This window comes from Ceratotherium simum, chromosome 25, assembly GCF_057802395.1.
Source record: "Ceratotherium simum simum isolate JZ-2026a chromosome 25, ASM5780239v1, whole genome shotgun sequence".
NCBI lineage: Eukaryota > Metazoa > Chordata > Mammalia > Perissodactyla > Rhinocerotidae > Ceratotherium > Ceratotherium simum.
Genome location: NC_141924.1, coordinates 43,995,647 through 44,117,542, shown reverse-complemented (window position 1 = coordinate 44,117,542; position 121,896 = coordinate 43,995,647). Strand labels below are relative to the sequence as shown.

Here is a 121,896-nt window from a genome sequence, read left to right as displayed (position 1 = left end):
TCAGGCCCCTGATGTGGCTGGTTGCTAGGCTTGGGGGCTCACAGCTGCTGCAGGTCTCCAGTGCTGCTCCCTGTGGAGCATGGCTGTTGTGGGCTCTCTTTTGGGTCGGGCAGGCCTCTGGCCAGATCTGGCTGTCTTGCTCTGCAGTACACAGCTGCCTCAGGAGTGCAGATGGGAGGAGCCAAATCCAGGCATAGCCGTGCATAGTTGTTTCAGGTGTTAGAAGTTTGCAGTGGCCAGCTGCACAAGTCTGCTGCAGACCCACATGCCCCGCACAGCTGCAGAGGTGCCACACACCCTGCCTACACCGCCCACAGATTCCCTGAGGGCTTGCTGGTGGGCGGGGCCAGTCCCTTGGGCAAGCTGCCTGCCCTGGCTGTGCTCACTTCCCTCAGGTGTTCTAGTGGGTGGGGCTGACCCCTGCACTATCAGACTAGAGGAAGTAATGCAATGTCAGCTGCCAGCCTCTGCTTCAGCACGACTGAACTAGGTCACAGTAATGGCCGCCGCCTGTGTCTCCGTCTCTGAAGCGTGGGCCCAGCCACCGCCTGCCTCTCTGGGATGCCTCTGAGCTTAGTAAGTGAGTCTCTTTTATCAACAGACTATGCACTTTTCTATCTGGTGTTTTTTTTGTTTTTTTTTTTTAAAGATTTTATTTATTCATTTTTTCCCCCCAAAGCCCCAGTAGATAGTTGTATGTCATAGGTTCACATCCTTCTAGTTGCTGCACGTGGGACTCGGCCTCGCGTTGGACGGAGAAGTGGCGCCTTGGGGCTTGCCCGGGATCCGAACCCGGGCCGCCAGCATCAGAGCGCGCGCACTTAACCGCTAAGCCACGGAGCTGGCCCGTCTATCTGGTGTTTTGTGTTGGTTTCCAGATTGGGTATATCTCTGTGTGGGCCCTTTAAGAGCAGGTTTTTCTTTCTCTGAAGTTCTATAGTTTTTCTCAGTGTATTCCCCATTGGTCTTCAAAGCCAGCAAAGCCAGGTACTATGGGATCTTGTCTCGGCTGTGCTGACTCTAAAGACTGACATGCCCACTGTGGAGCTCAGATCCCCAGCTTCTCCGGGAAAATCCTTGTAACTTTGAGATTGCTCATGGCTGTAGAGCACTGAGGCTAGGTTGTGGTTTTGTTCCTCAGCAGGACTGTATTTCTACCTCTTCCACCCTCGTCAGTGTGGCCCCTTTTGTAGGGGTTCTTTTTATCCAGTTTCCAGATCTCTCTCAGAGGAAATTGTTTCATAGGTAGTTGTAGGTTTGTTGTGTCAATGGGAGGAGGTGAGTTCTGGATCCTCCTACACTGCCATCTTCCAAACTCCTCTGGCAGGTTCTATCTTGAAGGAAACTCTGAGGGATCTGCCTCTGTTTTGCCAGAGTGAGTGGAGGATTCACTTGCAGTAACTGACACTTCACATGTGTCAAAGCATATATGTAGCATATCTTACAGCTCTAAAGGTTTCAAGAAGATGGGGGAAAAATAATGGTTAAAAAAAGAGGGTGGGATTCTGATTAAAGAGTCTGAGATTAATCTCTTCTCCATGAGGAAAATAATTCCTGGAGGATGAGATGAAAATTCCAGTTGACAGGCAGGCTGAAGCTGTATGATGAGGTTATGGTGTAATGGCCAGAGGATCAGTAACAGAGCTTTCCTGGATCTCTGAGTACTAGGCTCAATGTACAGTATAACCCAGATACTAGGGCACTGTCCATAGGTCAATACTGAGGGGAGAGAAAGACGCAGTGGTGAAAGAGTGAAAGGTGTTAAACTAGCAAATCAGTAACAAATTCTGTTGTGAAGAACACGAGGCCCATTGTTGGTATGGATGCTATGAGTGAGTAGGAAATTCTGCTATGAGTGGCAGGATTCTGCTGCCACTAAGAGAATGGGAAGGGTTCATTAAGTGGGAACCTTGGAGTATCAAAGCTGAAAGACACAGGAAAGTTTTAACGATACAGACCCCGTAGGGCATGATAGGGAACTGTACTTCTGGCAGAAGCAGTGCTGGGAAGTGCTTCAGGGAAGAACATTGGGCGTTTAGACCTAAGGATCCTTGATCCAGCTACTCACCACTTTCCCTTTGAAATGCAATCATAGGCATTCTACTGGGTATTGGTTGAGACTATGCCTACTAATGAGGGACTCCAGTAATTTTAGGATCAAAGATTCCAATAAGAACCTGGGCATTTTCAAAAAAGCATTTAAATAAAAAACAGCTCATCAAAGTGACCTGGTTAAATGGAAATGATATATTCAGAAACCTGTCTGTAAACAAGAGGAAGCCACCTCCCTAGGGCCAAGACTGTCCCCATGAAATGATTTACTTCTAACGCTGAAGGCTTGTGCCCCACTATTTGAGTTTCTGTATTCAGAAAAAGAAAAAAAATGATGAAGCTTGGTTTATGGATGGCAGTGCTTGGTTAATGGAGAAGATTTGTGTCTGAAAGAATGCCAGCTAACAGAAAATTTCTAGTAAAAGAAAAAAAGATGGAGTATATCAGCAAAATGGACAGAGTTATTATACCGTGTGGCTAGCATACCCCCACTGAGATAAGTAGATGATTGATAGATAGGTAGAGAGAGAGGTAGATAGATAGAGAGATAGATTGATATACATATAATGACTCAGTCTGTGACCAATAGTCTAACCATTTGTTTTGGCAAATGGTACAGAGGGAACAAGACTTAGACTTAGAAATACCATCATTTGGATGCTGGACTTAAAGAAAAAACCATAAGCTTTTTATCTGAAAATATGGATGAGTCATGTGAACACCCTTCAGTCACATTCAGAGGAGGAAAGTGCTAGTGATTGAGACAAAAAGATATATTTATCTGTGCACGCTTTGGCAGTGTTAGGAACCTGAAATGAGTGTGCATGGGGCTGTAAGATAGGTTTCAATAGACACATTTGCAGAAATTGCTCTTGTTTCTTGGGATTGTCCAGTTTGTAATTAGCCAAAGACTTATTTATGTTTTAGTCAGTAAACAGATCCCTAGGTTACATGGCTCATCACCCATGGAAGCAATAAATTATAACTAGTTTTTCTCCGGTATTGATGTATTTTTTTGGTTTTGACTTTATGACTGAGGCCTTGACAAAGACAAAAAAGGCTAAAAGATAAGACTATCCACAAATATAGACCCAAACTTAGATATCAACAGATCAGGGAATAGCATTTTATAACACAGTCAATACAGAATAGGAAAGAGCAGGAAATATAATGTGAAGTGATCCTTTCAGTAATTCATAACCACAAAGCAGAGGAATAAATGAAAATTAAAATGGGCACTTTAAGCAATTATTAGACAAAATAGAGGGGTGATAGAGCTTAAGAAGTAGTATTCCAGATTTAAAAAATGTGTTTCAACTTATGTTGAAGGGCAATAAAGGTACATCACCAGTTGAATTATTTCTAAGAGATAGAGTTGGCATGAGGGGGTAGAGATGAAAGGTGTAACTCATATCATAATTACCCAATTAATTTTTTAGATAATTTTTATTCCAGTCATTATTTTAAGAGCAGATATTCAGTTATATGTTTCCAAGATAGGAACGTTAAAATTCCCGTAATCTGTGACTTGTTATACAAATGTGAGTGCTAGAATTTCATCAATAAGATCGATGGGCTGGATCAGCCCTGCTTCCATGACTAAGGCAGATCTGATGCTTAGAGAGTGTCCTCACCCAGGGCCCAGGGGAAGGGAAACCCCAGAGACAACATGACTATAGGTTGGAATAAACAGAGGAAAGAGTCTTGTCATACCATATTTGCTGCTCGCTATTTGGAGTATTTCTCAAGGCTCTCTCCTCTCATAGGGCAAAGGAAAGATGCAGATGGGGAAAAAGATAAGAAGTGGCAGAATCAGGCAACCCTATATTGGCACTTTAAAGAAGAGTAGAGAACAAGAGGATGTGCTCTTAGCATTCTTACTCTATATGTCAGCACCCCTTAAGGAAGGATCTTGAGAGAAGACTCCAGCACTGATCCAATCATCCCGAGTCTATTGCAATGGACTTGGACAAAAGGCTATCCTGTATGGGCAATAATGAATGAATATTGTGGATGTGGCCAATTCCTAATGGAGTTTGGAAATAGAAGTGGGAATAATAGATTATTTAATTGGTGTTGAGTTTTTCCCCCTTAGAACCCACGGAAAAATTTACCTGACCACACAGCCAGCCAGACTATGAACAGAAATGCAAAGCAGATACCATGTTTTGGAATCTATCAAGGTATTGAAATTTATACCAAGTTCCTAAATACAATGGAAAGGATCTGAAAGTGGCTTACTCTACATAAATGACTACATAATACTCTACATATACACTCTATATAAATGTGCATAAGCAAAATGACGTTGCTTTTGTAGATGGTTTCTAAATCCTATATGAAAAATATTGTCTTGATATAACATGGTGCAATGACAATTGGTTTGGGAGCCATGAACCAGAATAAAAAAGAAAACTGATTTTTATGGATAAGACATATAATAAAGAAAAAGCAGTGAAATGAGAGCCCATGAAGAGTTTCTGTTTCTGGATCCTGGCCAAGAGTGAGAGATGTAGAAGCTTTGTGAACATGGACAATCTAAACTTAGAAAGTTTTGAGACAGTGGGCTTATGTGCAACTAATCCTTATAGATAGCGGGAACTATTGATGATGGTAGGAATTATGGGAGTAAATGTCCATAGTTAGACAATGGCTGGGGATTCTGGGATCATAATTTAAGGAAGCACAAATTTGGGATCACTTTGGGACAACAGTGACAGGCAAGCCTGTCACTTATTAGACTTATTAGACCTTGTGAGGTGAGATATAACCCAGGCGAATGGTTCTCAGGCCCATTCTATTTTCCCACTGGTGGGAATAGACTTACTGACTATAATGCCCCTGTTGGGAGCCAGGTCTCATTGCATCATGTGTTATTGTCTCTTATTAATAAAATATATCTGAATCCCTTTTAATGGCCGCAAAAATTTCTCCTGCATGAATGCTGTCTGTATAACCTGCCTCCGTTTATTGGACATTCATGTTCTTTCTAACACATTACATAATGGCACTAGCTATTGATCTTCCTGCTCAGAAGGAGATTCCCCATGACTTCAGTTCATTTCTAACCTGGTGGGGACATGGGAGGCAGTTCTTCCTTCACACTCCATCTCCATACAGGTCCCTAAAGGGGGGAAGACAAAGTCTAGGACTGTTCATTTGTAAGTTTTCTACAAGTGACCAGTGGATAGGAGAAGAGCTCGGGGACAGCTGGTCCTAAGTCTCCCCACTTTGCTCACTGGTCTTCTCCAGACTTTTCTCCATCTCCTTTTGTTTTGAGTTGCTACTCTGGCTCTCTCTCCATGGCCCACGGCTTATCTCTAGTGCTGACTTATCTAAGAGGCAAAGCAGGCAAGGGCCTAGGGCCCACTACACTTTTAGGGACCCAGGAAAATGTTTTAATTTTAATTTCTTTTAAAATCGAAAGAAAAATTAATATGATAATAATAGTGAACATATACTGATGCTTCTAGCTTAGATTATATTCATCTTTATACCAACAGTTATAAAATACAATTTTTAATTTTTTTTATGGCAAAAGGGGCCTACGAAGGTAAAGTGTTAGGGACCAGCCCTGCTTAGATCTAGGACCTTGGTTGGTGATTTCTTTGAGTCTTTGGTGTGAGTTAGGGGCACAGAATGATCCTCTGAGATACACATGAGAGAAAAAAGGGAGAGAGAATAAGACCAATACTTTGAGATCAAGCCCTGCCACAAACACACGTATCTGAGCACTTGTCCAATTATTTCCTTGGGATAATTGTCAAAACTGGGATGTCGAGGTATGCAAATGTTGAAGGCATCTGATTTGTTTTACCACAGTCACTTTTCGGAAAACGTTAACAATTCATACTCCTATGATCAGTGGATGAGGGTACCTAGTTCCCCACCTCCTGTCCAATGTAGAGTGCTATTATTCTTTTTCCTCTTTGTGAATCTGACAGAGTACAAATGCCATCTCCATATTTTTTTTTTTTAATGCTAGTGGGGTAGGACTTCTTTTTCTTATGCTTATTGGCCATTCACTTCTTTTATTGTTTGCCTGTACATTTTCATTGCCCATTCCTCATTTGGAGTTTTCATCATTTTCTCATTGATAAGAATGCATATATTTAAGAATGATAACCATGCTATATCATATGGGTTGCAATATCTGTCCCCAGTTTGTCACTTGCTTTTATATTTGTCTATGGTGCTGTTTAGAATCTCTCTGTATAGCAGGAAAGATGGCTGTCAGTAACCCCAGGCCTATATCCTTTTATCTCACAAAGAAGGAGAGACAACCTGCCTTCCTAGCTCCAGTGCAAAACACAGAAGGACTCCAGTTGGCCTAGCCTGGATCATGTTCTCATCCCTGAACCAATCACTATACACAGAGAATGCAGAGAAAGATAAAGCAAGATTCTGATTGGCCCGATCTAGAATGTGTGGCCATTCCAGTACGTGGAGATGGATGGGGGAGCAGGGTGCCATGATTGACAGTCAAACCACTGGTACCCAGGACTAGTGGATGGGAAAATCTTCTGGGCACAGAAACCAGAAACGCTATAGTTACCACAGTTAACTGAAGCAATGTGCCACAGCAGTTGTTCCCAAGTTGATACCCAGTTGTCCTGAAATCATTTTTTGAATAATCAGTTAATCCTCAAATATATATGGGCACATACCAGGACAAAAACCCCCCACAATTCTAGCCAAATACAATTTTGAATTTGAAATTTCAGCACTTGAAAATGCTGAATTAAACAAAGTTAAACTGATTTCTGTATTATATACTACAGGAATTCTCAGAGCCTTTGATAGGCTAAAAATGAATGAAGGATCTCTAAACTGTGTAAAATATGAAGAGTTTTTCACCCTTATTATCATCAAGCACTTTCTCACATATCTGCTCTGTTTTCAAGAGAATATAATTTGGTAAAATGCTGCCATATATTAAATCCTTATAAACACTTGCATTTATTATTTTATTCCACTGATCTGTTTCGTTAGGTTAGTGGTAAGATGTGATGGTTAATTTTATGTGTCAGCTTCTCGGCTAAGGGATGCCCAGATAGCTGGGAAAACACTATTTATGGGTGTGTCTGTGAGAATGGATCCAGAAGATATTATCATTTGGCTCAGTAGACTGAGTAGGGAAGACCCCCTCGCCAGTGTGAGTGGGCATCATCCAATCCCTTGAGGCCCAAATAGAACAAAAAGGTGGAAGACAGGTAAATTCGCTCTCTCTGTTGAGCTGGCACATCTGTCTGCTCCTGTCCTTGGGCATCAGCACTGCTGGTTCTCCGGCCTTCAGACTCAGACTGGGACTCGCGCTCGTGGTTTCCCTGGTTCTCAGGCCTCTGGCTTGAACTGAGACTGCACCACCAGCTTTCCTGGGCCTCCAGCTTGCAGACAGCAGATCATGGGGCTTTTCAACTTCTGTAATCACATGAGCCAATCTTTCATAATAGTTCTTTTTCTGTATCTCTATATATGTCCTTTTGGTTCTGTTTCTCTGGAGAACCCCAACTAATACAACTGAGATGCTGTTAACCAGGAGACCTAAGAATATCATCCTTCTCACTCCCCTCCCTCCCCCTGACACATACTCCCCAGCTGCATGAGAATTATACAAGGAAAAGTAATACTTTACTGTTAGCAAGGGCATTGTCCCCAAGCCCCCACTAAAGAACCATAGTGAGCCTGATTAAGCCATGTCCAACTATGGCCTGTGTTCTCTCCCACCCCAATATGTAACCCTGGATCTCAGGATTTACCACTGAGTGGAATTGCAAGTCATCCCTGCCAGTAACAGAAGAAAGAGGAGCAAAGGAATTTAGCAGATGGACATCCCAGGACCATCCTGTGTGAGTAAAGATAAATGTGTTCCAAACTGCAGAAGCAGCTGCCCCAGGCATGGAAGAAAAATAAAGAAGAGATCACACGCCCGTCCATGACTTTATTTCCTTTGAATGATCCACTCCAAATAACAGGGCCCAGTCAGTGCAGTGGAAAGTGATTAATCGAGCTTAGTATTCCTGCTGGGGGTGGAGGGAGAGGGCGAGAGTGACTATGAGGAGCTTGAGCTCCTAAAAGAGGCCAATTTGTTCATTCTTACCCCAGTAAGACCCTTTTTATTATTATTATAGTAATCTAGTACGTTTTATCAACTCTCTTAGAGAAATCTCTCCTCACTTTTTCTCCTTTCAAATTGTTTTGCTAGTCTTACTTCTGAATGAACTCTGGGATCATTTTGTCAAGTTATTAAAAAATCCCATTAGTATTTTTAATTGGGATTATTGTAATTGTGATTGTATTCTATTTATAATTTAAATTAGTAAAAATTGACAATTCTCAATGCAATTTTCCAGTTTCGGAAATTAGCCCCGCGTTGATTTAGTTTCTTGGTGAACCGTTCCTTATTTCGCGGGCGCCTTCCTCTGTGGGGCGCGCTTGCTCCGCCTCTCAGATGCTGCTTTTCTTCCACGGCTCCTTCCGTCTCTTCCTCGGGCGGTCCCCACAGCCCTTGCTCCTTCCTCGCCTTGCCTTGTCACGGTACGTTCCCGAATTACAACCAGGTTGTGTAAGCATTTGCATATATTTGACTCCAGCTTAACAGTTTTATAATTTATGTATAATAATTAGGACTTAAATAAATGTTAATAGCATCAAATAATAGGTTATTTAATGTCAAAGGAACTTTTGCATAAAAGTTCCTTTGTCCCTATTTAAATGCTAAATTTGTTATTTATAGTCTAAGAAACAAAACTATGAACATCAATTTTATTAAACATTTATTACTCTCCTTAAAAAATACATTATAATTGCAGCTTTAGTATGATGTATTCTATTAAACTGTTAACATAACTTAAAAGCAAGAAAAAATAGTATCTTTGTAAATATAATGATTAAAAGCTTTATCTTATTCTAAAACCTCGGTACTTTAGATTTAATTATTTCTTTACTATTTCTACTTCTGATTCCTTTATAGAGGTATAGTAATGCATATTTTGTTGACCCTCAAGAAAACCTTCCTCTAAGCAGGCTCTGTTTATTATTGTCCTCTCAAGTTCTGGCACTCAGGATGTTAATTTCAGGAATAACTGTCCCCAAAATCTGGGTTAGATGCCGTATTAGATTTCTTAGGGCTACTGTAACAAATACCACAAACTGAGTGGCTTAAAACAAGAGAAATTTATTCCCTCACATTTCTGGAGGCCTGAAGTCCAAAATCAAGGTGTTGGCCGGGCCGTGTTCCCACTGAAGCCTCTAGTAGGTGGTGCTTCCTTGCTCTTCAGCTTCTGATGGCCCAAGGCATTGCTCGGCTTATGGCAGCAAAACTCCCGTCTCTGCCTCCAGCTTCACATGGTGGTCTGCTCTTTGTGTGTCTCGGTGTCTTCACATGGCACTCTCCTCTCTGTATCTCTTCTCTACTTATTATAAGGGCCCTGGTCACATTGGATTAGGTCCATCCTAACAACCTCATCTTAACTTGATTACATCTGCAAGGACCCCATTTCGAAATGTCATTTTGAGGTCTAAGGGGTTAGGATTTCAACATATCTTTTGGAGGGACTCAGCCCAATCCATAATAGGTGCCTTGTCTGGGGATGCTGATATCTCTCCTGCAGTAACTTATTTTTCTGCCTCCTATGCAAAGCAGAACTAGCTATCTCCACTGTAGCCCCAGTCTGATATAGGTACCATCCCTTGCCTCCTTCTTCCTCATTCTTGGAGTATGGATATGAAGCCACAGATGGAGCAGCTGTCTTGTGACCATGAGATAAGAAGTGTGAGTGGAAAAGCCACATGCTAAGGATGATGGTGCAGGAAAAGAGGAGGAGCAGGACATACCGACATCATGTTGCTACCGCACCAGCCCTGGGCTCCCCACCTTTCGACTTATTATTTTACAAAAATTATATGCCATTGTAGTCAAGTCCCTGTAGATGAGTTTTTGTGCAACTAATACACCTTCCCTCCCATCAAAAACAACCTCTAAACAGCAAAACTCAAAATGAAACAGCTGTGTTAATAGACTGCTTCCTCAGGCCTAACCTGTGAAAGTCAAGCATGCTTATTAGTGATGTAGGATTGGCGTATCTGAGCAGCTCGACACAAGCAGATAACGTCTTTTTAAAGTAATAAATAGTGTATATTTTAGTTCTATTTTTCTTCTTCTTTTTGTTTTGTCAGTGTGACCTTCCACATTTCCACACCTACTAGGGAAGTTGTAAGGTGCAGTCTCATTGGTGACAGATGTTCTCCTTACGAAAGGACTGTCAGCACCAACCCACGTGTGTGATTGTGTTTGGCTTCATTGCTGACTTTAATTTCAGATATCAGTGACCTCGGACACTGCCCGTAGCAGATTTCCTGTTGGTTTCTGATCTAGATGGCTACTCCGCAGTCCTTTCTCTGCCTCGCTCAGCTTTCCTAACACCGACTTTGGCCTAAGTCCTTAACCCTCCTTAGAACTGGCAGCCCTGTGGAATCCTGGCTGAGCCTTCCTACATTGGGTTAATGAAAATGGTAACCCCCTCGCAAGACTGATCAAGAAGAAAAAGAGAGAAAACAACAATTGTCAGTATCAGGAATAAAACAAGGGACACTACTTGAGGCCCTAGAGAAATTAAGAGAATAATAAGTGAATATAATGAATAACTTTTTGTCAGTAGATTCAACAATTTAGATGGAATGTGCAAATTCTTGCATGAGTCCACTTCCAAAATCAACATGAGAATCAGGAAAAAAATATGAATAGCCTCATGTCAAAAATTGTGAAATGTCTGAGACTGTGTCTTGCTTGCAAGCTGACAAGTTAGTTAACCACAGTTTCAAAGATACTGAAAGAAAATGCAAGACTTCTGGGTAAGAGACAAAGGACAGTACTTTACTTACAGCAATGGTAAGGAATTAAAGCTTTTAAAATAATTTTTATTTCTCAAATTTTATTTATATTAAAGATATACATATGCATAATTTAAGAAATCAAATAATTCTATAGGGTAATAAAAACATAGTTGCTCCTGTAAGCACTGCTGATAGGACATGCTTTAGAAAATGCTTTAGCAAAGAAACCACAAAAAGGAAACAGAAAAAAAAAAAGAGTTGGACTAAAACATGCAAAGGAAACAGCAAAGTAGCTGTTGAAACCACCATTTCCTTTGGGTTGAACAAGTTTAAAATAATTTCCTTCTTAGAATTGAGGAATTAACTAGGCTACAAATGTGGAGCTAGTTGAATAGTGTAAACATTGGTTGGGTAAGTCTCAATGCTATCCTTTGACCGTTATCTCTTTGACCCTTTCTATCTTGTATTCCTACCTGTAAACGCTCAGGTTATGTTCAGATGCCAAACAAGTTTAACTCACGAGTGACTACATCTAGCAGCATTATTCATATGGTGTAAGCACTTCATAAACACAAGCATCAGTCTATTAATATTTATTCATTCCTGCATGTTTATTGATTTAGAAAGTACATTTATCCTGTTTGAATTTATAATGATTTTTAAAATTTAGCCCTCACAATTATCTTAGGATAGTTGGTATACTGTGAGAGAGGACCAAAAATTTAAAATAAAATGTGGAAAAAATGATTTAGATGGGATTTTCTTTGGAAAAATGAAAGTGAAAATTTAGAAATTGGGTTCTTTTTTTCTCATATTTAACAAATGTTTAACTGAAATTTGCAACAATGGACTAATTCTTAGAAACAGAAAAGAATAAAATGAGTATTGGTTGAGAGGATGGCCATAATTTTTTAACAAAGTTATGTGTTAATACAAAACAGCATATTTCACTTTCCATTTGACTTGCAAAGTAAAGAGGGCCATTAAAAATGTATCTATCTATTGGGGCCGGCCCGGTGGCGCAAGCTGTTAAGTGCGCACGCTCCACTGTGGCAGCCTGGGGTCCGCTGGTTCGGATCCTGGGTGCGCACTGATGCACCGCTTGGCAAGCCATGCTGTGGCGGCGTCCCATATACAGTAGAGGAAGATGGGCATGGATGTTAGCCCAGGGCCAGTCTTCCTCAGCAAAAAAAGAGGAGGATTGGCAGATGTTAGCTCAGGGCTGATCTTCCTCACACACACACACACAAAATATTTATCTATCTATATATATCAGAGCTCTCCATCAATTTTTCCAAGAAATCTTATATTCCAGTCCCTGTTTTTCCCCAATTATTTTATTGAGGTCATAAAGGTTTATAACATTGTGTAATTTCAGGTGGACATTATTATTTATCTGTTTCTGTATAGACTGCATCCTGCTCACCCCCAATAGTCTAATTTTTATCCATCACCATACATATGTTCTCCTTTACCCGTTTCACCCACCCTGTAGCCTCCTTCCCCTCTGGTAACCACTAATCTGTTCTTGTCATCCATGTGTTTATTTATCTTCCACATATGAGTGAAATCATGCTGTGGTTTGTCTTGCTCTGTCTGGCTTATTTCACTTAACATCATACCCTCAAGGTCTGTCCATGTTCCTGCAAATGGAACAATTTTGTCTTTTTTTATGGCTGAGTAGTATTCCATTGTGTATATATATATATGCACCACATCTTTTTCATCCATTCATCCGTAGAAGGACAGTTGGATTGCTTCCATGTCTTGGCTACTGTGAATAATGTGGCAGTGAACATAGGGGTGCATAAATCTCTTTGAATTGTTGATTTCAAATTCTTTGGATAAATACCCAATGGTGGGATAGCTGGACTGTATGATATTTCTATTTTTAATTTTTTGATAAATCTCCATACTGTTTTCCATGGTGGCCGCACCAGTTTGCATTCCCACCAGCAGTGTATGAGGGTTCCCTTTTCTCCACATCCTCTCCAAAATTTGCTATTTTTTGTCTTGGTAATTATAGCCACTCTGATGGGTCTAAGTGATATCTCATTGTAGTTTTGACTACATTTCCCTAATAATTAGTGATGTTGAACATCTTCTGTTGGCCATCTGTATATCTTCTTTGGAAAAAATTTCTATTCAGATCCTCTGCCCATTTTTTGATTAGGTTGTTTGTTATTTTGTTGTTGAGTTGTATGAGTTTTTTAATATATTTTGGAAATTAATGCCTTGTCAGATATAAGATTTGCAAATATTTTCTCCTACTTGCTGGGTTATTTTTTCGTTTAGTTCCTGGTTTACTTTGCCTTGCAGAATCTCTTTAGTCTGATGTAGTCCCATTTGTTAATTTTTTCATTTGTTTCCCTTGCCTGAATGGACATGGTATTCAAAAAGATGCTGCTAAGACCGATGTTGAAGAGTATACTGACTATATTTTCTTCTAGGAGTTTTATGATTTCAGGTCTTACATTCAAGTCTTTAATCCATTTTGAGTTAATTTTTGTGTATGGTGTAAGATAATGGTCTACTTTCATTCTTTTGCATGTGGCTGTCTGGTTTTCCCAACACCATTTATTGACCAACACCATTTATTGAAGAGACTTTCCTTTCTCCATTGTATGTTCTTGGCTCCTTTGTTGAAGATTAACTGGCCATAGATGTGTGGTTTTATTTCTGGGCTCTCAATTCTGTTCTGTTGATCTGTGTGTCTCTTTTTCTGCCAGTACCATGCTGTTTTGATTACCATAGCTTTGTAGTATATTTTGAAGTCCGGGATTGTGATGCCTTCAGCTTTGTTCTTTTTTCTCAGGACTGCTTTGGCTATTTGAAGTCTTTTGTTCTATACAAATTTTAGGATTCTTTGTTCTATCTGCATGAAGAATGTCATTGGGATTCTGATTGGGATTGCACTGAATCTGTAGATTGCTTTAGATAATATGGACATTTTAACTATGTTTATTCTTCCAATACATGAGCATGGAATATCTTTCCATTTCTTTATATATTATTCAACTTCATTAATGTCTTATAGTTTTCAGTGTATAGGTCTTTCATCTCTTTGGTTAAATTTATTCCTAGATATTTTATTCTTTTTGTTGTGATTGTAAATGGAATTGTATTCTTGACTTCTCTTTCTGCTAGTTTGTTCTTAGTGTATAGAAATGCAACTCATTTTTGTAAGTTGATTTTTTACCCTGCAACTTTGCTTTAGTTGTTGATTATTTCAAATAGTTTTCTGATGGATTCTTTAGGGTTTTCTATATATAAAATCATGTCATCTGCAAACAGCAAGAGTTTCATTTCTTCCTTTCCAATTTGTATTCCTTTTATTTCTTTTTCTTGCCTAATTGCTCTGGCCAAAACCTCCAGTACTATGTTGAATAGGAGTGGTGAGAGTGGGCACCCTTGTCTTTTCCTGTTCTCAGAGGGATGGCTTTCAGTTTTTCACCATTAAGTATGATGTTGGCTGTGGGTTTGTCACATATGGCCTTTATTGTGTTGGGGTACTTTCCTTCTATACACATTTTATTGAGAGTTTTTATCATAAATGGATGTTGGATCTTGTCAAATGATTTCTCTTCATCTATTGAGATGATCATGTGATTTTTATTCCTCATTTTGTTAATGTGTTGTATCACATTGATTTGTGGATGTTGAACCCTCTCTGCATCCCTGGTATAAATCCCACTTGATCATGGTGTATGATCCTTTTAATGTACTGCTGTATTTGGTTTGCCAATATTTTTTTGGTGAGGAAGATCAGCCCTGAGCTAACATCCATGCCAATCCTCCTCTTTTTGCTGTGAAGCCTGGCCCTGAGCTAACATCCATGCCCATCCTCCTCCACTTTATGTGAGATGCCGCCACAGCACAGCCTGACAAGTGGTATGTCGCTGTGTGCCTGGGATCCGAACCTGGGCCGCCAGCAGTGGAGCGTGTGCACTTAACCACTACACCACAGGGCCGGCCCCTGGTTTGCCGATATTTTGTTGAGGATTTTTGCATCTATGTTCATCAGCAATATTGGCCTGTAATTTTCCTTCTTTGTGGTGTCCTTTCCTGGTTTTGGTGTCAGGGTAATGTTGGCCTCATAGAATGAGTTAGGATGTGGTTCTGTCTTCAATTTTTTGGAATAGCTTGAGAAGGATAGGTATTAAATCTTCTTTGGATGTTTGGTAGAATTCTCCAGAGAAGCCGTCTAGTCCAGGATTTTTGTTTTTTGGGAGGTTTTGACTGTTTCAATCTCTTTACTTTTGACTAGTCTATTGAGATTCTCAATTTCTTCTTGATTCAGTTTTGGGAGGTTGTATGAGTCTAAGATTTCATCCATTTCTTCTAGGTTATCTAATTTGTGGGCATATAGTTTTTCATAGTATTCTCTTATAATCCTTTGTATTTCTGTGGTAGCCATTGTAATTTCTCCTCTTTCATTTCTAATTTTATTTATTTGAAACTTCTCTCTTTTTTTCTTAGTGAGTCTGGCTAAAAGTTTGTCAATTTTGTTTATTTTCTCAAAAAATGAGCTCTTAGTTTCATTGATCCTTTCTACTGTTTTTTTCAGCCTCTATTTCATTTATTTATGCTCTAATTTTTATTTCCCTCATTCTGCTGACTTTTGGCTTTGCTTGTTCTTCTTTTTATAGTTCTATTAGGTGTAGTTTAAGATTACTTATTTGAGATTTTTCTTGTTTGTTGAGGTGGGCCTATATTACTATGAATTTCCCCCTTATAACTGCTTTTGCTGCATCCCATAAGAGTTGGTCAGTTGTGTTTTCATTTACATTTATCTCCAGGTATTTTTTAATTTCTCCTTTGATTTCTTCATTGATCCAATGGTGTTCAGTAGCATGTTGCTTAGTCTCCACATATCTGTGACTTTCCCAGCTTTTTTCTTGTAGTTGATTTCTAGTTTCATAACATTGTGGTCAGAAAAGGTGCTTGATATGATTTCAATCTTCTTAAATTTATTGAGGCTTGCCTTGTTTCCAAACATATGGTCTATCCTTGAGAATGTTCCATGTGCACTTGAGAAGAATGTGTATTCTGCTGTCTTTGGATGGAGTGTTCTGTATATATCTATTAAGTCCATCTGGTCTATTTTTTTGTTTGTTTGTTTAATTCCACTATTTCCTTGTTGACTTTCTGTCTTGATGATCTATCCATTGATGTAAGTGGGGTGTTGAGCTCCCCTACTATTATTGTGTTGCTGTTAATTTCTCCCTTTAGGTCTGTTAATAGTTTCTTAATATACTTTGGTGCTCCTGTGTTGGGTGCATATATATTAATAAGTGTTATGACCTCTTGGTGGAAAGTCCCTTTTATCATTATATACTGCCCCTCTTTGTCTCTCATTGTCTTTTTTCTATTGAAGTCTACCTTTTCTGATATAAGTGTGACAACACCTACTTTCTTTTGTTTGCCATTTGTTTGGAGTGTCATCTTCCATCCCTTCACTCTGACCTATGTTTGTCTTTAGAGCTGAAATGTGTTTCCTGTAGGCAGCATATTGTTGGATCTTGTTTTCTAATCCTTCCAGTGACTCTGTCTCTTTTGATTGGAGAAGTCAGTCTATTTACATTAGAATGATTGTTGATATATGAGGGCTTAATACTGCCATTTTATATCTTGTTTTCCAGTTGTTCTATACTTCCAGTTTCTCTTCCCTTGCTTTTCTGACTGCCATTTCAGTTTGGTGGTTTTCTGAGTTTTCTTCTTATTTATGAATTGTGGCTCTGCTCTGATTTTTTGTTGAGTGGTTACTGTGAGGTTTATATAAAAGATTGTATAGATGAGATAATCCATTTTCTGATAGCCTCTTATCTCATTACTCTAAGAAAGTTCCATCCCTTCCCTCTTCCCCTTCTGAATTATTGTTGTCACAAATTATTCTGTTTTGTGTTGTGAGTTTGTGACTAAGTTGAAGTGCTTATAGTTACTTTTGATGCTTTTCTTCCCTTTATCTTTTAAGTTATAATTAAGTATTTGTTACTCTGTTGTGAAAGAGAACTGCAGTTTTCTTATTTTGTCTGTTTATCTCCTTGCTCAAACCTTTGTAGACCCTTGCTTTTTTGTTTCAGGTTTAAGAGCATCTTTAATCATTTCTTGTAGGGGAGGTCTCGTGACGATGAACTTCCTCAGCTTTTGTTTATCTGGGAAAGCTTTTATTTCCCCATTGTATCTGAAGGATCATTTCACTGGATAGAGTATTCTTGGCTGAAAGTTCTTGTCTTTCAGTATTTTGAATATATCATTCCATTCTCTCCTAGCCTGTAAGGTTTCTGCCAAGAAATCTGCTGAAAGCCTGATAGGTTCCTTTGTAGGTTATTTTCTTCTGCCTTGCTACCCTTAATATTTTTTCTTTGTCGTTGACTTTTGCCACTTTTACTATTATATGCCTTGGAGAAGGTCTTTTTACATTGATGTAATTTGGAGTACTATTGGCTTCATGTATTTGTAACTCCGGTTCCTTCCCCAGGTTTGGGAAGTTCTCAGCTATTATTTCTTTGAAGAAGCTCTCTGCTCCTTTCCCCCTTTCTTCTCCCTCTGGAATACCTATAATTCTTATGTTGCTTTTCCTAGTTGAATTGGATATTTCTTGAAGAATTTCTCATTTATTTATTTATTTGTTTTTATTTATTTTTTTGTGAGGAAGATCAGCCCTGAGCTAACATCCATGCCAATCCTCCTCTTTTTGCTGAGGAAGACTGGCCCTGGGCTAACATCTGTGCCCATATTCCTCCACTTTATATGGGACACCACCACAGCATGGCCTGACAAGCAGTGCCTCGGTGTGTGCCCGGGATCCAAACCCGGGCCGCCAGCACTGGAGCGCGTGCACTTAACTGCTACACCCCGGGGCCGGCCCTGAAGAATTTCTTCATTTTTTAAAAATCTTAGTTCTCCCTCCTCCTCTACCTGAAGCATTTCTATATTTCCATCCTCTAAATCACTAATTCTTTCCTCCATAACATCAGCTCTATTTTTTAAGGGTTCTAGATTATTTTTTATCTCATTAATTGTGTTCTTCATATCCAGAATTTCTGCTTTTTTTAAATATAGTTTCAATGTCTTTGTGAAGTATTCCTTCTTATAATTAATTGTACTTCTGAGCTCATTGAACTTTCTTTTTGAGTTTTCTTGTAACTATTTGAGTTTCTTTATGACAGCTATTTTGAATTCTCTGTCATTTAGATTGTAAATTTCCATGACTTCAGGGTTGGATTCTGGAGACTTGTCATTTTCCTTCTGCTCTGAATTGTTACTGCAGTTTGTCACGGTGTTTGATGAATTAATCCTTTGCCGGTGCATTTGTGGTAGTATCAGGTCACAGATTCCACCTGCTGCTGTTGAGGGGAAGCAGGAGCTGTGTTTCTGATAACACCCCCATCTGCTGGAAGTTTTGTGGGTACAGTGGGTGCTCCCGCCAGCCGAGAAAGTGTTCCTGCATGGGTCAGGGCTGCTGCCGCCTCTTCTTACAGTCACGCCAAGGCGCATTCCCACTTGCAGGACTGTGGTGGCGCTATGGGCACTCCCGCCCTCCAGGAAAGCATTTGCATGTGTGCACAGGGCTGCTGGGGAAGGGTAGGGGACTGCTCACCTATCTCCATTACTTCTCAGGGACCCAGATCATCCACTTTCAGATGTATAGCTGCATGGGTCTCCTAGGCATCCTGTTGTGCTGTATGGGTATCTTCCATTGGTCAATGAATGTCCATTTAGTTGTAGTTCAAAGCAGGAGAGATAAAGGGAACAGCTCACTCTGCCATGTTGCTGATGTCACTTCCCTAAATCAGTCTCTTTTTAAGAACTAATGGAGTCATTATTTTGTTTATTTGTTCTCCTCAAAATATTAACTGATTGGATTCTGGCCAGCATTTTATTTGTCAACAGATTTTGAATAAATTCCTGAAATCCTGAATCTTTTGCAAGAATTGCAATCTCACATTGCAATTGATTTCTTCTATGGAATTTGCCTCGTACTGTAGGGTGTTGACAGCATTGCACAATTAGCAAGAGAACTACAAAGATATTGACTCTTACTGCAAGGATTAGGTATTAGTGATAAGAGAATAGGAATGTTTGAATTGGTAGTAACTATATATGTTTATTAATGAATTTGTGTGTGTGTGTGTGTGTGTGTGTGTGTGTGTATGATAACTGCATTAGCTGTCCTATCCCACCTTGTAACTGTGGTGAATTGAATATGAATACTTGCATAAAGAGGATGCTTATATTTTAAATTTATACGAGAATATGTTAGGACAGAATCTATAGATCTTCTGATAAAGAGGCAGGGTAGCATTATCACCAGCTTCTTTCTAATTCTAATCTCATATTGATAAGAATCTTGAATTTACTATATAGTTTGGAGAATTATTAAAAAAGGAATATTCTTGTAAGTACAGGTTTATACGCAAAGTTCCTAGTTGAAAATATTCCTAAACTCTATCAGTCCATACTTCTGTGTTAGTCACTCTATTCATACTGCACATCGTAGATCATTTATTTAAAACATTTCTGTCTAATAGATCTGTAATGCAAGCCACATGTATTACTTTAAATTTTCTTAAAATTTAGCTACGTTAAAGAAGTAAAAAAAAGCAGGTGAAATTAATTTTAATAATAGATCTTATTTAATTCGGCATATGCAAAATATTATCATTTCAATGTGTAATCAATATTAAAAGTATTAAGGAGATATTTTACATCCTTTGTTTCTTACCAAGTCTTTAAAATCTAGTGTCTATTTTACACTTAGAACACACATCGATTTAGACTAGCCACATTCTAAGGGCTCTACAGCCCCATGAGGTCAGTGGCTATGACACTGGACAGCACAGATTTAAAGACTGAGCTCTTGCAAGTGCCTCAGCTCTAGAGCACATCTTGTCCAGTATCCAAGTAGGCTTCTGTTTACTTAAAATGATTGAGGTGGGAATTCTGAATTAGAAGGTGTATTGACTGAATGTTTGTGTCCTCTCCAAATTGCTGTGTTGAAGCCCTAACCCCCAATATGATGGTATTAGGAGGTAGGGCCTTAGGGAGGTAATTAGGTTTAGATGAGTTCATGATGGGATTAGTGTCTTTATAAGAAGAAGAAGAGACCAGAGCACACTCTCTCTCCCTCTCTGTCTCTCTCTTCACCATGTGAGGACAGAGCGAGAGAGTGGCCCTCAGCAAGCCAGGAAGGGGGCCGTACCAGGGACCGAATCAGCCGGCACCTAGCTGGTGGGATGTCCCAGTCTCCAGAACTGCCAGAAATAGAGCTCTGTTGTTTAAGCCACCCAGTCTATGACATTTTGTTCTAGCAGCCTGAGTGGTCTAAGGCAGAGGGAAAGACTATAGGAGGTAGTAATATAATGAAGACAGACTGCTTCTGCCTCATTGTTTAGTGGAAAAGGAAGACATGTATGTAAAGGAAATAAGGGAGCACAGAGGAAAGGGGATGCTTAGGGAAGTCAGAAAATGCAATACAGAAAAGATAACATTTTAGTTGGGCTTCACAGGGTGAGTAGGAGTTTGACAGAGAAAGAAGTGCAAAAATGACACTTGGGTCAAAAGGAACAGAAACACTGAGTTGCAGAAGAACGTGGCATTTGATGCCTGCTGAGAAGCTTACAGGAGACCAGATCTCAGAGTGGGTAGGTGGCTTGAGGATTACAAAAGGTTTGGATAAACCATTGCTCAAAATGAAAGCGGATCTGATTTAAAATGTTGCTGAGCAATAAACAATGTGATGGTGCCCATTATCATAGTTTTTCTATTTTCTATAGTTCTACTTCATAGAAACTAAAACAACAAACATTCTTTGGTGAAAGACTGGCTGAGCTAGCTCACAGGAAGACCCTAAGTGTGAGAGAATTGAAGATGCTGGTGTGAACATGCTTGTGATTTTTGATTATTGGTGCCTAGGCTACATAGAGAGAAGAAATAAAAGCAGGTTGGATTGGGGGGTTCTAGGCTGAGAGAATAAGGTGAGAAGCTTGTGAATCGCCATGAATATGGGAGCAGATTTAGTAGCAAGTACAGTGCCAGTGCTTGAGAGGTGGGAGGAAGAAGATTGTGGCCCAAGAGTAGGAATTGGAGGTAGAGCAATTCCAGGTGGAGTTTGGAAGTAGAGCAACTTAGTTGGTAAGGCCCAGATATGTCTAAGTGAATGATTTGTTCAAATCAGTGAAGCAGAGTTGGTCAAAGAAGTTTGTGGGCAGCGTGTTAGATAATTCAAATGGAGACAAAGACTAGGGACCAAGGCTCAAGTCTTCAGGGCTTGTAGGGGAGGCCTGAAAATGATGGTGGTAAGAGTGGAATTTGGTGTAAATGAATGTTGTACACCTCAAAGAAGCAGTCTGAGGAAAAGCTGTGTAGCAATGGTCTGGAAGCAGCAGTAGGGAGCTGGGAGAATTTTGGTTCCAACATCCTAAGATACAGTGAATGAGAGTGAATGAGGGCCTTCAGCCTAAGCACTTTGCCAGGGATAAGATGTCATCCAGGCAAAGAGAAGCAGCATGGCATAAAATAGCAGTTATCAAACTTTGGCCATATTCTAGAAATACTAGGGAGAGCTGATTAAAAGCACTGGTGGGTTGTTATGGTGTGGAAATTCTAATGCCCACCTAATATGTAAGTAATTGTGTGAGAGATAATGCTGAGTTTAATTTACTCCTTTCATTTACTAACTGTGTGAACTTGAGCAAATTACTTAATGCTGACTCTCAATTTCCTCACCAAAAATGTAGCTATATAATACATAGTTTCCAGGATCATAATGAATTAAACATTAACTGAGAACATGCCAGGCCATGATATACCATGCCGTGAAAAATATAAGGCTGGTGGTCGTGGATCTCTGTCTTGTGAATGGACCAGAGTGAACTGGCAGCAGACAGCTGCCCTCTTTGAGTAAGTGGAATAGTCCAGCATACAATTGTCAGGCTTCCGCTGTCTTGGGCAGAAGCTAACGGGCAGAAGGTGAAGGCTTGTTGCTATGGCGACTGCACACCAGCTTTCTCAGCTGATTTTCCTGCAGACAATTTGCAGTTTGTACAAAGACCTTTGCCCGGCCACTGAGAAGCTATAGTACAACTGCTGAAGCATATGAATCATTCTCTGAGGTCACCCCAGCAGAGAGGCCCTGGAGGAACTTGAGGGAGTGCACAGTAAGGACTTCTCTCTTGCCTTATGCAAATCAGAACAGCATTACTCAGTAGAGAAACAGAAAAGGGAGCACCAGGCAGATTATTCCACTGAAATTCAGTTAACTCATATTTGGACTCTTATCAAATTAAAAAATACAACAAGAAGATACGAACTTTCAGTAAATAGTTTTTGCTGAAACATATCTATGCTAAAGCAAGTTTTTAGAAATATTTATAGAAAGACAAGTGTAGCAATGTTTAAGAGTTTAGAAATGTATGTTATTCAATTCTCATGTTAACATTATCTTTGAATTCATATTTTTAAAAATGACTAATCTGTTTAAGTATGAGCAGAATTTATCCCAGTGCTCGTAAAGTTGCTTTGGGTGCTGTCTCTCTTGTTATATCATACAACAAGCCAAAGGCAAAATTTAGAAGTTCCACTGTGCCTTCCTCTTTGGAAAAACTATGCCTCAAGGTCAGCTCAAGTTTGGAAATGATAAACTAAAATCTAGCAAGCAAAGGGCGAGAAAACAGGGAGTAATTAAATATGCATATTGACAAGACACTCTCCTTGACCAAACTGTAGTCAGACATCTCTAAGCCCTGTTCTCATCTAGGCCTCAATCTTGCCCCCCATCCTTACTGGGGCTACATAGCCCAGTTTTAGCAAGAGTCCTGCTAAGTCAGTTTAGAGAGCATCTCTCCCACCTTTGACATCTGATCACTTTCAATATCTAATCAGATTCTTCATCCCCAACCTTTGACATCTGATCACTCTGGCCTGCCCTCAGTAATTTTCCGTCCACCAACACCCGGCCCATGCCACCTCTGCTCTTTGGCTACAAATCCCCAGTTGTCTTAGTATAATCTGAATTGAGCCCAGTTCTACACTGAGGTCTCCTTTGCCCTAGTGCAATAGTTTCTGAATAAAATCTATTTTTACTGCTTTAGTTAGTAAAGCTCTGGTTCTCTTACAATATGCACAACCATATACATATATACACTTAGTTCCAATGTTTGAGATAATATATGGTCTCAACACCTATCTGATGATGATGGAAGTATAAATTAGTATAAGTTCTAAACGGTTATTGGACACTCTATATTTGAAATCTTTAAAAGACTCATACCTTGTTGCCCAGTAATAACATGTTTAAAAACTAATTATAAAATATCATTATGTGTAATTCAGTCCATCCATTTCTAAAATTAGGAAAATAAATAATTTATTTAGACTATCCAAATGATTATCAAATGCAAGTGGCATGAACAATCACAAGATAAAGAATTTATTAAAAAAAAAATCAAACACCAGTCTGAATAATTTGCATCAAAATCCATTGTGACTCTATAGCAATAATTTATACTGTCAAGATACAATTTTTTCTAACAGCTTATCTAAATGTAACGCTATAAAATATGAAAATGTTCTAGGTTAAAGGTAGTCTCAATTATACCTATGATATGCATAGGTATATGCATATGCATACCTAGGATAATAAAAGGGAAGTAATAATAATAATAATAGTTAATATGTATCATACTTACTGTGTGTTGGGCGCTTTCTAAGCTTTTTTTACAAATAATTTCTTATCAGTCCAATGAAGTAAGTACTATTATTATCCCAGTTTTAGAGATAAGGAAGCCAAGGCCCAGAGAAGTAAAAGGCCCGCAGCCAGTACATAGGACCGGACTTGAACCCAGACAGTTTAGAGAACTTGTGCTCTTAATGGCTACAAACAGGCTTAGCAATCAGACAGACCCTTTGTTAAGATCTTATTAGTCATGCTCTCGGTCCAGTCATTTAACTTCCTTTGTCTCAATATTGTCACCTGTAAGATAGGGGTAATAATGCATCTCTCACACAGTTATTGTGAAAGCAGTGAGGTAATGCAGTTGAGAAAGCCTCGCTGGTGCTTGTCATCACTGCTGCTAACTGACCTAAACCAACGTGGTCTCCAGTGTCAGGTTCTTTCCTTAAATGTGTGTAGCCTCATGCAGTTGGAGCTAGGTTAGGCAAAGGCTACTTTCCCTCCCCGACAACCTCAATATTTGATGGTATGCTACCGTGACAGCAAGCCTTGGACAAATTCTGCTAAAACTCTAAACATTCCTTAGCAAGCAGTTATAAAAACAGACCTGCTCTGCCCCTGGACACTCCAACCATACACTTGTATGAGAGGCTCACTCAACACATTCTGAAGTCAGGACTGGCCGGGTCTGAAGTCAGGGTCTGTGCTCCGAGTCAGGGCAGGGGCCGGGGCCTCTGTGACAGGTCTTCGCTACACTTTGTTCACGCAATGGCAGGAGGGCATGTTCAATCTTCCTACAAACCATTCATCTTGAACAGCACTCATTTCATCAGTGGAAAGTATTCTGTAACATCCCTAGTCTAATTAACAAACTCTGGTGTCAGTTTCCATAACCATATCTTAAGTGCTGAGACCCGCCTTGGAGTGTGGATTCCTTATCAGAGTACTTCAGTGCTAACTGGTCCTAGGTTATAAATTAGAGTTAACTTGTGCAACTGGCATACATGTAACTGGCTTAGACCAAGTTATTACGATTGTGAGAAGTATTATCACATAGACAATTTAAGAGTGCCGGTGTTTGGCTAATAACTATTAGAATCCTTCTCACTTTCTGGACACCTAACCTTTGTCCATCCCCACCTGCACACCCCCATCCTCAATGTAATAGGTGACTAAAGCCTTTTGGAGCCTAAATATTTACAGAATCTAATCAGAGAGGGAGATATAGGGATATAGGGAATTCTACATCATTTCTCCCCAAGAAATAAGGAAGCTCATCATGTATCTAAAGGACATGTCTAGAACAGTATAGCAAGGCTGAGATTTTGCCATATAATATATACAATTATCTCCAGCTGCACAAACTGTTGCTTTTTATAAAGCACTTTAGTAAAACATGCTGGGATAGAGAGACATACCCCATTATTCAATGATAACCACAACTAATACTGGTGATGGGATAAATTAAAAGCAACAAGAAAAGTTAGTATTTATTGAGGTATATGAGGAAGCCATTTTGGATTAAAACTGATTTGGCCTGAACTTGTTTTTCCAGAATGGTCTGATGTGGCCTGTCAATCATGCATTGTATATCTGCTTTAAACATTTACAGTATCCCAAAGCAAAGAATGATGCCGTTAAAGGTAGAGATGAATGCCTCCCTCCCATATGAGCATTTCTTTAAAGATAAGCATTCCTTCCCAGAAATCAGGGTCAGATTGATCTGCTGTGTACATCTTGTGACCACTGACCTGCTGTGCCTAGCAAAACATCTTGTGACTGTAGTAAAAAGAAAAAAAGTATTCCTGTCATATTTGATGTATGTTCCTTGTTCCAAAATGGTATATAACCATGCTGTTCACATCACTTCTCCAGAGTGCTTCCTTCCCTGGTGGAGGTCCCTCTCCTGGGCTATAGTCCTCAGAACTGGCTCATATAATAAACTCACCCCATTTTTAATCTATTGATTGATTATTAGGTACTTGCGTCAACACTGGTATACCAATATCCCTTTAGTCTTTTATCTATGCATGGGTTTATCAACTGTGTATATGTGTTAATTTGTGCATGATTATAAAGATCCTATGGTTCGCCAAAATAAAAATATTTTTACTTTATTTTTTGATTATAAAAGATAGTATATGCTCACTGTAAAAAAATTTAAACAATACAGAAAAGAATGAAAAAGAAAGTAAAAAAAATCTAAAACGCCACCATTCAGAGATAAGCACTGAAAACACACCTACTTTTGAAGGAGACCATGGTGAAGACCCAGGATAAGGAGAGGAAAGACTCAGCCAAGTTGCAAGCCTTCTGAAAAGACATGAAGGCTTGCATTTGTTTCCAGGTAAAAGTTCCTGTTCTGAGCAAACTACTTCCATGGGCTTTTGTTGTGGAGATGTAGTGTGAATTAAGAAGTTTGAGGCTTGTAGCTCTGAGGAGCTAAATTGCTATGCATAATAATGTAAAAATGGTCTCAGTAATGGTAGACTTTCCCTTTGGCTTATTATTTTCAGGAAATTAGAGGAAAAAATTGATTAGTTTATTTCAATACCAAGAGAATATTGTTTATTCTTGGGAGTTGTATGTGTACAATGGAGATTGCTCAAGCAACCACAAAATGTCATTGAATTTCCTTGCTTGCGAGGTCTCATTTTTCTTGTTCTTGTGTTCAAAGCCTGGACAAACAAGCTCAAAAAGACCCAGAAGAAAATGGGAACAGGCCCCAGGTCTGGTTACCACCTCAGGTTGGAGGAAGGTCTCACTGTTGATTGCCACTAGCTTGATCAAAAGGTTGCCTCTGAGCCCCAGACAGGGAGATGCTTATCCTAGGTCCACATAATGGAAAGGAATGCTAGTACAAATTAGCAGCCTGGACAAAATCTGAAATTATATATGAGTATATGTTATTTTGTGTGTGTGTGGCAACAATAATTCCACCATATGGTTCTGTAATGCTTCTTTACTTTTTAAGAGTTTCCATTAGAAATATTTCCCTCACCCCATTCCATTCTCTGTACCTCTTGATTTTCTAAAACACTGGTGTTTTCTAAAACCAGATCACACTCCACAGTTAAAATGCCCTCCTGTCACCTTTCTGATAAAATCCAAATCAGTGGCAGAATCCAGAAGTCCTCCCTGATCTGACTCTTACCTCTCTCCCTGACTGGCACGAGAGCACCATTTGGATTCTAAATTCCGTGAAACCAGGAACCTACAGTGTTTCCTACTAGCCATAAGCAATTCTTGAAGACCATCTCCACAGAGAGAGACAACATGCAGTGGTTCTTTAGTCTTGCCACGAAATCGTGTTTCCAGCTTCACAACTAGAGAGCACGGCTCCTGTCCCCAGTTCTCTTCATCTCTGCATCCCTTTCCACTGATCAACACCTACCCAATTCCAGCTCAAAGAGGACCTCACTGCCCTGTGTAGGAAGCCGTCTCTACCCTTCCCAGAATGGGTTAAGCACTGTCTCCAGTGGGTCCTTAGTTCCCTGTGCTTTCCTCCATCCAGATGTTCACCTCTCCCTGTCTTTGTCACCATCTCACAGCTCTTACCACTGCGAGCTCCTTGAGGGCAGTGCTATGTTTTTATCTCCTATTACTAAACTGAATACACAGAGCAGGAATTTAATATGTGTTGAATTAATATATTAGCTAGTTCATTTGATCTCCCAACCCCCCCCTGATTAAAGGGGGTAGAAAAGACCTCATTCAGTAAATAGGCAGCTGAGGATTAGAGAGTTTGGTAACTTGTCCAAGGTCTTACCACTAGTTAGAAACAGAACTCAAACTAAAATCTGAAATCGATACCCGTGCTCTTTCCACTGTTCTCTCTCTCTCTCTGCCTCCTCTTTTGCATGGATACACACACACGCACACACATACATCCACCATTGTGAATGGATTCTAGGTCAAGTTCCGATGTTAACCAGATATTCCAAGCACTGTGTGCTGATAAGACTCTAAAAAAAAGTTCTTAAAAAGCGTTTTGCAAGACAATTGTAGAAGTAAGAGATATGTTTTTATTTAACCACCAGAACCTCTGTAAAAATTGAGGTTGTTATTTCTGGAGATCCCAGAATTTCCTTTGGAAATAGCCCCCAACCCAAAAGAAAGTCTGAGGCAGCCTTGTAAAAATCTATGTTGTAATAGGTGCTGTGTCACCGAGAACCACTGAAAAGACAGGGTTAAGAGCACAAAAGGAGCTGCAAACCATATATGGAGAAACCCATTTCTTCAAACTTGGGATGAACTCATGTTCTGTTTTCCGTTTTCTCAAAGCTGCAGTTGGCTGTGCGTTGTAAAACAGAGAGACGCACCCACTCTCGGGACCTGCAGTGGCTCCAGATTCCAGCCCCCCAGGGCTCCCGGCCAGACAGACTGAGCATGCGAGTCACACTTGCTGTGGCGGCCTGGATGGCGTCTTTAGTCTCCAGTTATTCATATCCTGCAAATACTTTGCCAGATATCGAAAATGAAGATTTCATCAAAGACTGTGTTCGAGTTCACAACAAGTTCCGATCAGAGGTGAATCCAGCAGCCAGTGATATGCTATACATGGTAAGGAAAGGATCAGTCTTTGTGGCATAAGTCAGTCAAAAACAACTAATGTGTGCTGGTTTTGGAAGTAAATCCTCGGTGATCCTGAATGATTGTTTCACTGTGATTAATGTGTGCAGTAAATTCACAGTCTGCGGTCAGACCACAGCCAGCCTAGTTCTGTCTGCTCAACTCCTGTTGAGAGCGAGCCCAACAAGTGCCTGTTCTCTGTTGAACACTTCCTTTCCTCTGCTCAAAGGTAGATTTTACTTCTCTTTTCTCCCCTGTTGATTTTTGTAGGGTTTTTTTTGTTTGTTTTGTCTCTAAGTTACTTTTCTTGTTGCCAGCAGTGTGTTGACTTCTCAGGAAGGCAGCGTGGCGTCTGGGAAAGGATGGGATTTTTTTTTTTTTAATTGATGTTTTAATAGTTTATAACATTGTGAAATTTTTGGTTGTACATTTTTGTTTGTCCATCACCATATACGTGTCTCCCTTCACCCCTTGTGCCCACCCCCTACCCCCATTGCCCCTGGTAACCACAATACAGTTTTCTCTGTCCATGTGTTGGTTTATATTGCACATATGAGTGAGATCATACAGTGTTTGTCTTTCTCTTTCTGGCTTATTTCACTTAACATAATACCCTCCAGGTCCATCCATGTTGTTGCAAATGGGACAATTTTGTCGTTTTTTATGGCTGAGTAGTATTCCATTGTATATATATACCACATCTTCTTGATCCAATCATCAGTTGAGGGACACTTGGGTTGCTTCCACTTCTTGGCTATAGTGAATAATGCTGCAGTGAACATAGGTGTGCATAAGCCTCTTTGGATTGTTGATTTCAGGTTCATTGGATAGATTCCCAGTAGTGGGATAGCTGGATCATAGGGTATTTCTATTTTTAATTCTTTGAGGAATCTCCATACCGTTTTCCATAGAGGCTGCACCAGTTTGCATTCCCACCAGCTGTGTATGAGGGTTCCTGTTTCTCCACAACCTCTCCAACATTTGTTGTTTTTCGTCTTGGTGATTATAGCCATTCTAACAGGTGTGAGGTGATATCTTAGTGTTGTTTTGATTTGCATTTCCCCAATGATTATCGATGTTGAACATCTTTTCATGTGCCTATTGGCCATCTGTATATCGGGATTTTGATTCAGTCAGTCTTGGGCTGAATCTCAGCTCTGTGGCTTTGAGCTGGTTTAACCTTTCTGAGCTTCTTAGGATGGGGCTATTGGTTATTACATTATATAAAATATGTGAGAGCCAGCCCTGATGGCCTAGTGGTTCAAGTTTGGGGGTCACCGCTTCGGCAGCCCAGGTTCGCTCCCCGGGCATGGAACCACGCCCCCTGTCTGTCAGTGGCCATGCTGTGGTGGCGGCTCACATAGAAGAACTAGAACAACTTAGAACTGGAATATACAACTACGTACTGGGGTTTTGAGGAGGGAAAAAAAAAAAAAGGAAGATTGGCAACAGATGTTAGCTCAGGGCAAACTTTTCCCTGCAAAAAAAGAGAAAAAAATATATATATATGAAACACAGCATACAGTAGTTTGCACATAATAGGCCTTCAGTGAAATGTTGGTCTGTGTCCCTAACTTAGATTCTGAGTTCCACAAAACTAGATTATCATGTTTCTGCTAGCGTGAGTTCATACCTGAAGACCATACTTCTGTGGAGGACTTGTGTGCAGCGGTTCCTTCTCTATCTTGGTCATCACACCTCATCCCATTCCAGTTCCCACCTCGCTCACTCCAGTCACATTGTTGGGTAACAGGTTCTGTTCTTGACCCTGCTGTTGTTGCATATTTGTTTTTGCAGACTTGGGACCCAGTACTAGCCCAAATTGCAAAAGCGTGGGCAAGACACTGTCAGTTTGCACATAATTCACAGCTGAAGCCACCCTACAAGCTGCACCCAAATTTCACTTCCCTGGGAGAAAACATCTGGACTGGGTCTCGATCCTTGTTTTCTGTGTCTTCAGCCATCACGGCCTGGTACAATGAAATGGAATACTATGACTTCAAGACCCGGAAATGCAGCAAGGTCTGTGGCCATTACACTCAGGTAAGTATCTTCCCTATATTCTCTTGAAACCATCTTTCAAGGGTGAGGAGAAAACTGGAATCTGGTGTGAAGAAAATATATAGTAAGCTAGTGCACCTGTAAATATGAGCGAGTAGGGGCTACAGGCTTACTTTAAAAAATAAGTATGTGGAACAGACTCCAATACCAGAGGAGATAGCACTTGAAGAGTTTAGTTATGCAGACAAAGGAAAAATGTGAGGCCCACCAATTTGGACAGGCCTTGAACAATTTTGACAACAGCTGTCTTCCCATGGGGCTTTATTCCATCTGTGAGCAATCAAAGGACCTTACGAGTGAATGGATTTTCAGGTATGAGTCCTCTATGAAATTTGAGGCAGTTGTTTAGGGACTATAAAACTGGGAGAAATAAGCCTCTCATTCTTATTGACGCTTCCATATCCTCTTATTCTTTCAAACATGGACTGAGAACCTACAATGTGCCACCCGAGGAGGAAAAACAAACAAAACAAGTCTCAGCCCCAATGGAAAGGCCGACACGTAAACTTGTATAAACCATCCTGTGGGTATTCTGCCCCCAAAATCTACAGTATTAGTCCCAATAGCAATGTTGGGAGCCTCCCATTGAGATTTTTTTTTTTTTTTTACTCAAGCTGGTTTTGGCTTCCTAACTCTAACTCACGTTTGCAGCATGATAGAAACAAGTCCCTAAGTAGCATCTTCTATAGTCTTCTTGATATGCTGCCTCCCTATCCCGGCCACATTTTGTTTACTTATTTTTATTTCCTGGCAGTCCTTGTCAAACCAATAACGAAAGATACTGAACCTATGTTTGACTGCTTTTAATGTACAAAAATTTGGTGAAATGAGGTATGAGGGCAAAAACATTTCTAACAAGGCAGTAAACTTGGAATATTAGATGGTTTTAAAGAGAAAAATGTTGGAAAAACTCTCAACCGAGTTCAGTCTTATGAAGCCTCTGCTCTCACTGGTGGTGTTACAGGCAAACAAGTTTGGCACAGTTGTAGGAGATTATGATGATGAGAGGGAAAGGACTGATTTCAGTGACATTTCCATCTCAGGAGTATCATAAGCAAGGAATGGCTATCAAATCAGCAGTAGCATTGGCCCCTTTCTTGGAAATATAAATAAGGTTTCCCCTAGACTTATCCCATAAGCCATCAATTTTGGTTTATGTTTACAAATAAGGTTAACTAGAAAGTAAAGTCCGTCGGATTCCTACAAGTCCTAGAGGGCAGGAAAGCTAAACCCAGAATGCCGACCTGGTACCATTATGCATTGTGGTGTTTAAATCTCTAGAAATAATTGTCAGTTTGAGGGTGCTGACTTGCATTCAGTCAGATTTAAGCTCTATCCTACACCAGGCACTTTGTAAGGTACTGGTCATGTGTCTTAGTCCAGATTCCTTAAAAATAGAGCCTGAGACAATAGCCCACGTGCTAACGCTTTATTGGGAGTACAGTTGAAGAGAAGCGGAAGTGAGGAGAAGTGGGGAGTAGGGCAGGGAATGAGGGACACAGCTGGGAATGGCCCCTGACCCTTAGAGTTGACCTTCTCTTGGGGAGACATATGTGTAAGGGGATGTATCAGAGTGCATGGCTAGTGCAGTTCGGAGAAAGTAAGTGCCATGTGAGCACAGAGGACAGAGCAACTCATCTGGCCAAAGGGAGGTATGGAGACAGGGGGTGTTCACACAGCAGGAGACATATGAGTTGGTTCTTGAAAACTAAGTGCGAGTTTGTCAAGTGAAAAGGAAAGGGGCAAGAACTCCAGGCAAAATGGACAAGGTGTAGAAGGTGCACGGCGTGTACCAACGAGCCTGTACTTCGGAAGGCAGGTAGCTCAGCACGCAAATACACAGAGATCAGAAGACATCAAGCTGACAACAGACTCCTTAACTACGCAAGACACTGCATCTCCATCAGACCAGGGAGCCAAAACAAGCGGAGGAAACTCGAGTTAATGTCACATGGGCCTGAGATTTCAGAGATGGCCCTCCCAAAATTAACTGAGCCTACTTGTAACTTTCCCCCTTACATCCAGGGGGAAAAGGGAGGGCTAATGTTTTGGACATGAGAAAACTCATTTCCTAAAATCCAGTTCCTTGCATACAGGTGTCAGAGCCCAAGCTGAGTGATCTTAACCTGTTCTCTTTACCTCCCACTCCCACTTCAGAAGGGGGACCCTCCTCATGGGGAGCATGCCCAGGGACCCCCAGCTCTGGGAGGAGGCAGCAGCAGCAACCACTTTTTAAGTGAGTGTGGTGTTTAGCTCTCTACATTTAACATCTCATTCAGTTCGCACCACAAACCTGTAAGAAAGATGCTATTACCCATAGAGGAATAAACAGGCTCAGAGAGGTTGTTTTCCCGGTGTAATTTAGCTAGTAAGAGGGAGAGTCGGGATCCGGCTATCAGGTATGTTGTGAGGATTAAATAATATAATGTGTATAAATTATCTAGTAAAGTACTAGTACTTAGTAGGCTTTGAGCAAAGGCTGGGTCTCTTCCAGGAGCTGGTTTTCCACCAGTTATATTGGAAGAAGACTCCGATAGCTCGGTTCAAGACTTCCTGTTTTCATCCTTGCAAGAAATCTTGCTGGGAGATTCAAGACTACTCAGTTCTGTTATAAATTCATGCAGGAAATAACCTCAAGTAGGCATTATAACCTCCCACTTATCTTCATCTTCTATAATAAAAAGCAAGCTATTATCAGGTTTTGGCCGGTGAAGGGTGGTTGTACAGAGCAAAGACAGTAGATTCAGATCCATTATTACCTCATACAGGTGTGATATTTCTTGACTTGTTAATGAGACACTTTAGCTCTGTCTTCACTAGAGGTTAGATCTGCATTATGGAAGAATTTTGGTATGTTAATATGAAATATTATTCAAATTCGATATTTTGTTGCCAACAGTTCAGCTCTGTAAAGTTTGAGAATAGTTTTAGACACGTATCCGGGTGGGGCAGCAGTTTAGGTTTGGTAGTGCTGGAAATGCCCACTAGATGGTAGTATTGATCTATTTGTTATTTTTACGCTCTCACGAACCAATGGAAGTGTGACGTGTTTCACAGTTTCTCCACCTGGTGTTATATGTGTTGCGGTGTTACCTACCATTCTCCTTTTAATGAGCCAGGTGGACTCATGCTGAGACTTGGTAGGAGAAGATGGTGGGAAGGGCTTGTTAGCTGGAAGGGAGAGCCATGCCTGCCGCACTGGGTCCCCAGACGCGGGGTGTTTGTTAGAAAGGTGTAGCGTCACTCCTGGTTCTGCTAGAAGGGAAAGCGCTCCGAAAGCATCTTGCTGAGGGCGTGGAGTGCCCTCACAGGACTTCGTGGTCAAGTAGAATTAGCTTCCCACTCTCATGTATAAAAACGGGTCAATACCTATGTGTTGACGTGCTGTGAGGTTAAACGTGATGCTGCATGTAAAGTGCTTACCACTACCCTGGGGCCAACTACATTCTCAATAATGAGAGGCTCTCTTCTTTTAAAAATTATGTTTTTTGTTTACCATAATAAAAGAAATGAAAAGAAAACATACAACAGAAATCTGCCTAATGAAAAAATAGTGTTTCAAACATTTTAAAGGAGAATAAAATTAGTTGTAAGAGGAAAAAACACATGAACATTTGCCAAGTGCTTGCTAGGTTCTAAGCACTTTCTTATTAGCCCCTTTAAAATGTCAGAATGAGCCTGTGGACTTGGTACTGTTATCACTGAACAGACGAGAAAGCCGAGGCCAAGGTCACAGAGCGAGTGGCCGAGCTGAAACATGGACTCGGTCTTCACAGCTCCAGAGCCCACGAGTTTAACCCAGAACCCAAATGCCCAGGAAGCTTTTAAAAAGAGACCGGCTTGGATGGATAAGTCAACTGTGGTACACCCATGCAATAAATATTACTCAGCAATAAAAAGAAGTGGCTACTAATGAATTCTGCACATGAATGGATCGCAAATGCTTATGTTAAGTGAAAGAGCCAGATTGAAAAAGCTACATTTAAAGTGATTCCATTTGTACAACATTCTGGGAAAAGCAAAACTACAGGGACAGAAAATAAGATTAGAGGTTGCCAGGGGCTGGAGGTAGGGTAGGAGCTGACCACAAAGTGCGCAAGGGGACTCTGTGGGGTGATGTGTAGATCTTAAATATGGTGATGACTGCACACCTATATGCTTTTGTCAAAATTCATAGAACTGTATACCTAAAAAGGATGGATTTTACTGTGTTAATTACAACCTGATTTTAAAAAAGAGACTAATTAGGGCCGGCCCGTGGCTCAGTGGTTAAGTACTTGAGCTCTGCTACTGGCGCCCGGCTCCGCGCTGGCGGCCCGGGTTTGGATCCCGGGTGCGCACCGACGCACCGCTTGTCCGGCCATGCTGAGGCCGCGTCCCACATACAGCAACTAGAAGGATGCGCAGCTATGACATACAACTATCTACTGGGGCTTTGGGTGGGGAAAAAGGGAGGAAGATTGGCAATAGATGTTAGCTCAGAGCCGGTCTTCCTCAGCAAAAAGAGGAGGATTAGCACGGATGTTAGCTCAGGGCTGATCTTCCTCACACACCAAAAAAAAAAAAAGAAAGACTAATTAAAACACAAAATATGTAGTAACTAACATTTTCGCACTTGGAAAAATGACCAGAAATATAAAAGAAAGTACAATAAAAGATATAGCATAAAACATAAAGGTGGGAGAACCCAAAGATTAAGAATACTTGAGATACAACAACACCAGAAGAAAGTGCTCACAGACAAAAGGATAAAAATATACAGTGATTTAGAGTCATGCTTCACTTAACGACAGGGACACATTCTGAGAAATGCTTCGTTAGGTGACTTCGTCATTGTGTGAACATCATGGAGTGTGCTCACATAAACCTCACATACAGCCCACTCCACACCTAGGCTACACGGTACTAATCTTATGGGACCACCATCCCATATGCGGTCCATCATTGACCAAAACATCGTTATGCAGCGCGTGACTGTACAAAGGTGATGGTAAAAGGAAGACAGACACCGTTGTACCCAGTTAGCACACATAAGAATCACCTGAGGAACTTGTTAAAATACAGATTTCATTTTCGTTATGGCTGAATAACATTCCATTGTATACACATACCACATTTCCTTTAAGAAAAAAATCCTACCTTTTTCAACAACATAGATGGACCTTGAGGGCATTATGCCAAGTGAAATAAGTCAGACAGAGAAAGACAAATACTGTATAATCTCACTTCTATGTGGAATAAAAAAAGACAAAAACCAAACTCATAGAATAGATTGGTGCCTGTCAGAGGTGGGGGGTGGAGGGTGGGCAAAATAGGTCAAGGAGTCAAAAGCTACAAAATTCCAGTTATAAAATCGATAAGTCCTGGGGATGTAATGTACAGCATGGCGACTATAGTTAAGACTGTATTGTATATTTGAAAATTGCTGAGAGTAGATCTTAAAAGTCTTTTCTCATCACGAGAAAAAAAATTTGTGACTATGTGTGGTGACAGATGTTAGCTAGACTTATTGTGGTGATCATTTTGCAATGTATATGTATATCAAATTATGTTTTACCTCTGAAACTAATATAATGTTATATGTCAATTATATCTCAATAAAAAAATACAGCTTTCAAGGACAATTCCAGTAACTCTCATTCAGTAGGACTGAGATGGGCCCAGAAATCTGCATTTTAAACCAAGCACCCAAGGTGAAATCACTTTGAGATGCAGTGAATAGAAATTAAGAAATTTTTAAAATAAATACAAAAATGATTGGAAAGTTAAAGTACAGGGATCAAACCTGAGGATTAATGGCCATAAAGCTAGGCTCTCTCTGTGAGCGAGAGGCCCAAGCCACTTGGTTATCTCGAGTTCCCGCACAGGATTCCTGGGTGTGGGAGGTGAAGGGAAGCACCCCACTTCCCTCAGGGAGCAGCGAGGGGTCCCTTGCCAAAGCAGAGCATTGCTCCTCCTCTGGGGGGACCAGTAGCTGCCTTCCCAGATCCTCCCTAGTTGCCAAACCAAGGAGGGCAGAATGCAAAGACCAGCAGCCTCCCCGACACTTGGCCTCCCGCAGCTAGCCACGCCCCACCTCCTACCCCAGCTTCAAGCCGTGGAGCAGCTCACGTGCCATCCTCAGCTCCTCCCTTCTCTCGCCCTGTGCTCTCTCCCCAGGGAGCAACTTTTACTGAATTTTACAGTAAACTGGATCTTCTTCTGCAGCGATCCTGGCCTTCTTAGATCTGAGTGAGTCTCACACAGGTGTTGCCCTCTGCTGGAGACTTCTCCTGGCGCTCAGACCGCCCCCCCCCTTCAGCTCGCCTCACTCACTCAGAGCAGGGTCCCACGTGTGTGGGATACCCCCTTAGCACCCTCTACTTCCTCTTCACAGTGGTCAGACCCCCGTAAGGGTTTCACGACTGCTTTCTCTACATTTTGTGCAGGCGCCCACTGGCTGCAGCTCATTCACCTGCGCATCCCCCATACTGGGCACAATTCCTGTCACAAAATTGCTAAAAAAAGTTTATGAATAAAAATAATTTACAATGCAATTTGGTATCACTGTAAAAAGGAGTGCATTTAATTGCTGGCGTCTCCAGATACTAGCTCCTTACTTTTTTCTTGAGGCTTCTATGACACCAAGTACTCTCGGTTAAGACAAGCTATATGGTCTGTGGAGTCCAGTGCAAAATGAAAACATGGAGTCCCTTGTTCAAGAATCGGGGGGAAAGTGCCACTAAGCGTGCTAAACTGTGTGACAGCACTGCATTAAACCAAGCACGGAGCCCTTCTGGTCACGGGGCCCTCTGCCTGAAGCTGGCTCTGTCCTTGGTTGCTCTCCCATGTCCCTGCCCACTCCTTTTCAATCTGCTTTGCTGTTTTTCTTTTTTCTGTAGCCCATGCTCTCGTTCACTTTCTTTTTCTGTTCTCTTTGCCCGCTGGCCTGCTGCAGCCGCGAGTCTCGCAGATCCGCGTCTGTAGCCTGGGCCTGTTCTCCGAGCTGCGGCCGCAGGCGGTCCTGGCCGGCAGCCGGACGTCTGCGCTTGCGCGGCCACGGGCGTCTTAGAGGCGCGGCGGCCCGGGCGGAGCCCCTCGGCCGTGCCCAGCCGCCGCCTCCTGCCCTGGTTTCCTCACCGCGGGCAGTCTTGCTCAGGCCCCAAACGGGAACTTGCATGTTCTCTTTCCCTCTTACTCCGCACTCACAGCGAAGGCGCCCCTTTCGGCTGTGGCTCTGAGCCGGGCCGCGAGCCTGAGCAGTCCTCAGCTCTGCTCCCGCGGCCCCGTAAGTCGCCGTCCTCTCTCGCTGGTGCGCTGAGACGGCCTCCCACGCGCCCTCCCTCTTTCCGGCCTCGCTCTCCTCAGCCCCTTTACTGCATCACAACCAACGTGACCCTTCCAGCTCCTCATCACAAGATCCCCCACGACCTGCTCCTGCGCCTCGGACGCCGTCGCCTCCGCCCCTCCCTCACTGTCAGAGCCCAGCTCCGCTCGCCTTCTCCCTGCCCCTCCAACACGCAAGCAGACGCCGGCCAGGGCCCTTGCGCCTCGCGTGCCCTGGTCCTCCATCATTTAGGCCTCCCGCGCAGCTGAGAGCTGCCCGCTCCAGACACGTCCTCCCGACCCGCAGGTTAAAGCAGCCCCTCCCCGCCGGCAGCCACTCTGTTTCATTGCTTCGTGGCACTGTCAACACTTACCTTAGCTAGTGTTGATATATTTCTCTCACACACACATCAACAATAGTGATTCCAGGGCTTGTTTTCACCGGAGCTCTGAGCACCTGGACCTTGCCCGGCGGGAGGTGCCCCCTGAACCGGGGCGGACAGCACCCTGTGCCGGAGGGCCGGGTTGTATTCAGCTGCTCATTCTATTGTCTCTCTCATTAAAAATCTTTATTTTTTTTTAGGTTGTTTGGGCAGATAGCTACAAAGTTGGCTGTGCAGTACAATCTTGTCCTAAAGTTTCTGGCTTTGAAACCCTTTCCAACGGAGCACATTTTATATGCAACTACGGACCAGCGTAAGTGCCCAAATCAACTTTCTGAAAATTTTTTTAAAATCTATTTTATAAGTATTTACCTTCCTTATAGAAAATCTGGATAATAAGGAAAGTGGAAAAAAGAAAATTAATATTACCCTAATTCCTCTGCCCAGAGATGTACTCCATTAACATTCTGGTACGTTTTTCTTGGTATGTGTGTGTGTGGGTGTGTGTGTGTGCACCCTTTATAAACACTACATGAATACACACACATTTTTTTTTTAAAGATTTTATTTTTTTTCCCCCCAAAGCCCCAGTAGATAGTTGTATGTCATAGCACATCCTTCTAGTTGCTGTATGTGGGACGCAGCCTCAGCATGGCCGGAGAGGCGGTGCATCGGTGCGCGCCTGGGATCCGAACCCGGGCCTCCAGCAGCGGAGCACGAGCACTTAACCACTAAGCCACGGGCTGGCCCCACACACATTTTTAAGAGCAGCAAGACTAAAATGTTTTCAGGGACAGAGATTAATTGGATATGGTAATGACTTCACAAAATGGGAGGATTGATTTTACTTTATATTTATTGATTTATTAAAAACTGGGCAATTTTTACATAATTTTCAAAACAGAAATAACTCTGAATTGAATTCCTCAATTTATATAACTTATTTCATTTACTTTTGACAGTTTCATTTTTGAAACGGATACAGTTTGTCTCCCTTTGGAAAAGAGGGAAGACACGTGTGGTCCTCGACTCCCCTAAACTTAGACACGTATGCTTATACGTCTACGCAAGTTCAGCAAACCGAGGTCATCCTGAAATACACGTTTCTATTTTTTACCTAAAATTACCCCAGAACATTTTACATGTCATTACAGTTTTAGACATGATTTCAATAATTACAAAAACAAGGAGAAAGCGTGCTTGTGTGATGCTTACCGGGTGCAGCGCGTTCTGAGAGCTTCATGTGCGCTGGCTTGTCCGGCCTTCACAGAAAGTCTGGGAGACAGGTCCTGTTACTGCCCATTCTGCAGATAAGAAAACTGAGGCCCCGACGGGCCGCGCCGGTGACCATCGGCTGGGCGGCGACCCGCTGTCTGCCCCTGAGTCTGTGCCTGAGGCCCACACACCTGCACGTCCTGTTGAAGAAGTGAGGTGGTTCCTGAGCATATGATGAACAGCCCTGTATTTAAGTCTTTGGTCACATCTATTTCCCTACCATTCCTAGAAATGGTCTACTAAGTAAGGGTGTGATCATTTTTAAGTTTTTTAAAATACATATTGCCCAATTATCCTCCACCGTATCACTTTATACTTCATCAGTACTGTACTGAATATTATAATTTTTCAGTATTTTCTAACTTGATGGAAGATGGCATTCCACGTTTTCTTTTGCATCTCTGATTACTACTGATGACACATTTTTTCACCTGATGGCCTGTTTACATTCCACCTTTTGTGAATCATTTGGTCTACTCATTTTTCTACTAGAGTGATTTTCTTATTGGTTTGTGGTAGTTGTTTATAATTTAACCTGTTGTTACCTATGTAACAATTTTTCCTTTAACTTGTTGCCCTTGAATTTCGTTTGCGTTTACCAGTCTTCAGAATTCCTGGAGACTTGTTAGAAGAAACCTGTCTCTCTTTCCCCGAAGCAGCGCTCAGAAAGAGACGTCTGCTAGTCTTGAGTGTGGGCAGGAGTGAGGGGACTAAAATCAGGTGTCATTCAGAAGATAACAGCTTTGACTTAAAATCCCAGAGTCAGAAAATAAGGGAAACCCAGGAAACACTAGCCAAAGCCATAAGTCAAGCAGTGGGAACTTTTCATGATATTTATATAGCTTAATGATTAAGATACAGGCTCTTGAGACCTACTACCTTAGTTCACTTACTGTGTGACCTTGGGCAAGTTACTTAACCTCTCTGAATCTCAGTTTCCTCTCTAAAAGATGAGGATAATAATAGCACCTACTACTTATGGAGTAGCTATGAATATTACAGGAGAAAGGTATGTAAAACATGAAGTATATTCAATGCCTGGCAATGGTGATTATTTGAGAGGTATTCATAATTATTATTGTTGTAATAATGAGGTGCAAATGTGAATTCTCCTGGTTTAGACACACTTTACTTGCCTCCAGAGTTATAAACAATATTAAGTTGTAAAACTGTATAACCAGTTATAATGCTTCTATATTAACATTCACTTATTCATACAAATAAATGCAATCATACAATTATTTAACAAATATTTGTTTACTGAACTTCAAAGGGGAACAAGCCAGACACAGGTCCTGCCCTTATGGAACTTATATTTATGGAGCAGACAGACAATAAAAATACAAATATAATAACTGCATTATGATAGGCGTGATGAAGGAAATATAAATATACTGTAACGGACACCATCGATAGGCAGGGCCCTCCCTTATCTGAGAGGAAATGATCAGGGAGGGGCTTTCTGTGATGTATTTAGGCCTAGGCATGAAGAGTGAGAAGGAGGCAGACACGTGAGGGAGGACCTTTGGGAACAGATGTGGTGGGGAAAATAGCGGCAAAGCTGTGGAGAGGATTCAAGAACGGACAGAAGACCAGGTGTTCGGACCACTGAACGGATGAAATTGGGGGGAAGGATCTGGCAGGGCCTTGTGGGCCGTGGCTAACTGAACTATCACATCACATGAGGAAGCCATCCACGTACTGCAAGCAAGGGAGTGACACGACCTGCTGTAAACCTGGAGGTCATTCTGCATCAAGTGTGCCGAGTGGACTGCAGGCGTGAAGGGGAGGCAGAGGCCAGTTAGGAATGTCCTCCCCGCCTTCTGCCTTCTGAGCTTGTTTTTTCTTCTCTGTACAAAAAATCATAGGCCCCCCTTCCATGTAATTCCAAGAAGTCTGGTATCCTCCCCCAAATTTCCGAGATTTCCTCAGAATGGGGTCTGGGGGTGCTTAATTCTCCAGCCACCGGTCACTCAAACTCTGCAGTCATGCACTCAACTCGTTTTCACTGCTCAGGACAGTTTTTTTTTTTTTTTTGTGAGATCAGCCCTGTGCTAACATCTGCCAATACTCCTCCTTTTTGCTGAGGAAGACTGGCCCTGGGCTAACATCTGTGCCCATCTTCCTCCACTTTATATGGGACGCCGCCACAGCATGGCCTGACAAGCGGTGCGTCGGTGCGCGCCCGGGATCCAAGCCGGTGAACACCGGGCCGCCGCAGCAGAGCGCGAGCACTTAACTGCTTGTGCCACTGGGCCGGCCCCTGCCCAGGACAGTTTTGAGCCCTCTCCTGCCAGCTGCTTCAGGGCTGTCTGATCTGCATTATCCGAAGCACAGACAGTCTCCCTTCTTCATTCCCCTGTGCCCCGTGAGCAAGGCTACGGTGTGTAGCGGACCTTCACCAGAGGGGGTTAGTGGGAGAGGACTACAGCACAGAAGAGGAGATAACAAGCTTGACAAGCAGATAGGACAGGACCCAGTGTACTTTGGCAGCCATGGCCTTGGGGACCCTTACTCATATCTATCTTTTTCTTTAAAGATCTGTCTTTTCTCTTCCCCGTGGTCCCAGGGCCCCAGCCCTTTATCTCCCAGGCTAGGAGGGGAGACACTAAAACTTCCTGCTGTTTTATGGGGCCGAACACTTCAGGCCCCTTTGTCTTGATCACTCCCATGCAGACAAACCCAGGCCTTTACAGTAAACATGTTCCTCCCAAGATGAATTCTGCCATTTCCCTAAATTCATAACTGCTTTGTTTTAGCTTGTTTTTTAAGTAGCAGTTTTCCCCTCTTCTTTATAGTTTGGAATGCACAATTAAACAAAGAATGAAGTAGCATAAATGATCTTATTAAAAATATTCTAGGGGCCGGCCCAGTGGCGTAGTGGTTAAGTTCATGCCCTTGGCTTCGGTGGCCTGGAGTTAGCTGGTTTGGATCCCGAGTGTGGACCTACTCACCACTCATCAAGCCATGCTGAGGCAGCGTCCCATATAGAAGAACTAGAAGGACCTACAACTCGGATATACAACTGTGTACTGGGCTTTGGGGAGAAAAAGAAAAAGAGGAAGATTGGCAACAGATGTTAGCTCAGGGCCAATCTTCCTCAAAAAAAAAAAAAAGTCTGTTCTTTTAAAAAAAAAAAATTCTAGAACTTAACCATTCAATGAGTATTGTGCTTTTTAACAATGAAAGATATTCCAATGATTAATGTCCATTTTGGACATCTTTTATAATTGTTGTCAGAATCTCAACTATCTTCCTTTGACTATCTTCCATGGTGTCGAATAAGCACAAGGGTAAATTTAATTTCTGAAACAACCTAAATAAGATTAGAACATATATTTTGGGTTGGAAATGAGGTGTTAATATAATGTCTCTAAAGAAGGAGTTCTTAATTTTGGAGGTAAATGTTATAGTATCAGGGAGGGGAGTCCATGAACTTGGACTAGAAACAAGTCACATCTTATTTTACTACCTCATACTGAAAAGAACATTTCATTATGCATGAAGATGATGCTCCAGTCCTGTCAGCACTCCCTGTGACTCTGGAAATAGCACAGGTATTTTCATCTCACATTCCAGTTGCTGCAGGCATCTCAAAATACAGTTTTTATTCATCACTACTTTGAAATTACTGTAATTAGACTCCCTGCCAGATCTTATTTAATACTTAATAGAGAAGCACATATTACTGTATCACAATTTTTTTTTAACATTTTGGTAACTATTTCAATTTAATCAGTTTCCTTTATAATCCAAGGACCTTAATTTATAAATTTTAAAAACTATTTTGAAAGAGTCCATAAGCTCCACCAGGCTGCCAAAGGGTACCATGACACAAAAAAGTTAAGAACTTTCCAAAAGCAAAGTTCTAAACAAGATCAGTGCAATGGCAGGTCATTGAAATAAATATACAGCCTCTCATCATTATTATTCTGGAGATATTCATGGGGATAGAAAATGTTTGGAATTATTTCACTTTCTAGTCTGTGATCTTGGTCAACTGCTTACACTCTGTGCCTCAGCCTCTAGCTGTATAATGGGGAAAAATAAATAATATCATCTTCCTCATAGGGTTATTGGGAAGATTAATTCATTCAAGGATGCTTAAAACAGTGCCTAGCACATGAGGAGATCTCAGTAATTATCTATTATTCATATCACATCTTTTATGTGAAAACAAATTGCACTTTAGAAATTCCATCTCTTTTCTTTTGAAAGGGACTTCCCCCAGCCAAATGGCTCCTATCCAATAAAACCTTGGAAGTTTGCTAGACTGAGGAGAGCAAATGTGGGTCACGACACCTTTTCTAAGATGGACTTTTTGGATGACAGTAATCACATAGGCCAGACAGTAAGTAGAGGGGTGCTGCCCTGGAGCCAGACAAGTCTAGGTTTCGTTCTGACTCTGACATGTGTACACTGTGATTTTTGACAAGTTACTTAATGTCTTAGAGCTTTAGTTTCCTTATCTGCAAAACAGAAATAAAAATAACTTCCTCTCAGAGTTGTCTTAAGAGTTAAGTGAGAAGGGCCAGCCCCGTGGCTTAGCAGTTAAGTGCGTGCTCTCCGCTACTGGCGGCCCGGGTTCGGATCCCGGGCGCGCACCGACGCACCGCTTCTCCGGCCATGCTGAGGCCGCATCCCACATACAGCAACTAGAAGGATGTGCAGCTATGACATACAACTATCTACTGGGGCTTTGGGGGGGAAAAATAAAAATAAATAAAATCTTTAAAAAAAAAAAAAAAGACTTACGTGAGAAGACGTACATTAAGACATAGTTTTCATAGACATAGACACAGACACACAGAATGAACTCTGCAAATACTAACAGGCTTCCATTTCTGCTTCTCTCTCTCCACTTCTACCAACCCTCTGAATCTGTGGCCTTCCATCCCACGGGTTTAGTCAAGGATTCATAGTAAATTGCAACTGAAAAAAATCTCCTAATGGACAGCTTTCTTCTACTTTATAGAGGAAATTACCCAACCTGGCCATATAAGAAAGGATCCACTTGCACCGCCTGCCCCAGGAATGACATCTGTCTGGACAATCTCTGCGGTGAGTAAAAGGAACAATTGGCCGATAATATGATGTGTTTGCAACTATTATAACTTTCTGCAGAGTTAAGAATGCAAACATTTGTTTTATCCTAATAGCTATTTTCAGGGAAATTGGCATCAGGTAGCAATTAAACCAATGGCTTACTTACCTACCGAGGAATGAATATATGTTTAAGATAAAGTTAAAGAAGCAAATAATATCCTTTTTATGTAGCTCTAATCAGTACAACAAAAAATGACTATGACGGTGGAAACTGTAGACCCAAGATGTGCTAATTTCAACAAGATCAAAAATTGGTATAACAAAGATATCCAAAAGAGCAGAAGTCTGAATTTTGTGATACTACCTGTCCAAGGCACTCAAGGCTTGCATTTTCATCTATAGAACTAAATGAATGAAATAAAGCTGCAATGTGGCATTTTTTATTAGCAAGACAGCATTTAATGAGGAACAGTGTAAAAGGCCAATGAAGATAACTTTCAAGGATGCTTTAGTGAACGTCCTCTTAAAATTCTGCTTTGTAATTTTGCAGTATTAATACATAATTGGCCAAGCGTTTATGGTTCCTGTCCCAGACACATCCCCATTTCATCCCAGTATGTATTTTAATTCATTTTCTCTTATGGGGTGAAGAAGGGAAGACTCAATTAAGCTGTTACAGTTGTACAAGTCCTCTAAGTACTTTTGTGTTCACATCTGTAACCAGCTGAACTCCTGAGAGCTCCAGGGCTGAGCTGGGTGCTTAGAGTAGAGGGGGGATAGGGTGGATGAAGTTTAACTGCATAATTTTTGTTTAGCAAACGTGTTCCATTGCCTACATGTTTTCTAAGGTCCCTGTCAGGGCTAAAATTATAAAATTCTTTTAAAGTGTTTGTTCCCTTCCTCCTGATTTGTAAACACTGAATTCTCATCTTTACTCCAGATACAGCAACACTTTTTTGACCTGCTTTCTGAGCCAGTCATTTCTCTCTGAGTTCAACCATTCTTTATTCACTCCTATCAGCTGTGTTAAGAGAACTTGGTAACATGCAGCCATAAGGCAAGGAATCTCTTCTCAGAGTTTCAACATATCAACTGAATTTTTCATGCTGCTACAACACTACAAAGCATAGTATTATTTTTTTCCAAGTTAGGCAGTATACAGTAACACAGGAGTAAAACCATAGGTTTTAGAAACAATATGCTTAGTTCAATTTCCAGTTCCATGCACTGTGACCTTGGGTAAGTATCTGGACCTATTTCCTCAACAATAAAATGTAGATGACAATACTTTTTCACACATTTGGTGAAACAAATCAATGAAAGAAAAATTCATATTTAGAACAAGGGCCTGGCATACAATGGCATTCAATAAATATTATCTATTAACCCCAAATTCATCCTCCCTGTAAGCCCAAATCTTGAGTTTACTCTTGATGTTTTGGTGTTTTCTTTATGCCCAAACTTTTAGGTGGTATGTTTTTCTGCCCATGAACAATCTTCACGATGCTTCTTTAAAATAGTGATGAACACTGAGACAATTATTTTAAATTATGTAAAGAGTAATTTAATTGTTGCCACTGGTTAGTTGTCTGTCTTTCCCACTGGATTCTAAATTCCAAACAGGTAGGAATTATGCCTATCCAATTCTCCTTTGTATCCAAAGCGCCTAGTCTAGCTGGCAAATAAGCACTAATTTGAGTGCATGTTTCCTAAAAAAATCATTCCTTCCCTTTAAAAACCCAGATAATTAGTAACAACACTGCTACCACGATGATAACAACAGGGAGAAAACTGCTGGAGTTTCAGCTTTCCATCTTGGAGATCTAGCTTGAGATGGTCTCTAATCTTGTGGGATAAAATTCAGAAAATTAAAGCTGTAGTCCCACAATGAAAAGCCCCTGGGCTCTTAAGACAGATAAAGGGAAACGTAGGCTGACTTGCATGGGGTAAGGGTTAGAGAATAAAGCTTTTATTTAACAAAGGCCATCTCTGACAAATTATGGCAAACATTGGAGTGATCTTCCAGATACTTCTGGTAGTTCAATAATTCCCCAGAGGCCAAATCAGGGCAGTTTTGCTGGGCACACCAGCAAAACTGGTATGAGCATACCAATGCCACACCAACGGCACACGTGCTGGGCACACCAATGGCACACGAGATGGTTTTAGCTAATACATGGATGTACGTTTGTCTCAATATTCAATAGCTGAATACTTAACATTTTAAAAATATACATGTAAGAAAAAAACGTTAACTAGAAATCCTTGATTTCATGGATGTTAACTGCCAAGAAAAGTTAAAGCAGCAGCAGCTTCAGGCTAGTTCCCCATTGACAAAGCCCAGTCACAGGTGTGAGGATCGAGGATACTCACAAGGCCCCAGAGGGTCAGCTCCTCAATGATTCCACCACAGGAATCCAATAGCAGCTGGTGGAGAACTGGTGTGGAAAAGGTGTCTGCCTCTTTCATAAAAAAAAAGTATGGAGAAGGCTAAGGCAGATGTGGAATTTTCTTCCCAGTGCTCTGCATGTCAAAATCTGAATAAAGGCCAGTGAAAGGAAAGGAGTAACTATGACTTTAGGAGAGCCAAATGCCCTAATGATAATTTAATGACGATAATTAAATTAATGGAACAGATAAGAGAGGCAGCTCTTTATTACTGACTGATCATAAATAGTATCATTCTCAGGGAGGAATGTACTTCCACAAAAATATTTAAATTGCTCCTATTATTACTAATATTTAATTATTTTTAAATTCTAATGTTTTAATTTTAATTATCTGCTAGTTATGGAATATAAAACTATGATTTTCCATTTATACTGGTGGTATATAGAGTTTATATATAAAGCTTATATAGAAAGTTGACTTAAAAATATCAAGTTAATACAGTTAATACAAAAAAAATCTTGAATAATTAACCTTTGAAAATCACTGCAATAAAGCCAAAGCCACAGTTAATGGTTATAATTAAAGACTTGGCTTTATTATACTTACCAGTACTTACTTTTTTCTTTCTTCTCTCTGATTTTATAGCTAACCCACAGCGAGACAACGTCACACGTATGTATATAAATCTTAAATTGTTTCATTAAGATCTATGTGAATTGTTACTGCATTCTGGGAGACATTTAAGACGATATTTTATGTTTATTTCACAGGTTACTACTCTACTGTGTATCCAGACTGGCCGATATCTTCACGTAACAGATCCATCTCTCTCTTTCTCATTGTTAGTCCGCCAATCCTATTATTGGGTGTTATAATTACCATTTGGGTCAAGCACAAATATCCTCACATTTAGTTCTGTTGGACTAATACAATCCAGAAAAAAAAAAAAACCTCTCACTTAAAAAATAACAGTTGGGCGGGGCCAGCCCTGTGGCATAGCGGTTAAGTTCAGTGTGCTCCACTTTGGTGGCCTGGGGTTCGTGAGTTCGGATCCTGGGTGCAGACCTACACCACTCAGCAAGCCATGCTGTGGCAGTGTCCCACATACAAAAATAGAGGAAGACTGACACGGATGTTAGTTCAGGGCCAATCTTCCTCACCAAAAAACAAAACAAAAAACAAAACACACACAATTGGGTTTATTTCTAATTTTAAAACATTTCATGAAAAAAATGTTGTTGCAATAAACTCTTAGAAGAAGCAACTGTTCAACTTCCCAACTCTATAGGATAAACTCATCTTTACTTTCCACTTTTCTATGAATGAGCAGTTTTCAGGCTGCCACAGCTGATAAGTAGCCAGCCTGTCCGCCTCAGCTTCTCAGTATGTAAGATGAGCAAGCTAGATGTAGGTGATTCCAGATAACCCCCCGGCCCTCAGGAGTAAAAACGTTTCTACCTCGCTTGTTCATGCTGCTTCAAGTCTGAATACCTGGTCTTCCCTGCTCTCCTGCAATTTGATGTGCTTCTGGTTTACCACTTTCCCAGACTCAGAATACAACAGGAATGAAGGATTTGATCTAAGAGGCCTTGCTTTCTTTGCTTATGGGTTGTTTCGTCTTGGAATGAAATGTAAAATGAGATTATAAAAGGGAATAAGCCTAGGGGCCAGCCCGATGGCATAGTGGTTGGGTTCACGAGCTCCACTTTGGCAGCCCGGGGTTCTCGGGTTCGGATCCCTGGCGAGGACACAGGCACTGCTCATCAGGTCACGTATGGCGGCGTGCCACATATCAAGTGTAGGAAGATGGGCACAGATGTTAGTTCAGAGCCAATCTTCCTCACAAAAAAAGGGGAGGGGGCTGTAATAAGCCTAAATGTTTGTTATCATTAGAGAGAGTACTGAAAAATCTGCATTTATTTTCCTCAAAACCAAATGCTGGGATATGATTTAAAGATTAACCAATGGCATCACACACTGGATCTGATGGATAATTATAATAGCCACATTCCAAAAATCTTTATATAATATAAACAACCTAAAGGATTACTCCTAAAATCATGCTTAGGCAAAACCTGCCTGGAACAGATTAGGTGCAATGTATACAAAGGCATACATACCACTTTATAGTACAAAATTTTTCAAAAAACACATGGAGAATAATTTATATTTATAAAGAACAGCTGTTTATATAAACACTGTTATAAAAAGCAAAGCTCAGACAAAAAGTGATCAGAGTCTACTCCTCACAGATAAGGCAACTAATGCCCTAGTATCTCAAAATCCTTTACAAAAGGAGAAAGTTTAGTAAATTTTAGCTCAATTTTTTTCTGTATGTTACTTTTTTTTCTTCTTTTTCTTTTCATCTGCTTCCATTTTAAGCTTAACTTCTTCAGCTGTAAGAGCGCCCAGCTTCTTATTCTTTGCTTTCTTGACTTTTTCCTTGATGGCAGCCACATCAACTTTAGTTTCAGTAGATGCTACACAGATTAAGAACATAATATATGTAATTCTTTATATTTTAACAAATAAAACATAAAGAATATATATTTAGGACAATAATTTCAGAGCACTGTTAAAATTGAAAGGTCATGTTATAAATATAAAACACCTGCCTAAAGGAAAGTTCGAAGTTTCTTCAAACTAAGAGAAAATAAATCATAAAATAAAGTACTTTAAAAACACATTAGTGAAAGTATACATGAAAATGGCATTATAGTTTAGCTATTTGAACCAATTACTGGATTCAATTTATATTAAAACTATATTTTTTCCTTAAATCGTACTTGAAATCGCAGCATGAAATATTTTTACTTATATTCTTTTCTGTATTTTGGAACTTTAGAGTACTCATTAGTATGCCAATTTTCTATCTTGCATATTAAAATAATTTAAAATTACACTTCATGAGGAATATTACATGTAGTCCTTCTAGCTTCAAAAATTTTAACTAATCATAAAGCTACAGGTCAAAATCTACTTCACTTACAACCACATAAAAATTTAAAAATACAGTTTTCCAAATATTAGTTCAATGAATGACCAGTAGTATTTTATTTAACATCTGAGAGTATTTGGAGGTCCTCTTAGCAGAATGCAACCATCTAATCAAGGCCAAAAGCGTGAACAAAATAGAGAAAGGAAGCATAGAAAAAATGTAACTTTTTCTTACCATTTAAAGAACAGTACTCAGAGCATAAAAGAATCACAAGATAAAACATCCTTATACAATCTGCCCAGCAATTTGAGGAGCAGAGATCTAAAGCCTCCGCTATAGTGGAACAGCTACATTTTTAATCATTATAAACTGAGATTATTTTTTGTTTTATTGAGGTATAACTGACATATAACATTACATTAGTTTCAGGTATACAACATAATGATTTAATATTTGTATATATTATGAAATGATCACCACGATAAGTTTAGTTAACATCCATCACCACACATAGTCACAAAATCTTTTTTTCTCATGATGAGAACTTTTAAGATCTACTCTCTTAGCAATTTTCAAACATACAGTACAGTATTATTAACTATAGTCACCTTGTAGTACATAATATCCCCAGAACTCATTTATTTGATAACTGGAACTTTGTACCTTTTCACCCCCTTCATATGTTTCTCCCACCCCCACACCCCTCTTCTGGCAACCACCAATCTGTTCTCTGTATTCATGAGCTCACTTTTTTTTTTTGAGATTCCACATATAAGTGAGATCATACAGTATTTGTCTTTCTCTAACTTACTTCACTTAGCCCATGTTGTTGCATCATGCTGTCATATATTCAGCCATAAAAAAGAAGGAAATTTTGCTATTTGTGATAAACTGAGATTTAACCAGCTACTGAACTACCTTCAAAGCACATAAATGACAAATTGTACAAACTGGAAATTATAATGCTTATGACATTTTTAACTTTTACATAACCAATGATCTACATAGTAGAATACAGTATTTTTAAAGCTGTTAACACTGATATAACATAAGATACCAAACTAGCAATGTTCTATCTGGCTTTGAGCCATAGGTCATATGCAATGCTGCTGGTGACCCCCTCCCCTCACTGTGCCACCGGCCACTTTGGTGAGTTACCTTAGGAAGAGTACAAGTGCTACTAGTGGGAAAGAAAATGCAACAGAGGAGAGGACAGATCAGAATGAGGCTAGGAATGGAGAAGAGAAGGCACGAGAGTGCTTTCTCTGAGTATCTTTTTAAAAGCCCCTAAAAAAGACCTTCCTGTTATTTTGTTGGTGTCCTTCAGCACAAGGGGATAAGAAATCCATGTGGACAATATAGGAATCAAACTTTAAGCCATAGATCATGTACGCAAAGAGAAGAAAAGCACCACTTCTGATAAGCTCTTTCTGAGAGGCAAGATAGCAGAACTCAGGGATCTCACTGCTTTACTTTTATCTTCATAGAGGATTCACTGCTCTGGTTTCTATCTTTCACTACCACACAACCAGAGGTCAGGAGAGGACTGTCAATCTGGGATACACTTAAGTAGGAAATAGCAGCTCCTAAATTATAAATGACCTCAGTTTCTCATCTTAGGCTTAGTGATTAATGAAATGCTAAGAGAACTGATGGAAGAATAAGGTTATTTCTTTACTAAACGCTCAAATAGATTCAGTCAAATTCCCTATGGGTTTACTCTTCAGATAACAGACTTTTGCATCATACCAAGAGTTGGAAAACAAGCATTACCTTCCTTCAGTTTCACAACTGGTTTTTCTTTAGGTGGAATAAAAGCTTTGTTTCTTTCCTCTTGTCTCTTAGTGAGCGCTTCTGCTTGTTTAGCCTACAGTGTTAATACAAACACGTTATTACTAAGACACAATTCATAGTTAAGTAAGAATTCAGTTTCTCTGACCTTTGCTATTAATGTTGTTAGCCAGACAGTCTTACCTTCACTGCTTCCATTTTCTGTCGCTTCTTTTGACTTGCCTTCAGAAAGTATTCACCACTAGCCAATTCTTTATCAATCTGTTGAAAGTGGTATTTACAGTTACATCAGAAATACAGATTAGAAGTCATTTCCTAAGAAAGTCACAATGTCCTTGAGGTAAAGACAGTGGGATCAAAAATCCATGATTAATTTGTAAGGGCAGTGACATAAAAAAAGAAAATGTACTCTAAGCTGAGGGAATACATGCAGAAAAGCAAAAAGGTAGCAAAGCAGGTGATGTGTTCACGGAATACACAACAGACTGCTTTAGGTGGGGTGGAAGGTCAGTGACTCAGAGAAGCGTGAGAGGAAACTGGAAAGATAGTTTTGGGGAAGCTTAAAAAACTTGTATGCCAGGCGAAGGAGGTGAGATATGATTTATAAACGACTGAAGGTTTCTGAGAAGAGTGAAGAGACCAAAGCAGCGTTTCCTAAGGTATAGAAGCATGGAGGAGATGAAAGCTTGGGATAAAGGTGGCAGCATGCAAAATGAAAAGCAAGAATTGCCAGGATTTGGTAACTAATTAAATAATAATGAGAGAAAGCTACAACTCATTCATTCAATATAGAGTCAACATACATAACTAATCTATCCTACACTTTCATAGCATTAATATATCTAAGGCAGTGTTCTAAACGCTTTACAGTTACTAAGCTCTTTACAATTACTAATCAATTTAATCCTCATTAACAATTCTTTGAGATAGGTATTATCATTACCCCCATTTTATGTATAGGGAAACTGAGACACGGATGGGTTAAATAAATTTCCCATAGTCACAGAGCAAATAAGCAGCAAAATAAGTCAATTGAGACATCACCATTTCGAGAAGCTTACAGTGGTAGGGGAGAGATCAGACAATTACTAACAAACTCCAGGCCAGGGCCATGAGAAGTCTAGCAGGTGTCATGGAAGCATGGTTAGTAACTGGATCGCTCTGCTGTCCTCAACTATCAGATTTCCTGGCTTCACTACCTCCCTTTTCCAGAGCAGTACTCATGATCCAAGACTTGCACTGTTGTTTTCACCATGATGATCATCATGCCTTTTTTCCCTTTGACCTTTCATCCAACGTTCCCTGAAAAACTCCAAATACAAGGCTGTGGAGAAGACAAGACAGTACACAGAAAGGAATGGGTTTACGAGCTGAGCACAAAGAACTAGGAAAAAGGGGAAGACTAAGATACAGCCAAGGGAGGAAATAATGAAGCTAGATCCCTCAGGAGACAGGTGAAGACAGAATTCAAAGAAGAGGTAAAGAAAGGATTAATGCAGATGGAAAAAAACAATTATAAGTGAGAGAGGAGGAAGCTGAAGGTGTTCTTGCCTGATGGTCTTCAATATGTCAGTGAAATAAAATGCACTGTCATCTGCCAGAAGTGGGAGGGTGCCTAAAGAATTAAGAGGCTACACAGAACTGCCAGACAGTACTGAGGCCCTATCTGAGGTTGGAAACATGAATTCACAGTAAATATAATCCAAAGATATGACTTTCTCCAACTATGTTTGCTAGCCACGTTGTGGGAAAGAAGTCAAGTTTTAGGACTGATCCACATTTGAGAGTTTTGCTGGGCAGGTCTGACAGAAAGAAAAGGGAGCATGACAAAAAACAGTGAGGGACAAGACAGAAAAGGAAATTTTGGAAAGGAAATGAAGCCAGAGGAGAGTTGACAAAATGAGAGGCATTCATAAGTTAGAAAAAGGATAGATACTAGAATTTAAAACTTCAGAACTGGAGCAGTCATATAGCACATGGTCACAGGAAGGATGCTAAAGCAGAGCAGAGAACACTGTGGGCTAAACTGTTGACTTTTTCATCCATGGAACATATATAGTGGCTATGGGGACACGAATGATGTAGTTTACACCTTGATGTAGTTGACACTCACAAGGTGAAGCCCCTAATACCCCCCGACACACACTTAGCTCAAAATAAGCCTATTTACACTTACTGTCAGCTGCTTATATCTCTACACACACACACAAATTCCACCTAAAATAACCTCAATAAAGTTTCTGACAAAATAGATTAAAATACTTCCCCCCTCATGTAAAGAAATTCAACATTTAATACTGACCTGACTTTCTGGCTGTGGTGGTGGGAATGGTGTATACTCTTTCTTAACAGTTTTTTTCTTTGGTTCCTTGCGTTTATTCACATTTTTGTGCTTGAACTGTGGCAAAAATCTTTCCCAACTTTGTGATCTTAATTCAGAATCTTTTGCCAACTCTCGTTTAATCATTAAGGTCTTTAGTCATGGCAATATAGGAACAAAGTAAAAATTTTTATTTTCAAAATTCATACATTTGTCAAACTAAGACATTGTAAATATTGTTCCTAGAAATAACAAAATTAAAATGAGGAATAGTTCTTAGTCTCTTCAGTAGGAGTAAACCAATTCCATAAAGAAAACAATATGTAATCTCAAACATGTATAATTAACCAAGCATCAGAAAACTATTAGAAATTTAGATTAAGAAATGCAGTATTGTTAAAATAAATTGAGATGAAAATGAGACCAATTCAGCTTTTCAACATTATTTCATTAAAACTTTTACTATTCAACTTAATAACAGCAGAGAGAGTTCTTCATTAGCAGTGTTCCCTGCAAGCAGGAAGCTTTTGGTAGCATCAGGGAAAGAAAAAAGCAAATTTTCTCTTGATCACACAATATTTGCACATTTCCCCCATGCCAATGTGAATTTCACAGACATTAGAACATCAGAGGATGCAAACCAGGCATCAGATTTGCATCCCATTTTTAATGTCCCAATGTAACTCAAAATGGTTCTTTTGCCCCAATCTAAGAGTGACTTTTTAACTTAACTTCATCAAATTTAAGTGGACTGCTTAACAAATACCCATCATAAAATGGCTCATGATACCATGGGTACATTTCCAAGTACCATCAGGCACTTTGTGCACACAGGGATATAACAGATCTCTCTCAAAGAATCTATGAGTGTTAAATTCCAAAAAAGGTTTTAATGCAATCTGAAATATTCCAGACTTTATTTAAAGAGTGAATTCTGAAAGATCACATCTTTAAATATAGTACACAGGCTCATAATCTAAGAAAACTGGATTTATATCATCGACAACAAATCTATGAAGCTTCCTTTCTTTGTATTAAAACTATATAATACATTACACTGTCCCTTTCAATAGTTTTCAAACTGTACTCCACAGAGACCTAAGCTTTCAAGGATGTAACTACAAGACTGGGGTAGAGTTAAGTTGGCTGAACTCTAATTTACCCAAAATAGCTCCTCTTTATTTGTTTTGTATATTAGGCTTTCATAAAAGATTTAATTTCAAGAAAGGTTTCTGTAGCTAAAAGAAGTTTGACAACTACTGTTAGAGTAATATATTTAACACTCACTTTAATGTTATAAATAGGATGAATATTCTTCATAGTATCTAGGACTACTTTTCGAACCTGAAATTTGCAAAGAAAAATAAATTAGTCATTTATAAAGATTTTAATGAACTAGGTAGAAGGGGATACATTGCAACATGTCGTATGAACCAGGCAATGGTTACCACATTGAATATAATAGTTCCTTCCATTGCTCTGAGTGACTTCTAGATCTTTCATAATCGTCAACCTCCCTTGAATACAATGATGTTCTCAACTTTATTGCTAAAATGTAATATATAGAACTAATATAACACATTGGAACTGTCGGATTTAGTGGGAAGAGGGCTGGATTTAGAGTCAGAAAATGTGGGCTCAAATAATGGGACTACCACGTCATATGGGAAAGTCACTTAATTTTCCTGTTCCAGCTTTCTCATCTATAATGTGAAAATGAAACTACCTCAAAAGTCTGTTCTAAGAATTAAATAAGATAATATATGTAGACTTTACAAAACTATAAAGTATTCAATATATTTAAATTATTATTGCCCCATGAGAAAAGGGCAGATAACTTATGAGAAACAGGTGCAACAGAATTACTATTAAAGGCCCTGGAAAGGAAGCAAGACTTCACAGCCAGATCCAGACAATAGCATCAAAAGGAGTTAACAGAAACAGTATCTGCGCCACAGATCTTCTCATAACATTTAATTTAACAAGTTAAAGAAAATGTTCATGAGTACATTGAATAAACATTATGCTAAAATTCAAACAAAAGAAAATATATCTTAAAGGAAAAGAAGTTTTCAGAGTCTGACCTCTACTGGCTCTATACGTTACTGCAAATAACATGATCTCTATTCAACTCTCCAATCATTTGAGCCATGCAACTACATCATGTGTCTCGTATGTGCTGCAGACTAAGATCTTAAATACCCATTTAAAATGTGTAGTGGAAGGAGTGATGATGGGCAGCCTTTCTAATTCAAAAATGGATGCCTCTGTAGTTGCCAAAGGTTGGCACCTAATATGTTAGGGTCCAGGAATGATGATTTCCTCAAATTACAGTATTTACTAATGGGAAATCAAACAAAGCACATTCTTAAAAAATAAAATAATTATAAAACAATATTTATCCAATGGACTATTATATTATAACCAAATTATTTAATTTGTTCTCTGCTGAAAATTAACTTAAGATAGTAAATACTTCTCACCTCTTTTAAGCCACTAAAAGGTCCAATGGCTGAAACTGTGTTTCCCTGAACCATAATGTAACAGTTTGTTAAGAGTTCCAATGCCTACGTCAAAAGAACAATAAGTTGAAATTCAGTACACTGAAAAACTAATGATAGAGAACGATATTCAAGTAGTCCACTGATAAAAAGTACCTTCAGTGTAGATCCTTTGGGACCAATGAGCCGTTGTCTTCTTTTAACAAATCTTTCTTTATTTCTTACTAAAGAACCTATTTTAATGATGTCACATGCAACATCATCCTGAAGAATCCGTACTGCCTTATGGGGAAATAAAGAAAATACTAAATCAATATTCTTTATAAATACATTTCTTTTCAGAGCCCAGGCTAATGATATCTAAGCAGAAAAATGAAAACTCTATGGAGGGAGAAAGGGAGGGGTGCAGTGTTATATGTTGTCTCTAATGTTGATGCAAATAAAGCCAAGTCTCTATAATTCTAAATTTACCTGTTCAAATGAAACACTCCTTGCTAATAGTTTTATGAGGTCTCTGGCCCTAATGATGATATACGGATCAAAGGTCTTCTTTGTTGTACAAACAGTCATGCTGCCCTCAATCAGGTCCAGGGTTGCATTAACGTGCTGCAAAAAGGAAGGGGCAAACAAGCAGCTGTCTAAAAATGGACTCAACTGTAGATAATTAGAGGCTATCCTATCAAACTATTAATTATTGTGAATTAAGCTGTCTCTCAAATTCTATCAACTCCCTCCTTGAAGAAGCTAGGTAGTTAATATAAATAATTAATACTTGATTACTTTCATACTTCAAAGAATATAAGAAAGTCAAGCAATTGAAGCCATTTATACTTAGTTGGCTTTAGAATACTTTGTACTTACTGGATTAAAGATTATCTCCAGTTTAAAAAATATAAATCAATCCAAATGAAGCCATACTTAAGACCTAAAGTAGAAATGTAAAGTTATATACAGTATAGATACATAATACAGTATTAAAAGATAGGAGAGAATGATAAAAATGGAGTCAAGAGTAAAGAAAGTCAAAAATAAGGATAATTGGTGTCTCTGAAGAGAACATGATAAATGGAACAAGAAAGAAATTTTTAAATTATAACACTGGGACATTTTACTGAAATAAAGGCAAACTTGAATTTACAGACTGAAAGAACACATCCTTTCAGGAAAAGTTGGTACTGACTGTTTAGCACTGAAACAAATTCAGTGTTAATAGATGTCAAACATCACAAAAAAATTCTATGGAAATCTAGACAAAATCAAATCACTTCTTGGAGGAAAATTCATTCTGGTGTTAGACTTCCTCATAGCAAAAAAAAAAAAAAAAGTAAAGGGGCAGCCAGGCGGTGTAGTGGTTAAGTTCACGTGCTCTGTTTCAGCAGCCCAAGGTTCACAGGTTCGGATCCCAGGCACCAACCTACTCACTGCTCAACAAGCCATGCTGTGGCGGTGTCCCACATACAAAATAGAGGAAGACGGGCACAGACGTTAGCTCAGGGCCCATCTTCCTCACCAAAAAAGAGGAAGATTGGCAACAGATGATAGCTCAGGGCCAATTTTCCTCACCAAAAAACAACAACAACAAAAAAGTAAAGCTATATAGCTTCCCTATCCTGGACCCAGCTCTAATCTACCATCAGCTTCCTAAGGGTGAGAACAGACCCTCCCTTTCAAACTTTTTTCTAGCTTGGTTTGTATTAGCTAAATACACAGTAAAAACAAATTATCATAGGTTTAGACAGAAGTAATAATTGGAAAATTATGCATTAACTCTCAATAGGAAGAACTAGATATCAACAAAGCAAATAAAAATGCTATTTTCTGACTTGTGAGCATAATCTGAAGAATATTTCAACATAGTGAGTGATGAACAATTCAACATAAGGTTGGGTCTCTACAAGTTAACAACAAGAGTCCAAACCCAGATGTAGAAAGCTGTAAAAACAGCCTGCAGTTTGCTGAGCCACCCTCATACTCAATGGGCAAAAACAGCTCCAGGGCAGTCCCAGAGTTGAGAAATGCATTTTATATCACAACCTAGTACACACACACACGCACACACACACAAATGAACCAAAAGCTTCATAACATGACACTTACCCTTACCACATGTGACACATTCATTTTTTTAAGGCTCATTATATCCACTGAATTGACTTCTTGATCCACTAATGGGTTTCAATCCATAGTTGGAAAAACAAAAACAAATACACTGCTCTAGGGGCATGGCAGCAGCAACAGATAGAGGAAAGTTGGCCACATCCACAGCCTTCATTTAACGTGAAAATTAAGCAATTTGTCAGGAACATGCCTCAACTCAAACTGTCCAGGTACACTGTCACTAACAGAGCATACAGCAGGCATTCTGAAACTTGGGAGTTCATGGGTGAGTTTCAGACAGTCCATGAAATCCCTAAAATGTTAAAGGTATGTGAATTTTTCAAAGTAATCTATTACCTGCAAAATCAAAAACAAATGGATTATAGGAATAAAGCTTATCTAGGCTGTTTAAAATACCAAAGGAACCAAATTAACCAGTTATGCTAGCACTTAAAAAAAAAAAAATCCATCAGCACACATATATTTATTAAAAGTAAAGGTATAAGAAAGAGCAAAATCTCAAAGAAATATATAAATATGCATACATGCTCATTCAAGGCTTTCTGTACCAAAGGCCAGCACTCTTTCAAGTAAGCCTCTCTATATTTTGGGAACAAAGTTGCAAAACTGCTTTCCTCCAAGAGTCCTCTGGGATTGTCCTCTTTGGAAAAAGCTGGTTCCTTCCAACCCTCAGGAACAGTGAGGAGTTCTGATTCATCTAGAGAGGGGAAAAAATTTATACATCCGATTTTAACCTTCTTTTGACACTTTTTGAACACTTGCACACATTTACCAGCTTCCCAGTACTCTCCCTGCACTTCCTCTTCCCATGCTTTTTATAGACTATTCAACAAAGAACATGCTTCTCACTATCATCAACACGCTGTATTAAAATTACCTGTATACATTTCAGTCCTCTCATAACACAAAGTTCCTTAAGGGCAGGGACCCTCCTAATTAGCATATGCCTGACAGACAGTGGGTACTTAAACTTCTATTGCACTACACTATCTTAGAGGTGAAAATTCAAATACCATTTTGTTTATATGACTATTTTAGGGGCAGGTTTGGTGGCGCAAGCGGTTAAGTGCTCGAGAACTGCTGCGGCGGCCCGGGGTTCGCATCCCAGGCGTGCACCGACACACTGCTTGGCAAGCCATGCTGTGGCGGAGTCCCATATAAAGTGGAGGAAGATGGGCACAGATGTTAGCCCAGGGCCAGTGTTCCTCAGCAAAAGAGGAGGATTGGCAGATGTTAGCTCAGGGCTGATCTCCTCACACACACACACACACACACAAAATTAATAATAAAAAAAAAAACTAATAATCATTGGTATAGGGTTTCAGGTTTTCCAAAGAGTTTTCACGTGCCTTATTTCTGTATATCCTTCATGACAACTATGAAAGGTAGGAAGAACCAGTATTATTTTTTCCCATTTTATAAAAGACATTCAGTCCAAAAAGATTAGTGACTTGCCTAAGGGTACACAAAAGTGAGTCAGTCTAGGTCTCCTTTCATTAAAACAAAATGCCTCCTAAGGGCTATAAATGATCTCCCACATCATTTATTAAAACTCCTGGTCCTGGATTTTAGGAACCTCTTAAATCCAACAGCTATACTTTAATTCAGCACACTCAAAGGTATGATCCACAGGCCTGCAGCATCAGCATAAATTGGGAGTTTGTTAGAAATGCAATTCTTGGGCTCCAACCCAGACTCACGGGATCTGAATCTCTGGGAGGAGGCCCAAGAATCTGTTTTAACAATCTCATCAGAAAAGTCTTATGCACACTAAAGTCTGAGAAACAGGTCTTTATAGCCCATGTTATCAACTCCAGTCAGGTAAACCTGCTCTCTGTTTCTTATACTTCTTCACTTTGCTACTTCTGGATCAAATCACAGAGGATTAGCTAGTCTTCATATACCATTCACTTCCCACTATCCTAGAAAATCTCCAATTCTACAACTGTGATACTTAAAATGCATATCTAACCAAGTCCCCACCCAATTTAAACACTTCGATGGTTATGAATTTTTAAAAAACCAACAAAATGACAAAAGAAATACAAAGAAATTTCATAATAGAGGAGGAACAAAAAGCCCCAAAACGTGTGAAAAGATGTGCAACCTTATTAGTAATAAGGAAAGTTTGAACTAAAACTGTAATGAGATACCATCTCATGCTTACCAAAATGACAGAAATTCAAACTTCAGAAAATACCAAGTGTGAGTGTGGATGCAGAGCAGGAACTCTCATCCACTGCCCGCGGGAGTGTAAACTGGCACAACGCCTCTGGGGAAGCCTGAGTATTACCGGCACCGACCCTATACTTCAAGGAGTCCAATCCCATGTACGTAAACTTGAGAAACTCTTGAACACGTAAACCAGGAGATATGTACAAAGATGTTTACAGCAACAAACGACGGGGACAATCCGAAAGTCCACCAACGCAAAATGAAAATATAAATTACCATCTATTCACACAAAGGAACATCATACAGTAGTGAAAAGAATAAACTACAGCTGTAAGTACTGCCCTGATTGAATAACAAAAACAAAGTTAAGCTTAAAAAGCAAGAGACAGAAAAATGCCTACAGTCCTCGTTCATTTATATAAAATTCAAAAGCAGGCAAAATTAAAGCATCTTGCGCATAGGTAGTAAAGATGATGAAGGAGAAGAGAGCGATCAAGACGATTCAGAGGGTGACTGACGTGCCGGAGGGGGAGAACCCGACGGAGAGGCTGCGGGGCTCGCGGGCGCGGGAACGCTCTCTTCCGCTGGACGGCGCGGGCCCTGCTCACGCGCGGGTTGACGCCTGCGCGGTGCGTATACTGCGCTGCCGTGAACGCTCCACCACGAACGACGCCGCCCCGTCAGCACCTCCCTAACGCCTGCAGAGGGCGAGGTCAGGCTTTTAACCCTTCAGTAGGACGGGCTGCTCAGGCCCGGGGCCCTGTCTCCAGCCTCTCTTCCTGTCATTCACTCGGAAGAAAACAGACAAAACCAGACGCCACAGCGACACGTCAACTTAAAAGTGGGGCAGCCTCAAGAGCAGGAGCCGTGTCGTCTGACGGATAGGAATAACGGAAACGCTTCCACACCTCCACTAACCGATACGCCGGGTCAGGCCACGCGGCCGTGTCCGCCCCGCATCCTCGCGCCTGTCCCACGCCCTCGGGGCCGGCGCTCCCGGACACACCGAGCTCCTCCCGCGTCCCTCAGCTCGGCCACGCCAGCCGCCGCCCCCGCGGTCCCCGTCCTCACCGGTTCACAGAACACCCGAGCACAAGCAATTAGTCAGGAACACGTGGCCGGACTACACCGGCCAGACCCGGCCACCACCCCCAACCGTCAGCAACTGTGGCCCTCCACTTCCCAGAGCGGACTCAGGCGGCGTACGCGACCCCGGCCAGCCAAAGACACAATCGCGCCTCCACATCCAAACCCCAGGCTTCGCTTCCCACACACCCCCACCTCGGTTCTCCGGCTTCGGCTTCTGGGTTCGAGACTCACTTTTCCCAGCCGCCGTGGCTGGCCCCTTCAGTGAGGAGGACGCCATCTTCAAATTGCTTCCGGTGTTACCGGAAGTGACACGGTTCTTAAATCCTACCGGGCTTAAAAATCCCTCTACTCAAAATGAGTTCCGCAGAACTCAGACGAGGAGATGTGCGCAGTCTCCGTTCGTGCGCACGCCTGAGCCCGCGGAGTTGCTCAGTGCAGCGCTTCTCGTGCGTGGCCAGTGGAGAGCCGAAGAGTTCGTTTCCGGGATTCTTTTCCGCTCTGCAACTGCGGAGTTTGACTGCATGCTGGGAATTGTAGTTCCGCACTGTGGGAACATTGAGGGCTGTCGGATTTGTAGTTTTCTCGTGGCCCCAGTGTCTAACCCGGGACGTCGGACTTCAGGGTTAGGGCACCTGACGCTATCGTCATTAATGTCACTTATTCGTTCATTCGATAAATATCTTATATAATCATCAGGTAAGTCCTAGGAGTTGGGAGGAGGTACAAATATGAGAATATATGGTTCTCGACAGCAAGAAGTGACGGTAATAACTACCATTTGTTTGTGCCTGGCACTTTATTTGCATTTCTAATCCTTAGAACAAAATAAAGTTAAAACAAATCTCTCCAAAATTGATAATTTTTTGGAAGGTAAGTTTTCAAATCCTTGTTTCTGATGGTAGTTTTCTTGGGTCTTGATATTTAGCTGTCTCCGCCGGAGAGGTAGTAATTAAGCGACACTCCTGAAGTATTCCACCTAGCCTAAGATTTTCCGAAATGACAAACTCCTGTCTACCTCAGCACTGCATATGGCTGACTTCAAGGTGTGAAATTCATCACTGCTACAAGTGTTTACACTTCTAGGAATCTAAAAGTTCTTACACATGGTAAAGATAGGACTTCTTTTGATGATTGGTCTTATTGCTTGACTTTTCTAAAATTTCCTGCAGCACAACTAGGGAAAGTCTTTGATAGGTTGAATTCCTTGTGTTAGTGAAAGGAGGAACGTTTATCTGAAATCCACCCTTATGTATCTTCTATAAAAATTTAGATTTTCGTATATGAGGTACATGTATAAAACAGACTGTTAACTTGGGAACAGAAGATCCCAAGACACATGATTATGTTAAGATCTTTGCTTTTATCCTGTGTCTTAAAAACGACAGTCAGTGATTCCATTCCTGTAGTCTTACAGTTTGCTCAAAAAGCAATGACAAATCCGTATAGTGAACAAATAACAACAGGTGAAAGTTAAAAAGTGAGAAGCAATTCCTTTAATGTTCCCAGAAACTCTATGAAGCAGGGTTGTATTATCCTTATTTTAAGGAACTCAGTCGCTTATAAGTGGTGAGCTAGACTTGGAGTCCAGGCAGTCTGACCATTAGCACCTCCAGAAAGGCTACTATACTAAAGGATTAATTGTTGCAAATGTGTCAGAAGGAAGGCTGGGTTTTCAGCCTCACAGCTTTTGGACTTGAATTACAGCATCAGCTCTCCCCTGGGTCTCCAGCCTGTTGGGCCACCCTGTAGATTTTGGACTTGCCAGGGCTCTATAATTACTAATCTATAAGTTTGTGGAGAATCTTAACTAATACAGCAATTTGTAAGAGTAAATCCAAATGGTTGATGAACATATGCTGCTCAACCTTACTATGGTCAAAAAAGCATATAGACGTAACAAGGAAATATCACTTCTCACCCACCAGATTGGCAAAAAAGAAATAATAAAAAAATATTTTTAAAATGATAATCTGCTGGAGGAAAGAGCACTGTCATACACTGCTGGTGGAAATGTAAACTGTTACTGCCTCTTTGCAAACAATCTATCAATATAAAATATACACATATTCTTCCACAGTAATTCCACTCCTGGGAAACTGTCAACTAGAAATAAAGCATCATTCCATTAGAATGTGTGTACAACTGTGTTGATTACTGCCTTGTATAGAAGTGATTCAGTGAAAGGTGCTTTGGAGCCACACTGACTGGTTTGCCACCTAGTGGCTATATAGCCTTGGGCAAATTTCTTACCACCCCTGTTCAGTTTCCTACGATGGGGAGATAAACTTTACCTCAGTGACTTTATACATGGAAAATGCTAAAAAAAAATACTTTGCAGGTTGTACTGATACCAGCTCAACACAAGATCCACATAAGGGAAGCCATATTGTAGAAAAGAAACAATATTGTAACTTTGAATGACCTCTGACTAACTCTGTGGATTTTATGGCCCCTCCCAGCTGCTATAAGTTGATAACTTTGTTCTCTTGAGTTCCTTAGGAATGTGATGACCCCTGGGCAGAGAGTCTATGCTGATAGCCATCATCAAGGACAACTGAAAGATCAGAGTAGAGGGCTTTGCTCTGGTCTCTGATGCATATCCAGTAAAACAAAGACTGCCAGGAACTAAAACCAGATGGTTGCCCCCACCCGGAGACCAGATGGGTGTCCCTACCCAGAGACCAGATGCCTCCACCTGGAGATCAGATGCCTCCCCCACCCGGAGACCAGCCCTCTATATAACTGGCCTGTAGTCTTTGTTCTGGGAGATGGTTCTTTCAGACATTAGTCGGCCATGTTCCCCCTTGCTAGCAAGCTGTAATAAACTGCCCTTTCTCTGCCACCATCTTGCCTCTTGATGATTGGCTTTTGTCTTGCGGCGAGCAGATCATGCCCTTTGTGTGGTAACAGTACTCACTCAGTGAGTGTTAGCTATTATTTATTTATGGTGGCAAAAATGTAAAAGCATCTTGACTATCAATTTGGGATATAGTTAAATAAATTGATGTTACCTTCATAACTGTGAGCTATTACATAGCCATTCATAAGAATTAATTAAATCTATATGGAAGAGATGAACTAGAAGCATTGAGTGATAAAAGCCAGATACAGAAAGATGGGATAATAATTATATACATTTTTATATATAATTATATATATATCTCATTTTTATATTATTATATAATAATTATATATTATCTCATTTTTATAAAGCAAACCATTCATTCATGCAATAAATAGTTATTGAGCATCTATAATGTTTCAGGCACTGTTCTAAATACTTGGTTCTTTTTTATGTGCTGGACATAATAATAATTATATATGTGTGTATATATGTGTGTGCCTATATATATATATGAATATATGTGTTTATATGTGATTGTACAATGGAAAAGATTTGGAAGGATACATATCAAGCTTATAAGGCTGGCTACCTTAGGGATGAAGGCAATTAGAAAAGAAAAATGAAGTAGGCAAAAAGAGTTAAAAAAATAGGTATCCATGATAAAAACAAGCGTGCACATGACCCTGTTTATATCAAACTGTCTGAGTGTGCACAGGGAAGTCTATGAAATGATGGTCACCAAAATGTTGACCATGTTACTTCTCAGTATAGAGACATTACAAAGGATGGCAATTTAAATAACAATACAATTGTAAATCAATCACAATTTACATCATTTTATTTTAACATCCTTGGAAATCTGAATATAAATACGTACTCAGATCTGCAAGGTTATTTTCAGAAATTGTACAAGTAACACTAAAAAGGGAAAGAAAAAACTAAGGAGTTTCTTGTCACAAACCTGGGCTGGGAAAGTCCTCTCTGTGTCACAGCAACAGCAGGCAGACCCATTTTGCTTGTGACTTCTCCCTTCCTTGGCCTCATAAACAATCTAGACCCACATGCAGCCATCCTCCTACAGATGACGAGTTCCACCAGCTCTTACCCTGCTTATTCATTTTCCCGTGAAAAGCAAGTTAGCCTCACAACTCTCCTTTGGAATTAGAGACCTTAATTCCCACAAAATTAACCCAGAGGGTAGTGGGCAGAGAAGTCAGAATGTGGCTTAACAATGTTGGGGGATGAAGAGTGCATTTATCTCTTATTAAAAAGAGTAGGAAAACTGGGCAAATAAGTGTGATTTATTTTCCGTTTAACATTTCTGCACTCATTTAACAGGGATAAAAATGATTTTTGCACAGTAATCTATGTGGGTTTTCTTCTGCTAATTTTTTTTTAAAATAAGCAATCAAGACAAGTTTTCTCAAATACATAGGATTGACACGTTTTTATTTTCTAACATACATAAGCTACTTTCTATTCCAATTGACCTCACAGCAAGGTGTGAAATCTTCAATCAACATATCTCTATCAACATCAGTAACACTAATAACAACTATGGCTGTAAAATAAGGCCTGTTCTAACGCCATAAGATTACATATTAAAAAGGATCTAGGGGTAACAGTTGAGAAGGGAAAAGCACAGTAAAGCAGCCTAGCTGTAAACTAATCATGTTATTAACCTATCTTTAGAAAAATAACGTCAATAAAAATGAAGTGTTCTGCATGAAAGTCTAGGAAATCTGGGAATCTAGGAAGAGACTGTAGGGGAGAAGACTATCCTCTACCCACTCTGGGTCCTTTCTGGCTGGGCTACAAATTAAATTGACATGAGACCCAATAGCAGGAGAAAATCAAACAAAGCTTTATAACATGTATACATGGGAGAGAGCCAGGAAACTGGGTAACTCAACAAAATGGCAGAGGTTCTCATCTTAAATACTATCTTCAGTTAAAGACAAAGGAGGATGTTGGGGGTGAAGGGAGTCAGCTATGGGAGATTACCAGAAAATCACAGTAAACAAGAGTATGCAGATTTAAGTCCTTGCCTTCTGCATTGATAAGAGTTTCTAGAGATAAGGTCATCCCCCCTTCTTCCTGGTACAGAGAGGGAGATACCTTTACAAATGGAGATTTCCCTTCAAATATAAATGTTTGGTAAACAGAACTTTGATAAGAATGGGCTTAGCAAGGACCCTCCAAGTCTATCCATACCCAGAGTTATCTATGGTGATGGCCTGTCCTGGGGACAGGCCTTCTATCTAAAATTCTTTTAAGCAGTGGTGGGGGGGGGGAATGGTGGGAGTTTCTTTTGGAGAAAATAATCAAGGTAAAGAGATGTGTTTTAAGGTGGCCAATTCTGATCCCCTATAAGACCAAATCTGAGAAACATATTCAGACAGCCTTAGAATGTTTTCTGCTGTGCAACAAGGTGTTTCATGTGTCGTGGTGCTGGGATGAACTATCCTTGCAGGACATCCACCTCTTCCTGCAAGGCCATGCTTAGCAAACTGTCTGGATAAGGAGGTGTGGTGTACTGCTTTGGCTGCCAACCAGCTGTTAGATCTTCAGTAGGCACTTAACCAACCTCTGTTTCTTCAATTGTAAAATGAGTGAGTTGAGTTAGATTACTGGTTCTTAAACTTTAGCCAACCACAGAATCATGTGGAGGGGTGACTTCACTCCCAGTTTATAGTTCAGTAGAACTGGGGTAGGGTCCAAGAATTTGCAGCCTTGACAACAAAGAATTGTCCAACCCAAAAATGTCAATAGTGCTAAGGTAGAGAAACTTGGGTCTATAGGTTTTCCTAACTTCTGTGTTTCTTCATCAAAGGGCCAGTAAGGGCTTTACTCCTAACCAGGCATGCAATGAAAGTAAAGTTATTTTTGACTCTTCTTACCTACCTAGAGCAGAACTTGCCTGGTATCAAAAGCCAAAGTTGCTAGATGGCTGTTCATTATTATGCTGGGCTCCGTCATGAGCAATCCTGCTCCATTTTTCTTAACTCTGCCCTTGTCAATCTGGAATTCTGTTGTCTCCCTGAACAAACATTGGGACTTGTACATACAGTGGATGCTTGGGGTCTAAAGATACTCATTGCTGCTTGAATATTAGTCTCTCCAGGCCCCAGGCCCCCAAAACATTAATATTTTTTTGGGAATCTAATCCAGCCTTTCCTACTATTTCAAGGGCAATCTTCCCTGTTTCTCTTTCTAATTGTTCTTATTGATAAGCAACAGCTTTGATTTAATTTTAAGGTATAATATTGTTTTCCCTAAAGGAAAGCTGAACACATTTCATGATATTAGTTTCCACCATAGCAACAGAAGGCTTTTTATGCATGCATGAATATTCAAGATTTAATCAGTAGCATGTGAAATGTATTGACACTGCTGAGAATTATTATTTTATGCAAATAGAACATGCAAACTACAGTCTTTATTTGTTTACATGATACTGGGGGAGTATTTGCGCTTTTCCAGGAAGCAGATTTCTAGTCATTTGTTAAATCTATATGCCTCTCCCATCCTTCAGATAGTAGTCACTGCAGATAGCGATGAAATAAATTTTTTAGATGAAGTATTTAAAATGCTTAATGCATTTATATTTAAACAAGTCATTTTATGATGTTAGTAACATGGTGACATTGCTTCTTCATTGTTTCAGATTCTCTGATTAAAAAGTCTAGCTGCCTGAGACACTTAGAGACATGAAAATTCAGACATTAGCACTGCACATTTGCCTTTGATCATCTAATAGGGATTGTAACCTCTTTTGGTTTACCAGTTTCTTCACTAATGTGATAAAATCTATGGGCCCTTTCCCCAGAAAGCACATACATTTGGGTACACATATCATCTTACTGACAATTTAATGGGATGTTTGCACACCTGTCGCGCTCTTTCATAGAACCCCTAGAGGCCCTGGCTATCAGGTTAAGGACCCTCACCATAAAGCAACATGAGAGGAGTGTCTCAAAGCCTGTATCTGATCTTACAAGTACTCAAAGTCCCTGCTCTTAGTGATCCCCAGGAGAGGCAGAGGGGATGGAGGGGCTCCTCTACCTTAATAAACAGGCACTTACCTTCTATAATTAGAATTTTAGTATGCTTTTGTACCTGTGTATAGGTATACTTCTCAAGATTCCCTTGACTGCAAGTCATAGAAACTCAAAGTAACAAGTGAGAAAGAGGATTTATTGTCCTACACACCTGGGAACTGGATCTAGGACCTCAAGAATGTCATAGAGATGTTCATGCTCTTTCTCAATCACGATTTCAAGATCTCTCTCTCTCTCCTTCTGTCTTTTGGCTCTGCTTTTTCTGTGTTGTCTTTATTCTGAAGCAAAGATGTCTACCAGCAGCTCCAGGAACAGAAGAAGCTCCTCAACAGAAGAAGAGTTTCTTTCTTCCTAAGAGTCCCATCAAAAGTCCCAGAAGGACTCTCAGTGACCAGTCCTGGGTCACATGCTGGAGTCAGAGGTGGATCACACCCAGGTAAACCATGTGGGCTGGGGATGGGAAGGAATGATTCCCAAGGGGAAGTCAAGAGCTGTTGCCAAAGAAGGCGGATGGAGGCTGGCCAGGGGGGCGAAAACACACACTGTGTAGTACAGTCAGTAGAGTAAGTTACCCAAGGGATTAATAGATTTTCAGGTTTTATCCATCACCATCCCTCATGCCACCATTTCATTAAAAGAAGCCACACACTGAAAGAATACTTAGGCCCAGTCACAAGATAGGTGAGGAATTATTTGTTAAAATTTTATTTTGGGGAGGGGTGTAGTAATTCTCTATATTTGCTGTGAGGTTTTTAAAATGCACTGATTGCTCCAATAAGTTGATTTCTGTTTCCCCAGGCATGTGTGGTGACACTGAAAAGGTGACCTACTGTAACCATGCTGACTTGGTGTATCCCTCTTTTATAATGATTATGCTCCCAGGTAGCATATTTCCCTGTAAGAAACGGCTGTATTTTTTCTTTTAATCTTGAAAAGAATAAAAAAGGAAAATGCAAGGAACATCCAAATGCAGCCATCATCCCAGACCCTCTGCCTAGAATTAGGAAATGTTACCCTTTTGCCACGTTTGCTCCAGATTTACATACATGTTTGTATGATAAAATCTTACCTACATGCAAGACAAAGTCACTCTCTCCACAGCGCTGTATTGCTATTTTCTTTTCTAGAGGCAATAACAATATGATTTGATTTTTTTATGGACTATTTCAGACTTACAAAAAAGCAGATAGACTAATAACACAAATGCTTCTGTAGTCATAATTAAACCTAAGACATGAGATATTGCCAATTAAAGCCCCTGTGTACACCCCCCTAATCTCTTTCCTGCCCCCTTGCACCAGAGGTGACCACTATGCTGAGTTTGGTGTTTGTCACTTCCAAGCATATTTTTGTCTGTACAGCTGCTACACACACAGACATAATCTTTAATCAAGATAAAGTAGGCTTTACATATCTTATATGACATATTATACATTATATGTTAATAAATTGATGTATAATTATATTAATAGTTATATAAGTATTTTATATTAGTTGTATACAGATAAAGTAATTATTTTCTTATATATATATATAGATAGATACAAAGTTATACACATACATATGCTGTACGTACTTGTGCAACTTGCTTTTTTGGTGGAATAGTTGTTTTGAGATTTACACGTTGCATCTATGTAATTCTAGTTCATTTGTCCATGGTAGAAAACTTGTGAAATTAGTTTGTGGAAGACATTGCAGCTTCTATTATGGTTTTCTCTCTCTGGGATGGCTCGCCCTGGGAGACCAGACGCTGTGTCTTGAGCAGCCCCAGGGAGAGATGCACGGGGGGAGGAACCGAGGCCTCGCGCGCTCAGCCTCCTGAGAGAGCTGGAAGCCCGTCCTCCAGTCTAGTGCAGCCTTCAGGTGATACAGCCCTTCAGATCCCCTGATCAGCCTCCTGAGAGACCCGGAGCCAGCAGCACCCAGCTAGGCTGCTCACGAATTCCTGACCCTCAGAAACTGTGCAAATGTTTGTGATTTTAAGCTGCTAACTTCGGAGTAATATTTACATAGACACAACTAGAACCATATTGAAGCAAGTCTAAGCATTCCTCAAACATTTATCTGATTTTAATGGGGATATAAACGTGAAACTTTTTCTCCGGGGAATATTTTTCCTTGATTCTTGCCACTAGAGGGCAAAATGGTCACAAATGATGGCTTGAGGAGGGAATTAAAAGACTTTTTCTATTTGCGTGGAACCACAGATGTCAGAGATGCAAAAACCTTAGAGATCATCTGGTCCAGTTCCGTCAAGTTACAGATGAGGATTCTATCGCCCAGAGACATTAATTGACTGGTGTGATGTCACACAAACTTGGGTCTAAATGTACAAATTCAGCTGCATATAATAATATGCAGACCAGCTAACTACTAATCAATTCTGTTGTTTTGAAAAATCACTCAGTACCAAATAAAGACAGAAGGCTTTTTTTAATCCTCTCTATTTCAATTAACATATTAATATTCCTAAGACCAAAAAACTCATGATGACAACCATTCCCATTTATTGGGTGCCTATTATGAGCCAGTTACCACACATTTTGTGCTACATGTATTTTCATTTCATCTGCACAACAAACCTTTGAAACTTACACTTATCAACACATGAGGACAAGGACATATAGCTAGAAAGAGGCAAAACAAGTTTGAATCTGATACAGGTTAAATCTCATTACAATGATTTTGCGGGGGAACTCAGTCTTTGATTATACCAGAAGTTTGTTGCTTCTGGAAATCTTTTAGTTTGTTAAGATACTTAAGTGGTTGCCATATAGCATTGGAAGAGAAAAGAAAAAATAATTTTGATGACTCTCCTTCCCTTTTGCCCAGATACCCTTCTCTCTCCCTCTCTCTCATCCTCACTCACGTGCACACACATTGCCTCTTCCCGTCATTCTGTCCAACCAGCTGTGTGATCTTGGTTAACCTTTCTAGAGCTTCCTTGTTGCACCTTCTTCATTTCTAAAATGAGAATACACCTACCATCTTCAAACTCTCAACAGGGATGCTGTGATACTTAGTGAGGAAGTCTTTATGAATCTCATTTGATTTTGCAGAAGACAGGTGTTTAATAAAGCTGAAGAATCGTTATAATGGTGATTAGTCATGTTTTAGGACAGACGGGCAGGTGTCTGGCAGTAGTGACTTGGCTGGAGCTGTTGCCACACCAAAGCAATGAAGTAATGCCAACACATCGGCAGCATCAAGTTAGGTGCAAGGAGGGTGCAATATCTGCCTCCCTCAGACACTGCTTTGATCCTCATCCCTGCCTGGCACATACTGGTACACAGTCACAGCAATTCCACGGCACTCAGGCAGGCAACCCTAGAAGAACCACCTCATTGTTGTGATATATGATCTGCAGAGATAGCCACCATTGGTGCCTTCCCTCCTGGTCTATGCGTGCCACTCCTCACACCAAGAAATTGAGCCTGTTCCTCCTCCTCTTGAATCTGGACTGACCCTGTGACTGACTTAGCCCAACAAGATGCGGTGGCTTTGACTGCTAATTCCAGCCAACCCTTCAGGAGGACTGGCAGCTTCTGTTTCCTCTCTCTTGGAAGAGAGCTGCAGTGTAAGAACATCAACCACCCTGAGGCCACCTCACTGTGACGAAGCTCAAGCTAGCCATGTGGAGACAGAGACAGAGACACGCCTGGCCAGCTCCCAGATATTGCAGTCATCACGGCCGACGTTCTTGACGTGAGTGAGTGAAGAAACAGTCTTAGACATCTCAGCTCCAGCAGACAGCACGTGGGGCAAAAGCACTGTCCAGCCCAGATCACAGAAACAGGAGAATTAAACACTGGGTGGTGCTAAGCCATTATGTTCTCAGGATGTTTGTTACACAGCAGTAGAATTTTGAAACACCTATCAACATTTAAAATAGGATCATATATCCCTTGACGTTCTCCCTTTGCTAAATGAAATAGAATAGTCCTTCAGAGAAATGAAATGAGAAAAAGATACAGTTTGGTAAAATGGAGGGGATACCATTTTTAGCTTCATGAAAGTCCTGTTAAAATAGAGAATTCCTTTCTTCATTCACTCATTCATGCTCAAAAGTATTTGTTGCATAAGTTTGTTGTCTCCCGTGCACCTGGCTTCTTCTGGGCATGCAGTGCCCAGCACTAGGTGAAGTGGACAAGCTCCCTGACCTGTGGCACTTACTTCCTAATTGGGGAAGACGGACGACTACAACAGAAAGATTATTCTAGCTAATGATAGTGCAGTTAGTGAGGGTAATGGGATAGCATTATCATAGTCTTTCTAAGGGTCCCTTTGGGATGTATCAGCAATAAACTAACAGCAAAAAGAGCAGGAAAATGTTCCCGGTGAGCCTGTAACACAGTTTAATTATCTTCAACCTAATTAGCAGTTCTTGATCTGAGTATCCACTCACGGTCCACGGTGCGGGCAGGGCCTTCCCATTTGGGACGCTATGTCTGGAGCTTTGCTAACACTGAAACAGATCTGATAAGGAAGGTTTTTCGTCCTACCTTATCAGCTGTGGGAGAGGTAAAAGGGGGGATGTGCTAGCATTGGAGGAATAGGTGCTGTGCTGGCCTGGCCCTGTCTGTTAACATGGTCCCTGAGACATGGCCATTTCTGTGCTCAATGAAACGAGTTTGAATTAGGAAACAAGGAACTAGGTGTTTCATAGTCCTAAATTTCTAGAAGGCTTAAGTTGCTGATTTTCTTTTGAATAAAAGGTATTTTTGATAAGAAAATCCAAGTGGAAAAACATAGCTTCCCTGTGATATCCCATGAGTCTGCTGTCGAGGCACTTCCGTATTCTCTTAAAATTAGCAGTGAGTTCTTTGAAAGCAGGGACTCTGACTCACTTTTTTGCTTCTTCATCTTCTCACACACTATTCCTCCCATAGTACATGCTTAACAAAAATTCATTAAATGAGCAGATATTGGATAAAGAGACCAGCGTCTGCATTTGAGTCCAGCTCTGCAGCCTACTAGCAGTGTGACCTTGGTCAAGTTACTTAATTTTTCTATATTTCCATTTTCTCAGTTGTAAAGTAGGAAAAATAATATTTTACATGATTGGTTGTAATAAAAATTAAACAACTATACACACAGACACGTATAATACATATATATATATAATGTAATTAACACAGAGCCTGCGTGTGGTTGAAGCTAATTAAATGTAGTTCCTCCTCAAAGAGGTTATTTGCCTTTAGATAAAACCTGGGAAAAGTCAGCACTGCTATGATCTGAATGCTTGTACCAGACCCCCCAATTAATATGTTGAATCCTACCCCCAACGTGATGAGGTGAGGCCTTTAGGAGGTGATTAGGTCTAACCAGGTGGATGGCATTAGTGCCCTTCTAAAAGGGCCAGAGAAAGCTCGCTTGCCCCGCTTCTGCCATGGGAGGACACAGAGAAAAGACAGCTGTCTGTGAACCAGAAAACTGGCTCTTACCAGACACAGAATCTGCAGATGCCTTGATCGTGGACTTCCCAGCCTCCACAACTGTGAGAAATCAATCACTGTTGTCTATAAGCCACCCAGTCTATGGTATATTGTTATAGCAGCCCAAATGGACTAGAACAATCACTATTGCTAGAATTCAATTTGAGTGTATTTTTATTTAAATGGTGACTTTTCAAACTCTGCTTTCATCTAAGATAAATTTCTTATTTGGACAATACTAACTGAGCGTCTACTATAATTTATCAAGAGTTGCTATTTTGGAAACGACAATATTAATTTTAAATCGATGATGTAGTGATCAAAGTTTCTAGGGCAAAAAATCAGAAGAACAGAGAAAAAGAGCAGCAAAATGACTCATTTCACAAACTATAGGTCTAATGCCAGAAGAGCTCATCTTGAAATGTCTGTTCATGGACACCTCATTGTAAATTCCCACGATGTTAATCGAATAAGTGATATGTCCTTGCTTAAAAGGGACCTGGGTAGAAATTTTGAAAAGATTCATCTTTCAATGAAAGGCTATTACTTAGAGAGAAAAAAATGACACAAATAGTTTTTGTCATTTTTTATTATTATCACATATTTGTGGAATAAGTAGATGAGGAATTATTCATACAGAATTTGAAAAAATTCAAATGAGATTATGATAATTTTTTAGAGAATAAGCTCTATTTAGCAGGATAACACCTAATAGTTGAGATTCACCAGTATTTTAAAATGAATGATAATGAGATCAAATTCTGGTTAGGACAATCAGCTTAATGCTAAGAGCCATTTGTTTTAGACTGTAACTTAGGAAACAAAACGGTAAGATTCAATTTATAGGATTATCTCTTTGAGTGGTACAAACTACAGCCTTTAAGAGGATTCAAACCCTTTCTTCTCTGGCCACTAGGGAGAGCCTTCTCTGCTTTCAAGAGTTACTGAAATAAGTGTTCTGATCTTCCAAAATCTGTATTCTTCCTAATTCCGTGGTGCCTCACCCTGCAGTGAATAGATTTAGAAAGAGCAACAACAAGGGATTCCTCTTCCTATAATGCATTCTTACTGTGGGTGACAAATGACTGGGAGATTTCCAACTCCTCACATGCCTCACTAACTAGGCAGTCTGCAATCTGAGGACATTCTCTAGGCCCAGTGTTCTAGACAGCATCTCTCATTGGAATGAAATTAGAACAATTACCACTGTAACCTTAAAAACACTGAGACCATCTCCCAAAAGTAAACCATTGAAAACCTAAGATAAACAGCAGACCCTAAGGCATGGCAAAAAATACAGTAAGTCACTTTTATCCCTGGGCTCCAGCTGGATATAGGCTATAAGGTCGGAGACTGTGTGAGCTGGTTACACGTTCCAGAACACCTAGACAGATCAATGAAGATTCCTTAGGATTTACCATGACAGATACTATTATAATCTCTTTAGCTCTGCTATACTTAAAAGTATACGCTTGGCTCAGTTTCCTCCCAGAATTTCTAGGTCTATATCATTGTCGGGTAACCAATATCTTCTCAGAGAATGGAACGTTTTACTGAAAATATCTCTATTTCCCTTCATTGACAGATTCACACACAGGAGGGACTTGAGTGCTCCTCAGCCCTGGGAAAGTGGGTGATGAGGGGGTCAGGAACGGAACAGGTAGGAAAATCTTCCCTGGTGCAATACCGTATCGGCTCTTTACTCCATTTCTGCTGATGACCTGAATAACAATGGCCTTGATAATGCTAGTGATTGGGAAAAAAAGATTACAACCTCTATCAGGTGTTGCTTAGCATCTTTCGGGACCATCTAGTCTTTCATTTATTCACTCCATAAAAATACATCAAGTGTCTACTGTATCTCCAAAGTTGTACTGGGCCATAGAAACACTGCATTTAATGAGACAGACATAGTCCCTACCTGCGTGAGAGTTTACAGTGTAGAGGTGAAGGATACCAAACAAATATCTGCAGTTAAGTGTCACATATGGGAAGCACATGGTCCTATGGTAATACACGGTAGGAGTGTTTCTACTTCTTCCAACTGGCAGAATAGAAAAGGACACCAAAGTGATCCTCATCTGGGCATCCCAGTGCAAATAATCTCCTAGGCTTCATTTTCCTCAGATGAATGTAAGAAGGCTTGGACTAAATGAATTCTAAAGGTCCCTTCCAATGATAAGGTGCTAGAATTCTTTCCAAACCTCTCCATTCCCAATGGCATATTCAAGGTCTTTCTCTGATAGAACAATGTGAGGACTGCCTGGGGACGAAGTGCGGACAGTCATTCTGTCTTTGATCATCCCTAGAGTGGCAGCCGTGAAGCTCCAATTTAGAATCCTGAGATGCTCAATAACCTCCACTGGAAATGCTCTAGAATAAGGCCACTAGGGTATACCAGATGGTCTTTCTGTTTCCAAAGGCCCCCTCTTTTGTGTGTGCACCGAGCTGGGTGGGGATACTGCTCTCTTCTGGATCATAGCAGCCACATGCCCTAAAGGTGCCACCTCGAAAGGTTGCACCCTGTCATTTTCTCCCTGAAGTAACCAAGTGGATTAGCAAGAACCCCAAATTATTCTTCTTAGACCTTTCATTACCGAAATCAGGGATGAGTCCCATACACAGACATGTAGAAACATCCCTATGTTTTCCATAGTTTCCGAGGTAAAGATGCAAATGACTTCTACAGTGGATGCTGTAGTATGGCTCTTTCAATACCTTTCCTAGCTCTTCTCTCTTGCCTTCTCTACTATTGAGGCTAGAAAATGACTGTGGTCAACTCCCAGCCTTTCTCTCAGCTAAGAGCAGTATGTAACGCAATTCTGGCCTACGAGATGTAGATGGAAGTCGCTGGGGACTAACAGCGCTTCTTGTTGCTTTGCTTTTTCCCATTCTTCCTGCTTGAAACATGCCTGTGATGGCTGGAAGTATAGCAGCCATCATGAAACCACAAGGATGAAAGTCATCACTAAGGTTGATGGAGCAGGAAGAGAAGGAGTTTAGTTCTTTGGTGACATTTTAGAGATGCTGTCTCAACCTTGGACAGTCTATACTAAACCTGATATTTTAAAGGTTTATTGGGTTTTTGTTTCTCAGAGATGAATGTCATCCTAATTGATCAACTTCTACTAATAAGGCTGATCATATATAGAAGGGTCACATATAGAAACTTCAGGGTGACCTCGATGTACTTAGCAGGAGACTGAAATTGATCAGAACATGCTTATGTGTGTTTGGGGGGTGTAAAATCATTTTGGTTTTTTCATAGCAATTCATCTTTTAAGTATGAGGTTTCAATCAATAAATATTGGAATATTTGGATTGAGTGGAAACAAAGCTACCAGCACCAACGTATCTCAATAAGAAGATGAAAATACTTTTAATTTTTTGAGAAGCCCAGAGTTGTGACCGCTCTGAATTCATGGTGTGATGTTGTGCCCCCTTCAGAGGGATAGAGTTTGAGAAGGAAAATATGTGTTTTTAAAAGTGCAAGGCTGCCACAAGCTGCACATCATGGGAGATATTAATTGAAAGTTCCTACTCTGAAGAAGACATTTCTCAGATACTTAAGCATTTTGGGAATATGGTAAGTGCTTTGCGTCTTATTAAGTAAAAAGTATTTTGAAAACATCACCCCTCTAGGTGCTAGAGTCAGACTACCTGGCTCAAATCCTTGCCTAAACCCTTACTGGTGGTGCGATTTTGGACCAGTAATGCTTGGTTTCCTCATTTGTATAAAGAAGTAATAACAGCCATTACCTCCTACAATGTACACATGGACTGAATGTTTGTGTCCTTCCAAAATTCATATGTTGAAATCTTACTCCCAAATGTGATGGTATTAGGAAGTGGGCCTTTGGGAGGTAAGTAGGTCATGAGGATGGAGCCTTCACGAATAGGGTTAGTGCCCTTATAAAAGGGACCCCGGAAAGCTCTCTTACCCTCTTTCCATCAAGTTGAGGATACAGCAAGGAGATGCCCATCTGCAACCTGGAAGAGGTTCTGCAACCTCTAGAACTCCATCCATGCTGGCACCCTGATCTTGATCTTCCAGCTTCCAGAACTGCAAAAAATAAATTCCTGTTGTTTATAAGCCACCCAGTCTATGATACTTCATTATAGCAGCAGGAACTGACAAAGTTATATTGTACAGTTAAATTTCTAAGTATTATCTATTGTTATAATTCTCATGATAGAAGCTTTATCTTGAAGATTTACCTAAATTTCACTTTAAGTTGATATAAAATTTCTTCCCATGTGTCTAAGTTATATCAGTCGTTATGGGTTAGTGATCATCAATAATACTTTTTAACAGGTGAAACGCAAGCCTACTAGACTCCTTGAAGTCCTTGGAGTTCCTTGGAGGCAGGGAATATTTTTGCCCAGTGTCAAGCATAGTGTTTGGCACATAGTAGGTATACAGGAAACATTTGTTAAATAATCAACTGAATGAGTGTTGTGAAAGGAGGAGAAAGGAATTCCCATGGGCAACTTTTATCACATGACGTTTTTGAAAGGCCAAATACAAGAGCTATGGTTAAAGCATAATGCCCCCGATGTCTCTGTGTACTAATTTCTGAGTTCCCAGAACTAGTTTTTGGCTATAGTATTAGTAGCGTTATGAAAAGACCTCAAATTTCCTGGGTTCTCCATGTTATTTATTTGTGTTGTTTTGTTTGTTCAAGCGGGATAGCCGGGAGGTGGGAATTAAACTTAAGCCATTGAATTATTTATTAAAATCTAACATTCTCATGTAGGGAAAGGCAGAAACATAGAAGAAACAGATTTCATCAACTCTCAATGAGCTATTTTTGGGTTTCTGCTGACCCCATGGATAGAACCTAGGCAATTTAATAATAATAGATTAATAATTTTAGATAATAATCTAAACAAAAATCATAAAAATAAATTTAAACAAAAGTCATAAAAAATTATGTGGTCGGCACTAGTCCTTCTTTGGAATTTTTAGGTTGGAGTTGAATGGCATGTGTTGTCCATGAACACAAAATAAAATTATGGATGAAAATATAAACTGGTAAGAGAAGTGAGCTCAACAGGTGTCCCTGATTACCCTAGGCGTGCTGGGGTTAGCCAGAAACTCTTGCAAAGAAAGACAATAGAACAGTGATTTTAGATTCTGTCCGTACATAGCAGGAAGAATAAAGAAATTCCTGAAGATACTGAAGTATAATTTTCTGAACTACAGGTTAGATAAAAAGTTGATATCTGCCACTTCGTTTACTTTTGACATATTCTTAGGTACTGTATCTATTATTAATTGCATTAATTTTGTTTGGCTATAAATTTTTTAAAAAAACAAATAGCCACAGCTTAAACTAGATAGTTAATTTCTCTTTCATGTGACAGAGTCCCGAGGTAAGCCATACTAGACTGGGGTGAGCATTCTTAGTAAACATCCAATCTCCATGGCTAGGGAGAAACTCATGCATTTTAAATAGAATTATGGCAAATTTGAGAGATCCCATGTGATGATTTTGCTATGTTTTGATTAAAATAAACTCTATGTGGCTCTTAGCTAATTCCAAAACTAACATTCACCCTTTAGTAACAAAATTTTATCACAATTTAGAATATTTTAAAACAGTAATATAGAATGCTACATTGATTTAGGGAAGATGTAACAGAGCCATTAACACAAAAACAGAGCAGTTTCAAAATATGTTCACACACACTTGTGTGTGTGTGTGTGTGTGTGTGTTTCGAGTTCACTAAACTGGAATAAACAAAGACTTCTTTGCATGTAATCCTATAATTTCTTTTTTATTGTATCCCTTGGCCTACAATGAGCAAGTCACCTGCATGTTCTTTAAGACGTAGTTCTGGCCCTACAGGAGCCCCAGATCCCTAAACACAGAACTCCACAGACACACGCTTGGTGTCTTTGGACACGAAGTGGTAAGTGGTAAGGGCTATCCCCAGAGTCCACATGGGGTGGGGAGGGGGAGGATCCAGAGGGGCTTGTGGTTTCCTTTGCCAGGTGCTGTGAGAGAGACAAAGGCTGCAGAGGAGGGCATCTGGCAGAGCTGAAGAGTCTTGTGCCAAATGGCAGAGAGTCATTGCAGCCATAATTTTTATTCAGCCAGACCACATCTTTAATCAGCCGTGCTGTTGGCGCCTTCGAGGTGGTTCTGCCACCCCCACAGAAAGAAATTTCTAGGTTGGGCTTATGGGAGTGCATAAGAAAAGCCCAACAGCACTTAAGCCAGGCTCCTCATTAGCCTGCAACAAGGCCGTTGGCCTCAGGGCCTAACAAGAGGCAGCAGGGTGTGACCTAGAGAGAGGAAAATCTCTGAAATGTCCCTGTTCTTCATGCCCTCCTCTGCATCCTCATATAAAAGAAAAATGTATACTGAAATGTCTCCAAACATAAATTCAACTCAGCCATCCACAACTCTGTGCTTTATGCTGAATTTGCTAATATCAATGTTATGTCTGTGCCCTTTGACACTTTCGGTACTTCAGTTTATCAGAAGATAGATTTACGTGCCTCCAATTTTCAGCTCCATCCTGACTGTCTTCTGCTTCATCATCTTCAGAGAGAGCCTCACACGGGACCCAGGTGTGCACAGGGCTGAGAGCACAGCCTGTTCACTCTTCGGTGATGACAGGTGTTTCCCGGGCGCAGCTCGAGCACTTGGTCATGTGTGTAATATGCCCAGAGTAAGTCACAAGGCTCTTTTATAAGAATAATTTTTCTATTGTTTCTAAAAAAAACTCAATATAATGTTGAATAGAAGTATCATACATTGTTTTTACATATCCTCCAATTAATCAAATACACACACATGCATATACATACATATACATATACATACATATATTTAATTTATTTTAAAGTTGTCTGTCTAGATTTTGCTTAATTATGAAATATTTTAGACGTACAGAAAAGTACAGAAAAAATAAAATAGCCATCTAGTACCCACTACTTGGAATAACATTTTGTCATATTGGTTTCAGAATTTCTAACCCTTCACACCCAATAATTGACACTGTCCTAAGGGGGGCAAGTGTCTTTCCCATGCATACCTTTACATTTTATAACCTCTGCATACGCCAGTATTGTTTTGTGCAATTTTAGTTAGTGTATTATATTGAACATATTTTACAACATGCATTTTTACTCAATATATATCCTTATCAACATTTGCTATTCAGCCTTTAAATTTTACCAATCAGATTGTCACAGAATAGTATTACGCTGTGTTGCAAACAACTTCTCCCAGTATGTAGTTTTTTTTTCACTTTTTGTGGCATCCTTTGATGAATAGACATTTTAAATTTTAATGTAATCTAATTTGTAAAATTCTTCCTTTATGACTCAATTTTTGTATTTTATTTAAAAATTTTCTCCCTCTTCATAAAATATGATCCTAAAATAGTCTCATTTTTTCCCTAAAGCTTTCAGCTTTTTACTTTTACATTTTTGTTTTAATTCATCTTAAACTGATTTTTGTGTGTGGTGTAAAGTGGAAATCAAATTGTTTTATTTCCAAATGGAAAACCATTTGTCCCAGGACTGTTGATTAAACTGCCCTTCCCTGTGGCTTTGCAATGCCTCCTCTGTCATAGATCATGTTTCCATATATGGGCTTTCTAGTCTGTTTCACTGGTTTACTTAGCTATCCCTGTACTAACACCATGCTTTTTTTTTGTAAGTAACAATATCTAGTAGTGAAATTTTCTGTATTTTATCCTTCTTTTAAAAAATTGCCTGGGCTATTCTTGTCCCTTGGTTCATTAATTAAATGTTTAGAATCAGTTCCCTAGTTACACATGGACACACACACACTCAGCTTTGGGATTTTATTGTGATTACAATGAATTTAAAATTAATTTGGTATTGATATTTTGATATCAATTTTTGATATTTTTGAATTTTTCTATCCATAAGCAGGGTATAATCTTCCCGCTTATTGAGGTATCTTTAATGTCTTTCCATAACATTTCATACACTTTTGCATAGATAGTTAGGAATGTAATTAATTTTTATATTTTATAGCAAGCATTCAGGACACTCATTAATTCTGTTAATTTGTAGATTCTCATAGGATTTTTATGTAATCAATAATGTAGTCTCTATATAATGGTAGTTTTGTTTCTTTCTTTCCAATCCTTAACCTTTCATTTCTTTTTCTCACCATGCTGGTTTGGGCATCCAATATAACGTTGAATAGAAGTATCATATATTGTTTTGAAACACGCTCCAGTTAATCAAATATAACACACACGTGCATACATAGATATTTATTTATTTTAAAGTCAATATCTACTTAGATCTAATTACATGTTTACCTATTTCTTTGCTCGCTACTGCTGCTCTCACTCTACGGATTCAATTCCTTTCTCACTGAAATACAGCTATTTCTTTGCGTGCGTGTGTGCGCACACAGACTTTTCTGTAGGTTGTGTTATATTTTGTCTAGAATTTCCGTCTATTTTTTAATTGATGTAATGGTTTATAACATTACATCAATTCCAGGTGTACATCGTTATATTTTGACTTCTGTATATACCACATCGTGTTCACCACCAAGAGTCTAGTTGCCATCTGTCACCATACACATGTGCCCATTTCCATCTATTTTTAACACGAGAAGTTCCATATCAGGCTGGTCTGCATTATCGACAGAACTATGAGGTTTGATTACTTCTTGAATACAGAGGAACTTAGACTACATAGAACATTCCTTTTTGTGAAACTTTTGGTGTTTCTCCCATAGTGCTAAGACAACTTACACAAGCAAGCAGATTCTCAACCATGTGCTTATTAATGACTGTCCAGACCTGTAGATTCATCTCTAAATCCTGGTCCTCAGCTAAGAAAGGCTCAAACAATATTTCTTGGTAAATAAATGTGTTAGAAAAGTTATTTATATTGTAACAATAGATTTATTGATCATAAATTATAATAGCTATTTATCTTATGCAGATTTTTGAAACATAAGGCTTAGGTTACTGAAGGTAAATTAATAAAACCAATAAGGAGTGCTTTCCACATGTCATTATTTTCCAGGAGAGTAAATGGTTTTGGCTGAATATCATTTGTAAATAAGAGACAGATAATATCTTCTCCTGCTTTTACTAATAAAATGTTCATGTCATTAATAAAAGTAATGGGTGTTTTTTAACATTCTAGTTTCTACAATTGTCTATTTAATGTAAAGACTCCTAAGAATACTGATTTAATTTTCTTATTTAAAATTCTTTTTTCTAAATATCATAAAACATTTAAGAGTCCATGTGCCAGTCACTGTGTGAACACAAGGATAAATGGCATTGTCCTTGATCAAAGAATGGCCCCATCATAGACACAAACAAGTAAACAAATGATTATAGTATATTTTGATAGATGTTACACTTGAGGTACATGATCAAGAGTCATGGGACCATTGAGGAGGAGGTGATTCTGAGAAAGACTTCACCAGAGTGTCATGTTTAAGCTACGTTTTTGAGGCTGATGAGTGAAGGACTAGAACAATTCAGTACCATTCAGCCCAGACTATGAAGTGGGGAGTAGAAGAAAAGATAGGCTGGGGCCATGTCATGGAGGACCTTGAATTCCGTGATAAAAACTTCAAGCTTTATCCTGGAGATGGTAGAAAGCCATTGAATAATTTTAGGCAGGAGAGTGATGTGGTTAGTTTTCATTTTAGGCAGATGATAAATTTGAGGGGCCAAATCTAAGAACAGGGAGACAAGTTAGGAGGCTGTTTTAACATTCTAGGCAAGAACATTCCTGGTCCAGATAAAGGGCTGTAGCAATGGAGATGAAGGTGTGAAGGAACAGAACTGAGAAATATTTAAGAAGTAAAATCATCAGAGCTTGGAGATGATAAGATGTAGGAGAGAATTTGAGGGGAAGAGAGATGTCCCAGGTGACCCCATGGCTTTTGGCTTCAGTGATGTAGTGGGTAGTGGTTCTGTTAACTGAGATCAGAAGATAGAGGAGAAGCAGATGTGGGGAAACTAATGAGTTTTAAGTGCTTAGAGGAATCCAGATGCACAACCTTAGTGTTCAGGAGGGAAGGCAGGGCTAGAGAATGAGACTTTTGCACCATTAATATGTAGATCATGGTTAATACCACAAAGAAGCTGAGTACATCTGAGGAGAGCATGCAGAGTAGAAGTGACCTGGGAACTAGATTCTAGAAAATTATCAATGTTTGACAGCAAATGGATGATGAAATGAAAAGGAACCATCAAGAGTGAGAGGAGAGTCCTATAAGTTAAAAAGGCAGAATTTCAGTAAGAAAATGTATGTGTGTGTCTTATATTTCTAATGTAGGGCCCATTTAGGTACTTCTAAGACACATCTATTCACCATTTTTATAAGAACTCCTGATGGATGGCAGGGACTCTTCATCTGGAAATGCAAGTATTGAAAGTAAATAAATAAAACTTTGAAATTCTTGGTTGCAGATCTAGAAAAGAAAAAGTTTCATCATGCACTCATTTTCTTATCAGCCAGCAGTATGCCACCATTATTGTTAATAGGTATTGTTAATAAAAGAGTTAAAAAGCTATTCTTGGGCCGGGCCTGTGGCTTAGCGGTTAAGTGCATGTGCTCCGCTACTGGCGGCCAGGGTTCGGATCCCGGGCGCGCACCGACGCACTGCTTCTCTGGCCATGCTGAGGCCACGTCCCACATACAGCAACTAGAAGGATGTGCAACTATGACATACAACTATCTACTGGGGCTTTGGGGTAAAAAAAAAAAAAAAGGAGGAGGATTGGCAATAGATGTTAGCTCAGAGCCAGTCTTCCTCAGCATAAAGAGGAGGATAAGCACAGATGTTAGCTCAGGGCAGATCTTCCTCACAAAAAAAAAAAAAAGCTATTCTTCAGGAGAAAGACATCCCTTTACCCCTAAAGTAACTAAAAATCCCTGCTATTAGGCAAATTGAAAACAGGAGGCAAATTTTAATTAAAAATATTTATAGCAAGTGGAATACCAGCTGCTAGTTTCTCTCACCACTTGTGAATGTGTTTTGCAGCTGGCCATAATTCTCTCTTATTTCAATCAGCGTAACCAATAATAACAGCTGTTCATTAGGCAAGGGTGGTTTTATCAGCACCCCTGTGCTATGTAGTAACTGGTAAAGAAGTCTTTTATATGAACAGTTTTTAAGAACCACACTTTGATTTGACAGCTCATTGTCCAAAGGACTTTTGTATCTTTAAATACGTAAGTAAAAAATTCCTTTGATCTCAAAAGTGTCTCCATATTCTGTAAGGCTCAAACATTTCTACAAATTTCCTAATCTATTCATTTGAAACTATAAGAACATTTAGACCACATTAAACAAAACTAGGAAAGATGTAACAGGAAGGGGGATTGGGAGGAGCTGAAGAGTGTACACAGGATGAATTTGATGCAATATTTATGGTGTTTCTTAAGACCATGTGCTTAGAGATACTAGCAATCTCGTTCACGAATGCAAAACACCAGTGAGTCAGGGTCGAATCACAGCTTTTTATTTGCTTGCTTATTTGTTTTGTTTTGTTTACTAAGTTGCCAGTGTTTCTGTGTCTAGGAAGACACTCTGTTCTAGTTAGTAAAGAACAGAAATGTCAGACAAGAATTCAATGAAGTAAACTGAAGTTGCTTAAGCCAATGACACACATTACAATAAGCAAGTTAGCCAATTTATGACGTGTGTTAGAGGAAACTGATGACTCCTTTGAAGGGGACCCGAAGTAGAGCCTCCTGCTCAGAGCTTGTTGGGCGAAGGCAACATTGCCCTGTTGGATATATTCATGGGAAATAAAACAGATCTGCTTAGCACGGCTTAATAATGGAAGGAAAAAAATAATGGAATTCAAAAAAATATACAAAATAAGTAAAAAATATATGAAATAAAAAGAGTCTAATAGAGTGCATGGTCCTGCTGTCAGAAGAGACAGCAAGAAAAAGCTGAATTGAAACTTCATTCTCATAAACAGATCAAAGCTACCCGTAAATGGGACTTACTCATGATTTTCAATGCCTTCAGGGTTCCTTTGGTACACTCCTTTCTAAAAATATTCCCAGCTTCCACTTATTAGAAACTTTATTTATGTAATTCAACTAGATGCCAGAGGCCAACTAACCCCTCATTGTATTCCCCAAATGTCTTATAAATTAAACTTTTTGTTTACTTGAAGAACTATTGAATTATAAAAAAAGAATGACACCAAAAATGAATAAAAAAAAATTGTTTATGACATATGTTCATTGTAGTCAAAAAAGAACACAATGAAGGATATTTTAAGGCAGCTTTTTTCCCCTTCATATTTAAGTATGATGCTTCTTATGTATGAGTAAACCTTTTTTAAAAAAACAAAATAGACTCTGAAATGGTACATGAAGATTAAAGAGAGCAAGACAGAAGCAGGAGGCTGGAAACCGCAGACCGTGAGTCTGCATCGCTGATTTCCGTGGCCATTCTTTCATCTAAGCAAAGACCCAGCCCTGGCTGTGAGGGGTCAGTTGCAAAAATCTGATTCAATTTGTAGCAAAGGTCTTTCTCTTTACCAGTCTTTATTTGAAAGGAGCGGAAAGGGATTTGCTTTATTTTCTATTTACAAGTAAAATGAAGCGGCTCTATGACTTTAAAGAATTCTTCCTATTTTGATTTTCTTGTACAACATTGAGCATCTCCATTTGAGTTGCTGTCTAAATTTACATGGCAGGCATAGAAATAGTCAGTCAGTAAGCCAAATTTACTTCCAAATGGGCCAGAAACTTCATTTTAAAATAGATGAGAATTGGCAGGAAATAGAAATGAAGCCAGAGCAATTTATAAAGGAGAAGAGCATCTGATTTTTTGTTTTTAAAAATGAAACTGGAAAAACAAAATTAAGGGGAGTAGGACAGATGGAGAATTGTAACAATGGGATGCTTTTGTTATTTCATTTATATACCTAGAATAATTGACTTATTTGAAGCAATTTGACTTAAATTTTATTTTATTGAGGTCAGATTGGTTTATAACAGTGTGTGAATTCCAGGTGTACATCATTATATTTCAGCTTCTGTATAGACTGCATCGTATTCACCACCAATAATCTAGTTTTTATCTGTCACCATACATATGTGCCCCTTTACTCCTTTTGCCCTCCCTCCACCCCGTTCTCCTCTGGTAACCACCAACCTGTTCTCCATATCTATATATGTTTGTTTGTTTGTTTATCTTCCACATATGAGTGAAGTCATATGGTATTTGTCTTTCTCTGTCTCACTTATTTCACTTAGCATAATACCCTCAAAGTCCATACAGGACGTATATACCACATCTTCTTTATCCATTCATCTGTTGATGGGCACTTAGGTTGTTTCTAAGTCTTGGGTATTGTGAATAATGCTTCAGTGAACATAGGGGTGCATATATCTTTTTGAATTATTGATTTCATGTTCTTTAGATAAATATCTTGAAATAGCTGGTATTTATCTAAATAAATGGTATTGCATTCCCATCAGCAATGTATGAGGGTTCCCTTTTCTCCACATCCTTTCCAACATTTGTCATTTCTTTGTCTTTTTGAGAATAGCCATTCTGATCGGTGTGAGGTGATATCTCAATGTAGTTTTGACTTGCAGTTCTCTAATAATTAGTGGTGTTGAACATCTTTTCATGTGCCTGTTTGCCATCTGTATATCTTCTTCAGAAAAATGTCTGGTCAGATCCTTTGCCCATTTTTAACTGGATTGTTCTTTTGTTGTTGTTGAGTTGTATGCGTTCTTTACATAGTTTGGAGATTAACCCCTTGTTGGATATATGATTTGCAAATACTTTCTCCCAGTTGGTGGGTTGTCTTTTCATTTTGTTGATGGTTTCCTTTGCTGTGCAGAAGCTTTTTAGTTTGATGTAGTCCCATTCGTTTATTTTTCCTATTGTTTCCCTTGCCCAGTCAGACATAGTATTGAAAAAGATGCTGCTAAGACCAATGTCAAAGAACGTACTGCCTATGTTTTCTTTTGGGAGTTTTATGGTTTCGGGTTTTACATTCAAGTCTTTAATCCATTTTGAGTTAATTTTTTGGATGGTACAAGATAATGGTCTACTTTCATTCTTTTGCATGCAGCTGTCTAGTTTGCCCAACACCATTTATTGAAGAGACTTTCCTTTTTCCATTGTATGTTCTTGGCTCCCTTGTCAAAAATTAGCTGTCCATAGATGTGTGATTTTATTTCTGGCCTCTCAATTCTATTCCGTTGATCTGTGTGTCTGTTTTTGTGCCAGTACCATGCTGTTTTGATTACTACAGGTTTGTAGTATATTTTGAAATTGGAGAGTGTGATGCTTCCAGCTTTGTTCTTTTTTCTCAGGATTCCTTTGGCTATTTGGGGTCTTTTGTTATTCTATAAAATTTTAGGATGGCCATTTGTTTTTAGTGCAAATCAAAAAATACACAATATGGGGCTTTGAGATGGCAACTTCACATGCGGAAAAGATAACAGAATTCTTCATTCTTTCTACTACATTTCATTGGACATCCGCATTGAGACTACTTACTGGCTGCTGTGTAATCCTCAGGCTTATAAAAGGACATGCTCATGATTTTCTGATCAGATCAGGACAGAGTAATTAAAGTCTTGTAGAACAAGTGGTTATCCCTGCTCTAATTCCATAAACACAGGGGGATTATCCATTAAAGGTGCCCTCTCAACCTACTATGAAAAAATTTACATATTGGAAGCCAGTTGAATTTTGATCATACCAAATTGCCTATTTCCTACACTCTCTTCCACAAACTGTTTTTCAATCTCGGATAAATTTTTTTTTTTTTTTTTGGGAGAAGATCAGCCCTGAGCTAATATGCATGCTAATCCTCCTCTTTTTGCTGAGGAAGACCGGCTCTGAGCTAACATCTATTGCCAATCCTCCTCCTTTTTTTTGTTTCCCCAAAGCCCCAGTAGATAGTTGTATGTCATAGTTGCACATCCTTCTAGTTGCTGTATGTGGGACGCGGCCTCAGCATGGCTGGAGAAGCTGTGCGTCGGTGCACCCCTGGGATCCGAACCCGGGCCACCAGTAGCAGAGCGTGTGCACTTAACCGCTAAGCCACGGGGCCGGACCTCAGATAAATTTTTATGAACGTGGCGTGCATCCTGATTCATGAATTTGTAAGCAAATCATAGTATGTGGAGCAAAGAGGGATGTGGTTGTGTCCTATGGCTATACATCTCCTGTCATCACATGGTGTTGTATGACATTTAAGATCTGTTTTTTTCCTGTCTCTTTACATGTTTATTTTCTTTTAAACCAACTTGGACCTGCATGACTTTGAGTCTACTTTAGTTCTCTTGCATTTATCCTTTAACTGAATCGCTTTAGAAAATGCAAGCCATGCTTTAAAAAGGGTGCTCACAGCACCTCTGTAAGGATTATCTCAATGGCTTAGCAGAGGGAAAGAGGAGGGAAAAAGAAAAAAGTGGTCAGTTATAAAGAAAATTGCAAATTATTCCTCTGGAATTGAAATTATTTCCTTTCTTCTAACTTTTCCTTCTGGCTCCTGTGGATTGGGGGAGAGAGGGTGGCTGTGAGGGGAGAGAATCCCAAGCAGCCTAAATTGACAGAACCTGTGGGGCCTGAAAAATAAGTCAACTAGAAAGGAAGAGAATAAACGTAATCAAAAACAAGTTGATGAATATTAATTAGTTCTCCCAATTCTACCCCAGTACTCTATAATTTATTATGAGGAATTGGGTGGAAAAAAATCTGAAATTTAAATTTTCCTCTGTTTACTAGAGATATATTCCTTTATTCATTCTAATGAAAACTGAAGCCTCAATTTCAAAAAGTTTCTGAGTAAATTAGACATAAAGATATGTTGAGTTATTTATAAAGAGAGTCAATTGAATAGATATAAAATTACAAATTGACTTATCAATCTTGGTCTTAGATTTGTTCTTTATATAACTCATTCTTTATGAACCTTTGTATAAGCAAAAAGTATCTTCTACTCAGTAGTGGGAAAAATATCTTGCTTCATGTATTTTCATGAAGTATTTAGCTACCTTATGTTATTTTAATCAGTGAGCAGCCAGAGGTTTATGGTTTTATATTAAATGAAAAACAGATATTTCTGGAATATTGGACTCCTAGACTGCAATTTTCCTCTCAAGTCTATAAAAAGGTAAAACAAGGAAAAAAATAGTTGGGGAGGAAAAAAACCAACTGCACACCAGACACATACAGATTCCAACCTTTACTAAGAGTACATTATTGGCCTAGCACAGTGCCAGGCACTGGGGAGGAGAGTTACAGAAAATCCAGAGTTACAGAAAATCCAAACTATCATGGAGTTTATTATCTAGGTGACGAAGTAATATACTCATATGGATTGGCTGAAAAACCAATGCACCAATGAGAGGTGTTGCTAGTAAGGACTTTGGGAACTCAAAGGTTGGGGATATCAAGAGTGAACCCTGGGGGCCAGCCTGGTGGCACAAGTGGTTAAGTGTGAGCACTCTGCTGTGGCGGCCCGGAGTTTGCCAGTTCAGATCTTGGGAGGTGCACCAACACATCACTTGTCAAGCCATGCTGTGGCGGTGTCCCATATAAAGTGGAGGAAGATGGGCACGGATGTTAGCCCAGGGCCAGTCTTCCTCAGCAAAAAAAGATGAGAATTGGCAGATGTTAGCTTAGGGCTGATCTTCCTCACACACAAAAAAATAAGGAGTGCACCCTGATGGCATAAGGTCACCAAGTCTTGAAAAAAGAAAGAATAGTTGTGAATTCTTTTCCTACATGGAAAAATGGAGAGGATGACATTTTGGGCAAAGAAAAGAGAAAATCAAGAGCATTGGCTGAATCCAGGAGTAATAGGGACCAGGTTTGGCTGGGGTGGAGCATTTGGGCTGAATCACCAGAGTAGGTAAGAAAAAGCGGAGTGAAAAGGGATTGAGCAGAACTCGGGAGGTCAGGAAAAGGAGTCCAGGGGAATGGAGTCTAAAACTTGTTTTTATAGGTCGTGGCCAGTTGCTGAGGAGAAAAAAGACACTGAGAGACATCAGATCATTGAATCAGGGCATACATTTTTTTTTTTTTTTTGAGGACGATTAGCCCTGAGTTAACATCTGTTGCCAATCCTCCTCTTTTTGCTGAGGAAGATTGGCCCTGGGCTAACATCTGTGCCCATCTTCCTCCACTTTATATGGGATGCTGCCACAGCATGGCCTGACAAGCGGTGCGTAGGTCTGCCCCTGGGATACAAACCTGTGAACCCTGTGCTGCTGCCAAAGCAGAGCTCGAGAACTTAACCACTACGCCACTGGGCTGGCCCCAGGGGACACATGTTTTTATTCCGACAAAATTAGGATGTGAATTACTCCAAAAAATTGTGGTCTTCTGAATTTCTTCCCTTGCGTATACTGAGGCTCTTTAGTAATCAGTTGATCTGGATTTATTTAACCCATAAATATTAGCTTGCTATCACAGTAAATTAGCATGTGTTGAAAAATCTGCTATATGCCAAACTCCCTCATACGTGCCAAACACCCCAGTGTATGTTAACATACCCATGACAGGCTAACTTGACAGAAGATTAACTGATTGCTGCCCCAAGGCCACTGCATGTAAGAGATGAGCAGGACTTGAACCCAAGTCTTCCAAATGTAAGTCTCATTCTCTTTCCTCTCTTTCACTCCATTTCCAATCTGTGCCAGGCACTGGGTTGAATAATTTTTTATTTTAAAAACAAAGGAGCATTGATGCACAGTTACATATTAATATTTTTATTTAAAAACAAGTCTCCACATAGTTGGAGACAAACAGTAACAATTTTAGGATTTTTAGTAATTTCCCCAAATCAAGAATAGGTAAACTTTCAGACACTTAAAAAATAACCAGTAAGAAATCAAAATGTTTGATGAATGCATACCCATTTAAAAGTTTATTAAGTGGCGTGTTTTATAGAAATTACTTCTTCACTAAAAATGGAAATTTTGTTTGCACATTTTTTTACTTCATGAGGGAATATGTAGTATATTTGACTCATTCTTTAGAGTTGGATCCTATAAAGCATAAAAAGTTTATCAGAATAAGTTTTGTATGTTCTCACATAAAATTAATCCAATTTTCCATGTGTAGGATTAATAAACACAAAATTATGGTAAGTGTTTTATAATTGGCTTTTTGGGAAAAAGTCTTGAATTACAGTATTTGCCTATTTCTGTAGAGCAATGGCCTACAGAAGCCACTAGAGGGATGTCTGTTTTCAAGCCATTTGGCTCTTTTCAAGCCACTAGAGGGATATCATTGAACGCAAGTTGGGAAGCGAAGCACATGTTTTCACCATACAGATAAAATAGACATAAATAACCTCAAGAGTATAGATAATAGTAAAATCCAGTGAAATAATTTAAAACTTTGTTTTAACTTAATTATATGTTTCTTTTCATCTATTTTTTAATATTGGCAGTATTTAACAACCAGATTTAACAATCAGATCTCAAAATTTCTAAAAATTTAACAATTAGCTCTTGTAAGCCAGTAAAAGTTAGCTTTAGCACACCACTGGGAGACCAGGAAAGAGAAAAGAGGCGTAAAAGCCACAAGAATGTTTAGGCAAAGACAAAAACTCCTAGCATGTGAGTCATAGTGGATCAATTAGATATTTATTCGTATTTATTGAGAACTTACTAAATGCCAGGCAGCTCTTTACGTCTAATTTCTTATTTATTCTTCACAACAATCTTATTAAGTTGTATTACCATGATCACTTTTTAACAGATGGGGAAACAGGCATAGAGAAGGAAAACAACTTTTCTGGTAGGAAAGCAAGGATTAACTCCAGTTCTGTTTTGCTCAAATGCCTCCGTTCTTCAAAAAGTATGTAGACCCTACTCCCTTACCCTCCAGTAAGAGACCTTACAACCCTCAAAGCCACTCAGAGCTCCAACTTAGAAGAGCAGTGGATTTGCTCCTCCATCAGGAGGGTCTAAATTAGCAAACAGTGTGCAGAGTAAGTAAATTACAGAGATGGAAACAAACTTCACTTTGACCCTCTTCCATCTAAATTCTAAGAAAAGTGCAAACACTCCTCAGATCACTGCATTGTTTACTTTCCATGCATTTTTTTTCATCTGGGCTTTCCAATTTCTGAAGAAATCAGCAAAATTTGGTAAGGCTAAATGCTTTTGTTTGCATTTCCTAGATTTCCAACGATTGTTCTGGGAAGAGTGGGCTCAGTTCTTGTCTGCTTGTCAGAGTGATTAATTAGGTTTAATTTCATGCTGTCTTCCCTGCCATCCTGTCCTTTCCCCCAAAGACTAATAACTCTTCTACAAAGTCCAAACAAATGGCCACGGTATCTCATTTTTATTTTGGGAAGTTCTCCCCAGCCAAAATGCATAGAACCTCTTCACAGATAGCAGTTTAGAAATTCCTGGCCAGGATTCCTGCCCTGAACAGCCGCCCTTGATATGGCTAGATGGCCTGTTGACTGATATCCTGGGTGGCATTATGCCAGCTCAAAAGCTGTCAGGTTATTTGAATCAAGAATCAGCACTGAGCAGTGATAAATATAGTTGGGCAGCCTACAAAAAACTCTTCACGGGGCCATATCTTCTTCAGGAAGTACCTTTGTGCCAGCACGAAAGCATTAACACCACATGTCTTTTTCTACACTTGACATCTGTGGACACTTCGAGCGTGTGACAAAAGGAAGAAGAGAATGAGAGTGGAAAGGAAGACGAGAGTTTACAGGTGAAGCCAGCAAATCAGAGAATGAAGAATTGCAGGTGGAGCTCAGGAGTCCATTAGGAACCCAGCCTTCCTGGCTTTTTAGCATGTAAGGTGAGCACTAACTATAGGCATCCTGTTTCAAGGCCAGAGCTTAGCACCATTGAAGGAAGAGGTCAGGAATGGGCAAGTCAAACCTCTGAGCCACGCCGTAGACCTCTCAGGGTCCATGAGTCAATATGCCGCGCGGCTACCAGGTGAAACTTTAGGATAGGAAACAGCTTATCCTTAAAGCTTGTCATGAACCCAGATCACTGGCATCTAGAGGGGACAAGAAAACACGGCTGTTCAGACAATTCCAGACATCCAGACAAGCTTGATATAGCTTTACTAGATTCATCAGTGAAATGAAGAAGTCTAGTAGTCTAAATATGTGTGTGAGCATGGGAGGACTCAGATTCGAGATTTGTGGGACTGAAACTCTGCCCTGTGGCTAATTTAAGGCTCAAGAAGGTTAACAACTGTCTCAGTCTCATTTTACAGATAATCCTCAATTTCCTCATCTGTAAACTGAGAATAAAATTAAATATACCTCACAGTGTTGTTATTAGGCTCAAATGAAATGATTTACATAAAGCACATTTTAAATGGTAAAGTCCATACAAATGTGTCATTGGGTTTTTTGGGAGCAGTTCACTCCTTTGTAAAAATGCATCTCAACACTTATCTTCATTATTGGTTGTTTTTAGAAATTATATATAAAACACACTTTATAAATCATGACTCTAGTAAAGGTACTCCAATGGTTTTTTTTTTTTTTTTGTGTGAGGAAGATCAGCCCTGAGCTAACATCCGTGCTAATCCTCCTCTTTTTGCTGAGGAAGACGGGCTCTGAGCTAACATCTATTGCCAATCCTCCTCCTTTTTTTTTTTTTACCCCCCAAAGCCCCAGTAGATAGTTGTATGTCATAGTTGTACATCCGTCTGGTTGCTGTATGTGGGATGCGGTCTCAGCATGGCGGGAGAAGCAGTGCATTGGTGCGCGCCTGGGATCCGAACCGGGGTCGCCAGTAGCGGAGCGCGCGCACTTAACCGCTAAGCCACGGGGCCTGCCCCTCCAATGGTTTTTAAACAGGAATATTTTAAAAGAAGTCACCTTGGGATACTATATCTTCAGACAAGCAAGGAAGCCATTGTACTTTCTAAAAAGTCATCTCCTTGAGTTACCTTCAGAACCTACATACAAACTGAAGAAAAAGTTGGTCTCAAAAATCACTGCTCATCTATGACCCAAAATAACATCCACTTTATTTACCTGACTTACTCCGAATGACTTTTGGCTCAGATATAAAATCAAGTTCATTCTCAAAGCAAGATATTTGTATTATGCTTCATGGTAACAATTTCACATAACCTTGCCATTTGAGCCTCCCCGTAGTTCTTTAGGCTGGGCGGAGTCCATGCTTATAGATCTAGTTTATGAAGAATTGAGGACCAGAGAGCTCAAGCTCTGATGCAAACTCTGATTTCCTATCGCCAAAGGGGTTTCTTATCCTAGGCAGAAATTTCCCCTACTCCTTAGGTTTTTCCTACGGAAGTCCTCAAATCATTGTCAGTTCCAAAATATAGTTGCCAAAAATATTTTGAACAATGGTAACACCATTGGAACATAAGTACCATCCTTCAGACTAGCTACATTGAAATTTCTAACATTTTTATAAGTGTCAGTCTGATATATTCATTTAAAAATCAGTCTGTTGGATTTTTGATCTCAAAGCCACCTTATGCATTATTTCTAAATCTCTTATTGTTAGAAGAGACTGAGGCTCAGAAGCTTAAGGCACTCTAAATATTCACTGATGTTTGAGTGAATTGATAAGATGACACAGCAACTCAGTATCAAATCATGAAGAAACACAAGACACCCAGAATGGCTTTTTAGAAAACAAAAACAATACGGTGGTAAAAAACAATGCCCATATGTATATGGTATTATCAGTCTGAGATTATTTTCAAATTTTGAACTTATTTTTCAATCTTGAAAATTCATTCTGTGTTGATTCTATTTCTTCTTAACATGCCAAAACTAATTCTTAGCAACTCAATGTTACTTCCCCAGGGAAGCCCTTCTTTTCTCCTCCATCCACTATAAATGGTTTCTTTCTGTGTGTTCCACTAGCATTTATGGTTTATGACTGTTTTGACACTGGCATGGCATCCTAATCTCCAGTTTACACACTGTGAGCTCTGGAGGGTGGAGACTCTTACTGGTTCCTCTTTCCTAGCACCTACCATGGTGCCTGGTACATAATGAAGTATGTTCCTTAAATTTTTGATGAATTAATGGATGCAGAAAATTTAAACTATAAGACAGTGTAAATAAACAAAAAAGAGTTTACACCATGTTAACACAGATCCAGTCTGATCAAATGCTTATCTGTTTACTATCATCCTCATCTCTCGGAAAAGTATCAGACATTTTAATTCTGAGGATTCTGAAGCGTATGCAGTCATAGCCACCTCAGAAGGACCTGGATTGAGGACACTGAGTGAGGCTTATTGTTGTTCCTAGAATTATTTTTAGTACTTCTATTTAGCTGAATGCATTCCTTTGGGGGGAATTTAAAGTGCTTCATTCACATGTCCGCTGAATTATCACAGTCCCGTGAGCTGTGTAGGGATAGGATTATCACTTTATTTCATGAATGAGGAAGCTGGAAAAGCTTGCCTCATTCAAGGCCACTCAGGTAGCTTTTAGGCGGGAGAAGATTAGAAGTACTTTTTTTATTGTTGGTGTTTCTATTGTATGGAATTGCCACTAATTTTAGCAGTAATCAAAGCTTGACTGCTACTGAGAGACTCAAGCGTTCACTTAGATACTGAGCCCAGGCCTCATACAATTCAGGCCACCACAGTCAAGAATATACTGTTTCAGGTTTGTTTCACCCTGACCTGTAGGGCCTGGAGGTGTTACTATTAGTCTCTTCCTCAGGACCGGCTACGTAATTCGCAGGGCCCAGCACGAAATAAAAATGCAGGCTCCTTGTGCAAAAACTATTAAGACTTTCAAGAAGGATTCTGCAGAGCATTAAACCCGTCTGAGTTTTCACGCTCATGAAAGTCACTTTATCTTTGCTCTTCTCCTGTTTATTTTCCAAATCCTTATAAAGTTTCGCTTAACTATGGCTCCTAACATCCCCTCTCTTCTCTACCTGCTTTCATTAACAGCCTTTCAGCATATCCTCTATGCTGGCATTGGGGTGAAATTTCTAAAATAAAATCTGTTGAGGTCATTAGCTTGTTTAAAATCTTTCAACAATTCCTTATCATCTCCTGGGATAAAGTTAAGACTTCTTAGGCTTCTTTTTCAGTTGTCTATTGCTGCATAATAAAACACTCCAGAACTCATTAGCTTAAAACAACTAACACATAATTGTTACCGCACCAGGTCCGTTTTTGCCTGGTGCCCAGAAAGCCAATCACCAAGATGATGAGATTGCAGAGAGAGAGAGAGAGTGTTTATTACTCACAAGGCATCCAAGTGTGGAAATATGAGAATGCATCTCAAATCTGCTTCCCCCCGAAAATAGGGACTCAGGGATATTTATGGGGTAGGGGGCAAGGTGGTCTGAAATGTTTGGAGGTGAGGAGAGATGAGGTAATTGATGATCTGCGCAAGCGTAGTCAGCCTTCATGCCTCTTCATGCCTCTTCGTAGGACACATGTTCACAGAATGGCTGTGTCAGCATGTCCTGAGGGTGGAGTTCCAACTTCTTGTAGTCTAAAGGTTGCTTATCGGACCCATGTCTGCATGTGCACAGTTGATGGGTTGGTGGTCTCAATCTGGCCTGAAGTGGACCAGGGATTCAGTTCCTGAAAAAAAATAGCTCAAACACCCATTACCATTGGTGATCCCGGCTCCAGAAGGATGTTGCCTACAGGAACCTAGTGGGAGTCAGAGAGCATATTGCCTAAACAGCACAGTTAACAATGGGTAAGTTTTTTATCATGCAGATTTAAGTCCTCACCTTCCATTCTGATAAGTTTCTAGGTAAGGTCATCCCCTCCTTCTTCCTGGTACAGGGAAGAAGATACCTTTACAAATGGAGATTTCCTTTACAAATGTAAATGTCTCTTAGAAAGGGTAACCAAAACTAAGAATGGGCTTAGCAGGGACCATCCCGGATACCTGGAAATGTCTATGGTGTTGGCCTGTTCTGGGGGCAGGCTTCCCATCCCAAACTCCTTTGGTCAGTTAGTGGGGGTGGGGGCCAAAGTGTCATTTAGGCAGAGACATATTTTGAGGTGGCCAATTCCGATTCCCTGTAGTTACTTGCTGCTTAATCATCAATGCTGTTTGCCAGTTTTATAATTGTTCACAATTCCGGGTCTGACCACTTGTCCCTGTTCCCTGTGGTGTTTGCTGGGCTCACTCAAGTGTTTTGTGGTCAGGTGGCAGATCAGCTAGTGACCGGCAGGCCCCAGATGACAGTTGCCTGGGCTTTCTGCTGAGGCGCCTCAGTTCTTCTCCACGTGGACTAGCCTGCAGGCTGGCTGGGATCTTCTCATGAGGCAGCTGGATTCCAAGAAAGTAAAAGTGAAAGCTGGAAATGTTTCTCAAGGCCTCAGCTCAATGCACAATGTCACCTCTCCCACTTTCTATTGGTCCAAATATGTCACAAGACTAGCCCAGAGTTGGGAGGTTGGAGAAATAGATTTCACCTCCTGATGGAAGAACAGCAGCATCACATTGCCAGGGTGGGACTAGAGAGGCGGGAGGAACTTGTGGCCATATTTTGCAATCTACCTCACCTTGCTCTGTGTCCTTGTGACCTACACTTGCTGTCCTCTCCTTCCTTGTCTCCCATTCCTCTCACAAGACAATATTCTAGCCTTGATAATATGATGCTAATGATAACAACAAAAGATACAGTCATCGAGTACTTTCTTTGTCTCAAGCCCTGTGGCTGATGTTGTGCATATATTATTGCACTTCATCCTCCAAATTCCCTACCATGGAGGTATTTTTGTTCCCATTTTAGAGATAAGGAAACTGAGACATTCAGGAGCTTAACAGTTCTCACAACAAGGAAGAACCTGAATTGAGAGTCAAACTCAGATAACGCTTGATTCCAGCATCTGTCAACTTTTCACTATGCTTCACAGCCATACCAAAATATCTGCCTCACTTAATGTGTACCTCCAGGCCTTTGTGGCTTTCACATGCTGTTCCCTTTGCCTGAAAAAGCCTCCATCTGTCTCTTCTCTCTTCCTCCTTTTTCTTTCCATCCTCCTGTCTGCACACGAGGGAAAAGGACATACACAACTCGTCAGGAAAACTTCTGAATCCTCCAGGCAGAGCTAGGTGACCCACTGTAGTGTCCAATGCAGCTTTTTGCTGATCTTTTTCTCCTTCTTGACCATTTGCTCCTTCAGCATAGGAATCTTGTCTATTTTTCTTTGCCTCTTCCAGGCCTAGGACAGTGCTTGGCTTTATAGCCATTTTTTGAGAAATAGTTGTTGAATGGAATTTTTAAAAACTTGCTAACTTTGATAACTGAGATTATATTCAGGCATGTTAACAATTTTTCACTGAAATAAGCAATGAAAAGGGTCAAATGGTCAAAACAATTGTCCATGTAGAGTTTCAGAAAATCTTTTGCATATGCCAGTTGTATCAGGCCATTCATTCATTCACTTATTCAATTATTCAAGCTTCTATGACAGAAGATTGTGTACTTTGACAAGACATTCATGCATTTAGTCACTCATTAAGAAAATTAACAGATGCAAAAATCAACCAGTTTTAAGTTTAAATGGCACTGGATTCTTGTTTTTTTTTGTTTTGTTTTATTTTTGTAATCAATATTGTCATTGATACTATAGGTTAGCTAACTTAACACCCATTCCCAATCCCATTCTTTCTTGATTACCTTCACTGTGATTACCTTGATTACCTTCACTATGAAGGCTATAAATACTATATACTCAATTTCTCAGCCTTCTTTGCAGATAAGGGTAGTCATATGATACAGTTCTGGTCCATGACACATAATTTGAAGTATGCTAGTACAGTTTTGTAAGAATTTTGTTCTCCTCTTAAATAAAGCATAGACATAGCTGACTTCACACCTGTCTCCCCTTCTCCTTGCTGTGAGCATAGACATAATGCCAGGAGCTGCAGCAAGCATCCTGAAACTATGAGAAATGAGCATCATGCTAAGCAAAGTGCTTAGCTAAGCATGGAAAAGTGCTAAGACAGAGAGAGCCTAATTCCCCAGGATGCAGCAGAGCTGCTGCATAAGCCCCCAGACAATCTATGTCCAGACTTCCTGCTAAGTACAAAAGAGAACCCTGTTTGTTTAAACCACTATTTGTCAACTTTTCTCTTACCTGTAGCCAAATGCATTCCTATATGATACGAATACAGTTTGGTAAAACAGTGTTGAAACGACCTAAAAGGGGGAGGGGTGCCTATTATAGTTAAACAACAATAACAACAATACTGTGACATAGAGTCTAAGAGGACAGGGATATGTGTTTGTTTTTGTTTTATTCATTGTAGTATCTCCAGAACTTAGGACAGTGACTGGCATGCAGTAGGTATTCAATCAGTATTTGCTGACCGAATGAATAATGTCACTGTATGGGGAGCTGCCCCCTAAGTTGTGTGTCCTTGATTCACTTCTACAAGATGCGTTTTCAGCTGTACACCTTAATGGCTCTCTGAAACCTCACTCAGCCAGTAGAAGTGTCTGGAAGCAAAAGTTTCACACAGCCTCAGAAGAAGTCAAAGAAATGAATCATTGGAGCCCTGTAAATTTGGTGAAATCTTGTGCTCACTTTATTATAACATCACAAAGGCCAGTGTAAGAGGACATTGGAGAAGCCACCTGAACTCTCAACTCCAAATAAAGAGCCCCGTCACATACCTCACCTGGGCTCCCCTGCTGCCTGAGTGTGTGTGTCTGAGTCCTCTCTCTATCTCTTGGGAACGATGTGATCTAAGACTGGCCCCAAGCACCAAAACGTGGTCATATGATTTGCAGTTTATTGCCTCCTGTCTACATTTTATCATCAGGGAGATGATGGAGGTTCACGAGGCAGAGCAGTATGAATTGCTGAACTGTGGGCTTTCTGTATGTATGCACAGAGATTTTGCCATCTTTCACACCCAGTGTTTCCCAAAAGACCAGAAGCGTAGAATGACGTTTGGGTGAATTCCATACTTAAATAGTTAAACAGGACTCATCATTCCTCCATCTATGTTCAAGAGATCTTTAAAGGAAATTCTTCTTTCTATTGATCCACTCTAACAAAACATCTGGCTTTATTTTCAGCACTCAATATACACGTGAGAAAACACCAATTGTGTGTACAATCAATTATAAGCTGTTGGTGTGAGGAAAACAATGCTGATGTAATAAACTGGTGTAAAAATAACTAGCAATGAAGTTCACTATCCTGTAAACAATTAATCAGTCACCCTTTGAAAAAATATTATCAGAATCCCTATTATTATTCGTCTTCCTTTTCAGAGATTTCTTATGAAGTATTCATTTTGATTCTTTAAAACTAATTCCTTGTTAACCTTCATATCTGCTTTTACTCTACAGAAAACAATACTAAATACCTGATTTAAAGTGGATTTTTGTGCTATAATCATCCTGCCTGTAATGTCCAAGGAGCATAATTACTCTCCAGAGGCCAGTCTAAGCTAGTCCAACAATTTGCTTGAGGAAACCCTGAAGTAACAGACTATTTTCACTTTGTTTTAAAAATGGAAACACATGCGGCAGTATGAGTTCAGTGCCCGTGAATGGGCCACATCCCAGCCAGAAGACATAAGTCCTTCATTTTTTCACAGGAATTAGTTCAACATTAGGAAGGCCCTTTGGTTCTCCATTTTCCAACTCTCTTTGGAGCTCAGGAGCTCTAATAAGTGCAGTAGTACACCCTGACATTTCTCTGAATTGTGCCAGGATCTTAGTTATGAGAACCAGATGCGGAAGTCATTTGTGTCATTGTGGTCTTCCTTTTGTTTTCCATTCGGGATTTCCCCTGCCTTGTGCACAAGTCAGTATACCTGTCTGTAGAGAATTCACACTGGGTTTGCTTCTGCAAAAGAGTAATTGGATTCCTCTGTTGATTTTTGACCCCTGTTCTAATCTCAACCATCCCTCCTTCTCCAGCCCAGGGGAGATCTGAGCTTTGTTTATGAGGGCAAGAGCCAGGAAGAGTCAACTGACAGCTCAGGGTCAGGCAGTAATGAAACACTGAGATCAGGTGGTGGTAGCATCAGCATCTTTCACAGGACACTGAGCAAGAATGAAGACTCAAGGGCACCTTTCACAGAAAAGCGGAGCTGAGGAGTGTATCAAGGGCTTAGCTATGCTGAAGCCCCCATCGGCCATTGTTGTCTTGCAGAAACATTCCCAGCTGTGCAACTGGCCTGGTTTATGGAAGGAAGAAGTTGTTTATGGAAGAGATGTGTTGCAAATTCTTTTATAACCTTGAAGGGCGTTAGACATAATCTACAAAGCAATGGAAAGTATGAATATTTCACGGATTGTCTCCCAGCTTAGCTTCCTGGGAGGACCCCTTTTACAAGTCTGTGGCTTATGTTCCTTTGGGCGTGGAGGTCGGATCACTATTTTGGGAACTGACAGCAGGAACAGTCAGCTTGACTGTGTTCATGTTCTTGAGGATATATAAGCAGTCACAAAATGTGGCTTCTTGATGTACAATGACACCTGATATGGAGCTGTTCCCTGAGGAGGCGTCACACATAGAAACTCAGCAGAGAGGAAGAAGTGTGAGGCCAGCCGAGCATGCACACTGAGCAAAGACCGGAACCAGGAAAAGCGAACTCTGTGGTGAATTTAAATACTCTCCCACATGCTCTACAGGGAGGTTGGTTTGGAGTTTGGTTGGGAGATAAAGAGCTCTCTAGAAACCTTGTCAAAAAATTTACAAAAGATATTTAAAAGAATACCTAACGTTTATGTAGTGTTTGTGAAGAGCCAGGCACTGTGTCAAGTATTTCTCAAGCACCCTCTCATTGGTTCATGATTAAATTTTTTGAGAAAGGCATTATTAAGATCCCCATTTTACAGTTGAAGAAACTGAGGTTCATAAAGGCTAACTAACCAATAAATGGTTAACCCAGGTCTCTCTGAATCTAGTGTCCCAAAACCTTAACTGATAGACATGTTGAATACTCATTCATAATTTCAAAGTCAGACATTTCACTAAATAAAATGAAAAAATGGTAATCTGGAAAATGTGAATAGTCATTGGACCCCAAAGGGAAGTTTAATGAGAAATCCTGAACTATCCCCTTAGATAGGCAGCCGGGCTTGAGTTGCGCATGGATTCAAAGCAATTTACATGTTTGCCCCACATAGTAATTAATTTCAGAATAGCAAGTTTGTCAACACAACAGTCCTTCCTTTAACGTACTGATTTTTAAAATACAGTCACTCTGCCCTTTTTATTGTTTTGCATTTGACCAAGATGCACATGAGACCTGCGCTGCGCTGCCAGCCTGCCTCTCCCGTCTGTTTAGCTAAAGGTACACGTGCTGTCAGAATTCATCTTGTTGAGAGTTACTTTAACTCACGTTGTTAAAAGGGTCACTTGCTCCCAGGAAAAGCACTGGTGGGTTTAGTGCAACGAACTTTCCAAGTGCTGGTACTTGAACAGCAATGCTTGTTCCACGAGTGCTAATATCTATTTTCCCCACTAGAGGACAGTGCTTGAAAGAACAACAGTCCGTACCTCTGAGGTTGGGCAGCACCAAGGACTGAACAATCCCCTCACTGTGACTTCCCTAACCCACGTGCAGAGCACAGAAAGATCTTATTTCTTTGGAGGAAAAAAGAGAAGTAAATATGTTTGCTCTAACATGATGCAGAAATCAATGATGATGCTGTCTTAACTTGCTGAGCTTGGAGAAAGAGAAATACCAGTAAAATTTAACATTCAGAATGACCAAGGAACAAATGAAAGAAGATGCCCTTATAAATGGACGTGAACTCCCTTTACAAAAACTCAATGAGAGAATAGTTGTTGAAGCTATGACCAAATGCTCAGGAAAACAATCTCTGTTGCTCTGGTTTGATCATCTTTAGAATTTACTTTGGTGAACAACTTATTTGAATAAACATGTTTTTTTCTTCATCAGTATAATAGTCACACGTGGTGCATAGTACAAAAACACAAGCTCAAAAAATAGATAAAAATGGGGCTGCCCTGGTGGTGGAGTGGTTAGTTTCACGCGCTCTACTTTGGCCGCAGTTTTGGATCCCGGGCATGGACCTACACACCACTTATCCAGCCATGCTGTGGCAGCCTCCTACATATAAGGTAGAGGAAGATGGGCACGGATGTTAGCTCAGGGCCAATCTTCCTCAGCAAAAAGAGGAGGATTGGCAGATGTTAGCTCAGGGCTAATCTTCGTCACCAAAAAAAAAAAAAAAGGATAATAGTATGTAATGGTTAAGCTTTGCCCTTTGAAGAGGGGTTGAGTGTCAGAAGGGGAGTGGTTAGCAGTATTTGAAGATGGATCTGAAGGCTGTAGAACCTTGCAAGGATCCCCTTTTGGTTACCTGCTCGAATCTTCCATTAAGAGCGTTACTAATTAGATAGACTGCCAAAGTGGACGCATTGTTTCCTTAAACCATAATTAAAGCCCACAGTCCTCGAGTCTTGACCTCTGCTTTAACAAGGACTATGGGGACCCTGAGGGATTAATTGAGGATTCAAATTTTTCAAAAGGGGCTTGCGGGGGTGGGTTGAGGGAGGAATACAATGAGAGACTAGAAGTTTATCAAAGGGTACCAAATTCCAGCTTCTCATTTTTCCTGGAGTTAGCCCAGGTGATTCACCCAACAGCAAGTGGGTATTGAGTGCCTGCAGAGTCAGGGAACTGGAAAATATTGGAAAGCCTGGCCCAGTGCTGGGTATTGTAGGAGGTTACAAAAATTCTAAGTCTTTTTCCTGCCCTGAAGGATAAATGAATACACTCAACAATACAAATGGAAGATGAAGGATACAGTGAATGTGGAAAGAGGTCAGATGTGAGGATGGGGGAAGTGAGGGTACTACTCCCATCTCAATTCAATAGAACAGGGTACTTTCCCTCTAAGAGCTTACAGTCTGGTGGAGAAGATGTCCTGACACTCATATAACTGTCCACTTCCCCAGTTGGAGGGCAACCCTATCTGAGTGTTCGCTCCCATTCATTTTCTGTCCTTAACTTGAAGGGAATAGTCCTGGGGACCCCCAAAGCAAAATTTGTGATAAAAATTATCATAATCTGGAAGATCAGGATTTTTGTTCAACCCTCCTTAGCTGTGGAACTCTGTATGGCCCTGCCCAGGACAACTAACCCCTCTGTGCAACACCAACATAGTTTTCCTCTTTGTAGAATGAAAGTACAGACACACTCTTGTCACAGGGTTCTGTGTGTGGATGGACAGGAAATAAGGGTAGAAACTCTTCTGAGTCCCTCACAGAGCTCTTTCTGTCAGGGTCCCGTCATGAACTCATAGACTCACTAATTTCAAAGGTATAGGCTTTATTCAGTCTTCATTTTGGATTTAGTCTCAGATAAATGGAGACCTGATTATTCATGTTTCAAAGGATCTTTAACTTTAAAAGCTTTAAAGTAGGATTTTTAAAAAATTGGCATCTCTTTCTCCAAAGGAATTAGCTGCAATTGTATAATGATGGATCTGGAAGAGATTTTAGAGATGTTTCAGGCACACAAACACTCCTCCCCAATTGAAAGATAAGGAAATAACAATCAGGCTGTTTTCCCTGAGTCAAGAGCAAATTTTTGGAAGAGTTGGAACCATGTCTTCTGATTCCCAGCCCTGTAGGTTGGTCAGCTGAGAACTACAAACACAAGATTAGAATCAGAAATAAAGATAAAGTGACTTAAAATCATTATGTTATTCAACAAAATTTGCTTTATTATATAACTATTCAGAAATACACCTATAAGAAATATTGAAGTACAAGAGTAACAGAAAATGTGTGTGCAAATACTATTTATCATATGCAGTCAGCCGACCACCAGCTTATTTCTAGTCTTACCAGAATCAACGTGGCAATAAAATGTCTCCTTGTCCTTTCAATTTCCTTAATAAAATGCATTAAATTTGTTTTTGTCATACATAGAAAGATAAGGTTATTAATTAGAGGAACTGCTTATCAGCAAAATGTAAAATAGCAGAAAAGTCATTTGATGGTCTAGCTAAGAGGAAAAAGGAATGGAGGAAGGAAAAAATTCAGAATAAAGGAAAGCTTAGGGAATAAATATGAAATCTACATTCATAAAGAATTTAATATTGGTAAATTGAAATATTTCCTGGAAAGTATTCACTTATTTTAAAAGAAAGGAGATACTGCAGAGTAAGTGTACAAGTATGTATATATGTAAACTGCCATTGAAAATTAAAGAAATAAATTGCTGTATAGCCTTTGCTAGAACTATTACAAATAACACGATCACCTCGCCTCCAGGATGGTCCTGGCAGGGTTGTGGGTGGCTGGGGGGACGCAGGGCTATGAGGGAGAGGAGACTCAGAGAGGCCCGGAGAGGGCTGACTTTGATTCTGGTACCACCCTGTCAGTCACTGGAGTTTGAGGCATCCTGCATGGTGAGGACTTCATCTCACAGTGATTTAGAACAAATACACTTCAACAGAAAGCAAAGGACTGTTTTCTCTCCAGAAAATAGAGAAATGGAGCACTCAATTCTCTCCACTTGGGCAGGTGTTTAGAGCACTGCTGTTCCGTAAGCAGCCGGCTCTCTGCTGCCGTGTTTTCCTGCCTGTCAGCCAGAGTGTCGGTGGAATGGACTCGCAGCGTTGGGGGTCAGTCAATAACTTCAGTCTTGAAAAAGTCACATCAAGACTGGACTCATTGGCATTTAATATCTGTGAATTGACCTGTCATGGTCACAGGTTTTAGCCTCCTCCACAAACTGAGTAAGAGTCACTTGTATTGATACAAACAAAGGTTTCTGCCTAATTCATCTGAAATATACATATAAATTTAGTAAATTTAATAACCCCTAATTTAGAGGAACTAGGTGGACACTAGGTATTTTGGGGGCCATTATTATTTTATTATTCTTTTTTTTAGTAGGAAGGAATATTTTGAATACATTTAGGTGTCAGTGAAAGAGAAGGAGGTTAAATTCATAAGGTCTTATGGCTGAAAGCAGGGATTTTTATATAGAACTACAGTGTTCTATGTATACTGTCTGTCTATTTAACTATTTACCTATACATCTATTTCTTAAGACTAGTTTTCCAAAACATTTTGGGCTGTAGAATCGTTAAAAAAAAAATTTATCTTAAAATGTAACATAAAAACAAAGGTCCTCTGGCTGTGACCAGGGAGAAGCCCACACAGGGGGCCTCTGCTGTGTCTCCACCATGTGTTTGGAGAAGGGCTAGTGGTGGCAGAAGGAATGTCTCTGACCGCAAGGCGGCTGCCTCAGGCAATCTCAAGAGGAAATACTTGCAAACCAGCCTGTGTAACAGTCACCCAATAGGCTGCTTCAGCCTTTGCCAAACTAGAGATAAAGTATTCATTATTGTTAATTAATTAATAAAATATGCAATCCTCCTTTTTAATGTGAACTGACTGGGAACACTGTAGCGAATTAGCAAACGTTCTAAATAATAAATCCTACGTGTTAAACATCCTCCAAATGATAGCTCAGGCATAAAAAAGGACACCTTCTGAGCCAGTGAGGGGTAGAGTAGTTCAGGAAGAATCTACTGTTAGCTGTTTATGAAGAAAGTATCTCGATTTACATTCTATACTGGAATAGGGGAGAGTGGATTTCTCTTATTTTATTTGCTTGCATTTTTATTTCAGTCTATAAAGAAACCTATGTTGGTTGTGAGTATTTGTATAGTTGACGGAGCGGTGTTGAATCACGTGTTTGAGCCAGTGCTGGTCCGGGAGGGCGAGGTCTCAGAGGACGGGACTCAGCAGCTTGACTTCAGCTCCCGGCCGGGCCGATCGCTGTGTGTATCAGGCGCCGAGGGACGGCCTTGGAGCCAGATCCCTTTCTGTTGCTTCCTGTTCCTCCTCATTCTCCCTCTGGTCACCATTCAGACTTCTTAATAGGAGCAAACCACTTCCCTCTGTAAAAAGATTGTATCTGCAGAACTTTCCTCCTTTGCGTCTGTCATGCAAGACTGAAAACTCCATGAAATGCAGATGATATTTGGCTTGAGCCAAAATAATTCTGAGACAAAGGCACAAGGCCTCACTAGTGTACTTCACTGGCAAAGTGTTGCTTTTTTTTAAAACATTGAACCCTAGCGTTAGCTCATCAGATCATTCAAATAAAGCCCCGCTGATCAGATTTACATTTCTTTTTTTTTATTTATTTTTTATTTTTTTTAAATTTTTTGTTTATTGCAGTAACAGATTTACATTTCCAGTGACGTTTTATAGTAAATGTTAGAAACAGATGAGATAGGTGGGTAGGCCAGTTATGGTTCTCTATGACAACAGAATAGTCAGGCGAGTGTCCTCTTAAACGTGGGCTCAACTTCCCTCTGAAGCCCTTCCAGGTTATATCTGATTCCTAGGTGCCTTCTAGACCAGGAAAAACAGCACCATTAAAAATCTTTCTTCCGGGCGGGCCCAGTGGCGTAAGTGGTTAAGTGCACATGGCTCTGCTGCGGGGGCCCAGGGTTCGCCGGCTCGGCTCCCAGGCGCACACTGCCGCACCGCTTGTCAAGCCATGCTGTGGCGGCGTCCCATATAAAGTGGAGGAAGATGGGCACGGATGTTAGCCCAGGGCCAGTCTTCCTCAGCAAAAAGAGGAGGATTGGCAGATGTTAGCACAGGGCCGGTCTTCCTCACAAAAAAAAAAAAAAAATCTTTCTTCAATTGCTGCATCCAGCTGGGGAGTCTTTGTGCTTTCAAAACTCCCTTCAAGTTCCCAAGGGAGAGGACGGTTCTTTAAAATTTATATGTCTCTTAGTAAATTTGGATCATTGCGTTGGTCCTGGGCAGTATAGAGTTTTCAGTCCTTGGGAAATCAATCAACCCGAAATGGATTTACCTTCTCACATGTCTGTATTGGGGTAAAAGGGGTAAAAGATGAGGGGGGAGGCTGCTGAAGTAGAATATCACTTATTCTCAGATATAAGCGTCCTTACAGCTTTAAATCAGCACTTGCTTGGAACAGTTGGTAATCCATTTGCTCATTCACCTACTCATTCTGTAGGTGTTTATTGGGTGCCTGAGATATATCAGACACTGTGCCAGGTTTGGGCTACAATGAATAAGACACATCTCCTTTCCTTAAGGGTTAATAGATTAGTGCTATAGACACAGAAATAAACAATAATGACTGATACAGGCAGAAGATGTACAAAGTCCTGAGAGGGAACGGAGAAGAGGAACCTAACCTAGCCTTAGACATGAGGGTGGCATTGAGATGAGCTGAGCTCGGGGAGGTGCATGTGAGAGAATGGCAAGAGGTGAGGAGGGAGAACTAGTCAGGAGCCAGAGTTTGAAGGGCCTTGTGCTGCACATTAATTTATGTGACTTGATCTGCCTTGGTTTCTCAAGACTTTAATATCCTGGTGTGGCCCATATCCCAAAACCACAGAATAAACAAGAACTATTTTCCTGAAACTTTGGTTCTGCTTAGTGGTGAGTAATTTAAAATATTTGTTATTAAAGGAGTAGAATGCAAAATCTGCAAATATTTGTAAGACAAATCATGAGATTCCTAAAACATTTTGTGCTCGTGATGGGTAACTTCGAGTTGTATCTCCAGGCCCACTCTCTCCTCTGCCATCAGGGGCCCTTGTAGGAGATTTCGCACAGCACATCGTGACCAGAGCTACTTAATGGTTTGAAGCAGACCAGTGACAGGAGCCAATCCCCAGTTTAGAAAGACCCCAGGCTGTGAGGTAGATAACGATTTAGACAAGGGTGAGGGTGAGAGCCAGGAGGCAGTTAGGAGGCTCGTGATGCCACCGGTATGAGAAATGATATGATGCTAACTAGGGTTACTGATGCAGCAGGGATGAAAAAGTGATTTGTAAGATATTATGAAGATAGAATCAATGGGATAATTCTTGATTGATTCGTTTATTTAATAATCATTTATTGAGTGGCTACCGGGTTCCAGGCATTGCTTATAGCAGAGAATAACACGAAAAAGATTCCTGCTCTCTTGGGCTGATATTCTAGTGGAAAGAAGCAAATGAAAATAAGTAAACAAGAAATTAACTTCATCAGATAAATAAATGCTCTAAAGGAAAGGAACTGGGCAATGTGATATCGCCTTGGAGAGCAAATACGGTGGTCAGGAAAGGGACGTGGAGAGTCAATGGGGAAGAAGGCAAGCATGGTGGGGGTGACAATGCCCTACACCGAGACCTGGACGCGAGAAGACACGGAGATCTGAGAGGAAATCGTGTTGAATTCAGTTTGGGAGATCCATGAGAACATGCCCAGAAGAGAAATATGAAGATACACACACATACACACACACACACACACACACATACACAGAATCACTCCACACAGAGATGGGGAAATACTGAAACTAAAGATCAGGATAGCAGCAGTGCGAAGTGAAGGTGAGGTCCTAGAAACCTCTTGAGCGGTGTGAGGGTTTGAATGAAGGATCATTTATTCTCTGTTAGCTAAGAGCCATCATCATGTACGGCATGAATGGCATGTTCCCTCACATTCAGTAGATAGAGTCAACGGTTTCACGGTTTGATTTGGTACACGCGCTTCTCTGCTTTATTAGTGGAAATAACTGGAGTGTGTGCATGGGACCTCAGGGGAGCAGCCCGTGCTCGCCTTGGGCGTACTCTAGACATCACTTCCTCACTGTCCACCTAAACTTCAAAAAGACCCCTACACAGTCCCCAGAGGGACTCCAAGCTCTAATGAGGCCCATGCCTGGCAGCTCAGGGAAGCTATTAAGATAATGAGGGAGTCTGCTCTTCCTTGCAAGTTCCCTAGAGCCCCAATTATGGAAATTAAAACCCCAAATTCCAAGGATTCGTTGACATTGAAAAACCCCCATTTTTTTCCCTGACAATGTGAGATAGTAAAACACCAATTTAAAAAAGAAAGAAGCCCAAGAAACTTTTTCTGGGAAGAAGTGGAGGAACAGTACATAAAGAACGTTTTTTTCCCCCTCCAACAGTCTTCCACTGCAGCTGAATGTCTTACTTCAATCGCTATTGCTTAATAATGTTAGCATTTACATTGACCTTTAAATTGGTTGTTTGGCTGGAGACAGTCTTCTGTGAGGCAGATTTAGCTAGAATAGTGCCCATTGGGTAATGCTGAAATCCTTCATAATTATGAAAGCCACCGACCTCACTCCTGGAGTCTTCCAACATCAACATTGAAGGACACTCCACCTTCAAGAGACGAAATGTGCCCACATGAAAGAACACTGAGTAAGTGAAAGTTTCTTTCCTGATGTGCAGCTTTAAATAGATCTTTCCATGGGTTGTCCTTTTACAGTAGATGAAAATGAGTTACTCTTTCCCAGTCATGGGGTTATATGCTAAGAGCGGGCTTAAAAACCATAGTGTGCTGGCCAAAGCCTGAAGACAGACACCTTAGGAGGATGTTGATGGTGTTCATCTGGTAATTGGCTACTCAGGGAATAGAACCAGACAGGCTAGATGTTAAAAGAAGAAACCAGGATATGAAATAGATGGCATATGTTTATCCAAAAGCATATTCTGGAATTGACTCTGGGCATGTGATTGTCCTGGTTTTCCTGTATTTTTTTCACATGCTCAGAGTCTCAGGAGATTCCTGACGCATGCCCATGTTCTGAGGCTGTTCCTATCCTCATTTAGGCTGTAGTGCCACAGACACCAAAAAGCCCCTAATTTTCTGAGTCTAGACATGAGGGGATATCCAATGACCCAACATATGTGCCCATTTGTAGTCTTTTTCCAGGAAAAACAAATCAGCTGGTCTCCATGAATGCAATTTTATAATCATATCTTTCCAAACCAAAGGACTAGATGTAATTGTCAACTTTTTTTTAAGAATAAGCTGCAACCCAGTCAGATGAATTATTGACAGCTACTATTTGTCAGTGCCACATTAGCCTGGTACTTTAAAAACAGTTTTAATTTAATATTCAAAAGAAACCAAAACATAGCTTTTCCAGTTTAAAGATATGAGGAAATTGAAATTAAGAAAAATTGTCATTGCCTAATGTCACTTAACACTGACAGGAAGAATATTCCAACCTGGGATCCTTTAACTCTAAAGACATTTTTTCCTATTAGGTCTCTCCTTCTCCTTAGAGAATCCTAAGAGAGAAGAGGATAATCAATTTAAAGAAGACTTCCAGCAAGAGAGAGAGGTGCTGTGCTGGGAGAGTGAGCTGGCCACCGTCAGGAGCAGGAAGGTGTCCATGGGTTGGCATCTGCCTTGGTGAATTCACCACTGCTGAGGGCCTGGCTCTCAATCTTGCAAACTCAAAAATTTAATCTGGTCTGCATTCCGAAGTTGATCCAGATAGAGTATATCCTTCTCACTCTCTCAAACATCATAGAAATGTGTATAAAATCAACACAATCTTTAAATTTATAGAATGAGAAATATAACACCAAAGTAGAATGGACAATCATATTAACCTGACTAACACGTTCTCTTCCCATAGACAAGCTTTGTGAGATGCTAAATTATGATCAGAATACGCAAGATTTTGTATATTATTGAAAAATATAACACATCAGACTCTCATAGCCATCCACACAATTGGGAATTGATTACGTAGGCCAAGTAATCAATTGGTCTTGATCACGGGACCAAGATCTCAATCAGTCTTGAATATTTAGATCTAAATTGCTGACGTTTGCCTCTGGTGCTCTCCTTTTCCCAATGCTTCTAGTGCTAAATAATAATGTTTTAATTTACTATGTTAGCACAATTAATTAGACCATTGACAATCCTTGAGGCCAGGGACCCATTTTGATTTTTTTTAGGTTTCTTGAAATATATTTGTGTTTAGCCATATATGTTCATAGCTCAACCTTCAGAGGGCATCCATTAACTTTATCCAAATCTAGCCTTCCACCCTCACAAAGGGGAGAAAAGAACCATTTGAGGGTTTTAGTTGTGTCCGGGACAACAAAAAATCCAATTTTCATTGGATTGCCATAAATCAGATAACAAACAAAAACTAAAATAATAGTGATCAAACAGCAAATGATACGGTTTATTTGGCACAACTGTCTCTTAATCTGATGCTTCATTAAGAAAAATTTCAAGCAGCTCATTTACAGCATAACACTATCATTCTGGATAAAATTTTTCTCATAAGTAATTATACAAAAATTAAATAAAAATGCTGCCACCAAGTAAATTTTTTAAATTGTACATTTACTGTATGAGGGCCTCAATTTAATTGTCATCTGTCTGTAAATACTAGAGAAGAATTTGCCATCACTTTAAGAAGATAATGACTGGCAGTTTTCCAGTTGTAATTACTCAAAGACAGGACAGCATTGTGTAGATTGCAAATACTTGTACAAAGAATAGTGTTTATGTATGAGGTGAAGTAAGGGCACGAAAGAGGAAATACTACTTTTAAGCCCATTACAAATATCAGGAAAAGATCGGGGAGAGACAGTGCCATTGAGTTAATGAAGATTACGTTCCAACGCATAATTACAATCCCATGTACAGAGAAAAGCATCCTTCAGTTGCAGATATTACAGAGACTCATCAAATTCAATCAGGCTTATGTTATAAAGGAACTTGTATTGGAAAGGAAAGATGGATGAGAGATAATTACTTATAGCAGATCACTACTTTTCTAGTGATGAGATAAGGATGTTAATGGAATGAAATATGCCTGTTTTTTAGTTCAGATGAAATGGAAGCAGGGCAGATTTAGAGTGATGGAATGGTGACTCAGAGAGCTGGATTTACAGGTGGAGGAGGTACTGGGTGTTGCAATTCAAGGAGCAGGAAAGAGTCCCTCTCCCAGAACAACTCTGCCCCTTACTCTCTGCCAGGGAAATTCCTCTGCGGAATTTCTCCACGACAGTGCTATTTCATTCAGATTCAAAATGCCATTGGGAATGAAGGAACATTATGCAGTTGCCAATCATTTGCTTTTTAGTGGGAAATAATTTCACAACATTTATTTCACAAAAGTTTATTTATATACCAGGCCCTGTAATAGGCACTAGGGACACAGTATGGAACTAATGCAGATATGATTCCTTGTCTCATGGATCTTAGATTCTAGTTGGGGAGACAGCCATTAATCAGATAGCCCCTCAATGAGTGTTTAATTACAGATAGAGATAAGAGCTATGCAGAAGAGAAAGCTGGGCCTAAAAATGCATGTGACCTCATCTAGGATGGAGTCTTGGGGAAGTTCTCTGAGGAAGTGATCACTGAGCTGACTGCTGCAGCCTGAACAGGAGACAACCAGGTGAAGAGCAAGATGGAGAACCATTCCAGGCAAAATAACAGTATGTTCAATATTCATAAAATGGAATATTATTCTGCCATAAAAAAAGGAATGAAGGGACAGCCCCAGGGGCCTTGTGGTTAAGTTCAGGGTGCTCTACTTCCGTGGCCTGTGTTCGGTTCCCAGGCGTGGGCATATACCACTGGTCTGTCAGTGGCCATGCTGTGGTGGCAGCTCACATACCAAAAAAAAGAGGAAGTTTGGCAACAGATGTTACCTCAGGGGGAATCTTCCTAAGTGAAAAAAAAGGAATGAAGTACAGATATATGCTACAACATGGATGAAACTTGAAAACATGTTGAGTGAAAGAAGTCAGACACGAAAGGCCACATGTTGTATGATTCCATTTATATGAAATATCCCTAACAGGCAAATCCATAGAGACAGAAATCAAATTAGTGCTTGCCAGGGTTTGGTAGTAGGGGAGAATGGGGCGTGACTGTTTAATAGGTATGGGGTTTCCTTTTGGGATGATGAAAATATTCTGGAACTCAGTAGTGGTGATGGTTGCACAACATTGCAAGTGTACTAAACTGCCACTGAGTTATCTACTTTAAAATGGTTAAAATGGTGAATTGTAGGTTATGTGTATTTTACCACAATTGGAAAAAAAAAGAGCGTTATGTTCAAAGGTCCTCCTCCTGGCAGGAGTGAGCATGATCTCTTCCAGGAACTGAAAGATCGCAAGTGTGGATGGATGGCAGAACACGGAAGGCGGGGTGGCTGGATGGCGGAGCATGGAAGGCGGGGTGGCTGGATGGCAGAGGCAACACGGTGACAAGAGAGGCATGAGGCTGGAGAGTTAGCCTGGGACAAGAGCATGCAGAGGCATGGAGATCATGTCAGAGTTTGGCCTTTATCTTAAGAGGAATGGTAAGCCACTGAAAGTTGGAGGGGGCATTATCAGATATATATTTTAAAAATATATCTCATTAAGAATAAGTTTTTGTAGCTTAAAAGCAAGATTTGGTAGAAGATGAGATGGAGGAAGGGTAACGTACACAAGGCAAATGTTGCCTCTTTCCCAATTTTTGTAGAGCTAATTTTGTCTGTATCTGCTAGATAGACCTGTGTAGAAGTCTTAGATTATCATAACACATGGGGATATTTCAGAGTGAGCTCAAGTAGAAACTGATGCTGAGAGTAATAATGGGGGCTTGAGTGTGTTGTGGTACATTCTCTTAAGGTGGGAAAGCAGAAGAATGGATTAGCGGACATTTCATGTTTTTAACATGAGGGGCTTAGTTGCTGCTCAATATAGAGGTTTATAGTTCTTCAGGGTAAAGCAATGATGAGCAGGCTCAGGTGGGGTTGGAATCAATGATGGCAGTAATCAAATTTCGGTTTTCCAGAGTTGGTAAAGTCTCCTGAGGATGGACTAGAACTTCTAAACTCCAGATCACTTGTGGAAGGCTACAGACTGGCCACAGGGACTGTTTGCATACATCTCTCAGCACAAACACTATGTGCTGCGTTGGGGTAGAAAGGAGGCTGTGTCTCAGTTCAGACAATGTGCTTTACGAGTCAGTGCGCTAACTGATGTTAGAAATCAGAGGGCTGCTCACAGACAAATGCAGCACTGAGAATGTATGCCTTCATTCATTCCTTCTTTCCTGTCTCATTCAGCAAGGGTCTATGGAGTATTGCCTATGTTGGGCACTATCCTGTGCATAAGTCTGCAAGACTAATAATTAAAATTAGGTCATCTTATATGAAAACTAAAAATTACAAATATAATTTTATAGATAAGATACATCAAAGAAACTTTCTATATAGATCATAAGGTCAGAACCTAAGCAATCTTGTTTGCTTTCTAACCAAATATCTGTTATAAGAATTGTTTTCTCAATGGGCATCGTCTTTGAATGAGTAAATTAAGAAAAAAAACTGAAATAACTTTTTGCCTTGATGTCGTATTTCCATCAACTGCTATTTTTTGCCCTCAGGATAATGTTTTTTATAGTACCAGGAAATATGGACATCTCAGATAAAAATCTGAAAATGTGTAAAAACTTGAAAACTTTTTTGTTTTTTTTTATTTACAGGTAAACTTGTGTCATTATAGTCCACTGTAAGATGTAAGATTTTCAGGACCATCTGACAATGGAAAAGTAAATGTCCAGTGAAATCCCATGAAGCAATTCCTTTGTGAAACCAGTTCTCAGAAAGGAGGGTTGTCCAAATTCCCATAGCAATAAGGCAGCACTGCATAAAAATCCCCAATATCTTGGTTGTTATTATCCCACTCTGTAATGGAAGCCCTCTCCACTGTGGCCCTGAGCAGATGGGCAGGGGCTGCCTCCTTTCCAGGGAGTTGAAGATTGGTCAAAAGATTAAGAGATAATCTACTTAAAATGTTTCCTATTGACTCAAAACCAAGAAGCTAAGGTAGCAATGAAGGGACACCTAGTGTTCAAGTAGTTTAAAAGTCCAAAATGAATAGCAATATCTTCAACACAATTCTATGGCTTAAAAATATGTGAAACATTAGACGTCAAAGAAAAAAATACTCATTTATTTTATATAGTTAATTGTGACTAAAGTCAGTAGCATATATAATAAATCTCTAATATGTGCATTTGCTTAAAAAGTTGGAAAATAAAACTTACGCTAAAAAAAACATTGTCAAGAATGTGACTCCTTAGTACCTAGCGAAGACTGACAAGCTTCTCAAAATGCTTGCTCTGGGGCAAAGCGAAAATCAGAAAGGCAACAAATAGCATACAGATTCTTCCAGCTGTTAAAACTCATTGACACTGATAAGGCTAAAATTGGAAGGCAGTGTTTTCTTAACTGAGTCATTGATACCATTCCTATTATCATGTACAACTGGAAAGAGATTTGTAATAACCCAGGGTTCATAACCCCCAGGTTAAAATCCATCAGCGGGTTTTCAGGGGTCTGTGAACCCCCCTCCTCCGCAAATCTTGTCATAAACAGTGTGCGATGGATTTGTATGATATCAGCTTGGCTAAGTTTCCAAAATTCCCTTCTCTGCAGATTTCCAGGATAGGGTGGGCTTCAAGAGACGTTTTGCACAAGATTGAGAAAGCGGAAGTGGAGTAGTAGCTGTCTTGCTTTTTCGTGTTTCAAAGGTGCGTGCAGGACACTGAGCTCTGTTGGAACTCAGGCGCGTCGTTACTTCTCTGCGGCTCACTTGTTGGCCCGGGGCAGCAGCTGGGCCCCTGCCAGAACCTCCTGCTGGATCAGCTTCCCTGAGTCCTGGGCAGACGAATATTTAGCTCTGTGATGGAGGGCACCAGCTCCTCCTTCACCCAGTTCGTCTTTGCTCGCTCTGCTTCACGTCCATCTTCTTCCCCAACTGCCTGTGGACTTCAAGCGCCAGCACCAGACACAGAAACAACTTCACATCCTTACTTAGACCACTTAACCAGCTCCCACAGTGCAATAAGGTCAAATCCCTGTAATTAACTATGTATTAATAACTATGCATTAATATGATATAAACACACATATAATAAATATACGTATGGTTTTGCTTAAAACTTAACTGATACATTGTATGCCAAAGCACAATGTTTAAAAAGCTACAAATGTAACTCTCATGCAAGCATGTAATGAGCATGAAAAATTTACTTACCTTATTAATGAGGGAACAAGCAAGGTGGCAAAAACAGTTCAAAGAAAGAAACAAGAGACTGATGTCAGTAAAAGAAAGAGTGCTGGAATATGATTGCTAAATTAGATTCAAAACTAGTTACTGTACACATGCCAACCAGAGCATAACCTTTTGGATTATCTTCTCTTCTGGAGAGGACTCATTTGCACCTCAAGTGGACAAAAATCATCTGCATCTTATCAATTTTCTACAAGTTAAGATGTAACTTTATAGCTTTTAGGCCCTAATAGATAGTAAATAGTAAATCAAACAAATCTGTATCCCCAAAGTCAGGCTTGTTAGATGCTAGTCTAGAAAACTTTGAAATGACACAGTTGTCCTTTTGCTTTATTTCCAAACTTTGGATATATTTTTTAGCATGTTTATATGTATTTTTTTTTTTTTTTTGCAGAGAACAGCCATGGTTTACATTAAAGGGATTTGTAATTTTCTAAAAAAGAGAGTAAGAACCACTGAAATAAAAGAGCAAAATATAACTGATCTTATTCAAATTGCATAGAAGTTGCAAAAATAAGAAAACCTGTTTAATCCTGAACGATCTTATTTAGCTGAACTTTCTCCTGCCATTGCAAATAATTCCCTATAAAAATGATCAAATTTTCCAAAGTTTAAATAACAGCCATATAATCTGTTCATTTCTTATTATTTTAAGCTGCCATGTTATCTCTTTATTTTACTTAAACAGCAGCCAACACTTGCTGAGGGCTGACTGTGGAGCAGGCACCTTGACATACAGTGTCTCATTGAAGCCTACGTCACTCACTGGCCTCAGGCTCCAAATGAGGAAGAGAGCCAAGTAAACTGCCTAAAACCACGCTATGGATATTTGAACTCAGGTCTCCCTTTCTTTAGAGACCATGCTGTATTGCCTCTTCTGGAAAACTCCTTGAAACATAAATATGTTTATTACTTATTCAATGCTTACCTCCTTTGCAATCAATATATAGCGTATGCAACCTGCCTTGCCATCTTGGGGCCTGACTCATAAGAGCACACAATACATGTTAGTTGTCTCAGTCCCTTCTGCCCACTACCAATCTCTTACAGGAAGGCTTTTCTAGGGTCTGTTTACCTCTTCTCTGTAGGCAATGGTACAGTTTTAAATATTATAGTTACAGTAATGACTCCAAAATCTACTTCTTCAGACCCAAATTCACCTCCAAATTTTAAATCCACATTTCCAATGACTTGCGTTTCTCCATGTGATGTCTTTCTAGCATTTAAAACTATGTGCCACATAAAACACACCTCCTCTGTCCTCTCCTTTCCGCCCAAAGATACTCTAGTTTCTGTGTTCCCTGGTGTTGGTGAGGTCACCATGGTGTGCTAAGTCCGGGGTGCAGGAATCCAGAGGAGAGTTAGGACACACTTTCTTGGAACATTAATCTTACTCATTGGTAAGTAAAGCACAGCATTATTCCTCCCCCTAGATATTTGCAGGGCTCACTCCCTCACCTTTTACAATTTTCAATAAAATGTCACCTTTCCAACGGTCCTGACCATCATCTGACACGTACTCTTGGCTCTCCCAGTCTGCCTTATCCTGCTCTATTCTTTTTCTCCAGCACTTAACGTCTACTAACACCATACGTAATTTACTTATTTATCATGTTTGTCATTATTGTCAGTCTCACCTCTCAAGAACGTCAGTTCCACAAAGGCAAAGTTTTTGTTTGTTTTGTTTACCAAATTATCCCCACTGGACTAGAGTGGGTCACGCAGTCGGCACTTTACAAATACTTGGTCAATGAAAGAAGAAATCCGTGATTGGATTTCACAGCAAAACAAGCATAGATGTATTGTGTGAACTGCAAAACTTGTATGAATTAAAATGGTAACACATCAATGAAAATACTTAAGTTTTTTCTACAACTTGGTACACATTTTTCACTTGAAAAATTTTTTTTTTTTTTCATGAGGAAGATCAGCCCTGAGCTAACATCCATGCTAATCCTCCTCTTTTTGCTGAGGAAGACCGGCTCTGAGCTAACATCTATTGCCAATCCTCCTCCTTTTTTTTTTTCTTTTTTTCCCCAAAGCCCCAGTAGATAGTTGTATGTCATCGTTGCACATCCTTCTAGTTGCTGTATGTGGGACACGGCTTCAGCATGGCCGGAGAAGCCGTGCGTCGGTGCGTGCCTCGGATCCGAACCCGGGCCGCCTATAGCAGAGCTCGCGCACTTAACCGCTAAGCCACGGGGTGGCCCCTGACTTGAAAATTTTTAAGGAAAACTTCTAACCCCACAAAAAATGGAAATCAGTATTACATGCTTTAAATAGAAGGACACTTTACAAAGATTATGTAATTATTAACATAAATATTACATATACACCACTTAAAATTTGCATTCCCCTGTAGCACATACTGTCCCATACTTTGGGAAATATCAGTTTAAGACATTTAAGAAGATTCTAGATTAGAGACTACTAACTCCTAAACCTAAAAGGGATTCTAGAAACTAGCTCATTTTAGGAATGAAGAAATGGAACTTGAGAGAGGTTTAAGTGACCTGTTCCCAGCCACATAGTGCTCATGTGGGGGCTCTGCTGCCTTATTAGATAGCTCCCCATGACACATGTGTGCCTGTCTACACCTGTATCCTGCCATTTGGAATTGAGCATTTACCTGCCTTTTGTTTCTCTGGAGCACTTGCTTTTGCTTTTCTGGCCCCTTTACACCGGTAGACTAGACTCATCTTGAGTGCTACCTCTCCATGAATGCTTTCTTTGTATTTCTTGGGTAGCATTTCTTTGTCATCTTTTGCATTATATTGCTCTCTTTTTGTACTTGTTTTATATTTCCTACATTTCTTGAGCTTCAGTGGAGAGTGTGAGTACAGAAACAGCTTTATTTTTATACTTTCCCTTTGATACCTAGCATTATACCTTTGTACGAGTTTGTGCTTATTAAGATTTTTGCAAAGAACTGTATTGAATCTTATTACTATGGGAACAAAGCAGCGGAAAATGTGATGCTGGTTGTCTTTCCACATTATGGGGCCCATCTGTCTGCTATTACCTGTTCCCACCTGCTGTCATTTCTAGCATAAAACTCCATCTGCTACTTCCTCTTCCCTCCCAAGCCTGACTTGGCACTAAAACTCTACCTCAGAGTTGCCTTGTCAGCATTACTTTTCCTTACCGATTTTTACTAATTACTAAAGGCTTGTTTTATTTTATTTACATCTTGAGAGTATCTAAGATGCGAGCAAGGTAACCAATACTGAATTCAGGACAATCTGTCAAAACTATTTGCAAAAAGTACTAAGCAAGCATTCAGGTTTGGAATTGAAGTGGGGGTCACAGATCAGGGAGTGTGACCTTGGGAGAACAGGTGACCTTTTGGTTCTCAGCGCTCTCTCCTTTACAATGAGAGAATCAGGTACAATGTATCTAAGGTCCCTTCTGAAGGTAATATCTCTGATAGTAAATACTCACCCTTTAGGACAGCCTTAATGCCATCTCAACTCCATTTCCTTCACAAATCTTTCCTGCCCTCTATCCCGATAAATATGAATCCCTTCTTTCAACTCCTACAGTGCTTAATTCTCAACTATTTTATGGTAATGCCTTATCTGGCACTGTAGGCAAGTTGGCTGTGTTACTCAAGTTAGCTGTGTTACTCAAGTTAGCCTTTCTCCATTACAACAACCCTCCCTTAAGCTCCCTTAGGTTCTTGAAGGCACTAATAGAGTCTTTGTAACTCCCCCAAATGGCCTAAAAAATGGGTTTATAGATAGTACTTGCAGTATGTGCTGAATGAATATTTACTAACTCAGTGAGTAAATTAAAGAATGAACTGAAAAAAATATAACATCATGATCATTCTGTGCTGAAATAAATAAAAATTAAAAATGCTACTGAACCAATTGCATAATTAAAGAACTTTAAGCCAGGGTTATGAATTTTGGTCACCATGGAAAACAACTCCAGAAAATAAATATTTAAATGTAATAGCAACATATGGAATGTTTAATATGTAAATATAGTATAGATCACTGTGTGATCTGGAGCACAATCTCCAGAGATGGAGCCTGGCTTCCATTCTGACTTTGATACTTTGTATGAGCTTGGGGAATATGTAACCCTCCACCTCAGCCTTCTCTTCTGTCACACAGGGGTGTCTACTTCATGGAGTTATTGTGAGAATTAAAGGAATGCCTGGCATA

At 40.0% G+C, this 121,896-nt stretch overlaps 2 protein-coding genes across 5 annotated transcripts; one reads left to right on the top strand and one right to left on the bottom strand.

Annotated features, from left to right (window-relative positions):
- The first annotated feature begins 412 nt into the window (after positions 1 to 412).
- GLIPR1 (GLI pathogenesis related 1) lies at positions 413 to 48,181 on the top strand. The gene is made up of 11 exons (XM_087448613.1): positions 413 to 576; positions 7,805 to 7,901; positions 27,848 to 28,126; positions 29,933 to 30,178; positions 36,356 to 36,412; positions 37,078 to 37,249; positions 37,436 to 37,463; positions 38,085 to 38,197; positions 44,135 to 44,220; positions 47,242 to 47,268; positions 47,367 to 48,181. Exons 2-11 carry the CDS (start codon positions 7,878 to 7,880, stop codon positions 47,469 to 47,471), a joined length of 1,137 nt encoding a protein of 378 aa, XP_087304739.1. The 5' UTR covers positions 413 to 576; positions 7,805 to 7,877; the 3' UTR covers positions 47,472 to 48,181.
- Positions 48,182 to 48,733: 552 nt separating this feature from the next.
- On the bottom strand, positions 48,734 to 62,033 carry KRR1 (KRR1 small subunit processome component). 4 transcript variants are annotated; one of them, XM_087449166.1, is made up of 11 exons: positions 60,432 to 60,935; positions 58,789 to 58,961; positions 58,244 to 58,311; positions 56,618 to 56,752; positions 56,303 to 56,428; positions 56,129 to 56,212; positions 54,933 to 54,989; positions 53,628 to 53,798; positions 51,509 to 51,586; positions 51,308 to 51,401; positions 48,734 to 49,076 (listed from the first exon to the last, which is right to left on the bottom strand). In XM_087449166.1, exons 3-11 carry the CDS (start codon positions 58,280 to 58,282, stop codon positions 48,934 to 48,936), a joined length of 927 nt encoding a protein of 308 aa, XP_087305292.1. In that variant the 5' UTR covers positions 58,283 to 58,311; positions 58,789 to 58,961; positions 60,432 to 60,935; the 3' UTR covers positions 48,734 to 48,933. The 4 variants fall into 4 exon arrangements, with proteins under 4 accessions (XP_087305292.1, XP_004417937.1, XP_087305290.1 ...); XM_004417880.3 differs by lacking the exons at positions 58,244 to 58,311; positions 60,432 to 60,935 and adding an exon at positions 61,721 to 62,028; XM_087449164.1 differs by lacking the exons at positions 58,244 to 58,311; positions 60,432 to 60,935 and adding an exon at positions 61,760 to 62,027.
- Between the last annotated feature and the right edge of the window lie 59,863 nt (positions 62,034 to 121,896).

Excerpts from the sequence above, each read along its gene's own strand:
- GLIPR1 (XM_087448613.1), top strand. The coding sequence starts at position 7,878 with ATGGACATCCCAGGACCATCCTGT. Across the intron at positions 36,413-37,077 it reads TTCTTCTGCAGCGATCCTGG|CCCATGCTCTCGTTCACTTT; the intron begins CCTTCTTAGATC and ends TTTTTTCTGTAG. Across the intron at positions 47,269-47,366 it reads ACAGCGAGACAACGTCACAC|GTTACTACTCTACTGTGTAT; the intron begins GTATGTATATAA and ends TTTATTTCACAG.
- KRR1 (XM_004417880.3), bottom strand. The coding sequence starts at position 61,805 with ATGGCGTCCTCCTCACTGAAGGGGCCAGCCACGGCGGCTGGGAAAAGT. Across the intron at positions 54,990-56,128 it reads CTTTTAGTGGCTTAAAAGAG|GTTCGAAAAGTAGTCCTAGA; the intron begins GTGAGAAGTATT and ends TGCAAATTTCAG. Across the intron at positions 51,402-51,508 it reads AGAAAATGGAAGCAGTGAAG|GCTAAACAAGCAGAAGCGCT; the intron begins GTAAGACTGTCT and ends TTAACACTGTAG.